This window comes from Elephas maximus, chromosome 9, assembly GCF_024166365.1.
Source record: "Elephas maximus indicus isolate mEleMax1 chromosome 9, mEleMax1 primary haplotype, whole genome shotgun sequence".
NCBI lineage: Eukaryota > Metazoa > Chordata > Mammalia > Proboscidea > Elephantidae > Elephas > Elephas maximus.
This window is the reverse complement of record NC_064827.1, coordinates 53,697,774-53,841,952: the sequence shown is the minus strand read 5'-3', so window position 1 is coordinate 53,841,952 and position 144,179 is coordinate 53,697,774. Positions and strand designations below refer to the sequence as shown.

At 37.1% G+C, this 144,179-nt stretch overlaps 1 protein-coding gene across 3 annotated transcripts; it reads right to left on the bottom strand.

The window, feature by feature from the left end:
- Positions 1-72,656: 72,656 nt before the first annotated feature.
- Positions 72,657-138,148, bottom strand: SMC2 (structural maintenance of chromosomes 2). 3 transcript variants are annotated; one of them, XM_049896268.1, is made up of 25 exons: positions 137,941-138,148; positions 136,957-137,184; positions 136,171-136,320; positions 120,114-120,236; positions 118,949-118,987; positions 117,463-117,573; positions 117,251-117,295; positions 115,426-115,659; positions 115,062-115,211; positions 109,624-109,857; positions 107,699-107,858; positions 107,107-107,224; positions 106,001-106,139; positions 105,549-105,668; positions 103,619-103,823; positions 101,304-101,439; positions 98,484-98,608; positions 96,816-97,009; positions 94,877-95,020; positions 93,674-93,868; positions 81,798-81,998; positions 79,844-79,960; positions 79,409-79,569; positions 75,760-75,907; positions 72,657-74,525 (listed from the first exon to the last, which is right to left on the bottom strand). In XM_049896268.1, exons 2-25 carry the CDS (start codon positions 137,122-137,124, stop codon positions 74,367-74,369), a joined length of 3,576 nt encoding a protein of 1,191 aa, XP_049752225.1. In that variant the 5' UTR covers positions 137,125-137,184; positions 137,941-138,148; the 3' UTR covers positions 72,657-74,366. The 3 variants fall into 3 exon arrangements, with proteins under 3 accessions (XP_049752225.1, XP_049752228.1, XP_049752226.1); XM_049896271.1 differs by having other exon boundaries at positions 137,980-138,148; XM_049896269.1 differs by having other exon boundaries at positions 137,984-138,148.
- Positions 138,149-144,179: the final 6,031 nt, after the last annotated feature.

Below are 144,179 nucleotides of genomic sequence, written 5' to 3'. Positions count from 1 at the left end.
ATTCAGAACTAAAGACATTGAAGGCATCTCCTTCTACACTGCAGACCAAATGTATCTCCACCATCCAGAGTTGGGGACACATAGGATACTCTTTTATTCTCAGACGCATCAGCCCCTCTCTAACCCCTTCTTCAGTGAGTGCTACTGACATGCTAGGCACTTTCTGATCAGTACTAAAAAATGTTGAACCCTCCTGCAACTTCAGAAAACGGAACTGGTACCTTCCTGGCTCCAATGTTAGTGACACTCAGGCCATTCTTCCATCCAGTTAAACATACCACACCCCTAGCATAGCTACAGTACTGGATGTGAGAGAATCTAGCGCAGTGTTGTGCAATGGAAATTTCTTCAGTGATGGAAATGTTGTATAATTTTGAGCTGCCCAATACAGTAATACTATCCACATGCAGCCACTAATCACTTGAAATATAAAAAGCTAGTACTTGGGGTGGTGGAATTTTTGATAAATTTATTTTCTTATTTATACATTTTTCCAATTTTCTAAATTAAGCATATATTGCTTTTATGATCAGAAAAGACCAAGAAATGTAGTCTTTTCAAAGAGTATCAGCATATAAACTTACTCTATGTGCAGTTAGCACTAAAATAAGTTTTTTTTTTTTTATCTACTTCATTTACTACATAATGTAGGAAAATCTTATTAAGCCCTTCATAAGATTCACAGAAAAATGGATAGAGCAGATGAACTAGGCCAACTTGCATTTAGGGCTTGAATCTAACACTCTTTGTGAGATGCTGGAAAAATCTTTTGGCCTCTCTGAACTTCACTTTCTTCATCTGTCCTGTGGGAATATTGTACTGCCATGCAGAGTTTTGAAGAATATATAAGCAAAAGAAGTTCCAAGTTTTAGTACATGCATTTTTCTTAACATTTGAGGGAAAATGTTAAGCTGTAATCCATCTCTTTTTTAACTGTAAAGTACTTTTCACAGCTCATCCAACCCCTCAAAGCTCCATATCACCAAGCAAATCTTCTTCTTGTTGATTTCCAAGATTCATCAGTTATTCTTGCCTGTATGATCCCTAAATCCTTCAGTACATGTGGAAATTGCCATTATACCAGGATTTCTTCAATACTTGCTGAATGTTAGAAAATCCTGTCACTCACTTCTGCTGCGCTGTAAGACTTAACAGGGTTTCAGTTCATTTGTACTGCAGAGAGAATTTTGGGGGAAGTGGGGAGGTTGGTGGCGAGTATAGTCAGGTTTTTAACCATTTGGTGTTCTGATTTTTTTCTGATTTAACTAACACTATAATCCATTCATTCAATCATTCATTGCTTCATTCTACAAATATCTATAGAGTAGCCAGGTGATGGCAGTACAGCAGTAACATGAGAGGAAAACCCCTGCCTTCAGTGGACTTATAGTGGGGGAGTCCAGCAATAAATAAAAAGCAACTATGTATTAAAAAAAAAGACCTAAAATAATATCACATAGTGATATATGTTATGTTAAAAAATAACAAGATAAGAGCAAGTGAGAGAAAGAGCAGGTATTTTTAGGTAGGGAGGTTTGGGGGCCATTCCGAGAAGGTGGTATTTGAGCATAGCCTGGAATGAAGTGAGAAAACAAGTCCTGCAGGTATCTGGAAAGTTGTGGAGAAGAACTTTCAAGGCAGAACCTAGAGCAAGGGCAAGATCCCTGACTGAGGCTAAAACATGTTTCTTGTCTTCCAGGAACAGCCCTTGAGAAGGCACTTGCTAAGGCAGGTGTGACTAGGACATGGTGAAGGCAAAGGAGAGAGAGCCAAGAGAGCTACCTGGGAAGTTCCTGGTAAACCAAGTTCATTTCAGGTCAGACCTAATTCAGCAAGAACTGAATTATATCAGTGATCTGTTTCAATATGTGTCCTGACTAAAACCATTCCATGTCTCTAGATGATGCTTCTCAAAGTTTAATGTATGTATGAATTATCTGAGGATCTTATTAAATTGCCAATTTTGATTATGTAGGTGTGGAGTATGGTCTGAGCATAGAAAAAGTTTCCATGTTATATTGTTGGTCCACTTTGAGATGCAAGGCTCTAGAGTCTAGGTTACCATCAAGTTCAAGTCCAAACTCTTTTACTTGGCTTATAAAGTCTTGCCCCTGATTATGTGTTCAGATTCATTTCTTGCTACCCACTTTCTCCACCCACTTCATATGCTCCAGATATATCTCGCCAGTTTTTGAACAACATGAGCTCTCTCATCCCCTGTCCTTCATACTGTTGATTATCTTCCTGGAACAAACATCAGTCCCTTTTCACCAAGCTCTTACTCATCTATGAGTTCTTGATTTAGTTCTTACTGTCCTCCCCTCACCACCCTTCCCTGATCTCCAAGGTATGGGCTAGCTATCCTCCCACATGTCACCAAAGCACTCTAACTTCCTCATAACACTTACCTGACTGTCTGATTGCTGGGTTGTATGCCTTTTAGACTGGTCCATAAGGAAGAAGGGTGGCAAGGGGAGGGGGAGAGGTAGGTCCATGTGCTCATTGTTGCAGTCCTAGATTATAGCACAATGCTTACAACAAAAGTTACCTATAAACATTTGCTGAGTAAATGTATGATTGAAGGAATCAGTCAAACCATAAGACATACTGCTATATCAGTCTATAGAAACAGAGTATTTAGTTAAAATGTAGCAGGGTCTGGTGGTTATATAAGCTAAAAATATAATGAATAATTCTCAAACAACTCAGCATCACACAATGTTTTGCTGTTAACCCAGATTAATTAACCTTTTTAATTGGATGATGTATTATGGATTATTTTTGAATTTTCACAAAATGTGGTAAATAGCAAGAAGGAATAATTGCTTCAATTAAATTTCTTAAACTAGTTAAGTGTTTTCTTTGTGCATAAACAAATTACTGCCACATACATTTTATAGATTTATGACCTTTTCACGTTTCCAAAATGCTTCAAATGTTGGTTTGTCAACAGATTGTCTATTACCCAATCAGCACATTGGGTTTGTCTGTTCTACCTCATTTTTTTCTGAAGTTTTCAATGTGCCTATTTTGACAGGCATCTGATCCAATAATTAGTGCATTTTTTTATAAGGCATAGGCTAACTTGGGACAACATGGCATTAGTTCTGAGCAGGTTGCATCATTATTTTCCCTCAGAGGGTTAATCAGAACTGAGAAGGTTGGAGTTCCAAATTGATTATCTTGATTGGATCAAATCAGGGAAGCTGAATCTGGGAACAAAGGTCAATATGATAAATCAGACACTGGAAAAAGATATTATAATAAAAATTTCCATACTAAGCACAGATCTCAGTATCTACCTAAGAACAAATGGAGCAAATGATTGGTAATGATCTAAGGTGTAGGCCATCAGCCAACTCTGAGAGTTGAAGAAGTAGTAATAGGGAGATCTGGGTTTAGGGCAGGACACCCAGAACAGAACATCCAAAAAATCAAATCCATTGCTGTAGAGTCCATTCCGACTCATAGTGACCCTATAAGACAAAGTAGAACTGCCCCCATAAGGTTCCCAAGGAGTAGCTGGTAGATTCAAACAGCCAGCCTTTTGGTTATGGCCAAGCTTAGCCACTGTACCACCAGGGCTCCCTAAGAACTGGGTCCCACTCCCAGCCCACTGCTGTCAAGTTGATTCCGACCCATAGCGACCCTATAGGACAGAGTAGAACTGCCCCATAGAGTTTCCAAGGAGCGACTGGCAGATTCAAACTGCCAAACTCTGAGTTAGCAGCTGTAGCACTTACCCACTATGCCACCAGGGTTTCTCTGCCAATTATCCCAGTAACTCAGTCACTGAGTTCCTGCCATGTTCCCCAATCCCTATTAGGGGCTAGATTTCTTACCTTGTAGCCAGTTCTTGGTAAGAAATCTAGCCCCTAATAGGGATTGGTGAACATGGCAGGAACTCAGTGACTGAGTTACTGGGATAATTGGCAGAGAGGGCATTACTGAATAATTGCTGTAGAAGAGGATATAACATGATCAAATGAGCATTTTTGGGCTCAGAAAAATCTGAGTTCAGATTTCCAGCTCTGCACTTGACTGAGCCCTTTAACCTCTGCAATGTGTTATATTTCTACTTCTAAAATGGAGAACTTTTGCTCAACAGGCAGGAACATAACGAAATTTAAATAACATCATATAAAATACATGTTTAAGGTAATGCTTGTAATATAGTAAATGCTCACATTCTTTTCAGTTTTTTCCTTTCCCTTTATTTGTAGGGTAGTAAGACGAGAACCCAGTTACTGGGAAACTCAGGTGACCAGGTCAGAACAGAATCAACAATAAGCAGCCTTAACTCAGGACTTCAAATATTAATCCCGTCTCCTCCAGCCTCCCCTTTACATCTCCCAAAGGTCTACAGTTGTTTCTGAATTTGGGCAACAAAAGACTCTGATTCTGGGTTAATTCTGAGAATTTCCTAAAGTTTATAAAATTCTTTGTATCAAGTTTTAAGCTTGTAAGCTATAAGATGAGTTCCATATGTTTCACAGGCAGGAAGTTCTAGGTCATGATTCAGTGCTTACTAGGCAATCATGTATTTCTTGTAACCTCATCATCACCATATGACCACAGATGGTGAGCTGGCAAGCTAACAACCTGGCTAAAGGACTCATTTTATGGGTGTACACCGTTGGGATCACTTGAGGATTATCTGCAAGAGCTAATTCCTTCAACCTGTGTGCCCTAACCAGGCCATATGGTTCTAGACTCTTTGGGAGGGTCCTCCTAGGGCAAATTCTATGGGGCCAATTCACACAACCAGTATCTTTTGCACCTGAGATAGAGTATAGCTGATTCATTAGACTATTTGTGTCAGGTGCAAAATGGAAACTCTGGCAAGTAAGAAATGATGAAGTACCTTTGACACTCAGATGCAGACATTTTAGAGATTTAGGGCAGATACCAAAAACAAAGAGAAAATGAGGCTTCTTTTCCCCTTCTACCCCAATGTTAACCAGCCCTCAGAAAGGACAAGCAACCATTTTCACAAAATAAGCCAAAGCCAAATGAAAATTTTATAGGTTAAGTGAAAAGGTATTAAAATTTTGCAAATTAATAGAAAAAGCATAAAATTATGAATTGGTAAAGAAATAGATGAAGAAAAGAAATATGGACCAGCCTAGTAAGCACGAGATTCCTAAAACTTAGTATGTGAGGTCCTTACAGCTTTTTTACCAGAGACATAAAGAAACTTAGATTCTTCATTGGTTTTAGGACAAATTAAAGAAATATTTTTTTAGGGGAAAATAAACCATAAATCCTCTCTTCAAATAGCCTATCCTTTTTTACCACCTAGCATTTGTCTTCATACATCATGTTTAGAGTTGTAATCAGTATAAATGCCATTTTATAACTTGATAATTCAATGAATATGTTAACAGAGCCATTTGACTGAAGTTTTTTAAATTAGCATTTTTCTTCTTCTTAATATTTTTTTCTTATTATATAGCTCTTTAGGAATTATTTTCCAAGATGACGGATCTCAAAGTACCAAGGATCAAATTCCAGATTTTCCCAAAGAAATCTGTTCTTGTTGTACTCTTTCTCATCTCAGGCAACGGCAAAGCTATCATTTAAGTTTCTCGTGCCAAAAACGTAAGTCCTCTTTGTATCACTTGTTATCAAATTCTGTTGACTCTACTTTTAAAATATACCCAGAAGGAGGACATTTCTCACCACTTTCACTGCTAGAACCCTAGCCTAAGCCAACTTCATCTCTCACCTGTATATTGCTACGGACCTCCAGCAAAGGAATAATATTCAAACCTATATATTGTAAATGTAAACAAAACTAGCAGATTTGAATGGATCCCAGAGTAGAAACGATCATGGCAAAAGGACAAGGTTATAGTTTAAGTAGCCCTGCCACGTAGACAATGCAATCTGGAAGACTTTATAGTGTTTGAAGCAGGTCCAGTTCAAACCACTGCTGAGCATTTTCATTTCCACCCCAGGTATACTAAGTCAGAATCTGCGTATTTATAAGATTCCCAGGAGATTCTTATGTATAATAAATTTTGAGAACCAGTGCTCTACTAGTGGTTCTCAGGAGTGGTCTCTAACCAGCAGTATCGCCTGGGAACTTGTTGAAAATACAAATTCTCTGCAGGGGTTCAAGCCCGAATGAACAAGTTTGAAGCCCTAGTTTGGAGTTGTCAGCAGTAGAAAAGATGCTATGAGGCATTTATGGCCTATTTCAGTGGGATAATCACAATGAAGTCTCCTTGGGTTTCTGAAGCAAGGCCACTTAGACCAAAACTAAGAAAGTTAATACTTTAGACTAAATACTTTTGTCATCTATACTTTGTATGAATCATGACTAGACTTTTTGATAGCTTTTAATATAAAAATTGACCATAAGATTTTTTTAAAGTCCCAATAGTTGCTTTAGTCCTGATCTATATGTCTATGCATCCCTCAAACACTCCTACTCTTATTTATTTTTGAGATCTAAACTGAAATGTGATTTCCTCAGAGAGGACTTACCTGAATCTCCCAATTTAAATTGCCACACTCCTCCACTCATCCAAAGTTATTCCTTCTCTGATAAACACTGTTATTTTCTTTCATAATAATAATCATACTTGGTAATTATGTGTGTGTGTGTTTTTGTATTTGTCTTATGTCTATATGCATCACAATTCTCTAAGCATCATAGGAGCTATAATCACCAAGTCTGTTTTGTTTACCTGGTCAACTTCATCACCATATACTCAGTGCCTGACAATAATGAAATGCTAAGTAAGTGAATAAATGTTCAAAGATGTTTTCTTCTCTCCTCTGTATGAAGCATTGTTGTAAATAAATGTGATAAAGTACACAATTTAATAGAAATAGAAGATGAACTTTTTAATTTTGGGAGGGGAGGAGAGGGAAAGAAGAGAAGAGTAGGGACAAGAACCAAGTTTGGTTGCTGTGCCCTCCAACATTTACAGATTAATTGGAAGAGGAGAAACCAACAAAAGAGACTAGGAAGGAACAGTGAGAGAGGTAGGAGCAAAAGTAAGATAAAATTGTGTCCCAGTGACACTGTGGCACTGTTACCAAAGCAAAGAGAAGAAAGAATTTCAAGAAGGAAGAAGATATTGAGTCTATTAAGCTGTTAAACAGAGTAGAATAAGGATCATTGGCTCTGGCAAGCTGGAGACCTTGGTGATCATGGCAAAAGCAGTGTCAGATGAATAGAATGAATGGAAACTCATCTACAGTAGATTGAAGAGAGAATGGGAGGTTTCTTCTCAAACACTGTAATAATATTGACAATATATCACTACTCCAGCATAATACCTATTCAGTAGGTTAGATGTGTAGTCAGTAATTTCACAGTTCCTTTGTTCAGACTTAAAGTTTCCCTACTACTGGCTGCAACAATGGGCTCAAGCATAACAATGATTATGAGGATGGCGCAGGACTGAGCGGTGTTTTGTTCTGTTGTGTATAGGGTCGCTATTAGTCAGAACTGACTTGATGGCACCTAACAACAACTACTGGCTAGAATCTGAAATGTCAAGATAATTAAGGGAGAGTCCCTGTCCTTGAGGATATCACCTTTCAGATAGTCAGATATCTCAGGAATATGTCCTTCTGATTTAGCCTCATACCTTCTCAAATTCTTCACCCTGGAAGAGTGTTTTCACTCATTTTATAATGTCTTTCTATGTCCCATATATTAAAAAATTATTTTATGGGTTTAAATAAAGTACAGAATGGCTGTTCATGGTTGTAACTTCTTTAACGAGTTATCTTTATTTGCCCTATATTCTTGGCTAACCGACTTGGCAGTTTGGGGTCAATAACTGACTATGAGTAGGTACTATTATGAAATTCACTAGTTCTTCAGTAACACTAGAGAATTCATTACAATGAATGAGTTTCTTAGTGCAATAATTAGAGGGTTTGAAATTGATTTCCTATGCTATGACAATTGCTGGCATTTCTGTGATAAAAATAACCATTGTATTTAGAGAACTTTTTAATACTGAATAGAAATAGCAACTTGAGCCACAGATAAATTCTTTATTAAACCAGAAGTAGTTACTGAGAGATTAAAATTCTCTCCTTTACCTCAGTCCAATGATACAAAACTGTGTTTTATTATACTGACTTGAGGTACAGGTTACAACCCCTTTTCATGCTATTTTATATTCAGATTGGAAAGTATTTTGTTTATTGTTATCACAGATGGAATATAAACTTAGAGGTAAAAATATTTTGCCCATACAGAAATGTAAAAGTGACCCATGATGCCACCATCCAGAAATGATTACTGTCACCACTGACCTTTTGGTTAGCAGCAGAACACTCAACTACTGTGCCACCAGGGCTTTTCTATATGATCCATTGTGAATATTTTTCTGTGCTGAAAATCTTTAAATTTGATATCTGAGAGTGGCATAGTGGTTAAGTGCTACGGCTGCTAACCAAAGGGTCAACAGTTCAAATCTGCCAGGCTCTCCTTGCAAACTTTATGGGGCAGTTCTATTCTGTCCTACAGGGTTGCTATGAGTTGGAATTGACTCGATGGCACTCAGTTTGGTTTTGGTTTGGTTTTGAGAGTAGATTTGACTGGTATAAGAGTACTTCATGGACTGTTTTTGGTTAAATTGCTTTTTCTCTTCTCAAAGGAAATGCTACTTTTTGTATAAAATTCAAGTGCTACAGAAAAAATTCAAGGAAGGAACTCACCCCACCCCACCCCGATCTCATCACTCGAACATAAAAGTAGCCACTGTCAACCTTTGCAGATCGTCTACATGAATAGATTTTGCTGTGGATGATTTTATATAAATGAAATTGTATCATACATACAATTTTGCGGCTTGCTTATATTTTAAATCAGGCAAATGACATATCTTTCAAAGGCAATTAATATGGGATATATCTTTACATAAGGTGTTTTGGTGGTGCAGTGGTTAAAGTGCTCAACTGCAAACCAAAACTTCAGTGGTTTGAGGGAGAAAGATGTGGCAGCCGGCTCTCATAAAGATTACAGCCTTAGAAACCCTATGGGGCAGTTCTACTCTGTCCTCTAGGGTTGCTGAGTGGAAATCGACTCAACAGCAATGGGTTTATGTCTCTACATGGTTGTAACTCATTATTATTTAATCAGTAGCTTATTAAAAAGCACTGACATTCTTTTCAGTTATTTTTCCTGTTATTTAATGTTCAGAAGGTACCTATGGCTCAAGGCCTCCCAGGTCAAGCCCATGTCAGAAATAAATGTACGTGTGTGTGTGTGTGTGTGCATTAATATTCAAAGACCTTTGAATCCATTGCCTTGGATGGGACCCAGCTGTTGGCAATCAACTTTTTAATCACACTTAACAAGAGTTAAATAATCATTAAATAATACAGGTCAAGCCCAGGTCAAGTCCTGACTGAACATATCAATAAAACCAAACCCATTGCCATCAAGTAATTCCAACTGACAGCCACCCTGTAGGACAGAGTAGAACTGCTCCATAAGTTTTCCAAGGCTATAATTTTTATGGAAGCCGACTGCCGAATGCAACATCTTTCTCCCGCCAGAGCAGCTGGTGGATTTGAACCGATAGCCTTTTGATTAGCAGTCAAGCACTTAAGCACTGTGCCACCAGGGCTCCTTAATATGTGTTTGCAAAATAAATTCCTGGTTCTTAGGTAGGCACACAAAGTTATTTGTGATCTGACTTCCACCTCACTCCTTCTGTTCCAACCACACCAGCTTATTTGCTCTTCCCTGAATAGGTAGCTCAGTTGTACTCTTCTGAACATTTACTTGTGTCTGGAATGCTTTTCTCTACCTCTACTCCATGAAGTTCTCCACTTTGTGTATGAAGCTGTGTCCTCCTATTTCTTTAAGGTTAGAGCACACATTATCTTCAGCTGTGTCACCTGACTGCTCCCCCAGTTGATTAAGATTCCTCCTGTCTGTGTTTTTATAACAACCTGTGCTGTGCTTATCACACTGTATCATAACTAATGGAATGTAAGCTTCATAAGATCTAATGCAGTGACCAGCCCAAATTAAGCACCTAATGAACATTTGTTGAATGAGAGTGAAAAGGTAAGATCCACCCTAAAAGGCTTACCAAAAAGTAAAAGCAGGGTGCTAGGGTTGAATTGTGCTTCCAAAATAAGTGTTGTGCCCTATATATATAGATATGATCCCATTTGAGAATAGGGTTTTCTTTGTTATGTTAATGAGACCATATCAATGTACGGTGTGTCCTAAGCCAATCACTTTTGAGATATAAAAGGAACAAATTGGGCACCAAGGCAAGCACGAATGGAGAAAGGTTGATGCTGCGTGGAGATCACTAAGGAACCTGGGAGGAGAAGCTGAAAGAGACAAGGATTTCCCCCCCGAGGAGACAGAGAGAGACTTCCTCTAGAGTTGTAGCCCTGAATTTGGACTTCTAACCTCCTAAACTGTGAGAAAATTAATTTCTATTTGTTAAAGTCACCCATTTGTGGTCTTTCTGTTATAGCAGCACTAAGAAACTAAGACACAGTGCTGTGGCTGCTAGAAATTTGCTTTAAGAAGTTTGTAGCAAAAAAAAAGCACTGCAGACATTAGTCTCTAATGACTAATGATGTCGGACATCTTTTCACGTGCTTGTTATCCATGACCTCTTCGATGAAGTGTCTGTTTAAATGCTTTCACCCATGCTTTTATTGGGTTATTTGTTTTCTTATTGTTGAGTTTTGAGAATTCTTTACGTATTCTGAATACCAGTCCTTTATCAGCTATGGAATTTGCAAATATTTTCTCTCAGTGATATGCTTTGTCCTCATTCTCTTAAAAGTGCCGTTTAAAGAGCAGAAGCCTTTAATATTGATAAATTTATCACTTTTTTTTCTTTTAAGGATCATGATTTCAGTATTGTGTCTATGAAATATTTGTCATTGCTATGCTTTTAGAAATAAAGAGATACAGAGTAATAACTAAGGAAAACTGTTACTCTAAAATCTTACAGGACAGAGCACTTCTTTCAGCCATAATTGCAGGTTTGGGATAACTTTTTTTTAAACTTATTTTTCAAAAAAAAAAATTATTTTAAGCCTAACTTTTATTGAGACACCAACGTAATTGTTTACATACCTGAAAGCAACAAAATTTAATGCTCTGGTTCCCAAATCAATAGTAACTCAGTAACATCGCATGTGCATTTTAAGGCCCACAGGTTATCACCACACGCCATTAAGGGCATCCTGTTTGTATAAAAGAAGATCAGCTTACGATTGCAGTGGGAATCATAATTTGGATTTTATCATCAGTGTTCATGTAAAGTCATGACAGAACAAATTATTTTCTATCTCATCTGAATGAAGTATATGTTAAGTAGCAAAGATAGTGTTTTTAAATTTTTTCATTGAAGTTTGCTAATAGCAAAAGAGGATAACTGTACACTCAGGGCATCTGGAAATAAAAACCTAAGTGGCTCCCTCAAATTAAAATTTTTTTTAATTTCATATTTTATACTTAAAGTGCTTTTTGTATGCTACTCCATCGCATATACTTTTTTTAAAGACAATTTTCCTCTAACCATTGATTTATTAGGATGATGAACCATATTCATTGTATGTGCTCATGAACTCATGTCCATTCTCCCTTTTAAGACCTACAGCCCTTAAAAAGTAAAAACCATTTGCATCGAGCTGATTCTAGTTCACGGTGATCCCACGTGTGTCAGAGTAGAACTGTGTTCCACAGAGGTTTCAAAGGCTGATATTTTCAAAGCAGATCACCAGGCCTTTCTAGTGAGATGCCTCTGGGTGAACTCAAACCTCCAACCTTCTGGTTAGTTTCCAAACTCTCTTACGGTTTGCACCACGCAGGTGACTGATTATAGAGAAACAGGGCATTTTCAGGGTTTTGGAGTGACTTCTGATTTGCTAAAGAATTTAAAAGATCAGTTTAAATCTTTCCTAGTGTATCCCCATGTTTCAAATAAGTTGACCTCTTTTTATATCAGGCTTAAAAAAAAAAAAGACAATTTGTTTGGGTGTAGAAAAAAAAAGTTCAGAAGAGTAAAACAGAACCACCTATTAGGGAAGATTGAGGTGGTATCAATCCCTAATCTTCCCATTTTCTACCCTTAATCTCAAAGTGGAGCCCTGGTGGTATAGTGGCTAAGTGCTATTACCAAAGACACACAAAGCTTTAATTATTTACTGTATCATTGTTCTCAAAATGGGCTTCCGAGCCATGGTATAACGCTCTAGCAAAACTCAGGTTACAGTAAGCCTGTCTGCAAACAGAAGTTGAAGAAATACAACACATGAGCTGTTCTCTGCCTGAGGCCTGTAATCCAAGTTAACTGAGAGTAACATCACCTGGAGCCTTACAGAGTTGGAAAAACCAGCTACCGTACTTCGCCAATTCCACTTACAATTTTTAACTATAAAATATATCTCAGATTATCCACTTATCTTGGTTTTCATATCTATCATTTTCATCCCGGTTACTGTCATCCCTCACTTAAATACAATCACCCTTCCTATTTTTTTGTTCATACTTCCTGCTAGTTCATTCTCTACATAGCAGCCAAAGATCTTTCAAAATATATTATGTCATGTTGATTTACTGCTGAAAATCCTCCTAATGACTTCTCATTTCATATAGTATGAGACCTAAACATCTTACTGTGATATAAAAAGTGCTGCACCATCTGGTCCCCACTATCTGGTTCCCTGGCAAAACCTTGTAGCACCCCTAGAACACTGGCCCGCTTTCATTTTCCTGAACATGCCAACCTCCTGCCACAGGGCATTTGCACATGCCTGTTCTTGAAAGGCTCTTTCCTCCACTCTTCAAATGGGTGTTTTGTTGTTCTTTGAAACAAGTATCACTTTTTCAGAGATCTCTCCTGTATACTTGTATAGCGTAACGTGCATCATCTCATTTTTTTATGTCTCTGTTCCTCTTTGGAAACCTTGGTGGAATAGTGGTTAAGTGCTATGGCTGCTAACCAAGAGGTCGGCAGTTCAAATCCACCAGGCGCTCCTTAGAAACTATGGAGCAGTGCTACTCTGTCCTATAGGGTCGCTATGAGTCGGAATTAACTCGATGGCAGTGAGTTTTGGTTTGGATTCCCTCTTTGTTCACTTCTCCGCATGTAACTTAATTTGTAATTATGTCAAGTAATTGTAATTTCACTCTTTTTTTGTTTCCTCACTTGACTGTGATATGGAACCGTATTTGTTTTGTTCATTATTAGACTAAGCACCTAGCAGAGATTTGGCATATAATAAACCAAACCAATCCCATTGCCATTGAGTCAATTTCTGACTTGTAGCTACCCTATAGAGTAGAACTGCCCTATGGGATTTTCAAGGCTATAATCTTTAGGCAAGCAGAGTACTGCATCTTTTCTTTAGCAGAGTGGCTAGTGAGTTCAAACTCCCAGCCTTTTGGTTAGCAGCCTAGTGCTTAAACACTGTGCCACCAGAGCTCCTTGGCACATATAGGCAATCAATAAAAATGTGTTGAATGACTGAATAAAAGCAAAAAAAATTAAATACGACACTAATGTTGATCAACAGAGGAATAATTATTCTACAATATACTGTTCAATTGTTTAAAAGAGAGACTTCTATGTACTACTATTGTTAAATGAAAAAGCAGGCTGTATATCAGTGTAATCATTATAGTCATATTCTTAGAAAATGTATTTATGCATGAGTATAAATATGTATATACGTGTGTGTGTGTGTGTGTGTGTATGGAGTCCCTAGGTGGTACAACAGTTAACGTGCTCTGAGCTGCTAATTGAAAGGTTGGTGGCTGACACCCACCCAGGGGTGCCTCGGAAGAAAGGCCTAGCAACTTACTTCCAAAATATCAGCTGTTGAAAATCCTATGGAATACAGTTCTACTCTAACACATGTCAAGTTGCCATAAGTTGGAATCAACTCGACTGCAATTGGTTTTGTGTGTGTATGTATGTATGTGTATATATATAAAACGATCTAATACCTTACTGGGTGGTGGGGGACTTCAGCTTTTTATTTACTTCTATTAGAGATTTAATATTCTGAGAGTATTCAGTTTTCTTGTGTAATTTAACAATAAACCCATTTTTTGGTTGTTAATGCCTATATTTACTATATTGCAAATTAATTTGGGAAATGAAATAATCACATTAAGTGTGAAAGCTTACCAGAATCAATATATAGTGAAAGTAAGGATCTTATATGTGTCGATTAAGTAAGTCCAAGCCCTTAAACTGAAATTGTTAGACAAGGATACGTTTTCTATGTTGGAAATGCTAATGGAAAAAAATCATACCTTTTTGCTCCTTCAAGAAATGTGGTTTGCTATTGTCATTTTTTTCAGGCCTGAAACTTTTTTTTTATTCCAATAAAGAAGAGAGATATTTTAGGGTTTTACATTTTATTCAGCAGTGCTACAGTTGATAATAAACACAGACATCAGAACATTTTACAACCAAACACAGTTGTACAGATCTGTATTTTTGACCAGCTCTGTCACATTTACTTCCAAAAGGTGTGCAAACAGCAACAACAACAAAAAAGAGCTTTGTCTATTTTTACAGTCTGTTGGATCAATGTGGTAAGAAAGCATATGCCTTCTGTGTAACTGCAAATTCAAACAGAAAAGATGACTGCAGAAATGTAATGAATGGTTTCCCTAAAGAATATTGAAAGGTTATCATAAAACCTAGGTCAAGAATTCCAATCTATTTATGGTACTTGCACTTTCTCACCTAGAGTAGGCACACGTGAAAAACATCTTTGGGTTTTCAAGGATGAGCATCAGAGAGCCGTGTGGACTTTCACGGTGTTGGGCCTGAGGCCATTTCTTTTTCTGAGTTCTGCCTTCATCTTCTTTGGCTCAGGTGTTATTCTCTTCCTGAATTGTTGTTCTCTTTAACATTGTCACCACCGGCACTTTTGCTTCTTCTCCCAGCCCAGCTTCAGGGTGGAAAACAGTCTCCCAAGAATGTGTTCTCCTTGATGTTCTGAAAATAGTACAGCCTATGTGCTCTTGGGCATGAAGTAGCTTGGCAACAATACCTCAGAGTCACAGGTAGAGCAGAAGTAGTTGGGGAGAAATTTCTTATACACGTTCTATAGAAGAAGGTGCGTGGTATAAAACCATGGTATAAAATTTTAAGTCTCTATCAGTGCCGTTTTGGCAGTGTCTGGCATATTGTCCATGACTGTAATCTCAGAGGTCAATAGATCATGAAGATAGATTTCTTAAAGGTACTTTCTTGTTGAGGAAATATGCATCTTAAATGTCTTTTTTTTCCTCAGATCCTAACTGTAGGAAGAATAGTCATCTCCCTTACATCATGGGTCCTGCTTCTAATCATAAAATAGGAACATCTACTCTCTTGAAAGTATTAGGAGAAAATATTCAGTTCTCTCCCCCTCACTCATGCCACCCATGGAAGAAAGGCCTTAATTGACTAGAGAGATAAGAAAGAAGGTCACCAGATGGAAGGTTACTGGCTCCTTTATATAAAGGTCAACAAACAGGCAAAGCTAGTTGTCATGGATTGAATTGTGTCTGCAAAAAAATCTGTTAAGTTGGCTAGGCTGTGATTCCCAGTATTACGTGATTGTCCACCATTTTGTCATCTTATGTGATTTTCCTCTGCGTTGTAAATCCTACCTCTATGATGTTAATGAGGCAGTTACTTTAATGAGGCAGGACTCAATCTACAAAATTAGGTTGTGTCTTTGTCAATTTCTTTTAAGATATAAAAGAGAGCAGAGAGACAGACAGGGAGACCTCATACTACCAAGAAATAAGATCCAGGAGAATATCACGTTCTTTGGACTCAGGGTCCCTGCGATGAGAAACTCTTTGACCAGGGGAAGATTGATGGCAAGGAATTCCCCCAGAGCCAACAGAGAGAGAAGGCCTTCTCCTGGAGCTGGCACCCTGAATTCAGACTTCTAGTCTACTAGACTGTGAGAGGATAAATTTCTCTTTGTTAAAGCCACCCCCTCGTAGTATTTCTGTTAAATAGCAGCACTAGATAACTAAAACTCTAATCTATGCTGTTAAAAGTCAGGATAGAGATTACCATTGGGGTGGAAGAGGGGATTGATTGAGGAATGACACAAGGGGGTTTCTGAAGTGCTGAATTCAGAATGTAAGGGAGAAAGGTCCTCCATGCAAATCTTCATTGTCTTCCTAGTTTAAGCCTCGGATTAATAGACCTAGGTCTCTGGGGTTCTCCTGTGGTCCCCAAAGCACAGAGTAATTTAAATATTTGAGACAGAATGAGGTATCATTTAATAACTATAGGTAATGTTCATTGAACTTAGCATAGGAAAGGCACTCACCAAACAGTTCTGATAAAAGATAAAAATAGCTAATATTTAGTGAGCATAAAATATGGACCAGACACACACTCTGTTGGTTGCATGCCACATTAGTCAAGGTTCTACAGGAAACAAAATTCCAGTAGAATGGGTTCTTCAAGGATGTTTAATGAAGGAACTATTTACAGAGGCCTAGGCAATTTTTTTTTTTTTTAGGCAATGTTAGGAAACCCTGGTGGTGCAGTGGTTAAGTGCTACGGCTGCTAACCAAAAGCTCAGCAGTTCGAATCTATCAGGCACTCCTTGGAAACTCTACTGGGCAGTTCTACTCTGTCCTGTAGGGTCACTATGAGTCAGAATCGACTCAATGGCAGTGGGTTTGGTTTGGGTTATTTTTAGGCAAGGTTAAGAGAATCAACAAGGAATGCTAAGACACTCAGGAGCTAGAAACAGGTGAAAGCTATTAATTGTGACCCTTATGCCTGAAGGAAAAGGGGAAGAATAGTGTTGCTAAGGCCTAGTGAGAGCTGGGATCATGGAGGAGGGATCATCAAACAGAAGAATGACAATGTATTGGACTGCAAAGTGTACCCTAATCGGGACCCTTAAAACAGGGAGAAAGCAAAGAAGAAAGGCCAATCACATTCTTCTCTTTTCTTCATATCTACTGTCAGTATCTTGTGTTGACCAGAACCAACCAGAAGTCAACCAGCAAGGAATTCTGCATATGTACTGTATAGGCATCAGCCTTGGTGCATGAAAGAGGCCAGAGAAGGTCAGAGAATGATGGGGTGAGATTAGAGGTAGCAAGTGGAAAATAACTAACAAAAATGCATTCTAAGAATTATCCTTTTTAATTTTCAAACCATCTTGTGAGACACATAACAGTTATAAGTGAAAAAGTGAGACAGTAAGTAACTTGTTTGATGCCTTAAAGCTAGGTCCCTTCAATTACTGAGTCTTTGAATAGAACAACTACACAATTCTAGATGCAGAGTACATGCTCCAAAATATTTGCTTCAATAATTAATTAATTGAATGTTGGCTGTATTTGATGTAATTAGGCATGCATTTGTCTTCATAAATGTAAGCTAATTAACCATGGTAATTATTGGTAGGTAAAAAAGAGATGATTTTTTTCCCCTGAGATGCCAAATGCTGCTTAATTAGGATTAAGAAACAAGTAAAGGGATATTCAGGATTAGAGCTTGGAAGGCAGAGGAAGCAGACATTCACTAGAAATGAAGATTTTTGGAAAGACAAGTTTTATCAAACAGCCAGCAGAACATAATTCCTAGCTGAGTTCCAGCAAATGTTTCTCCTCCTTACACCTCCCTGTGGTTCAGACAAACTGTCATCAAGTGTCTGAACATGCAGTTCATTCCCCCTGACTCTATGCCCTTGTTCATGATTCTTCCTGGTTGTTAAATACTTTTGCACCCTTTCTTTTCCTGATCTGATTATCCAGCTTGTTCTTCAAAGTCAAGATCAAAGCCATTTCCTCCATGAAGTCCTCTTGAAGGCAGGGAATGTGTCTTATACTTCTGTGTACTCCTGTCCCCGCCCCCCAAAAATGCCACACCTGTTGACATTGAGTTGATTCCGACTCATATTCCCCCCCCCTCAGTGCCTTAGAAATAGACTGAAACTTTAAGGCACTCCATAAATATGTTAATGAATTAAACTGAGAGGAAACAATAACTAGATTCTGAAGATTACGGATTTATTGGTAAGCATGGTAGACGTTCACTGGACTAAATAGCATAGCTAGTAGAGGTAAAACCTCCTGCCATTGAGTCGATTCCAACTCATACAGACCTGTAGGACAGGGTAGAACTGCCCTATAGGGTTTCCAAGGAGTGGCTGGTGGATTTGAACTGCCAACCTTTTGGTTAGTAGCTGTAGCTGTTAACCATTGTGCCACCAGGGCTCCAGTAGAGGTAGATCAAAGAGATATAGATCAGAGAAGTATAGACTGAAGAGTCGTCAGTAAAATTTGTTTTCTGCCCAGCACAGAGCTGTACTTTTTATTCCCCTACAATTGCTGGCAGTACCACATGGAGGCCTGCTCAGGGTATGCCACCGCTTGTCTCCCTGTAGATCTTTGTTTCTTTTTGAAGAATTATGCACCTATGTTTATCTTTCTTACTTTTATGTTTTATCCTCTCTTTTATAACTTACAGCTAAAACTGACCTGAATCAGTTTTATCATGAATAAACATACATTATTCGTTCCTTAACAGAATGACTACATTTTAATAGAATCTTTTCATATCAATCATTATTTCTTTCAAATTTGACTAAAGTCTTAAAAGCCATATTAACAACTTCTCTTGCTCTCTACTTCCTTCTCCCCCTGGATTTATATGGAGTTTCTTGCAATGGTAATTAAGGTTCATACAAGGTATTGCTGAGGCTATGAAGCTAAAGAAAATATGGTTTCTGAAACCAGGAAGTTTAGATCATAATAGGATAGACAAGAAAGATATACCAAAATTAATCAAAAAGGTAGAATTTTGAGACACAAAAATGATTTTTAGGGGGTAAAGAGATGGGTGAACCCACTCCTAATTAAGGGGAATAGGAAGAACAACTTCATGAAGAAAATAACATTTTTATATTAACAAGACTTCATTTTAAAATATACATATCTAAAGTTAAAGCATGATAAATTTTTATAAATATAACCATCTGTAAAATGGTGGGAGTAAAGTTATCAGCATCAGAACCTGTTTAACTTCAGGAGGGATAATGCAAGTTAGTATCAGCCCAAGGCTAAGACCTGAGACATTTTACCAGCTCTGACACCAGCTGTCCCTCCCATGGCACTCTCTACTTCTCTTCTAGTTTGATAATCCATTGCAATGGCCACACTGAACTCACAGATCATATTTACAGTTAAGTGGTTTATTAAGGAATAGGGTACAACTTGGGATCTGAATCAATAGGCTACAACTCAAGATCAGGAAGCATTTAGGCAAAGTCACCCTTCTTCAGTGCAGGACAGCTCTCTCAGCTCCTCTCAACCATGCAGGCCTTCTCTCGCCCCCTTGAGGACAGGCTCCTCTTGGCCCTGCTGTCTGCAGGGTTTCAAACCAGTTCATTCTGGTTCAAAGCCCTGCTGAGAATTCACATTTCCAATAAGTTCCCAGGGAATGCTAATGTGATTCTGATAACCACTAATAGAACAGTGGTTCTCAATTTATTACACGTAAGAATCACCTGGGGATCTTATTAAACTGTAGATTCTGATTCAGTACATCTGTGGTGAAAATGCAATTCTCAGTAGGGGTTCAAACTGGCCTGTCACTGTCTTCACTGTTACAGCCCTTGATTGGCATTATAGCTCTTTTGGGAGGTTCCTTTTTTTTTTGCCTCTTCTCTCTCTGCTGCTTCTCTCTTCTTTCAGCTTCTTCCTGTTGCTTCTCTTCCTGCATCTTTTTGTCTGAAAAACCTCTGGAGGCTGGCTGTTTAAATACACAAACTCCTTGTCAATTTCAAGGTATGGTGCTCCCACCAGGGCCACGAACTGAAAGGTCCCCTGTCAGTAGGCCAAGATACTTCATTTGCACAGCAGGCTACAGCTTAACTCGTTTGCGTAGCCTATTGACCAGTCCCGGCAAGGTGCATACCAATCACAGGGCAGACTGCAGCCCAGGACCAGATAAAAAATATCAAAACCATGTTGTTTACAGTTTACCCAGGAAATGTCAATCAACCTGGACTAAAGTAACAAACCCTCTGGGATAGGAAACTAGGGCAAAGGTTACTCCTCAGGGTTTAGGGGGAGAATTTCAAGCTGTGTTTTCCAAAGGATCAAGGCAAAAGGCCATATAAAGGAACCCATTCCACCACACAATCACCCAGATCAAGATAAAGAATATTTTATCACCCCAGAATGATCCCTTTTACCCCTTGCTAATCAATTAAAAAAAAAAAAATACCCTTCCAATATTCTGATTTCTATCACTATAGATTAGTTGTGCCTCTTCTAGAAACTATAATCAATAGAATCATGCAGTATTTACTCTTTTGCATCTGGCTTCCCTTCCACAATATTTTTTTTTGAGATTCATCCATGTCGTTGTGTGTATCAACACCTGCTTCTTTCTACTGCGTCCCTTCCTGCTTCTTTCTGTCTGAAAAACCTCTGTGGGGCTGGTTGCTTAAACACACAAACTCCTTGACAATTTCAAGGCATGGCACTCCCACCAAGGCCACCAACTGACCAATCCCTTCTCGGTAGATGTGTCTTTTTTCCCCCTTTGGCCTTTTTGTTATTGTTGTTGAATTCTACTTCATTGTAGGGAGATACTACGATTTATTCAACCTCTTGGTGAAAATTTTGGTTGCGGCTCTTATGAATAAAGTTGCAATGAGTATTTACTTCAAAGCATTTTGTGGAGATATGTATTTCTCTTAGTTTTATGCCTAGAAGTAGATTTGCTGGGTGATAGAGTTAAGTATATATCACTTTTAGTGAAACTACCAAATCATTTTCCTAAAGGCCATACGATTTTACACTGCTACCAGCAAGATATGAGTTCCTATCAATCCATATCCTCTCCAAAAACTGGTATTGTTAAATCTTCTCTAACTTAGCCAATCTGATATGTACGTAATGGTACCCTGAAAAAAAAAAAAAAAAAAAAAAGACTATTGCTATGAGTAGATTCTGACTCAGCAACCCTATAGTTCGTGGCAGAACTGCCCCATAGGGTTTTCAAAGAGTGGCTGGTGGATTGAACTGCTAACCTTTTGGTCTCCAGTGATATCTTACTGAATTTAATGTGCATTTCCCAAATGCTAGTCCTGGTGGTGCAATGGTTAAGAACCCGGCTGCTAACCAAAATGTCACCAGTTCAAATCCACCAGCTGCTCTTGGAAACCCTAACAGAATTGACTCAACAGCAAAGGGTAATGACAAATGACACTGATCACCTTTCGTATGCTTATTGGCCATTCAGATGTTTCCTTTGTGACATTTCTGTTCATTTTTTGTTGCCTATTTTTTAAATTTGTTTTTATTTAATTACTGATTTATAGTTCTTTATATGTCTTGCAAGGAGTCCCTTGGTGGCACAAATGGCTAAGAACTCAATTACTAGCCAAAAAGCTGGTGATTCAAACCTATGCAGAGGTGCCTTGGAAAACAGGCTTCTGCTTCCGAAAGACCAAAGCCTTGAAAACCCTATGGAGTGGTTCTACTTTGCACACTTGGGGCCACCATGAATTGGAATCGGCTCAATGGCAACCAACAACAACAACATATGTCTTCCATATATCATGCATTGTGAATATTTTCTCTCTGTGTTCACTTTCTTAGAGGTAAGTTTTGATAAACAAAAATTTTTAATATTGGTGAAGCCTATTTTATCATTGATTCTATGATTAGTGTGATTTTTTACATATCTAATAAATATGCTTGTATCTCAAGTTCATAAATATATTCTATTTTTTCTTCTTGAGAATTTATAGTTTTAACATTCACATTTAGATCTATGATTCATCTCTAATTAATTGTGTTTGGGATGAAATGAGTCAATATTCACTTTTTTTTCTTCACAGATAATTCAGTTGTTCCAGCATAATTTGATGAAAATACTGTCCTTTCACCATTAAAATTTCATGGGCACATTTACTGAAAATCAGTTGACCATATGTATGTCTGTTCTAGGCTATCTATTCTGTTCCAGTGATCTATTTGCTTATGCTTCAATCAACACCATACTTTTTTAATTACTATAACTTTATAGTATGTTTTTCAAACTTGGTAGTATACCTTTTCTAACTTTATTTACAGCCTAAGTTATCCTAGGTCCTTTGCATTTCCCTTAATTTGGGGAGAATTTATTAGATATTTCTTTCAAATATTTCAAATATTTTTACACAATTCTGTCATTTATTGCCTGCAAATTAAACTTTAATGATACTGCTTTATCTTTAATCACTTTATAACCTTCCCTTCTTTTATCTGTCTCTTTGCTATAAATGACCGTTTTCTTTACATCTCAGCTTTTTCTCTCCTTATGGTTTTCTGAACTTACTTTATAGATGCAATGACATCTTTTTGCATTTTATTATGAACTTATTACATACTTTTTCTGTTTGTAGAGAAAATTATCTAATCTGGCTTTTTCTCTGAGTCAGTATGACAGTGAAATCACTCCCAGTCTAGGAGATTAGAAGTCTGAATTGAGGGTGCCAGCTCCAAGGGAAGCTTTCTGTCTGTGTCAGTTCTGGGGGAAGATCCTTGTCGTCAGTCTTTCCTGGTCAAGGAGCTTCTCAGTGCAGGGGCCCCGGGTCCAAAGAATGCGCTATTCTCCTGGCTCTTGTTTCTAATTCATTCTAATTCTGCACTTATTTCATAAACGTCAAGTTATTTCTGTTACTGTCATTTGTTGGTTTGTGTGTAACTTTTTACTAATTTATCCTATAGCACGGAAGTGTGATTTTGAACCATTTTAATCTCAATCTCAAATGCTAGGTTACTTAAGTTGACATCTAAGTTACATCATGAATATTAACAAAGACTATAGTCAGATGTTGAGTGGAATGTCAACGTTTTTATAAGGCTAATTGAACTTGACTGAAAAGCTCTAAATCATCACTCATACAAGGCATTTATGTGCGAAACAGGCTTCTATGAAGGACAGACTGTTCGTCGTCAGACTTCCCCACTCATTACAATCCCCCTCGCTTTATTATGGACAGCAGTTTAGCTCTCCATTCTCTGCTTGGCTCTTCTTGAGTCTGCATCACCACCTATGTGTCCAGAGATTTATTAGTGTCACTAATGAAACGTACAACTGAGGAGTTGGCAAAGGCTTTGAAATGTCATTCTTTCATTTTCACTCTTCCTGGTAAACTTTATCCATAGAAGAGGTCAGTATAGATACTGATTTTCATCCTGATATTGTCTCCCAAACACACTCAGATATTAGAAGGTAGAACTGGTTATTGTTCATTGTAGTTTTAAATAACATTTTCCCCGTTATGGTGAATTATGTGTGTTTATAGGTATTTTGGTTTAAAATTGAAAAAGCTTTATTTGAAGTGTCTACCCAGACTTTTTTTTTCCTCCTACTTTTCAAGTACTGTTTTTTGTAATGACAAACAATAGCACAACACTTTCCCTTTTTTTAAATAGAATGATCTGCCTTGAGAATAAATTAGATCCTCAAGGGCCTATTCAAGCACAAGCCTAAATGACCACTTTCAAATTTATTAAATGTAAAAAAAAAAAAAAAAACTCACATAGGAAATGAGTTTAGACCTTGTGACCTCTAAGATCCCATCTAACTCTTAAGATTCTAAAGACAGTATTTCTTTTTGAAAACAGCAAGAACCTTGGAAGATGTCGATATACCAGTTTCAAGAGATAAGCTAGAACCTCGATGAATATTTTCACTGCAGCCATTTTCCCCCTGTATTTTGGCCAGAAACCTGAACTATACCAGACCCATCAGTCTCCTTTCTTGCCTGAATTTTTATATTAGATTAGTATAGGATTTGGAGATTTTACTGCATCAAATTTAAAGGCTCTTTCCACATTGGAAAAGGTATATGAAAGTACTTAAGAAACTCTCTCTTTTGAGCATCTAGTATTTTCTACACTGTAATTCCTTCCTCATTGACTTGACAGCACCTAAGAACAATTCCTTCCTCATCCCTAAAAGACAGATCTGATCCCATCACACCAGACCTTCAGTATCTTCAAGTTGCAAATCAGCGGTTGAAAACCCTGTGGAGCACAGTTCAACTCTGACACACATGGAGTCACTATGAGTTGAAATTGGCTTGAAGGCAACTGGTGTCTGGTAATTTCTTCTACATTCCTAAAAGACAGATCTGATCTCATTACACCAGGCCTTCAGCATTTTTAAGTTAACTTCAGCAAAAAGTCAAATTTTTTTTTAGCACTGACATGCAAAGTCAACTCCAGTCTGATCCTATTTAACTCTATGACCTTTTTCTTACTTGTACTAGGCTACTGGGCTTTTCTAAACATGGTATTTTCTTTAATTTATCTGCCTCCTTGTATACCATTCCCTCTGCCTAAAAGGTATTTTCCCCTTTCTCCTGCTGATGACCGTTAACAATTGACAGTTCACACTTTTCCTTAAAAAGCTCTTTCATAACTAGTTTCACTTTGTTCTCTAGTACTACTATGTTTTGCACATATCTCTGTTATAGCACTACTCCCAAACCCTAAACCAAACCTACTGCTGTTGAGTCAATCGGACTCATAGTGACACTGTAGGATAGAGTAGAACTGCCCCATAGGGTTTCCAAGGCTATAAATATTTACTGAAGCAGACTACCACACTTTTCTCCCTCAGAACGGCTGGTGGGTTCAACTAAGCATTTAAACCACTGCACCACCAAGGCTTCTTGCACTGCTTCCATTGATCTCAATTATTTTATGCAGGTCAGTCCTTGAATAAGGATAATATTAACCCAGCAAATTGATTATTACATTATGCATTTATTTGGCTGAAATCTATGAAACTGCTGATAATCTGACCACCTTTGACCTAGAAAAGTTGCAATATTTATATTTATAGTCTACCTCTTTCTGAAAATACTTGTCAAGATCCTGTCAAAAACACAGAGACAAAGGCAGTAATGTTCACCAAGTATTCCATTTGAACCTTTACATTTCCTGAATCCCTTGCTATAGGGTGGGACCTTGCAGCCAATTCTGGTCAATGAAACAACAAAAACAAATAGAATCAAGTCACTTCCAGGCTGAAACAGTGAAAAGGGCACTTTCACCCCATTCTCTTCTCTTCCTTCAATGACCAAAGAGGTTGCATGTTGGAGATGGTACAACTACATATGGTAAAACCTTAACGTGGGTCCCTGACTAGTACTGCTATAACAGAAATACAAGTGGATGGGTTTAACAAAGAAAGTTTATTCTTTCACAGTCCAGTAGGCTAGAAGTCCAAATTCAGGGCACTGGCTCCAGCACAAGGCTTTCTTCCTCTGTCAGGTCTGGAGGAAGGCCCTTGTCCTCAGTCTTCCCTTGGTCTGGGAGCATCTCAATGCAGGAACTGCAGGTCCAAAGGACATGCTCTGCTCCTGGTCCTGCTTTCTTGGTAGTATGAGGTCCCCAACTCTCTGCTTGTTTCCCTTTCCTTTTATCTCTTGTAAGATAAAAGGTGGGGCAGGCCGGGAAACTCCTTTACATTGGATTAGGGAGGTGACCTGAGCAAGAATGTTACATGCCACTTTAATTCTTTTAACCACAGGCAGAGATTATAGTTTATAACACATAGGAAATCACAAAATGGAGGACAACCACACATGGCCTAACCAAGTTGACACATTTTGGGGGACACAGTTCAATTCATTATACTAACTGACACAGAACAGAACCCTACACCAACCCATAGTGGACATGAGGAAGAAATAAACTATTGTGTTAAGCCACTGGGATTTCAGCTTTAATTTATGGCTAATTCTTACGTACATCTAGATGAAATAAGTAGAGTAGGAAATGAGGTAAAGGAAAATAAAATAGAAAAATAAATACAGGAAAAGATTAAACCCACAATGCAAGCCATTATGTCCTGTACTACAAATATGAAATATATTTGATTCTGAGGTTTCTTGTGTTCAAGAAAAGAAAATAAACACAATCTGTTGCAAAGTTTAAAGCCTCCATAAAATAAAAACTACCTTATAGAAATGCTCAGAATATGTTGAATGAATGAACTTTTTCTATCAGTGTTATTTATGTGTATACTTTATAGGAAAAGTACAGAATAAAAATATTAGCTCTGGAAATATTGAATAGATCAGAGAAGTCTCTCAAATGTGTAGGCCCTGGTCTAACTCTAAATGAATTACTTTTCTATCTCCAGAGATATTTTCCTCAAATATCCATCTAGTAGATAATTCTAAACAAAAGGGGGCTGATGTGGAGGTAAATTGTTTGCTTTGTTCATGAATCTTTAATAAGCCTTTTTAATAAAAATTATTTTAGATAACATTCAACTGCTTATTAACAAATCTACCAGAAATGATTTCGTATTAATATATCCTTAGCTGAGAGGTAAGAATAACACCTCCATTAATTTTCTGAGAATCAGAGGACATACAGATTAACAATAAGATTAATAACTTTATTCTCCAAACTTTTGGTGAAACTAATTATTTGAGCTGTTATCTTTCTAGTTACATATTCCCACATTAACATATAGTGGTAAAACTACCATACATGTATATTACATATGTGTGTGTAAGCATTTAAATAGAAAAACTTGTGAGATTGTGAATCATTTTTATTATCTTCTTTATACCTCCCTCTGCTTTTTTCCACAAAATTTAGTAATAAAGTATGTCTTTATAATCAGAGAAATGTATTTTTTTAACATGTATAAATTCAAACACTTTGTTTTTTGACTCAGTCTGTTCTCAGTACTGTCAAACCATCCTTCATCCTCATTCAGTCTTGAACAATTTATGAACATGAGTGCCATTTGAGGTTTCTTTGAAGTCAGAGATCATATTATACTTAGCATTTACTCTTTACTTTGTGTATCATTTAAAGCTCCTTTTAAGGACAGAAATTCCCACAAAATTAAAAAATTTCTGCCCTCCCACCAGCAAAATCCATAGAGAAGCCCACTTCTAGTTTATTTCCAGTAATCCTTCTTCTACTAATGTGCACCAAGATCTCAACTCCAGTGCTGCAATGTCTTGTTCGCTTAATATGATATTGGATCTGTTTTTTTGTCTCTTAAAGACAAAATTGTTCAAAAATTTTCTTCTGTTTTTTTTTTTCCTTGACTGAAGCTATACTACTCATTCACAGAAACGCGCCTCTTGTTCTTTTTCCTTAATCAGAGCACATGACATTCTGCACGGTAGATTAACTTTTCATGCATTGCTTTAACAAAGTAGAATGAAGGAAGAACGTGAGGTCTTTTTTCATATTACCCAAAAAAACCCAGTGCCCTATATTAGTTGGTCTAAAATTTGGAACACCAATCTTTCTTCTTGGTGTTCAAGTAATAAATAAAATTACAGTATATTGCAATAATCTCTTCCTTTAACCAAAACCAAGGAAGCCTATGAAAATGAAAGGAATGATTCCTCTGTTAAAACCAACCAGACATAGACTCTCCATGTTTTGAGCAGACCAAATTTTGCCAAAACCCTCCACGAAACTAAACTAAAAAAATCCTCTAAGTAGGACTGAGTGGCTCACCAAACAATCTTCGTTTTGGTCTCCCAAATCTGTAGTCTCGGGTCTCCTTAAATATCATTTTCACAAGTAATTGTCTTTAGTCCAAAATAAAGTCTTTATAGTCCTTATACTCTCAAAGTTCTGGCCTCTTTGTTTCCATTCTTTCAGTAAGCCTTTTTACCTCCTATACTTTTCCTTAACAGATGCAAAAGACTACATTGTTAGTACTATGATGTACATAGCTGGTAGCAACATTTAGTTGGTACTAACTTCTGGAGGGTAGTTTTGTACTATAGGTCCAAAGCATTAAATTTCTGTGAAAACTTTGACCCAAAAATTTCACTTCTAGTAATTTATTCTAGGGAAATAATAAGGATGTGTGCAGAGTTAGCTCTAGAAGAATGTTTATTGTAGAAATATTTATTATTACATTATAATAATAAATTATATTTATTATTATAAACTGTTAACAACTTCTGTTTCATGCTAATATAACCATGCTTATTTCCTTCTTTTTTATATTTTATATATATTTTAATTTTTCTATAATAAAAACATAATCAGACATAAGGATTACAGTTTCCAATCTAAGGATAGGCCTTGTCCACAGTTGGCAGGACTGGGATGACTGACATGGATAATTTCCTTTCCTATAAGACTTCTTCCTCCAGAGTTAGAACAACGTGGTGTGAAAGCTAACATCCATTTAAGGAGTGTTTATTTTTCAGATATGGTTGCTGCTATAACAAGCAGGCTTTTTAAAAAGTCATTTCCCATTTGAGTTACCTGAAGCAAATTTTGCTGAAGCCTTCCTTTAACCATTCAGTTTAATTGTCCATGTTTCCTCACTTGCTTCTAAATTATTAGCTCCCTGGGTTAAAAAAATTTTTTTCGTAGTAGTAAACCCATTGCCGTTGACTTGATTCCAACTCATAGGGACCCTGTAGTACAGGGTAGAACTGTCCCACAGGGTTTCCAAGGAGCAGTTGTTTCATTCAAACTGCTGACTTTTTGGTTAGCAGCTAAGCTCTTACTCACTACGCCACCAGGGCCCTGTAGTTTATATATATACACGCGCCTTGGTAGTATAGTGGTTAAGGGCTACAGCTGTTAACCAAAAGTTTGGCGGTTCAAATCTACCAGGCGCTCCTTGGAAATTCTATAGGGCAGTTCTACTCTGTTCTGTAGGGTCGATATGAGTTGGAATCGACTCGAAAGCAATGTGTTCATATATACACACACACACATGCACATAAAATTTTCCATTTTAACCATTTTTAAGTGTATAATTCAGTGGTATTAATTGCATTCACAATGCTGTACAACCTTAACCACTATTTACAATACTTCTCATTATCCCAAACAGAAAATTGTACAAATTAAGCAATAATTCCTCATTTCCCCCTCTCCCCAGCACCTGGTACCGCCAATCTACTTTATGTCTCTATGAATTTGTGAATTCTAGATATTTCACAGAAGTAGGATCATACAATATTTGTCCTTTTGTGACTGGTTTCCTTCATTTAGCATAATGTTTTCAAGGTTCATCCATGTGGGTAGTATGTGTCAGAACTTCATTTTCACTGCTGGATAACGTTCCATTGTATATATACACCACATTTTGTTTATTCATTCATCTGTTGTTGGACACTTAGGTTGTTTCTACCTTTTGACTGTTGTAAATAATGCTGCTATCAACATTGGTGTACAAGTATCTGTTTGAGCCCCTGCTTTCAATCTTTTAGGTGTATACTTAGGGGTGTAATTGCTGGGTTATGTGGTAATTCTGTTTAACTTTTTGAGGAACTGCCAAACTGTTTTCCACAGCGGCTGCACCATTTTACATTCCTGCCAGCAATGCATCAAGGTTTTAATTTCTCCATACTCTTGCTAACACTTATTTTCTGTGTTTTTGACAATAGCCATCCTCGTGGGAATGAATTGGTATCTCATTGTGATTTTGATTTGCATTTTCTTAACGTCAAATGATATTGAACATGTTTTCATGTGCTTACTGACCGTTTGTATTCTTTGTAGAAATGTCTGAGTCCTTCACCCATTTATTAATTGGGTTGTTTGTCTTTTTGTTGTTGAGTTGTAAGAGTTCTTTATGTATTCTGAGTATTAAACCTTTGTCAAATATAAGATTTGCAAATATTTTCTCCCATTCTGTAGGTTGTCTTCACTTTCATGATAATGTCCTTTGATGCCCAGAAGTTTTTAATTTGTGTGTGTGTGTGTGTGTGTTTTAGGTGGAAGTTTATAGCTGAAGTTAATTTCTCATACAAAAATTTATACACCTATTGTTGTGTGACATTAGTTGTCTGGAGGCAGGATGGGAAGGCAAGAAGGTACAGAACTTGTTGAATGGACACAAGAAACCTGGGGTGGAAAGCAGGAGTGTACCTCCAGACAGGAACCACTCATTTGGCCTTCTGTATCTTCTGGAACTAAGAAGGACTCTTCATGATTATTATTTTATCTTTTAGGGTCCTTTCTAATCTTTGACTGAAGCATGGGCTTCCGGAGTGGTTTTGGTTCTGGGTTAACAGAGCATCTGGGGAAAAATTTTTAATTTTGATTAAGTCTAATTAATTATTTTCTCTTGTTACTCCTGCCTTAGTTTAGTTTTAATTACTGAAAATATCTCAACAGCAGTGTAAATATAGACATGTTTTTTACAAGTTGTTAATGTTTCTTGGAATTGTCCTTGGCCGAAGGAATAGACTTGCCGGCAAAGAGGTTTTGCTTTAAGAGTGGCCGGCACCCAATGGCTTGTTCATACCAGGGTACAAAGGCCTGAAACCCTTGGCTCAATTTATAAGAATATCTGAAGCAATATTTCAACTTCAGAGCTCCCTGTGAAACTGGCTGGGGCAGTGGCAAGCTGGAGCCAAGTTGTACCTTTTTGCACAATCCAATTTTTAAATATTCAGGAAAAGCACACTGGACTTGGTTTTCAAGAGACATAGGCTGGAATCTGGCTCTGTAATTACCTTGCCCTCTTGAACAAAGTTATTTAAACTTTTGGAGACTCAGTTTGACTATTCGAATATGGAATAATTCCACCTCACAAGAATATTGTAAAGATTAAATAATAAAATGCGTGGTTCACAGTAAGTATTTGTTAAAATAAGAATACACAGGTCCTAAGATAAACCCTGGTGGCATAGTGATTAAGAACTACGGCTGCTAACCAAAAGGTTGGCAGTTTGAATCCACAAGGCACTCCTTGGAAACCTTATGGGGCAGTTCTACTCTGTACTATAGGGTCGCTATGAGCCTGAATCCACTTGACGGCAATGGGGAGGGAGGGTTTAAGATAATCTTTAGGAGCCCTGGTAGCACAGTGGCTAAGTGCTCGGCTGCTAACTGAAATCAAGCCCACCACCTTTTCTGTGGGAGAAGGATGTGACAGTCTGCTTCTGTAAAGATTACAGACTTGAAAACCCTGTGGGTTAGTTCTACTCCCTCCTATGGTGTCGCTATGAATCAGAATTGACTCCATGGCAGTGGTTTGGTTTTTTTGGTGTAAGATAATTTTTAAACCTTAAACAAAAATATTTCCTGAAGTCTTCTTAAAACCAAACAATAGTTTCACTTCAAAAGTAAAGAATTATGCTTTTTTTTTTTTTTTTTATAGTTAAGAGCTTGGCTGCTAATCAAAAGGTCAGCAGTTCGACTCTACCAGCTGCTCGTTGGAAACCATATGGGGCAGTTCCACTCTGTCCTAGAGGGTCGCTATGAGTTGGAATCAACTCGGCGGCACTGGGTTTGGGTTTTTGGTTTTTTATATGGGATCAAATTGACAACAGCAACTCAAAAGAATAAGAGAGGAGCCTTAGGGGGGCAGTGAGTTTATATTAATGAGGGAAGAACAACTCAGAAAAAGAGGGTAAGAATAGTTGTACAAATCAAAGAATGTAAACAATACCACTGAATTGTACATGCAGAAACTTGAATTGGTGTATGCTTTTGCTGTATATATTCTCAACAACAACAAAATAAATTATTAAAAAAGGAAGAATACACAGAACATTTTTCCAGGATGTTCAGTGGGCCTTGGCTGTCTTTGTTTTCAATGTGTTGTTTCTCTTTCTTTGGCATTTCCTTGGCTGGTAGGGTATCAAGCTAGTCCAGGGAAATCTCAGCTTCCCTTCCTGGCCAGTCTAGGCCCCAGCTGCCAGGGTATCATTTCTCTCTCTTTCCTACTCACCCAGATCTAGGCCAGCGACCAACGGCCTCTTCTCTGTTTCTAAGGTCTGATAATCAGCTGAAACTACAAACTGCAGAGAAAAGGCGATTTTTAATCTAGCAGAAAAAAGAATATAACACATAGGACAAATTCAGGAAGGAGTCTCCCACAGAGTTTATGTGCCTCCTAAATCCTGAGAGCAGATGTTTGCTTTTTCCCTCGGGAAGCTCCTTTGAGCTTTTGTCTTTGAAGGTCTTTTATTGGCCTCACCATGAAGCCATGATGGGTTACATCATGCCTCCTGAGGCTTAGTCAGCATCAGCTCCTCTTGGACTGGTTAGCCCCGAATCATTGGCCTCAGGTGTGTTCTTGTTCTCCAGAATCAAGACCAAAGGCCAAATTGTTTACCGGAAAGGGGTTCTACATCTCGCAGCTGGCAAGGCCACGTACTAGAAAAGAATATTGCAGTAGAAATGAAAAGACTTAAGTTTCAATCCAAGCTCTAAACCTATAATATGGAATAGTTTTTACCAAAGACACTTCCCTTTCTGGATTATAATGACCTTAACTGCACAACAAAGCTGTATGGCTATTTAATTTAGGGTCACTTTAAACTACAAAATTCTGCAATCTTATCTTTTCAATTTTTCTCATAAAAGCTTCCATTGTGAATCTAGCTTGAACCTCTGTAACTTCCTCTTTTATCATGGAACAGCATCCCTTCCCAAGTAGCCTAGAGCAGTCACAGCTATTCCAGTTATAGCTCAAAAACCCATTGCCTTCCTGTGGATTCTGACTCCTAGGGACAGCTCAACAAGGAGAATGTAATAGTGTAAAGAAAGCAATCTCTGAGAATGTTGTGATACAAACTTCAGCTTAAATTGCTTCCAAGGAAGCTATCGGCAAACGGATCTTTCCCTTCCTCAATTTCACAATCATGCACTGGGAACAAATTGGATTTGATTTACTACATGTCTCACCTGACCTTCCAGCTCACTGGTTAAGCTATTAGGTTTGCCTTGAAGTCAGTAACCTTGGGCCCCTCTGGTCCTCGGTCTGGGCCTTGGGCATCATATAAGCGTCATTCACCTTTATTCCCTCAGTCACTAACCTTTCCTTTAATTTGCTAGAGCTTCGGGGATGTTTTCTTTTTAACCCTCACAATAAAGTATTTTTCATAGTTGATATCTCAGAGTTTCAAATTAGAAACCAGTTAAGGTACTTTAGGCCATTTTTCTGTACCTTGGAAAGATATTGTTGCCATAATATATTGTTTTCTTTCAATGGAATTTCCCTTGTGAGATTCCTGTGTATCTCTTGGTGCCTCTGATTATTCCTGATTATTAATAGAAACATTCTAGATTTAATATAATAGATATAAACTGATAATCCATGCCAAGTTGTTTTGGAGACCATGTTTGTAAATTTAACCTGTACCTAAAATTTCATAAAACGTTGCCCTGTAGTTATGAGGCCAGTATTTTACTTCTAATATTTATTTCAAAGCAATGATTCTATGATTCACTTAAGAAGCAACACAGTATAAAGGAAAGGGCCTATTGAGCTTCTGAGTTATATGGCTGGGGCCTGGGCCTATGGGTTCTAAAAAGAGAGACACCACCGGAGAAGCCCCCATGTGAAATGTGACAGCTTGATGCTCCCCATTGTTGGGAAAGCTTGCATGATGTGTATATTAGCAGATAAATTCCAAGGCAGGTGCAGAAGCACCACTTGAGGAACACACATAAGGCATGACTTAATTGTATTACAGATGTAAGTTCTCACCACCCACTCTTAGTAGGCAAAGCCCTTGCTAGCTAACAAAGCTCCTACTGAATTTCAGAGTACTCAGCACAGCCTGTGGGTTCCCTGGAAGCAGCTGAGGTTGCAACACTGTATAGGACAGCCTTGATGCCATCATAAGGCTACAGCAACAAACAGAGGGATTAAGTGCAGATCTTCAAGGATATTCGTGTGGTTGTTGAATGATGGCCAACAGACACTGAACAAGGTTTAATGAGGCTTTAAAATCATGGGGTGCTTCTGGCATCTGTAGGAATTTAATCAGGGGCCCTCCTCACACCTCATTATGGATTATGACCTCTTTAGTCCTATCCAAAAGCCAAATCTTCAGGATACAACAAAAAATGTATGGTAGTACCTTGTGTTGCTGTAAATCAAATAAAGCAATCTGAAACAGAATAATCTTGGTGTTTTTTTTTTTTAGTATTTTATTGTGTTTTCAGTGAAAATGTACACAGCAAATTAGGTTCCCATTTGACAATTTCTACACAAATTGTTCAGTAACATTAGTTACATTTTTCACAATGTGTCAACATTCTCTTCAATTGCTTTCTGGGGTGTTCTGTTTTTGGTACTCTGGCTTCCCTGCCCCCTTCTCTACTCATCTTTGCTTTAGAGTAATTGTTGATTTGTTGGTCTCATGTAAATGGTTTTTTAATGGAGCACTGTACTCATGGGTAATAGCCTTTATTTTTGTGTGCCAGCCTGTTATTTCACTAAAAGATGACCTCAGAGGATAGCTTCCATGCAAGATTTAAATAGTATCTCAGGGCAATAGTCTCAGGGAGTTCTCCAGTCTCAACTAGTCCAGTAAGTATGAACTTTTTAAGAATTTGAGTTCTGTTCCACATTTTTCTCATATTCTATCAGGGTCCATCCATTGTGGCCGTGATCAGAACAGTTGGTAGTGAGAGCTGAATATCATCTAATTCTTCTGGTCTCAGGGTAGATGAGGCTGTGGTTCACGTAGACTGTCCTGTAGACTGGTTTCTTCTTTGAGTCTTTGATTTCCTTTTTTCTCTTTTGCTCCTGATGAGAGACCAATAGTTATGTCTTAGATGGCTGCTTACAAGCTTTTAAGTTCCTAGACGCTACTCATCTCACTAGAATGCAGAACATGAACTTTGTGAACTATATTATGCCGATTAACTGAGTTGTCCTATGAGACTAAGGTCTTACGCCTTCAAGCCCAGAAAACCAATCTCACGATATATTTGGTTATGTCTCAAAAATATCCATAATTAAGTCCTCTATGAATATATATTTGTGCATACACATATCCATACATGTACATACAGATACTTCTTTCTGTGTACACATATATGTACACACATGTACCTACCAGCACACATATATACCTATACACCTACATATGTGACCATACACTCAATTTTTTGGTTGATGTTTTTGCCAAATTATATATGTCATATTATTTAGCATAAACATCCTTTTCTCTAGAAGAACCTTCCTTTTTTGATCTTGTTGGCTAGAAGTACATTCCAACTCCAGTGCCAAGATTCACCAGCAATGTGATTTGGGACAAGTTCCTTCAACTCTGTAATCCTTGCTTTCCTCGTCAATAGACTGGGCAAAATAAGATGTATCCCAAAATTATTGTAGGTATTAAATTCAACAGCATATGTAAAGTACTTGGTATATTTAAAAAAAAAAAAAAAAAAAACTGACTCATAGCAACACTATAGGACATAGTAGAACTGCCCCATAGAGTTTCCAAGGAGTTCCTGGTAGATTCAAACTACTGACCTTTTGGTTAACAGCCATAGCACTTAACTGCTATGCCACCAGGGTTTATAGTAGGTGCTTAATAAATGGTAGGTTCCATTACTTTATTAGGAAGATGATAAAAACGATGATGATGATGACACTGATTTTTGAACCAATACTTAGCACAGCCTTTGACGCATGGTAAGAACTCAATGTTTGTTTCCTCCCCTTCTCAATTTGAGATTAAAAAAACATCATATCAAATATTTATTTATAGTGTAGTCTACCTGTAGTTTTTCTCCCCGAAGCCCAGAGGAAAAATATATTGCACCTTTCTCTTCAAGAGTTTCAAAAAACTTCTCTCCACAAGATACGCTATCATATTATGTGCTAAGACATGGGGGGGAAAATCACCTTCAGAGTCAGCCTATCTGATTTTTTTCCCCTCTCTCGCTTTTCTCCAAATTTTAATGAATATCTATGTTACAGTCATTTTTCTCTTGTATCCAAAGAACATAAATTAAACCAAGGCTCCTGAACCTTACTCCTTCCAAAATGGAATGAGAATGGCTGCCATTTCAGACCAAGTGTACTATCTCATTTAATCCCCATAACTTTATGAAGTCATTCTTACTACCATTCTCATTTTATGCATGAGAAAACTGTGGCTAGTAAAGGTAAAATAAAACTAGATAAGGTCACATAGCTAACATGTAGCAGAGTTGGGCTTTAAGTTTCTGTCTGATTCTAAAGCCTGTGCTCATGTCCACTATGCCAAACAGCCTCCTTGCCAAAGATGGAAACTCTAAGAAGGTTTATTCTCTTAACGAACCATAAAATAATAAAAACCAAGTGAACCAAATGTCAACATGTTCATTAAGATAGGAAGTACATACAATATAAAAATGATAAATTACTGACTTTTTTTATAACCTCAATGTTCCACGAGAAACTAGACTCATCAATCTTCTTCCCAACTAATCTTTTCAACATTAATAATTTCCTAAAGTAAATTAGAAACTGGGAATTAATTTAATGAGTTTTTCTTCCTAATGACATAAGCCTCATATCATTGTAGTTTCCAAACCAAATTACCATTTAAGTTATCAACGGATGTGAATTGCAGCCCTCTGTGGAACTCAGAGTTAAATACAGAATTTAATAATTAAAATTTCTCATTCAAATGGACACTTTTTATTCTCAAATAAATAAATAAATGTGTAAACACAGCCAGCCACCTCGTTTTCTTAGCAACTTAAGGGTATTTATTTCTTATCATGTGTTACCTGCTCCACAAAACACATGCTGCCAATATAAAATACGGCTTGTACACATTTTTTAAATATTCAATTATAATTTTCAATGAGCCATGAACAAGAGATGTATTGATTCATGTCATTTGCATAAACTGTCAGTCAAATTGGCAGCAATTCACCCTTTTGCTGTCCTTGAAGCAGAGCACAGGATGTTGAATCTCACTGTTATTAGTGATGCCAGTCAGTCAGTCACTTTCAACTAAAAGAATGGAAAATGGAATTACTTTGGATTTATCCAATGATTTCACAGAGTAATGATACCATTAAAAAATCATGTTAGTCCTACAGAAGGACCAGAATTCCCATCATAACATTTATGGTCGAGCCATTGTATTTGAAGAGGAGGAGGAGGAGACCCATACCCATTGCTGGTGAGTTGATTCTGACTCAGAGTGACCCTGTAGGACAGAGTAGAACTGCCCCATACAGTTTCCAAGGAGTGCCTGGTGGATTTGAACTGCCAAACTATTGGTTAGCAGCCATAGCTCTTAACCACTATACCACTAGGGTTTCAGAAGGAGGAGAAGGAGGATAAAATTCTTTCACTTTTAAGTCTTTGCTTATGTATCTTGAAGCTATATTGTTAGGTACATGCACATATTTAGTCTGTTATGTCTTCTTGTTGAAATGACCCTTTATCAGCATATAATGTTCCTCTTTGTCTTGGAGATTTTTCCACCCACATGCACTGATTCGAGGTGTCTTAAAACCTAAGACAGGAGCCATGGGAAAAAACAATAACAGGGAACCAGGGTTGTATTGGTTGTTCTTGGAGTTTTTATTTCCCTCCGAATTCTGCTTGCTATTGTCTACGTGAAGTTCTCAGTTGGTGGCTTTACATATTTCACCCAGATTTTTTGGTTGTAATCTGTGGGAGAGATAGGGTAGAGTGTACTTACTCCATTTTAATTGGAACTGAAATCTCAAAAATTAAAGAGTGGAAAATTTAAGATTAAATTTTTGTGATTTCACAGGTGAATTTTGAGTATAACTAAATCATACTGTTTAGATAAATTAAAATCAGTACATCTGGGTACATCTAAGAAAACTAAAAAATAACAGCAAGAAACATTCAAAACTTTTCTCTTAATAGATCATTTATTACTTAGTTTTGAACTTTTCTGTACTTTCAGTTCTTCTCATGTATCAAATGATTTCACCACTCCTTTTTTTTGATATAGCAAGGGCTTTAAGTGTTTTGTTTGACAAATGGTTCATTTGACCTATTTATGAATAAGTGTAATTGTTTTGACATTTCTCCTACAAAGTGTAAAGTTCTCTTAATTTTTTCTGTATTGTTTTTCACCCTAAGTGAATGACTCCTTAAATGTTAAGGATTTTTGTCTTGTTTGAAAGTAAATTGCTTTTGGCAAAAATGGTTTTTAACATCCATATATAATAAATTATACAACAGCATCTACATGGTCTATGCACAACTAATATAACTTAAAATGCATTATAATCAGCAAGAACATTGACCATAATGCTATCCCTCAGTGATGTACTAAATTAAATAGCTTTCATTAAAAAGGGAACAGTTTGTTTCTAATAATTGTAATATTTCCTATAAATTCTTCCTTTTCAAATTCCCATAAATATTTTTGTCTTGAGAGAATGAAATTAAATTACAAAAGTATGCCTCTCTCTATTCAGTCTCTTACAGTCATTCTGAGCAAATTACTTCACCTGTGTGCACTGCAGCTTTTTTGCTGTAAAATTGGAATAGCTTCAACAATTTCACAGGGTTGTTACTAGGATTAAATGAAGATCAAAGATCTGTAAAGCTGCTAGGTATTGTAATCGGCAGATAATTATGAGTGCCTAAAGTATATTCTCTTTTCATCATACTATAAACCTATCTTCCCATTATCAAATTTACCGATTGTCAATAGGATGACATTTGTACTACTTTTGGTATCCAGGGATGGGCTAAGTATGGCCCATGTGGAGAGGCACAGGGAAGGTAATGACATCACAGGGGCAATCCTAAACTGTGTCCCCCTCCCCAATTTGAGTGCCCAGGGGCAATCTCTAAATTGCACACCCTACCCAACCAATTTGAAGAAGAATAGACATTGATAGCAGCCACTAGTGCCTTCCCCTCCCTTTCTCTGCTGCCTTAGTCAGGGGCCTTTCATATCTGTGGCTTCTCTGAATGTCATTCTGTGCCTTGTCTGGCACCACCCTGTACTTGGACCTGGGGGCAATTGCCCCCATCTGAGTCCCCTCCCACTCCTCTGCCTCTGTGGTCTTATATCTAGGTGCTCTTCTAAGAATCCTATGTGTTCTTCCTTTAAAATTTATTGGATACGCAATGTTACTGACCTGTTGTGTCAGTTTGTAGTGGTCAGTTGTTTTTAAGAAGGCTATCACAACATTTGTATTGATGACTTTACAAGACTAAAATGAACCAAAGGAACAAATGACTTTGGAGTAATTTTGCAGAGGGAATTCATGCATTCTATATATAACACCCCAACTGTATGCCAAGAGCTGGGCTAAGAGATAGAAATCAAAAGGGAAAAAATTATGCCCCGTCACAGAATTGTGGGAAGTCAGGAATCCCTGATCTAGATTCTAAGTTCTTTGAGAATGGGGACTTTGTTTTACCCGTCTTAGTGTTCTTAGCACTTAGCAGACTTTCTGAAATACGATGTTGTAGTAAGTACTTCTTAGCCAATGAATGCATAAATCAACAACTGGAATACAGTTCCAATAGTGCTATCATGGAAATATGTAAACTTTAATCACCAATCACTGAGCTCTGACCTGTTTGAGTTCACATATGGTTGCCTCAGAGAAGCCTACTATAACCCATATAGGCAAAATTACTCCACCTTTGTGCTCTTGTAGCATTTTGTGCATTAATTCAAGTATCCATTTGACAAAAACATTTTGGACAATCACTGCATTGTATTTTGTTGTGTGTCTGTTGCTCTCTTCTCAACATGCACCCTCCCAATATTTTACACTCCCACTTCCCACCCCCCAACAGGGCAAGGATTGAACCACATCTCCTCTCTGTTTCTAACAACTATCAGAATAAGTGGCACTTCACAGAAACTTCATAGATATTGAGTGAATTAAGACTTTTAAGTTAATTTTCCTGGTTAACTTGTTTCCAGGTAGTAACATCTTTAGAACTCCCTAGACCACACTTCTGATTTAAGTTGAGAGGCCAAGAGTCCCATGCATTCGAATCACAACTTTCTGACAGAGTAGGAATAACAGTCAAAATTTTTTCTCTCCCATTTCTATTTCTTTAATTCATAATGCCTCAGCTTCTTTGCACCCTAAGAGAGGGGACAAATAAATACACACAAAAAAGGAAAACCAAACACATTTCTGTCGAGTGAATTCCAACTCACAGCGGCCCTTCAGGACAGAGTAGAACTGCCCCATAGAGTTTCCAAGGCTGTAAATCTTTTTTGAAGAAGACTACCACATCTTTCTTCCACAGAGCAGCTGGTAGGCTTGAACTGCAAACCTTTCGGTTAGCAGCTAAGAACTTAACCACTGTGCCACCAGTGCTCCTAAATAAACATATACAAAGGGCTAAATACTATACCAGTCTATTCCAAAGTGGTTTTAACTTTATTAAAATTTATTTGTATTTTCTACAAATACAATATAACCCCAATAGTTAGAAGCTCTCTGGTAGAATTTGGAAGAGGAACTTGAAGCCACTTGGCACCCCTCAGCCCCATGCCAGGATATCTATGGAGCCCTATGGAACACAATTTCAAAAATACCATTCTAAAGAATTACCACTGCTTGGCATCCGCTGGGAAGAATGTGCCATTAATGATGTCTGGACAGTCTGTCTTTTCTTCAGTGGCTCCCATTTTCTCTAATATAAAAATGCCTTCAGAACAGCATACTATCATTACATTGAACAGAAATCATAAATTCTATTCTTTGTTTCATTTTGGTATTAAAAAAACCCATTGCTGGTGAGTCAGTTCCAACTCATAGTAACCCTATAGGCGAGAGTAGAACTGCCCCATAGGGCATTTTGGTATTAAGCAGCTTAAAATAGTAATACTGAGTCAGAGGCCTGCCATATAATGAGAAAGGAATTAATGATTGTATCTGTCCTGAAAGCAGATGTACTCCTGGCAGCTCCTACAAAGTCTCATGAATCTCAGGGAGGGACATACTTCTGTGGAAGATTTGCTTAAGCTCTATGCTTTTCAGTGACTTCTGTAAGTATGTTTCAGTGAGATATTGTAAATCCCAGTCAAATCTATTCTCTCTCCAATTCCTCACTGCAAACCGTATAGCTCAGAGTTCTCCCCTCTAAGTGCTCTATAGAAAAAAATATAAATACAGAGTGGGGACAAGTTAAGCTCCTTTGTCTAAGGGGGTGGTGAGAAGTAAGTGGCTTTGGAATAAGACTATGGATTAAAATATATTGCATATTTTAAAAAGTGTTTGCTTTTTAAAAATATCTCTGTACAAGACTGCCTACGGAACCAGCAAAGAAGTAGAAAAAGCTGGTGTATTAATGCCTTCTGGAGTTCATAATTCATTTATGATCACTTCCTTCCCTCTTTCTTCCTTTGCCCTCATACCCAGAGCCTCCTACTTTGGCACAATAGCTAGGATTGGTCCTTCTTTGGTTTTTATCCTTAAGCTTCAATGGTAGCCAGAATACCTAGTAGATCAGTGATAAACTCTGGAGGTCCCTTAGCCTCTGAATCTCAACATTCCTATTTACTCACTCCTTGACTCCACGCAAACCCTGGTGCTGTAGTGGTTAAGTGCTACTGCTGCTAGACAAAGGGTCGGCAGTTCAAATCTGCCAGGTGCTCCTTGGGAACTCTATGAGGCAGTTCTACTCTGTACTATAGGGTAGCTATGAATCGGAATCAACTCCTTTTTTCTCTTGACTACACGTTGGTCCATGTTTTCTTACAGAAAAGATGTGGGAGGGGAAAGCAAACATTACTAAGAGAACTGATAGACCCTCTCAGAGTAGTTGGATAGATTTGTATTCTGCTTTGGTATGGGGCAGTGTGTGTGCATGTGTGTTTAAAAAGAAAATGGACCTGAGATCAGAAGAACTAGATGGTGCCCGGCTACCACCAATAACTGCCCTGACAAGGAACACAACATAGAATCCCTGATGAAGCACAAGAAAAGTGGGATGCATACCTCAAATTTAATAAAAAGACCAGATTTAATGGCATGCTGAAACTGGAGGGGCCCTAGGCTCTCTGTTAGCCAAAAACTAAAACCATTCTCAAACCTAACACTTCAGACAAAGATTAGACTGGACTATAAGACACAAAATGATACTGGTGAGGAGCGTGCTTCTCAGTTCAAGTAGACACATGAGACTGTGTGGGTAGTTCCTGTGTGGAGGCAAGATGAGAAGGTAAAGGAGGACTGGAGCTGGCTGAATGGACACGGGAAATATAGGGTGGAGAGAAGGAGCGTGATGTCACATTGTAGGGAGAACAACTAGGGTTACATAACAATGTATGTATAAGTTTTTGTATGAGAAACTGACTTGAACTGTAAACTTTCACTTAAAGCATAATTAAAAAAAAAGAAAATGGATAGCTCGAAAAAAACCCCAAGATGATGAGACTTGCCTTTTAGTTAAACCCAGCAATGATTTTTATAAATGGCTGCCCAGTGCTTTTCTGATGAGGAGCTACCTTCTTACTCTGGCCACTGTAGATGATCTGTCATGCCTGGATTTCTCTTGCTATGTCCATAGCTGCCTAGTTGGCATTGTAAGCGGACAGAAGAAGGACTGGTTCACCTCAGGGCCTTATCAAGAAGCAGCCTGTTTCAGGGTAAGCTTTTCTAGGTTTTGCTCCTCATGGCCCCTCTTGTGCCCTACTGAGCACCTATAGCCATGTCAAGCGTTTTCACATATAATATAAATGTTTCCATTCTCTTTGAGGCAGACCGTAAAACATATTCAGTGCTGTTATTTAAAGTTCCTCTTGGCCTGACTCCCTGCTAGGCAGGGGTGAGGAAATTCAGAGCATGAAAATGTTATTAGCACTTAACATGGATAAGGAAAGCTCATTTAAGTGATAAATCTGGAGGAAAAGTGTAATAATTGTCTATAAACCAGTGTCATCGAGTTGATTCTGACTCATAGCGACCCTATAGGACAGGGTATATAGATAAGTTATATTTTGCCAAGACAATTCACTGAATAACCTTAGTCTCTATAAACTATTCTACCCTTGGCCAAACTTTATTCTTTTTCTTTTAGGATACTCTGAGTTATTATGAGCTATAGTTTCGTAAATATTGTGTGTGTGTGTGTGTGTGTGTAGACTTACCTGCTAACCACACAAAGAGGAATACAGAGCTTGAGCAAAGAAAAATTAAAACCTTATTATCGAAGCTACATTTTGAATTCATTTTGTTTGAAACTAGAAATAGGTGAACGAAAGAATTCATTTGTGTCATCCTAATTATCTTTGTCCAAAAAAGGACTTCTTAAATGACAAATTCTTATGATAACCAGTTTTCATCTTTAAAGTATAATGGCACTTGACCACTTTGATTACTGAAAGTTAGATTCTAAAAATGGTAAGAAGTGTGCGAAGCACTGTAATTGCTCTCATTCTAAGTCCATACTAAAGAAAATGGACTATACCCTAATTGTAACTAAGGTGCTAGGAAAACAAATGAAAATATTTTTCCTGAGCTCAAGTATTTCATGGTCTAACCTGTGATACAGATGTATAAAGAAATATAGTTCGGAGTCATGAGGGCTATAATAAAAGAATGTTTAAAATTCTAAGAGAATGAAGGAATAGACACAAAGTAAGTAATGTGTAAGCTGGGTTTTAGAGAATGAGTAAGCTTTTATAAGGGGTATGAGGGGTGAGGTATAGTGATGGTGTATATCACCTTGTGGCTGGAGCAAAGTAAGTGGGAGTGAGGGAGTAGTGGTGTGGAGACAGAGCCTGAAACTATAAAACATGGTAAAAATGCAACTGTCCTTATATTCTTATTTCGTGGATAATAGGAAATAAGTGTAATTTTAAAACAATGAGGTGGTCATATCTATATTTTAGAAGGAGAGTGGAAGCAGTGTGGGCAATGGACTCATGGGGAATAAATGAAAGAGACATGTTAGAAGGCCATGGCAAAAATCCAAATAACAAAATTTACTATCATATTTAGCAGATTTTCAGTATTAGAAGTCCTCATCCAACGTCCATACGCATAAGGGACCAAACTGAACATGCACCCATAGAGCTAATTTAACTTCTGAAGTATATTTTTTCTTTAACGGCATGTCTGTAAATTAGGAGCTAAATTGTTTCAAATTCCATTTTAATACTTCTAATAAAAATTAGAGCACCAATAAATTTAAGGTAGTGAAATTACAATAAATTATGATTACAAAGTAGATGGATTAGAGGGTCAACAAAAGAAAAGGGAGACCCTTAATGAGATGGATTGACACAGTGGCTGCAACAATGGGCTCAAACATAGCAATGATTGTGAGGATGGCGTGGGATGGGGCAGTATTTCATTCTGTTGTACGTGAGGTCAGTGTTTCGTTCTGTTGCACACAGGGTTGTTATGTGTTAGAACTGACTTGACAGCACCTACCACCAATAACATGACTATAAAGAAATTTATTTTTCATAAAGTACAGATTTGTGACTACTTAATAATTAAAATATAGACTTTTAATGAAAATATAGACTTTTAATGAAATTTGGTGAACTTTACCATGCTGTGTAGCTTCATTATTATGTGGAACTCAATTGTGTATTGTAAATCAAACCTATTTGAATTCTTTACAGAAACTGTTCATCAAATAAAAAATCAGAGGAAAAGCATTTATGTTAAGCACCGCTGGGATATAATTTGGACTATGTGCAATTTGAAAACTTGCCTTTTCTTTGAAATTCATTTGCTGTGTGATACTGCAAATATAGAATTTATAAGTGGTTATCATGGGAAATTTTTTTTTTTTTATCGTGGGATCTTTTTTGCTCTGTTTTCAGAGGTGATTTATTTGGTATGGAAACCCTGGTGGCATAGTGGTTAAGAGCTATGGTTACTAACCAAAAGATAGTCAGTTTGAATCCACCAGGTGCTTCTTGAAAACCCTATGGGGCAGTTCTACTCTGTCCTATGGAGTTGCTATGAGTCAGAATCACTGGACAGCAACAGGTTTGGTTTGGATTTATATATGGTATATGGTTCTCTGTGATGATGTCTGTAGACAAAAAAAAAAAAAGGATTTTAAAACTAGGGAGGCAGGTGTATTCTTTGAATAATTTATACATTATACATTACATACTGAAAAACAGAGGGGTGACCCTCAGTGTCAAATTGCTATGTTTAATATATGATGAGAAGAGAATAAAAATGTTGCTCCTTAATTAAAGTGATTGGGGGAGCCACTTAAATGGGCACCAATAGGAGGCAGTGTGATGTGGATAGAGAACAGCCAGGTTTTGGAATGACACAGACCTGTATGGAAATCTGAGCTCTATCATTTATTATTTGCATGTCCCTGGGCATCTTACTTAGCTAGTCTGATTCTAATTGTCTCTATCTGTACAATGGAGCTGATAAGACCTACCTCAGGAGGCTGTTGTAAGAATTAAATAAGCAAAAACCTTAAAAGCTTTGACTAGAGGTAATTGCACAAATGTGAACCAAAAAACCAAATGTTACCCCATTTCATATGGACAAGTAGGACATCTGCGCTCATTTGTCAGTGTATACCTGGGAGTCAGGATTTAAACCTTTGTCCCTACAACATTCAACTTACATTCTTGCAAAGTTATTCCTTGATTAAAGTACGTGACAGTTTGGTACACCCCAAAGATTGGGTCTGCCCATGATGCTACAATTTTTTGGCCAGATATCTCAAGGTCTATTGGTTCTTTTTTATTTCAGTAATTATTTTTTTACATTTGCATTGTTTTGTAATCTTACCTTAACAACATTCATTTCAGTGATCACCATCAAACATTTTAAACTGCAACTTTCCTATTTGGTTCTATAATTTGTTCATCTTTCAAGTGGCTGGACTATTTCTTGGGTTTTTTTGTTTTGTTTTTTAGGAAGACTATGAGGTTGATTTTTTTTTGAAAGTTTGCATAACTGAAAATGACATTGTATTGCTTTCTCACATGATTTAACTCTTTGGCTGAGTATAGAATTCATCTGTTAACACTTTTTCCCATGTATATTCTATTTAAATATCTTTTTCTGTTGTGGAGACAGTAGCAGAGACCAGACAGAATTTTTGTTCTTTGTAAAGCATTTTAGCTAAAATTCTTATGAGATTCTTTATTTATACTTTAAATTTTAAAATGGCACAAGGATTTATCTAGATATTCTCTTTTAATTGTGCATGAGATACTCAGTGAGACCTTACGAGCTCAAGCCTTTCTTTACATCAGGAGAATATTCTTCTCTGACATCTTTATTGCTTCTGGTCCATTTGTCCTAGACTCTTCAGGAACCAGTTATTGGGTATTAGGTCTCTTCTGGTTGACTTCCATATAATCATTTTAATTCTCTTATTTCTTTTTCTCTCTTTTTCCATTTCCTCTGTAACTGAAGAGTACTTTACATTTGTTTTCCACAATGTTGATCTGATTTTTTTTCAGCCTGACCTTAACTTCTTCTAATACAAATTTTAATTCTATTTGCTTTTTAGCATCTATATATGTTCTTATCTCATGTAGCTTCCTTTTCATTTGTCTGTCTCTCAATCAGCACTATTTTATCTCAGGCCGTTGTTTCATTTCATTATATCTTTCTTATTTCATAAAGCTGATCTTGTTTCATAAAAATTGAGAGAAGAAGAAAAGCCTAATTCCTAATTTTTATGCATTTGCTATTTTGAAAAGTTTTTATTTGTATATTTTCCTTTGCATTTGAAGTACTTTATTCTTTGTATTTTATACTGCAGAATCATTTTATGTATGATATTCTGTTACTGATGTTTTCCTTGGTTACTCTTCTTTTTTTTTTTTTAATTTCATTTTGCTGTTGTTGAGAATATACACAGCAAAACCTACACAAATCCAACCATTTCTACGTGTATAATTCAGTGACATTGATTACACTCTTTGAGTTGTGCAACCATTTTCACCCTCCTTTTCTGAATTGTTCCCCATTAACATAAACTTACTTCCCCCTAAGCTTCCTGTCTAATCTTTTGAGTTGCTGTTGTCACTTTGATCCCATATAGTTCTTAAAAGAGCATAATGCTTAAGGCAGATATTTTTACTAGGTAAGCTAAGCTGTTGTTTGGTTTTAAGAAAACTTCAGGGGATCTTTTTGGTTTAAATTTTAAAGATTATCTCAGGGCAATAGCTTCAGGGGTTCGTCTAGCCCCTTTGGCTTCAGAAAGTCTGAAGTCCATAAGAATTTGAAACTGTTCTGCATTTTTCCCACTTTGGTCAGTACTCTTTATAGAATTTTTCATCAAAATGTTATGTAATGATAGCCAGTCATCATCCAGTTCTGCTGGTCTCAAGACAAAGGAAGCAGTTGTTCAAGGAGATAGCCACACATTCCATATTCTTCTCCTATTCCTGACTCTCCTTCTTCCTCCAGGCAAATAGACCATTTGTCATGATTTGGATGGCTGCTTGCAAGATTTTAAGAACTCAGGCTCTATACAATGAACTAGGAGGTAGAACAGGAGCACTAAACGCATCATTAGACCAATTAACTGGGGCGTCCCATGAAACCATAACACTAAACCTCCAAAACAAGGAGCCTAATGCCATGAGGTTTTTGGTTGTACATAAGCACCCTCAGCAGCTTATCTTTTTTTTTTTTTTTTTGTCATTGTTGTAAATATATCTATCACTCAACTTTAGCCAGTTCAACTTTCTTATAGGTGTACAACTTATTGACAGCAACTGCAATAATTGGCTGTGCAACCCTACCCTTAATGTGATTTTTTTCCATCACCGTTAACCTGCCCTTTCACCCTCCCTGCTACGCCTGGCAACCACTAATAAATGTTGGTCTCTATACGTTTGCATTTTCTAATCTTTTTATGTAAGTGAGGTCATACAATAGTTGTCCTTTTGTGACTGACTTATTTCAAGCTGCATAATGTCTTTAAGCTCCATCCATATTGTGGCATGTATCAAGACTTCGTTTCTTGTACTGGCTGAGCAGTCTGTATTCCATTGTATGTACGTACCACATTTTGTTTATCCATTTATCAATTGATGAGCATTTATGTTGTTTTCACCTTTTGGCTACTGTGAATATTGCTGCAATGAACATTGGTGTACAAGTCTCTGCTTTCATGTCTTTTGGGTATATTCCTAGAAGTGGAATTACTGGGTCATATGGTAGTTCTATTTTTAGTTTACCATTTTTCTTTCCTACCAGCAATGGGTAAGGGTATCAATTCCACCATGTCCTTCCCAACATCTGTCATTTTTTTTTTTTTTTTTATCTTAGTCATTCTAAACCCGTTGCCATCAAGTCGATTCTGACACATAGTGACCCCATAACCCAGTAGGACAGAGTAAAACTGCCCCCTAGGGTTTCCAAGAAGTGCCTGGTGGATTCGAACTGCCGGTCTTTTGGTTATCAGCCCAACTCTTAACCACTGCACCAGCAGGGCTCCTAGTGGGAGTGAGATAGTATCACACTGTGGTTTTGATTTACACCTCTCTGATGGCTAAGTTTGTTTACTCTCATCGGGAAGTCCAGTGTTTACCCATAGGTAGGTAGGTGTTTAGTACTTGGACCTACTCCCTATCTACTTCCTTTGGTAGAATTGTCCTCTCTTATCATGACATGAACGGCTAATAGATTGAAATGAGTGTATATGACCAGCTCTGACTGGACTGATTTGGAAATAAAACAGAGTAGTTTAAGCAGAGGGATTTTATAAATATTCACTGGGCTTCTTCTGTTGAGTCAGCTTTCTTTACCTAACCCCCTTTTTGTCCCAGCATCCAGTTCAGATACAAATTGTGGTTTTTCCCAGATTTTTAATGGCGTTGTGTTCATAAACATGATTTTATAAATGAAATATACTATAACAATAATATGGATCAATTATGTGAACATAAAAACAGTTATTATGCCACTAACCTATTGATAATTTCACTTTTTTGCACACTGTCTCCCAAGCCTTTTACAATTCTTTCAAAATTTTACATAGTAAAAAATATAAACATCTATGGAATTTTCCTAAAAGTTATCACAGATCATAAATGCAGGTTTCTGTTTTAACCAAGAAAATCTTTATAAGACAGCTAGGAACTAAAGAGTTCTTCTCCCCTCAGCATATAATTCTCTTTCTGTTTAGAGAGGTACATGACAAGTCAGTGGACCATGGCCAAGTTGCTTCAACATCTTTAAAATGAGTTCCATCTACTTTTGAAATTCTCTGGAAACTATTCAGTTCTTAGTTTGCCCTTCATTGTTGGAACATAAATAGCTAGACATATGAGAAACAGCAGAGAACCTGACACTTGCATAATGTTGCCTTGAATTCTTTTGTAAGAATAATAGAATAGCACTGAGACAAATTAATGTTCTGTGTTTACAGTAAGAGTGGTTGACAGAATATCATCAATGAGAGAAAAGTTAATGTGAACTGAAGTCGTGTTATCCAAATCTGAATCTTATCTTAGGCTAAAAGCTCTTTGCCATGTGTAGCTTGTGAGAAGTCCACTACAAAACAAGGAATAGGACAATTACAGTATTTAACTGAGAATGCAAATTTGTAGAGTTCATGATGGAATTTTGGCTCAAAGCCAATTAAATAGGAAGGTTTCTTCCATATCTCCTAGATCAAAAAGAAACTTGCTCAAAGAAAGCCTTAAAACTTTGATACTGGCACAACAATGTAAAGAAGGATTTGGTAATATTAATTAGGGAACTTTAACAAGTTCTAACAAAGAAAAGGTGAAGTGATGTGGGAAAAAAATAAGTACCTCAAATAAAGACAAAGCACTATATGGCCTTGCCAATAAGATGTATGTTTTTGACATTCTGCATCCCACTTTGAAGAGTGGCATCTGGGGTCTTAAATGCTAGCAAGCAGCCATCTAAGATGCATCAATTAGTCTCAACCCATCTGGATCAAAGGAGAATGAAGAACACCAAGGATACAAGACGATTACGAGCCCAAGAGAGAGAAAGGGCCACATGAACCAGAGACGATGTCATCCTGAGACCAGAAGAACTAGATGGTGCCTGGCTACAAATGATGACTGCCCTGACAGGGAACACAACAGAGAACCCCTGAGGGAGCAGGAGAGCAGTGGGATGCAGACCCCAAATTCTCATAAAAAAAGACCAGACTTAATGGTCTGACTGAGACTAGAAGGACCCCGGTGGTCATGGCCCCCAGACCTTCTGTTGGCCCAGAACAGGAACCATTCCCAAAGCCAATTCTTCAGACATGGATTGGACTGGACAATGGGTTGGAGAGGGATGCTGGTGAGGAGTGAGCTTCTTGGATCAGGTAGACACTTGATACTATGTTGGCATCTCCTGCCTGGAGGGGAGATGAGAGGGTAGAGGGGGTTAGAAGCTGGTGAAATGGACATGAAAAGAGAGAGTGGAGGAAAAGAGCAGGCTGTCTCATTGGGGGGGGGGGTAATTGGGAGTGTGTAGCAAGGTGTAGATGGGTTTTTGTGTGAGAGACTGACTTGATTTGTAAACTTTCACTTAAAGCACAATAAAAATTACATATAAAAAAAAAGGTGTATGTTTTTCAGTTTATATTCCACACATCATTCAGTGATTCAGAGTAATTTCTATAAATGTAAGCCTGAATTTATACATTAACATGACAACAGATAAGGTATGTTGGTGGTGGTGGTGGTTACCCCATGTGTGCAGAGTAGAATTATTCCACAGGGCTTTCAAGGCTGTGTGACCTTTCAAAAGCAGACTACCAAGCCATATGGCACCTATCAAATTCCCATTTTGGGGATAAGACATGCTAAAAGAAAATTAAAGCAGAAAGAGCATGAGAAAAATAAGGATAAGATAAAAATAATCTGGATGTCTTTTCCTGTAAGTGAACATCAGTGTGATGAGTTTTAGAATATTATTGAAGTTTATGCCCCATGCTCCACTCTTTGAAATAAAATTCAGATGGTTTCAGGGGAAAATTTTGAACTCAACTTGATTATTTGCACTAAATTTTGAAACTTAGACACTGTACCTGTTTAATAAACAGGAACTGTATTCTAAGCAAGCCAGTACTAAAATAATGCCCTACTCTGACCTGATTCAGAAAGAATTTCTCACCCACAGCACTAAAATAGAAGTATATAGAAGAAGGTGGATAATTTTTGGAATGTCTACTTTCAGTGGAAAGTCATTGTAAATATGGATAGAGACAGGAAGTACACTAAATGCAATGCATACTGTAGATTGTGTAATATTTCAATCATTACACTTTTCATAGAAGAATCTACAAAATCCATGTGATTCTTTAGCATAGTTAAAATGAAACCTACAGAAATTTGAGTAGGTCAAGAAGCAATAAGAGAGCCAGTGTAGGGCAGGTTTTGTATGCCATCATACAGGGTTATTGGGAAGATGTTATTATGTGCCCCCCTCCCGGCCATAACCACTTGGGAGCAGGTGTTTTCCTTTTTCAAACCTAAAGCAATGCATTCCAAGTACAAAAAAAAAAAACAAAAAGTTCAGAACAGTCTGAGATGAAGACAACAATGCACAGGGAAGAGATGAAAAAAGGAAACAACAAAAAGAAACAGAAAATATAATATCAAAATTAAAATTTGCAGTGGGGGAAGAACTGATACTGTGTAAAAACAAAAAAAAAACTTGAGAAATTTCACGAGATGCAAAAAAAGATCAAATAAATAAATAAAAACTAAAGGTGTTCTCAATATAAGAATGCACATAATTAAATATACAATAAGAAAAATTTTCTGAGCTGAAAAAAGCTATGAGCTGCCTACTATGACAACTACTTCTACTACTACTATTACTAATCTCAATATTACCAATGGTAACATCTAACACTTACATAGCACTTACTGCCTGCCAGGTACTCTTATAAACACTAATTCACATAGTTCATATGATCCTATGTGGTGCCAGCACATGCCAGGTACTCCTATAAGCACTAATTCACGTAATTCATATAATCCTACGTGAATTAGTGTTTATAGGAGTACCTGGCATGCAGTAAGTGCTATGTAAGCGTGAGATGCTATAGTCTCAACCTTTGAATAAGCATTCTCCAAGTTCCAGAAAAATGTTATTATTAAAAGAAAAAAAAAAAAAAGGACCTGGACTTAGATACATATCGGTGAAAGATTTTAAGGTAGAAGGAAATACAAATTCTACAAAATGTGGGTCACATATAAAGAAACAAAAATCTTGCTGCTCCAGGGTTGAACATGTTGGTGCTCAAATCAAAAGACCTAAATTCTAGTTCCAGTTTACTGGAGGTTGTAGCAAACCCAAATGATCCGATCTTTTGTAGCATGCCATTAATACTTTTTTCTTTTTTTCGGTCTAAGGAAAGATTCGCATTAATCATAATTTCAATACAGTATCATTATTGGTCCATGCATGACCTCAAGTCTTACTCAGATAATTGCTTATTTATTTAGTTGTTGTTAATGATATAATAAGTACCACTCCACCAAAAATGAAATTTAGGACTTTAGCAATAATCTACATCTGGTTCCCCTCATGCATATTCTATATTCCCGTGCCTCCCTCCACTGGAGGTACTGTTACCCTGTTCACTGTGTTCATCATTATTTTCTTTAATTTATGTATAGTTATTTTAATATTTGGGTTGTTTAAAATAGTCTTTCTAAAATTGGTAATTGCTATCGCTAATAGTTAACCAAACCCTAGAACTTACATAGCGTTCACTGTATGCTAGACACTGTTTTAAACACGCAGCATCTAATAACATTTCATTCTTACACAGATAATATAAAGCAGTTATCATTATTATCATTCCCTTCAAGTTGATTATCGAGAAACAGAGGTGTAGGCATGTTATTTAAACTCCTGTAAGTAGCCACTAGAAGGATGAAAACAGAAATGGTCTGAAGGGTTTGCTCTAGAAATAGGACTGTGAACTGAGAAGGAAAAGGAGAATTTTCTTTGTAATATACAGATTTAAAATGTAAACTTTGAATTTATTTTATCACATGCATGCATTTTTCTGATAATTTAGAATAAATAAAATAGATAATTTTAACAATGTAGTTGAAAGTTTGAAAAGAAAAGCAATACTCATAAAATCCTAATACTGCTATTAGTAGGTTCTTTTATTTTGTTTTAGATGCATATAGAACATAAAAGTTAAACGTCCTTTGAGGCATTTTTCCTCCTTAGGACATGGCAGAGAGCAGAAGTATTCAACATATAGTTTGGCCCCATTTTTTCCAATAAAAGTAACCTACAAACTGATGCCACTTCCCCTCCAAATAATTGGATGCTTGCTTATCTTGTATTGTGAATCATACTGATCAAAGGGAAGTTGTGGGTTTGATAAGAAAAGCTCATTTTGAAATCTTTTAATGTTGAATAATATATACATGCTGTAAGAAAATACCAGTTGAAATGGAGTACTTTCAGTTTCAACAGGCATTTGGATTAAGAACGACAATTTGGTCAAGAAGTTAAAAAAATAGAACTAAAAATCTACGAGCATGTGTTCTCAGGAAAAAGAAAACAAAAAAAGTGAAAGCACCAAGGCTGCTAACTGCAGTTTCAGGGGAATGTGTCACCAATTGCACAAGGCTAAAACATGCCTTTGTACCAACACATTAATCTCTTGTGTTTCATCCTGAAAGATTCAGTGTTAAGAAATTCTTCCATTTGTGGCAATTGCTATGTTCATAAACTTAACGTGCAGTATGACTTTTTATCTGGATGATTTGATAATGTTTCCTGTGATGTGTTGGAGAGCATCATTGATTTAAGGGGCTTCACAGTAACTATGTTCACTTGGATTAGTTTGGCATTACTCCTCCAAGTTTTTTATTTTCTTTCAGAGAAAGAGAAATTTTATGGCTCAAATTACTCATAAGAATATTTTTGTTGAAAATAACTTAATGAAACCCAAGGCTTAGCCTAGACTAGTTCTGGAAACTAAGGCTAGGATAGGAAAAGGGTTTTGGGGAAAAATGTATTTTGGGGGAAAAAATGCCCCAGAGAAATACTGTCAAAAGACCTACAAGAGCGTATCAATGATTGAAGACCAAAAAGAGGCCATGAGAAAATTAGTTTTGGAGACAGCAAGACTGTGGGGGTAGATTCAAGGGGGAAGACAGAAGGGGAAAGAGGAGAGTACCTGAGGCATGGGTAAAGGAATGAGAGGAGCCTTAAGGGGACTTGTTGATTCTGATGCCCCATCAGCCAGACTGCCCGTAAGTGCCAAGGAGCGCCAAGGTGTTGTTGCAAGTCAAGCACTTAATATAGGACAAAATCTTGTTCGGTTTTGATTTACTGAGTTAAGTCTGTAGGTTGGTGGTATCTGTAGGTTGAACATAGCAAGAAGCAGCAAAAATAGTAGTAGATTTTCATAGGTGCCTGGAGTTAAAAAATTAGTTAACGGACAACTTTCGGACCTTGAATTTTTACCTAAATATCAAAGTTTCAAATTTAGCTATGGATAGCGCCTTTCTAACAATAAGCAAATCTGAAGGCCTGGATAGCTTTTGGTTTCCTTTCACTGATTTTGCCTAAAAATGCAGGGGACACTTTGATTTGCCTTTGCGCTATATTTTCCCCAGTTCAGGAAAATTTGGATTGTCTCCGGTTATTGTTCTTGTTATAATTCTGTTAAATTCTTAAGTGGATCTTAAGTCCACCTCCACATTTAAAAAAAAAAAAAAAGTCAAAGTGTTTTTCTCCTGTTTTAGGATTTTCAATTTTATTCTTTAGATTTCTGATTTGATTTTCCAGCACCAATTTTCTAAGTCAAATTACATTTGTAATGGCTAGGAGAACAGATTAACGTCAAATAGACTTTTCTCAATCCATTTCCGGACTGCCTTTCCACCTTTATTTCTTGGCGTTTCATTTATACAATCTATAATCCAGGCATATAGAAGTATTTCAGTCCCCCAACAATGTCATTTTATGTTTTCATGTCTTGTGTATGTTCTTCCCTTTTTCCTGAAATGACATTGCCTTTTGTTTCCAGTAGATTTCATTTCCTTGTGTATATATAAAATATAAAACATGTATTTTAATTTTTTTAATTAAAATAATATAAAATATTAAAAGTATATAAAATTCTATTATTTACTTGTTACATAGAAGTAATCAGACCCTCCATACCTGTATCTTATAAATAGGCCACATAGAGGAAGATTGTCTGGTGGTTTGGTTACAGATACCATAATTGACTTCCTACAAAAGCATTTATCTCTTGTCCAATTGTTTGAGATTTTCTCAGTTATAAACTCATTAATCTTTCTCTTTCTCTTAGACATGAAAAACTTTTTAACAAGTGGAACACTTTCTATTTAAGAAACGTTTGTGTCAGGCACTGTGTCAGTTACTAAGAATAGAGATACATTAAACAATGTCTTGTTCTCTTACTCTACAGAGGGAGAACATAGATAGAAAAAAAAAAAAACAGAATAAGTGCTCCAGGAAAGGTCTTGACAGTTTTGAGGGAACAGAGAAGAGGCAATAATTCAGTGCACCTGAGTGAGATGGGCAAGACTTCAACAGACATTCTGTTAAGTCTGAGACTTGAAAGACATAGAGACAATTTCTACACACAGATTTGAATAAAGGGCTCCCATGCAGCAGAAACAGAGAAATGAAATAGCATGGAAAAGTTAAGTACTGGCAAACAAATTGGAGTAATGGACACAGGGGGAGTAGCCAGGCAGCACACAAAAGGGAGAAAGCATTAGGCTGGGCATTCAGAAGCAAGTTGAAGATGTCCCTTAACCTCTCTAGGCCTGAGTTGTCTCATAGGGAAAATAATGGGAATGGAAGAGATGAGCTCTTTAGGAGGTATGGGGGAGATTTAATTTATACAATAATTTCCTATTATCTTGCAAAAATTATGTTAGGTAGAAGGAAAGGAATTTTCAAAAGGGTAGGAAAAGGAAATTTTATTTTTTATTGTGCTTTAAGTGAAAGTTTACAATTCAAGTTCGTTTCTCATAAAAAAAAATTTATATACATTGCTATGTGACCCTAGTTGCTCTCCCTACAATGTGACTGCACACTCCTCCTTTCCTCCCTGTATTTCCCACTTCCATTCAACCAGCTCATGTCCCTTTCTGCCTTCTCATCTCACCTCCAAACAGGAGCTGCCCATTTAGTCTCATGTATGTATGTATGTATTTATTTATTTGAGCTAAGAAGCACACTCTTCACAAGTATCATTTTATGACTTATAGTCAGTCTAATCTTTGTCTGAAGAGTTGGTTTCAGGAATGGTTTTAGTTTTGGGCTAACAGAGAGCCCACAGCCATGTCTTCTGGGGTTCCTCTAGTCTCAGTCAGACCATTAAGTCTGGTCTTTTTACCAGAATTTCAGTTTTGCGCCCCATTTTCCTCTTGCTCCATCAAGGACTGTCTCTTGTGTTCCCTGTCAGGGCAGTCATTGGTGGTAGCCAGGCACCGTTTAGTTCTTCTGGTCTCAGGCTGATAGAGTCTCTTGGCCCTTTGTGCCTCTTGGGCTCATATTTTCCCTGTATCTTTGGTGTTCTTCATTCTCCTTTGCTCCAGGTGGGTTGGGACCAATTGATGCATCTTAGATGGGCGCTTGCTAGCTCTTAAGACCCCAGATGCCACTCACCAAAGTGGGATATAGAACATAGGAAAAAGATATCTAAAATAAAATTTTAAGTATAACAGTATTTCATACCAAGGCATTGTACAGCAAATGTGAAGTGGCTTGCACTAGAATTTACTGATTGAGCAATTCATCACTGACTGAAAAATTACTAAGTGCTGAGCACTAGGTGGATCACAACAAAGTATTGCGTTGAGTGGGAATGCAAAGAATGGGAATTCCAGAACACTTAATTGTGCTCATGAGGAGCCTGTACACTGACCAAGAGGCAGTCATTCAAACAGAACAAGAGGATTCTGCGTGGTTTAAAATCAGGAAAGGTGTGCATTAGGACTGTATCTTTTCACCATACTTATTCAATCTGTATGCTAAGCGAATATTCTCAGAAGCTGGACTATACGAAGAAGAATATGGTAGCAGCATTAGAAGAAGACTCATTAACAACCTTATTAACGATATGTTAACGTTATGCAGATGACACAACCTTCCTTGCTGAAAGTGAAGAGGGCTTAAAGCACTTACTGATGAAGATCAAAGACTACAGCATTCAGCGTGGATTGTTGTTGTTACGTGCCATTGAATCGGTTCTGACTCACAGTGACCCTATGTACTACAGAATGAAACACCACTCAGTCCTGCACCATGCTCACAATCGTTGTTATGTTTGAACCCATTGTTGAAGGCACTGTGTCAATCCATCTCATTGAGGGTCTTCCTCTTTTTCACTGACCCTCTACTTTACCAAGCACGATGTCCTTCTCCGGGGACTGATCTCTTCTGATAACATGTCCAAAAAATGTTAAGGCATAGTCTTGCCATCCTTGCTTCTAAGGAACATTCTGGTTGAATTTCTTCCAGGACAAGTTTGTTCATTCTTTTGGGAGTCCATGGTACGTTCAATATTCTTCACCAACACCACAATTCAAAGGCGTAAATTCTTCAGTCTTCCTTATTAACTGTTCAGATTTTGCATGCACATGATGTGATTGAAAATATCATGGCTTAGGTGAGGTGGACCTTAGTCTTCAAGGTGACATCTTTGCTTTTCAACACTTTAAAGAGATCTTTCATGGCAGATTTGCCCAATGTAATGCATCTCTTGATTTCTTGACTGCTGCTTCCATGGGTGTTGATTGTGGACTGAAGTAAAATAAAACACTTGACAACTTCAGTCTTTTCTCTGTTTATGATGATGTTGTTTATTGGTCCAGTTGTGAGGATTTTTGTTTTCTTTATGTGAAATCCATACTGAAGGCTGTGGTCTTTGATCTTCATCAGTAAGTGCTTCAAGACCTCTTCACTTTCAGGAAGCAAGGTTGTGTTATCTGCATAATGCAGGTTGTTGATGAGCCTTCCTTCAATCCCGATGCCCCATTCTTCTTCATACAGTCCAGTTTCTCAGATTATTGCTCAGCATACAGATTGAACAGATATAGTAAAAGGATACAACCCTGACTCACACCTTTCCTGACTTTAAACCATGCAGTATCCCCTTGTTCTGTTTGAACAACTGCCATTCTTCACAATGTTATCCATAATTTGTCACGATCCACACAGTTGAATGCCTTTGCATAGTCAATAAAACACAGGTAAACGTCTTTCATGGACTGAACTGTATCCCTCAAAAATATCTGTCAACTTGGCTAGGTCATGATTCCCAGTATTGTATGATTGTCTACCATTTTGTTATCTGATGTGACTTCCCTACGTGTTGTAAATCCTATCACTGTGATGTAATGAGATGGATTAGTGGCAGTTATAGTAATGAGATCTACAAAATTAAATAGTGTCTTAAGCCAATCTCTTTTGAGATATAAAGAGAGAAGCGAGCAGAGAGACATGGGGACCTCAAATCACCAAGAAAGCAGTGCCAGGAGTAGAGCGTATCCTTTAGACCTGAAGTTCCTGCATTAAGATGTTCCCAGGCCAAGGGAAGACTGATGACAAGGACCTTCCACCAGAGCTGACAGAGAAAGCCTTTCTCTGGAGCTTTCCAAATTCTGACTTTGGAATTCTAGCCTACTGGACTGTGAAAGAATAAATTTCTCTTTGCTAAAGCCATTCACTTGTGGTATTTCTGTCACAGCAGCACTAGATAACTAAGACAACATCTTTCTGGTATTCTCTGCTTTCAGCCACGATCCATCTGACATCAGCAATGATATCTCTGGTTCCACATGCTCTTCTGAATCTGGCCTGAATTTCTGGCAGTTCCTTGTTGATATACTGCTGCAGCCGCTATTGAATGATCTTCAGCAAAATTTTATTTGCATCTGGTATTAATGATATTGTTTGATAATTTCCACATTTGGCTGGATGATCTTTCTTGGGAATAGGCATAAATATGAATCTCTTCCAGGTAGCTGTCTCCGAAATCTCCTGGCATAGACAAGTGAGCCCTTCTAGCACTGTATCTGTTTGTTGAAACATCTCAACTGATATTCTGTCAATTCCTGAAGGCTTGTTTTTTGACAATGCCTTCAGTGCAACTTGGACTTCCTTCAGTCTGGATTACGCCTCAACAAAAGTAAAACAAAAATTCTCACAACTGTACCAATAAGCAATATCAAGATAAACGGAGAAAATATTGAAGTTGTCAAGAATTTCATTTTACTTAGATCCACGATCAATGGATTGTAAAAAACAGCAGTCAAGAAATCAAACGATACATTGCATTGGGCAAATCTTCTGCAAAAGACCTCTTTAAAGTGTTAAAAAAAAACAAAGATTTCACCTTGAAGACTAAGGTGTGCCTGACTCAAGCCATGGTGTTTTCAATCACCTCATATGCATGCAAAAGCTGGACAATGAATAAGGAAAATGGAAGAAGAACTGACGCCTTCAAATTATGGTGTTTGCGAAGAATATTGAACATACCATGGGCTGCCAAAAAAATGAACAAATCTGTCTTGGAAGAAGTACAGCCAGAATGCTTTTTAGAAGCAAGGATGGTGAGACTATGTCTCACGTATTTTGGACATGTTACAAAGAGGGGTCAGTCCCTGGAGAAAGACATCATGCTTGGTGGAGTAGAAGGTCAGCAAAAGAGAGGAAGATCTTCAATGAGACAGATTAACACAGTGGCTGCAACAATAGGTTCAATGATAATAGTGATTGTGAGGATGGTGCAGGACGGGGCAGTATTTCGTTCTGTTGTACACAGGATCAGTACCAGTTGGAACCAACTCAACAGCACCTAACAACGACATTTCAACTAGGTTTCCTTAGTCTCAAATAACAGTCCAGAAGATTATTCTGAAGCTGTCATTTTTCAGGGAGGTGGGGAAACTTTACTGTGCACAAAGTACGGAAGAACATAGTTAAGAAACACTAGTAAAACCCCACTGAAGAAAATTTCCCCGCAGAAGCAATCTTGCTTTTGTCAGAGAATGATCATCCTCTACGAAAATTATGCAAAGCTTATCTCTACATGATATAGTGCAGTCTTTCTCAAACTGTAGTTGGAGAAGCCCTAAGGAGGAGTCTTAGGATTTATCTTCAGGAATCTGTAGGTTCTTCTCAATATTTTAAGTCTTGAGCTTTTATTGTGATAAGTTTAAAAGTTGATAAATGCATATTGGAGGCTTAGAGCCCTGGCAGCGCAGTGCTTAAGAGTTTGGCTGTTAACCAAAAGGTCGACAGTTTGAATCCAGCAGCTGCTCCTTGGAAACACTATGGGGCAGTTTTATTCTGTCGTATAAGGTTGCTATGAGTCGGAGTCAACTCGACAGCAATAGGTTTTGTTTTGATTTTTGGCTTATCAAAGGCTCACAAGTTGTATCTTAAGTACTGTACTGATTGTGATTTCAATGCTTACATTCATAATTGCATAATAATTTCTTTAGCATGAAATAGGGGCATTTTAATGCAATGGGCAATGAAATAAAAGAACAGAGGTGTTCTTAATATGTACATGGTATGCTCCTAGTAGGCGATGACCGAATGACATTAGAGCATGCGGTAGAAGGTCTTACTGCAGTTTATGTTGAGAAAAGCGGTGGGGAAGATGAATCATTACATACCTCACATTACCACGCTAAAGTCAAAAGACCCTGCTCTGTAGCACACGATATCACAGTCTTAACTCTAAGCAACAACTTCATTTCGTTCCATTGTCTGGATAATTAAATAAATGTTATTGAGGTACACCTTGATTTCGTTGTTGTTTGTACTTAGCGTCTTTTGTTGTTTTATAAGAATGTAAGGCAAAAGGAGCTCATTTTTAAGTTTATGCTCAGACACATTTAAGTAAATCCTGTGTGAAAGTTTTTATTTCCTTTAAATAGTTTTTACATTATTAAGTAATGTTTTAGAAGTACTTGTGTAGTTGAAAGATCATGAAACTTTAAAAGGCATTAAAATTCTGATTCTGCTGCATCTTAGCTGAGGAAGTAAATGAACTTCTCTGAGCCTGTGTTTTCTCATCTATAAAATAAGAATAATAGCAACTCTGTTGAGCTGTTAAAATGAGATAATAGATGAAACTATGTGCAGTTGATGCATCCTTGTCTTCTTTTCCTTTCTCTTTTTACCCTGGGTCCACATTTTGCCATCCTGAATTTTTCACTAGCAACCCACCATAGGATAACATGAGCCATGGAGTAGCAGCACAGTGCATTTTTGGTCCATTTAGCCCTGATGGAAATTACATGAGAGAGGATGTGGAAGATATTTCTTAAAGTATCGGAATTATTTATAAAAGTAAATTACCCATGCTTGTTCTAGTCTCAAAGAGCAGAGGTAATCAAGATGTGTTTTAACACCTGCTTCCCTTATGTTGGGCTAGAAGCAATCTCAGAATAAAAAAAAAACAAAAAACAAAAAACTTTTATTTTCCTATTAGTTGTTTTCTTTTTTCAAGTTGATATCTGCCTTGAATTTTCATTCCTAATTAGCAATGTAGTAGATTTTTATACCTAAATTACTAAGGGATTTAAAGTTTTTCTTTGCTTAAAGTTGAAAGATGTGAAAATAAAACCCTTTTAACTCTGCGGCACAATAGCTTAGTTTTTTGCACATGCAAAAATAGAATAAGATGTATACCGTAAATACAATATGTAAAAGGGATGATACTATCACTTTTAAAGTTCCTTGGGGGAAAAAGTCTCCAAAGTGAGATATTTACTCATAAAAATTTCACTGTGAGATGTCATTATAAGCATGGCTGTATGACAAAAATCCTAGTAATAATTCTTCATAGAGAGTGAATATGGGTCAAACAATCACATATTAGTTTCCTAATATACGGTATATGAGCTAAATAATGACTGTAGTCAATTCCATCTTTAATGTTTATGATTCCTTATACTAATTTTTTAAACAAATAATCTTTGAGATCAAAGCATTAAATAGGCTATGGGAGGATTAAAGAAATACACTAAGTGGAGTTTAAAATCTACTAGAAAAATGATATACATTGTTACTACTCTATGGAATATTTTTTGATAAATGCTTTATGAAAGGAGGAAGAGTAGCGATGGATCCATAGAGATGATGACAGTTCAGCAGAGCCTTGAAGGTACATTTTTGATAGGAAGGGTATAGACTGACTGCCTTACAATGAGAGAAGAGCATGAGCAAAGACAAACAAAGGAGGAAGCTGGTTATCTACTGCAGACTAGCTGGAATAAAGGGGTTCAAAAAGGCAGGTAGTTTGAGACAGGCTAGGACTCTAGAAATGGCCAATTGGAGGGTTTAAGCATGCCAAACTGTTTAAACAGGGTAATGTGCACTAAGACCTATGTGCAGAATAAAGCAAGAATGAGCTTTGAGGTTGAAAAGAAGATGCTTAGTGATCGTCAAGTAATACAGCTCTTCCTACAAACTATATAAGAAAAGCTGTCTTGTAAAGGATAAAAGAAAACTCAGTCTTTAATTGGTGGCAAGAGAAAGGGCAGTTTATGTCTACCATTCTGTCATACATTTGGGCATTAGTAGCTGTATTATCTCATTAAAGTGCCATTAAATTCATAATCATAAGCCTTAAAACTAAACTGCAACCTTTGTTTTCCAGAATGTAGTTAAATATCTCTCTTTGATTCCCGCCACACATGACATTTAACAGGAGGATCCCGAATTTCTATGCAAAGAGGAATGTTCTCACTTCCAGGCACAAACCCAGGAGTATAACTAATTCATGGTGATGTTATATTATAATGGCTAAGAGCTTGGGCTCTGCAGCCAAACAGATTGAGTAGTAAATTCTGGCTTTTCTACTTATTAGTTGTCTAATTTGGGGCAAGTTATTCAAGTTCCCTACTTAGAGTTGAGAAAATGTATATAGTTGGAAAAGAGTATTTTTTAAGAGCCTTTTCAGATAATGTTGATATTCTTCTTTAATACTACAACAAAATGTGTTAAGTGGTAGCTTCTTAAAATTTAGTTGTAATGTGGAATCTGAAACCATATAAACTTTTGGCATTGTGTAACATTGAAATGCATTGATCTTTCTTTCACTTTGAACGGCTATTTTACCCATGCATGATTTCATAACATCACACATTAGTCGTTTAGAAAATACCATTCACTGAGTTGTACAGATCTTCCCCATGTTAATATTTCATAGTATGATATCAAAAAATCTCTTGTTAATACTGCCATCGACTTTATCAGAAAAATCTTTATGTACTGTGAAGCTCTTGTCAAGCTCACCAGGACAGATACAAGTTTTCCAAAATTCTAATATTTATTTGAAAGCTACAATTTTATTACTGGCAGAAAATATGTCAGGTTCAAATGGCAAGATCGCTTTGTTCATTTTCGAGAAATATGTACCAAATATCCAAGACTTAATAACGACAGCTTGTCTGGCAGTCACCTGTTGAAGTAAAAATGGTATTCCATGAAAAAAGCAGTTCCTTAAGCTCCTAACTCAAACAACTGCACAACCGCTTTTCCACAAAGTAATCACTGTGCTTTGGTACATAGCAGAAGTGCTTTATACATAATTTTATCACTCAGATTCCTAAAGACAAGTACTCAAGGAGTTCAGACACAAAAATAATTTTTACAGCTTCACCAAAGATAGTAAGAGAAACTATCATTAAGGTCCTTGTGTGGTGCAAACGGTTTGCACCTGGTTAGATTTGTTTTTGTTTACTAACCAAAAGGTTCATCTTCAAATCCACCCAGCAGCACCACAGAAGAAAACTCTGGTCATTTACCTCTGTAAGACTACAGCCACTGGAAGCCCTGTGGAATGCAGTTCTACTGACACACACAGGGACTCCGTAAGCTGGAACTGACCCGACTGGTACAGGTCATTATTATTCGCTGAAGTGTCCCCAGTTTTACCCACTATAGCTTTTGCACCATTCATGCACATGTCAATAATCAGTTATAGGAATTTCTTCATACATTTGGATACAATTCTTTTGTCAGCTATATACACAGCAAATACCTTCTCCTATTCTGTGGTTTGTCTTTTCATTTTCTGAAGAGTCTTTACAAGTTTTTTTTTTTTAATTTAGTTTTGACAAAGTTCAATACATCATTTTTTTTTTTTTTTCTTTTTGTCTTGTGTTCTAAGAAATCTTTGCCTAATCTAAGGTTACAAGATTTCCTTCTGTTTTCTTCTAGAACAGTTTTAGTTATAACTTTTACTTTTTGGTCTATGATTCATAGTCAGTTTTTTGGGTATGGTGTGAAATCAGGGTCAATGTTTGTGGTTTTCCATACAGGTAAAAAAAAAAAAAAATTATTTTATCCAGCTGCATCAGTACCATTTGTTGAAAGGGCAAGTTGGTAATGACTCGTCTTTTCTCTATGTTGGTAGATTCAATTTGCTTCTTTTAAGGACTATTGTTCCTACATTCATAAGGACTTTTGTCCTGTAACTTTCTTATTTTGTAATGTCTTTGTCAAGTTTTAGTATTAGGATAACACTAGCCTCAAATTACAAAGTGTTCTCTCCCTGTTTTCAGACTTTAAGATTGGTGTTCTCTTTCTTGGCTGGCAAAACTTACAAAGTGAAAAAGAAACCACGTGAGATTAGTGTTCTTTGTGCGAGGATATTGAATAGTAATCATAACTTCATTAATAAATGTGGGGCTATTCGGGGTGCTCCTTAGAAGCAAGGATGGCGAGACTATGTCTCACATACTTCGGACATGTTATCAGGAGGGATCAGTCCCTGGAGGACATTAGAAAAAAAAAAAAAAATTTTTTTTTTTTTTTTTACGGTTGGTAAATTAGAGGGTCAGCGAAAAAGAGGAAGACCCTTAATGAGATGGATTGACACAGTGGCTGCAACAATGGGCTCAAGCATAGCAACAATTGGGAGGATGGCGCAGAACCCGGCAGTGTTTCCTTCTGTCGTGCATAGGGTCCCTATGAGCCAGAACCGACTCAGTGGCACCTAACAACAACAATTCAGATTTTATTCTTGTGTCAGTTTTGGTGAGTTTTATTTTTCAAAGAATTTTCCCACTTGGTCTAAGTTGTCAAATTTATTGCCATAAAATATGGTCTTATTTTTTTAAGTCTAGGTAAGCTTCAGAGTGACTTTCCTGATATTGGTCATTTGTAATTTCTCTGGTTTACCTGATTGATCCAGCTTGGACTACACCAATTTTATCTTTCCAAGAACCAGCTTTCTTGGTTTTATTTATTTTTCATTTCTTTAAATTGTTTTAGGTGGAAGTTTACAATGCAAATTAGTTTCTCATTCAAAAATCTGTACACAAATTGTTTTGTGACATTGGTTGCAATCCCTGCAACATGTCAGTATGCTCCCCCTTTCCCTTTACATCCTATGTTCCCTCTGTGCATTCGTCCAGGTTTCCTGTCCCTTTCTGCCTTTTCGTCTGCTTTTGGGCAGATGTTACCCATTCAGTCTCCTATACTTGATTGAACTAAGGAACATGTTCCACACGTGTGTTAGTTTTATACACCTGTCTGGTCTTTGGCTGAAGGTGGACCTCGGGAGAGGCTTCAGTTCCGAGTTAGCAGGGTATTCAGGGGGCCATAGTTTCACGGGTCCCTCCAGTCTCTGTCAAACCAGTACGTCTGTTCTGCTTTTTGTCAATCTGAAATTTGTTCTATATTTTTCTCACACTCTGTCTGGAGCCTTCTATTGTGATCCCTGTCAGAGTGGTCAGTAAAGGTAGACGGGCAGCATCTATTTCCTCTGGGCTCAGATTGGTGAAGGCTGTGATTCATTTGCTCCATTAGTTCTTTGGACTGATACTTTCCTTGCTTCTTTAGTTTTCTTCATTATCCAATGCTCCAAATGTGATATGACCAATATATGTATCTTAGACGGTTGCTCACAAGCTTTTAAGATCCTGTGCCGTACTCACCAAAGTAGTATGTACGTTTTCTTTATGAATTATGTTATCCCAATTGACCTAGATGTCCCCAAGACCCTGATCTCCAACCCTCAGCCCCAGTAACTCTCCCTCAAGGTACTGGATGTGTCTAGGAAATTCTATGGCTTTGCCTTGGTCAAGTTGTGTAGACGTTCCCTACATTGTGTTATCTTTCCTTTCACCCAAGTTAACACTTGTCTACTATCGAGTTAGTGACTTCCCTTCCCCAACACTCCCCTCCTTTGTAACCATCAAAGAATGTTTTGTTTTGTTTTTTTCCTTTTCTGTCTGTAAACATTTTCTTGAGCTTTTATAATACTGGTCTTGTATATGTGTCCTTTTGTGATTGACTTATTACACTTTGCATAATACCCTCCAGATTCATCCATGTTATGAGATGTTTCATGGATTCACCATTGTTTTTTATCGTTGCATAGTATTCCATTATGTGAATGTACCATATCTTGTTTACATATTCACTTGTAGATGGGCACTCTGGTTGTTTCCATTTTTTGCTATTATGAATAGTGCTGCAGTGAACATGGGTGTGCCTATGTCTATTTGTGTGACAGCTCTTATTTCTCTAGGCTATATTCCTAGGAGTAGGATTGCTGGGTCATATGGTATTCCTATTTCTAGCTTTTAAAGGAGGCACCATATCATTTTACATAGTGGTTACATCATTTTACATCCTCACCAGCACTGCATAAGAGTTTCAATCTTCCCTGCAACTTCTCCAACATTTGTCATACAAATTTTTTATTTGTACCAATAATGTCAGGGCAAGATGATACTTTATTGTAGTTTTTTATTCGCATTTCTCTAATGGCTAATGATCAGAAGTATTTCCTCATATCTATTAGCTGCTTGAATGTCTTTTTTATGAAGTGTCTGTTCATATCCTTTGCCCATTTTTTAATTGGATTATTTGTGTTTTTGTTATTGAGGTGGTGAATTATGCTATGGATTTTAGAGATTAGATCCTTGTCTGATATGTTGTAGCCAAACTTTCTTCCCAGACCGTAGGTTCTCTTTTTACTCTTTTGGTGAAGTCTTTTGAAGAACCTAAGTGTTTACTTTTCAGGATATTCCAGTTTTCTAGTTTATCTTCTGGAGTTTGTACATTGTTAGCTATGGTTTGCATTGAATTTGTGCCATTTATTAGGGCCCCTAGCATTGTTCCTAATTTTTCTTCCATAATCTTTATTGTTTTAGGTTTTACATTTACATCTTTGATCCATTTTGAGTTAGTTTTTGTGTATGGTGTTGAGGTATGGGTTCTGTTTCATTTTGTTTCAGGTGGACATCCAATTTTGCTAGCACGATTTGTTAAAAAGACTGTCTTTCCTCCATTTAATGAAATTTGGTCCTTTGTCATAGATCACCTGACCATAGGTAGATGGATTTACATCTAGGTTCTCAATTCCGTTCTATTAGTCTATGTATCGGTTGTACCAGTACCAGGATATTTTGACTACCGTGGCTAGATAGTAGGTTCTGAGATCAGGTAATATAAGGCCTCCTACTTTGTTCTTTTTCTTCAATAATGCTTTGCTTATCCACGACCTCTTTCCTTTCTATAAAGCTGATGACTTTTTCCATCCTGATAAAGAATGCTATTGGTATTTGGATCAGAATTGCACTATATCTCTAGATCACTTTGGGTAGGATTGACATTTTCAGAATGTTGAGGCTTCCTATGCACAAGCATGGTATGTTTTTCCACTTATGTAGGTCTCTTTTGGTTGCTTGCAATAGCATTTTGCAGTTTTCTTTGTATAGGTCTTTTATGTCCTGTGTAAAGAATTTTATTTTTTTAGAAGCTATTATAAAGGGTATTGTTTTCCTAATTTCCTTTTTGAAGCTCTCTTTGTTGGTGTATAGGAATCCAACTGATTTTTGTATGTTGATTTTATATCCTGCTACTCTGCTGAATCTTTCTATTAGTTCTAGTAGTATTCTTCTGGAATCTTCGAGGTTCTCTAAGAATAGGATTATATCATCTGCAAATAGGGATAGTTTTATTGATTCCTTTCCAATTTGGATGATCTTTGTTTTTCTTGCCTTATTGTTCTAGCTAGGACTTCCAGCACAATGTTAAATAGGAGGAGTGATAAAGGGTATCTTTGTTTTTTTTCTGTTCTCAGGGGAAATGCTTTCAGTCTCTCTCCATTGAGGATGATGCTGGCTGATGGTTTTGTAGAGATGCCTTGTATTATGTTAAGCAATTTCCCTTCTATTCTTATTTTGCTGAGAGTTTTTATCAGGAATGGGTGGTGCACTTTATCAAAAGACTTTTCTGTGTTAAGATGATCCTGAGATTTTTTTCTTTTGTTCTATTTATGTGGTGTGGTGGATCACATTGGTTGATTTTCTAATGTTGAACTGTCCTTACACACCCGGTATGAGTTCCACTTGTTCATGGTCTATTTTTGTTTGTTTGTTTGAATAGGATGCTGAATTCTATTGGCTAGAATTTTGTTGAGAATTTTGCATCTATATTTATGAGATGTTGGTCTGTAATTTTTTGTAATGTCTTTGCCTGGCTTTGGTATCACGGCTATGCTGGCTTCATAGAATGAATTCGGGAGTATTCCTTCTTTTACTGTGCTCTGAATTAGTTAAGAGTAGTACTGGTGTGAACTCTTCTCTGAATGTTTGGTAGAATTCTCCAGTGAAGCCATCTGGGCTGGGGTTTTTTTTTTTTTTTTTTTTAATTTACTTTTCAATCCCTTCTCTTCTGTGTCTGTTTAGATTTTCTATCTCACTTTGTGTTAGTTTAGGTAGGTAGTGTTTCTAGAAATTTGTCTATTTCCTGCAGGTTTTCAAATTTGTTGGAGTATAATTTTTCGCAGTATTCCATAATGACCCCTTTTATTTTAGTTGGGTCTGTTGTAATGTCCCCATCTCATTTTTTATTTGTATTATTTGCTTCCTCTCCCATTTTACTTTTGTCAGTTTGGCCAATGGTTTGTCGATTTTGTTGATCTTTTCAAAGAACTTTTGGTTTTGTCGATGCTTTCTATTGCTTTCTGTTTTCCATTTATCTCTGCTCCATTATTTCTTTTCTTTTGGTGACCGTGGGCTTCTTTTGCTGTTCTCTATTTGTTCGAGTTGTAGGGCTAACATTTTGGCCCTTTTTTCTTTTTTGATATGTGCATTTATTGCTATAAATTGACCTTTGAGTACTGCCTTTGCTGTGTCCCAAAGTTTTTGGTATGATGTGTTTGTATTCTCATTTGATTCTAGGAAGTTTTTTATTCCACCTTTGATTTCTTCTATTACCCAGTTGTTTTTAAGCAAGGTGTTATTCAGTTTCCATGTATCTGATTTTTTTTCTCCTTGCTCTTCTTATTATTGATTTCTACTTTTATGGCATTGTGATCAGAGAAGATGCTTTGTATTATTTCAATGTTTTGGATTTTATTTAGGGTTGCTTTGTGGCTTAAAATGTGGTCTATTTTGAAGAATGTTCATGTGCATTGGACAAAGAATGTGTACTTTGCTGCTGTTGGGTCTAGTGTTCTCTATTTATGAGGTCAATTTGGTTGGCTTTTGGCCTTCAAATCTTCTCTATCTTTGTTGAGTTTCTTTCTAGATGTTCTGTCTATACCAAGAGTGGCGTGTTGAAGTCACCTACCATTATCATAGAACTATTTCTCTTTTCAGTGCTGTTGAGAGTTTTATGTATTTTGGGGCCCTGATGTTGGGTGTGCAGATATTTATCAAGGTTATATCTTCTTGGTGGATTGTCTCTTTAATCATTATATAATGTCTTCCCTTGCCTTTTATGGTTAATTTTGCCGTAAAAACTATTTTATCAAAGGTTAGTATTGCCACTCCTTTCCTTTTTGGGTTACTGTTTGCTGGATATATTATTTTCCAACTTTTGGCTTTTACTATATATGTGTCTTGGTATAGTGTGTCTCTCGTAGACAGCATATTGAAGGGTCTTTTTTTTTAATCCATTCTGCCACCTTGTCTCTTTACAGGCACATTTAAGCCATTTACATTCAGTGTGATTATTAATGAGTTTACTGCTCATATTGCTGTGCTTTTTTTGTGATGCTGACATTTGTTCTTCTTACTCTCTTGGGCTGATTGCCTTCTGTTTGTGGATTTTCTTTCATTTTTATAGATTTTGTGTTTACTGAGACTTCATATTTTTATCCTGATGAGTAGGTTTATTAGCTTTCTTTGTGGTTATCTTGAAATTTACCCTTATTGTCCTGAGTTTGAACCAATCTTTTATTACCTGATACCACACTGACTTCCTCTCCGTTTGAAAGTTCTATATCTACACCATTTCTTTCCCCTTTTATTGTTTTGACAAGTGTCATTTACAGACTGATATTTCTGTTTCTCTGTTATAAGTCTTTTAACTTTGTTTCATTATTGAGTTCTTTACCTAGGATAGTATCTGGCTGATGCTGTCTTGTGTCCAAGACTACAGTTGTTGTCTGATGTTGTTGGTTCTCTAACCAAAGGACTCCCTTTTAATATTTCTTGTAAGCTTGGTTTGGTTTTTCTCTTAATTTTTATCTGGAAATAGCCTAATTTCACCATCATATTTGAGAGAATTTTGCAGTACATATTCTTCTTGGCTGACAGTTTCTCTCAAGATTTTATATATGTCATCCCATTCCCTTCTTGCCTGCATAATTTCTGGCAAGTAATCAGAGCTTAGTCTTATTGTTTCCCTTTTGTAAGTGACTTTTTGTTTTTCTCCAGCTGCCCTCAGGATTGTTTTTGATGTTGGCAAGTGTGATTATATGTCTTGGTGACTTTCTTGGGGCTCTATCTTATAAAGGGTCATTGAACTTCATGGATGGTCAGCTTCTCTTCTATGACACTTGGTAAGTTTTCTGCCAGCAAATCTTCAATACTCTGTTTTCCATTTTCACCCTGTTCTGAAACTCCCATCACATGCAAATTTTTGCTCTTGATTGTATCCCATTTAATTCTTAGGTTTTCTTTTTCTTCATTTTTTCTCAATTTTTCTTCAAAGTGGTGTCCATGGATTTGTCTTCAGTATCGCTATTTCTTTCATTGTTCCAAATTTGCTCCTAAAATCTTCTATTGAGTTGCCCATTTCTGCAATTTTATCCTTTGAATTTCTAGTTGCTGTTTTTTTATGATTCCTATTTATTTTGACATTTTGTTCCTGTGTTACTTTCCTGAATTCTTCTATTGCCTTGCCTGTGTTATTGATTTTGGCTGTTTTCGTTGGTCTTGTTTCCCATGATTTTGTCTATTTTTTCCTTGATTTATTTCCTAATCTGTTGGATTTATTGTATGTTCATTTATTTCATCCTGCTTCTTTTGTTTTGCCAGGGTGGGTGGGCTGGCTGTGCTTTGCTGCTTGCTTATCTGTGGGCACAACAGCTCTTACCACCTTGTCTGGGTGGGCAAGGCAGCAGCAGGCAGAGCAAGCCTACTTTATCTTACACTGGTTTGGCATGGTGGCTGAGGGTGGACTGGGCAGGCACTGTTTGTCTCCTGGTGCTGGTCCAGCAGTGTGGAAGCATTCACAGCCCATCGCCTGAGAAACAGGGGAGTTGGATAGGGAGTGGTAGAGGCTCACTTCCCCCCATTCAGTGGCTGGTTGAGTGGCAGGAGGAAGGGCAGGCAAGCCCACTGCAGTGGTGGGCCTGAGCCAAGGATGCTGTAGTTGAAGCAGCACAGTGAGGGCTGGCAGGAAGGAGTGATGTACAGGACTAGGTAGGGGGAACAAAGAGGAAAAAAAGGTAGCTGGTAGGCCAGTGGAAGAGGGGGTGAGTGTTGTAACGGCCTAGGTGGGAGGGAGGGAGGAAGAAAAAAAAAAAAACAGAAAAAAATGGTGCTACAGGATCCAGTGGGTGGAAGCAGAGTCAACCTGGGGTGGCACCTGACCAGGGGCTCTCTAGCAATGGTGGTATAGTGTGGCCCAGCGGGAAGAGGTAGACGCGGCATACAGGGCTAGGTGGGAGGGAGAAAGAAAAGGTAAGGTTAAAAAAAAAATGGCACAAAGGTAGCCAGCGGGTGGGGCAGGGCAGACCTAGGCTGGTGACCTGCCAGTGGCTCTCTACCCATGGTGGTGTGGTGTGGCCTGGTGGATGGGGTAGAGGTGGCATATAGGGCTACATGGGATAAAGAAAAGATGGGGGAAAAATGGCACTGCAGGAGCCGGTGGGTGGAGGTGGAGCAGATCCGGTTTGACAATGGGTGGTAGTTCTCTAGCCAAGTGGCATACCATCATCCATCTGGAGGGGTGGCATATGGGGCTAGGTAGAAGGGAGAAGAGGAACGGGGAAAAATGGCATGACAGGAGCCAGTGGGTGGGGGTGGGGCAGACCTGGGGTGATGCCAAGCCAGTAGCTCTCTAGGTGAGCACAGGGCAGAAGGGTAAGGAGTGGGAATACATATTTCTTGCTTTACTGGGTACTATCTACTGTTGGGAACTCTGTGAAGTTGCCTTCCCATACTCCCTGTACAGGGTAATTTCTGGCTGTGCTCCAAGATGGTGAAGCTTTGCCATGTTAGCTGGCAGGCGATCAGAAACTCTGTATCTCTCCTTGTTCTGTTTTTGTTCAGTTTCTTCTTCCATTAGGTGTTTGATCTAGTTACCCCTTCACTGGAGACTTAGGGTTCCAGGGATTGATGTTTGTATCTGTTTTACTTAATTTTTCAGGTCTTTGCTGCAGAGGTACAGCATGAAACATCCATTAGGGTGCCACGTTGGCTCCAGCTCCCAGCTTTTGGTTTTATTTTCTCCATGGTTTTGTTTTATACATTGTTGATTTCCACCCTTCATTATTTTCATCCTTCTACTTACTATGAGTTTACTTTGCTCTTTAGAATATAATGTAGAACGTTAAGCTATTCAATTTATCTTTTTTGTTGCCTAACATAAGCATTTAAATTTATCCATTTCTAACAATTTTTAAAAAATTGAAACTAGTATGGCTATGAATGAGACTATGTAGATGTATGAAATAAATGTGCCTGTCACGCCTTCTGTCTAATCAAATAGCATTACTCACAAAACTTTAACATGTTTGAGAATTTTTTATCATAGCAAGATTATATGTAAGACAAAAACTGGGAAAGTACACAAACAGAAAATTTGTAGCAGAGGAAGGTAAATTAGTACACTTTGCCTAATGTTCAACCCATGAATTGTTTTTTAGAATGCTGGTTATAGCTATTACATGAGAAAAATTAACAGCCAGTGCTGTCAAGGTTGTGGTCAAACTGCTTTGCTACTCTTTATTGGTGACAGTGTGCACTGATACAACTCTTTTGGAAAATAATTTGCGATACATTCAAAAGGAAACGAGTATTTTCATATATCCATTATCTGTAATACTGGGTTCCCTGTAACTATATTTACAGCTATGCCTCCCTCTCTTCCGCATAGTAGATAGAAGCAAATCAAGATTCAACACTTTCCAATGTGCACCATGACATTCAGTTACCCAGGTGTTATCTGACATCTTAAGATATGCATGGAGAATGAATGGTAAGAAGTGACAAACCCAGGGCCAGAAAGTATGAGCATTTATCAGGGAGAGGATAACAATAACATTAAGTAACTAGGACTCAAGGATCAAGAAGGGATAGTGGGGAAAAAAATAACATACCCAAGATCAGATTAAATTAAGTCAGGTCACAGCTTTCAGAATTCAGTCTGAGGACACTATTCTGGTGATGTACCTTGAAATGCTAAGAAGTATACATAGTATTCTTATATTGTTTAGGCTCCATTTTCTAGATCTTAAAGAAACTTTACCCCTCTGAAATGGAAAGTAGCAGAAGACACTAAAAACTGTAATAATTGTTACCTCTGAGGTCTTTTGGTAGAACTGATGAATCAATTTATGGATTTATACACATATCACACTAAACGAAGCATAGATAAGATTTGATTTAGTCTGCTGGCTCCTAAATTCTCATTCACCAATAGATTGTTTTGGTTGGATATATGCAAAGGCTGACAAAAATCTATTTTGAAATTATCAGGAGACTTCAGATTAATTTTGCAGTAGACAGCAGCATGCAACATACCTTCTCCCAAGTTTTTCTTAAAACACTCATGAGAATAATTTAAAAAAAAAAAACAAGGTGCAGAGACCAATTATTAAGCATATAAACATGATATTCAAACACCATTAAAATAAGAGGAATCTTTCAAGACCTGCTTCCCAGGCTGAGTCTAGCCAGCAAGCTGGCACTGTGTCTTCAAGGAACTAGCCTCAGCTAGCACAGTGCATGCATAAGAGCTTTCTTTGTGTTCCCTTTGTTGGTCCAGCAACTAAGTGCTTTGAAATTCTCTTATCTGAATGACTTTATTAGCAACAGAAAACACATTAATATTGCTTTAGGAGTTAAACTATTTAAAAGCTGACTATCAATTAATTATATTTATCCTATAATTTCATCTGTTTCTTTGTATTCTTGCTTTTACATACAGGATTTACCACTATTTCAGGCTCTCTAATATATAAAAAACGTATATAAGAAAAAACATTTAATGATATGCATAAAATCACAATCACAGTAATTGTACCATAGTTACACTAATTAGGAATCTATGCTCATTTATAAGTGATTATATAAGGGAAGAAAATATGGACCTTGAAAATATGTGTTAAGTGACAAAATAACATTCAATCGTTATATTAACAAATTAGATAAATCCTAAGTTCTTAAAAGTTTACATTTAAAAACAGGTCAAGACGTAGGAGTAAATTTGTATTTCAAACTTCTACACGTGATCATTTGGGTCCTTTTGCCTTGGATTTCAATTCTTTTGGAATCTTTCCATTTTGACATTGAGTAAATCTGGATACTGTAGAAACACCATCCACAAACTTGGTTTTGAAAAGAACGTTTGCATTGTTGAACATACCTTCTTTTAGGGACACCACAATGAACTTAAAGAAAAAAGAAAAAAAGGCATTAGAAAATATTTTTTGTAGTATTTTTGAAGAAGTTCACTGCTTTTTTTTTTTTTTTTAATATATATTAAGGTTAAGAATTATTCAAGGGTCATTTTGATTTTGTTATTTCTTTAAATGCTTGACTCCAAGCAACTGCACATCCTCAAATGAAAATAACAAATAGCCATGGTATTTCTGAATCATGGCACCCTCCACCCCAATGTACTGCACAGGGCTTTCACTGGCCAATTTTTTGGAAGTTGATCACGAGGCCTTTCTTATGAGACACCTCAGGGTGGACTTGAACCTCCAAGCTTTCAGTTAGCAGCTGAGCTTTAGTGTAAACCATTTGTACTACTCAGTGGTTCCGCTTATGATACGAGGCATTCTATCTTTCCATATTAGGTTTTAGGAGTCTGTTAAATTTTACCTTCGGTGCTTCATTATCCAAGCTGACTATTGTCTGGTGGTTGGCTGCTTATTGCTATCTTCTGCTGCTGGCACTAAATGTTTTGTTGTTAGCTCTCTTACTGCCAAAGTGAAATATTTTGCTTCAAAGTCCTGGAGCACCACCACCAGCCCAAGTGGAACCGTTACATGATTAAGAAAAGGGGACCCTTCCTTTGTATGGTTGAGAAAACGTGCTGCTTTACTGCTATCTGCCCCAAGAACTGCCATCATAAACACACAATATATGACAAATATAAGAAATGAAGACCCCTGCGCTGTACCATGCATAATCTACACAAACATATTTGGCAACCTCAATTCCTACAGCAGCAGTGCAATAAAAACAAACTGTTCTAGTTTCAAGGGACTTTTCTCCACTTTTTAGGCAGGAGAAATGCGACTTCCCTTATGCCTCATATGACTTTCTGTCATCTAGGCATATTCCTGAAATAGTCTTGTGTTTATTGTACATCTTTCTGGCAGCTAGCTGGAAAAAGTAACTGCATTAACTCAAAATCAATGACAAATTATGACAAAATTGGATTCTCTCTCATGCTACAATCAATAATTCTAATGCTAGGTTCTTTCTTTAAAAGGAGACCAAACTCTTTCATTCTATACCCACTTGAAATAAGTATATACTTAATAGAAATACAATAACTTTAGTATACCTCAACCTTAAATCTTATAAAATACTGACTACTGCTAAAGTATAGTTTTAAGAAAAAAAATACCATAAATAATAAACTACTACTGAAACGTATTTCCTGGTTCTTACCTGAGAATGTGTGAAATGAGTACGTAGCATCTGTCCGATATTCTGGGTATGAGAAAGATCTAAGGCTGCATCTACCTCATCCAGGATATAAATTGGAGCAGGTTTGAAGAGGAGCATGGACAATATTAATGACAGTGCCACTAAAGACCTAAGAAAAAAAGGCCAGTGGAAGAAAAGCCATTTTTACCAAAACAGTGAAGCAATTCTGCCATCTTGTTATTATTGTGAATAGTGCAGATTAATCTGAATGTCATAAAAAGAATCTTAAGACCCAAAGTTCAGTACTTCTTTTGTTGTATTGATACGGTTTTTATTTTAGCTTTCCGTTTTTTCCTCTCTTCAATGAGTTCCATTTTGAATAAGACAGGTTTATATTCTTCTTTGCATTCAAATAATCAGGAATCTTAAGCCCATTCCTAAAGAAAAATTCTTCAATTTTACCTCATTAGATTGTTTTTCAATCTGAAAATCTTTGAAAAACCAGTAATGGTGAAGATAAAAACTTTAAGTGTCGCATAAGCATACTATTTTCAAAAGGCAATTTTAATTTTGCCTTATTATCTTCAACACCTGCCCAAAATAAATACTGTTTTAGTTTTAATAGCATTTTTTTCTCTTTCCTCCCTCAACTGCTTATTAGATGCCCAGGCTAAATGGTAACTTATTAAGACAATAGCTGTCTTCCTGTAATAGTATAACTGGCCTAGGTGCACTCTTTCAAACTTTTATTATGTATATATACACATACTTTTTTTTTGCAGTATTTGAGAGTAATTTGCATAGATTATGGCCCATTACCCTAAGTACTTCAACGTGTTGGCTGGAAGCTCAAACAATCATCTAAAATGTGTATTTACTCCTACTCACAGATTTCATAGCTCTGTTTTTAGTTCTCTTCTACCTTACCACCATCTTTAATTACGGCTTTTTTTTTTTCATTTGAATCTGGAATGAGGAATTGTAATTCTTAAGAAACGTATATTTCATAAAAAAGCCTTGCTTATTTTAATACAGAATATTTATAGTTACTTAGTATTAAGGAAAAAATACAATATTTGCAACATATTTATTCTGTAACATCAAATACCTCCTGATATGCGACACTAGAATAACTGGTCAAGCTAATGCTCATAGCATTCCAACAGGGTATTAAGAAGCACATAAATATAAACAGTAAGGAAATGTGTGCACATGTGGAGAGGTATAAGAATGTGAAACCAAGATCTCTAGAAAAGGAAATGAATGAAACAGTGCAATGAAAAATAAAGCACAGAGAGTCTGACACTCACCTCTACAGAAGGGAGCTGAGGTCATTTAAGCAACCTAAAATTATTTTCCATTGGCCTCCGCTATGCCAAACATCTAAGGCACTGAGCTTTAAACTTAAGAAGATATTTCGCCAAGAGTTAAACTGCTGTTCATCTTCATTATGGAAATAACTTATAGGTTCCACTAAGAAGAAAAGCATATATTTTCTAGTTTCCTCAAAAACATTTTCTAAAGACTGGCAAAAAAGTTGTAGGGTTCAATTTTGGTTAACATCTCTGTAAGGCAGAAGCCATCTTTAGACTCTTAAAATATTTAGGCATTTTATTAATTGTGAAAAATACAGACGGGACTGCTTCTACTCAAAAAATGACAAAGGATTTCATAAAAAAAAAATTAATAGGTCTCAGTATTCTCTACATAAGAGGAGTTACATGAGGGTTCTATAGGGCATTTGAAAAAAATTCAAGAACTATTGATTGTCATCCTAGAAAAAAAAATCACCACTAAGTTAATTACTCTCTTCATTACATGAATGTTTATAATTTTCTCAGGAGGCTTTAATTATTTGGCTGTCTACAGATAGAATGCCTGGCAATATGACATTCTAAGTTTCTATCAGTATACGGCCTTTTGGAATCAACGTGTAATGGCTAAGAAAGACATCCCTAAATTCTATACCAAGCCATCTCTAGCATTCTTCATTCCCTTGTGTAGATCCAAGTTTCCATTTGGTATCATTTTCATTTGAAGAACTTCCTTTAACTTATAGTGTAATTCTACTGGGACCAAATTCTTCCAGCTTTTGTTTGTCTAAAAAAATATTTATATTGCTTTCACTTTGAAGAATATTTATTAGATAAAGAGGTCTATTAGGTTGTTACATTTTTCTTTCAGTGCTTCACAAATATTATTCCAGACCTCTGGCTCGCATAGTTTTTTGATGAGAAGTCTTTTATTTCTATTTTTGTTCTGCATATGTCTTTTCTCTTCTGGTTGCTTTTAAAATTTTCTCTTAATCACTGATTTTTAGCAATTTTACATGACATGTCCTATTGTGTTACTGTGTATTTGTTTATCCTGATTGGGGTGCACAGAACTCTTAGGTCTGTGGCTAGAGCAGCACTCATCAAACTGGGAAATTCTGGGGCCATTATTTCTTTAGGTATTTTTCTGTACTATCCTTTCTTCCGTAACTCCAATTACAAGTATGTTAGACTGCTTGATATTGTCCCAGAGGCCGCTGAATCTCTTCATTTTTTTATTTCTTAGTTTAGCTTGAATAGATTCTACAACTATGTGTTCAAGTTCGCTCATCTTTCTTTGGCAGTGTCTAATCTGCTGTTAATCTCATGCAGTGAACTTCTCATTTCAGGTATATTTCTCTCTAGAAGTTCCACTTGATTTTTTTTTTAACAGGCTTCATTTCTCTCATTATGTTCACGTTTTCCAGTAAATACTTGAAAATAGTTACAGTAACTCTAACATCTTGTTTGTTAATTTCATCATCTGTCATTTCTGGGTCTGCTTCTACTGACTGCTTTTTTTTTTCTTCGGTTTTAAGTCACATTTTCTTGATTTTTATCCAGTAATTTTTATATGTGCTGGAGACCATGATTATGTTATTGTGTTGGGCTTTTATCTGACAAATTAAATGCAGGTCATCTTGATCCCTTCAAGGCTTACCAACTTTGCTAGGGTGTGCCTAGAATAGCTTTCACTTCAGGAAACAGTACATGCTTAATGCAAGATTCAACTCTGGAGCCTCCCAAAATTCTAATCTCTGTCTCTTTAATTTAGTGACACTACTGGGTTCTGTTTAGGTTTATTTCCTGCCTGTGCAGTCCAGAAATTGACCCCAGGCAGACAGACGAGGTGAACACAAGGCTCACTTTTTGGTTCCTTTCTCTTGAGTCTCAAAGTCCTAGGATACTCATTTTTCAATGTCTGAAAACAGTTGTTTTTCATGTATTTTGTCTAATTTTCTAGTTGCTTATTTTTGTTTCTCCTTTGTTGCCTACCATTTCAACCAAACGTTTCTACCAAAAAATGTATACTAAAAAAAAAATCAAATCAAACCTGTTGCCATTGAGTCGATTCTGACTCATATCAACCCAAAAGGACAGAGCAGAACTGCTCCATAGGTTTCCAAGGAGTGGCTGGTGGATTCAAACTGCCAATCTACTGGTTAACAGCCAAGTTCTTAATCACTATGCCACCAGGGCCCCAAAATGTATTAAAAAAAAAAAAAATTAGGCTCCTCAAATTCTACATGCAAACAAAGTTAAACACAGCAAAGCTGAGATAAAATTGGGAGGTAGTAAGATCATGGCTTATAATAAAGATGAATGAGGATCTATAATACTAAAAAGGGATTACTCACCTCTGACCACCACTAAGTTCAGTTAGGTTTTCTTTCCAGGTATTTCCTAAGGCAACCTTGAACTCTAGACCATCCAAAACAGTTTGCCCCTCTGGTGGTGCAAGCATAGCATTAGCGCCAGGCAGAAGAGTAGAAAAAATAGACCCAAAGTCCTTGTTCACCTGGATAAAAGACATAAACATCATAAAATGTTCCCAGAAGAATCCAATGTTGATAAGTGAATATGCAGCTCAGCTCGTGCCATTTTGTTATCTATTACAGTACTCTAACTCAGGTGACTGCAAATGGTTGACAAGCTATGGCAAATGGGACAAATCTGGCCATTTCCAGTCATTTACATATTGTCTGTGGCTGCTAGCACTACAGTGGTTGACTTGAGTAACTGTAACAGATATCTCAGACAGAGTAAATAATAAAATTTGGGGGTTCAAATACCTTTTGCCAAGCAATATTTAGGGCTTGGTTTTTCTTCTGGTCAAGGTCTTCTATAGTTGCAAGGATTTTAGATTTGTCATTTTCTACAATTCTCTTTTTCTTCATCAAGTCATTATACTAGTAAGATAAAAAAAAAATCTAATTAGGAAAACATTAAATTTTCTTTATATTCAGTCAGAAATAGAGTTCTCATGTATTTTTATACATACCCTCCTAGTTACCAAAAAGATATAAAGCCGTGTTACAATGCAAACCAAAATTCTGAGGAAAATAAGATCATCCATCTGTATATGTCCATCTATAACTGAGAATAAGGCAACTCTCTGAAATATTTTGACCCCACTATCATTCTCTTATCTTCCTAGCAGCCAAAACAAAAAGGTAAATGTGTCATATGTAAACCCATATAAAAGCAGCCCTGCTGTCTTCTGGACTCTTAGCACTGACAAATAAAATTCTAATTCTTCACCCTGATATACGAGGTCCTACATAATTTGACCTTTATTTTTCTCTCTGACTTTATCGTATCAGATTCCTCCTATGCTCCTGCCATATGGGCTTTTTTCTTTTCCTTGATATAATAGGTTCATTCTCTTATGAGCCTGTTATGCACTGTGCTCTCTTCCTGGAATGCTCTTCCTCTGTACAACACAACTGGTGCTTCATCACTCAAGTCTTAGCCCAGACATCATCTGTTCAGAGTGGTGTTGTTTAACTCACAGAGGGATATTATACCATGAAGAGCAGGGATATTTTCCCTTAAAAACTTCAGCCAGTTCTGCTCTCTTCCTTACTGTCCCTGTGCTTTATAGACAAGCTCCCAAAAACTCCTCCCAGATGCTATGTTTTATCTTATTCCTTGTATAACTCAAATACAGTTTCTTATGTGGACAGAGACACAAAACAATGAAAACAAAAGGCCATTTGCTAATGAACAATAAATCCTTTCTCGCTGGTAAGAAGAGGGGAGTTGGTAAATTCCATCAAAAAAAAAAAAATTAGACTGTTATCATTATCTAATAAAAGTAAACAAGTAAAAGCAAACAAGTTTCATAATATCATGCATCTCAAAATCAGACCAAAGATTTTTTCCCATGAATATGTCATATATTGCAAAGCTTTAATATAGAAACGAAAACGAGAGATAGGATTTTATAGAGACCACAATGCCTGCATTATTAGCCTGTTTGGTACCTACTATAATTCAGATCCTTTGTATACTACTATCAATGACAGTAAAAAAAAAAAAAAAAAAAAAAAAAAAACCCACAGTAGGAAAATTTCTTAAAAGTAATTGAGCTTCTAAGTACTACCAGTTTTGCAGCTCCCTCATTAGCTCTATTCTAATATGTAAATTCAAACAGAATTTTGCAGAATTAAAAAAGATACATGGGGCATAACATTGCAGAATTAAAGAAAAGTTGGGACATAATATAATTGCTAAGGCCACTATTTCCTATGTGGCCCTCAAGGGTAGGGACTGCTTTTTTCTCTAGGTTTTTGTAGTAACATGGTCTCCAAAGTTCAACATTAGATGACATTAAAATTTTCTTCTTAGATTATGAGTTTTGTCAGGGGCAATGGATAACATTATTAAGTTAGAACACTAAAACTGCGAAGATGCTGCTAGGTTTACAGATTAGTAAAACAATGATTACTTATAAAATAGTTGTAGTCATCACTTACAAAATGGTTCTAGTATACACTAGAGTCAAAGGAAGACAGCAGTTAGTTATAGTCATTCAAGGTAAAACAGAATATCTAAACAACTGATGATAGGGAAAAAAAAAGGAATAAGAAAATCAAGAAATTAAGAAAAGGAAAACAGAAAGCAAAACAGGCACTAAGGACATTAAGGAAAAGTTGACTGTTGTAACTGCCTCAGGAGTCACATAGAGACATTAATGCCAGTCATGTCCCAAAGTGGCCAGGTATCATTAGGAAACTGACTTACCCGTTCTTCAGCTTCTGTCAGTACATTCATGGCTCTCATATTGACATTTCTTCCTAGCTTCTCCTTCATTTCTTGTAACTTCTGAAGTCTCTGGCCAGCTTCTTTTGGGTTGTTAGTTTTGAAATCATAGGCGCTATTGGGTTGGCCAAAGAGGTGTTTCTCTGAGTTAATCCAGTCATAATCTTTCAACATTTTGGATACCTAAACACATATGAAAATAGCAGGATTTATGACTGCTTCAAATCTGCATTTATAAGCCAGTTTCTTAAATATTTGTCAATTTAAAATCAAATACTTGAAGAGAAATTTCACGGTTACTCATTTCAAAAAATGAGGTTTACTGTTAACAAGTATGAGTATTTTTTTATCTGTAGCAAAGCTCAAAAACAACCAACTGTATATGATCCTACATATATGTGTGTGTGTATATATATACACAAAAGAATCTACAAAAAGCTTCTAGAACTAATAGAGACATTCAGCAAAGTTGCAGGATACAAGGTCAACACACAAAAATCAGTTGGGTTTCTATACATGAGCAATGAAAATTTTGAAAAGGAGATTAACAAAACAACTCTATAATAGTATCTAAGAGAAAAAAATGTCTAGGAATAAATTTACCCAGGGATGTAAAAGATCTATATGATAAAAATTATAAAGCACTGCTGAAAAAGTCTAAAGAAAACCTAAATAGATGGAAAGACTTAATATAGTCAAGATGTCAATATTATGCAAGGTTATCTATACGTATGATACAATTCTGATCAAAATTCCAACAACATTGTTTACAGAAATGGAAAAACTAATTTTCAATATTACATGGAAAGACAAGAGACCTGAATAGCCAAAGCAATTCTTAAGAACAAAGTAGGAGGCCTCACACTTCCTGACTTCAAAACATATTACCCAGCTACTGTTATTGAAACAGCCTGGAGGGAATAGAACTCAAAATCCAGAAATAAATCCAAACATCTATGGTCAACTGATTTTTGACAAAAGAGCCAAATCCACTCAATGTGGAAGGAACAGCCTCTTCGACAAATTGTACTGACAAAACTCAATTTCCACACTTTAAAAAAAAAGGTCCATACCTTGTGACATACACAAAAACTAATTCAAAACGGATCAAGAACTTAAATATTAAATCTAAAACCACAAAGTTCGTGGAAGAAAATACAGGAGCAAAGTTTTGGGATCTCATTTTTTTCAGTGATAGATAACCAAACACAATAATGTATGCATGAGGAACAGAAAACAAATAGATAACTGGATATGTTCATCAAAAGACTTTATCAAAAAAGTAAAGAGATAACCTACAGACTGGGAAAAAAATATTCAAGAATGATGTAATCAACAAGGGTCTAATACCTAAAATAAACAAAAAACTTCCACAACTAACAACGAAAAAATAACCAATCAAAAACTGGGCAAAAGACATGAACAGACTCTTCACCAAAGAGGATATTCAAACGGCAAACAGACACATGAAAACATGCTCAACATCACTAGGCATCAGAGAAATGCAAATCAAAACCAAAATGAGATACTTCACTCCCACTAGAATGGCTAAAATAAAAAAAGGGAAAATAACTAGTGTTGGAGGGGATGTGGAGAAACTGAATCCTCATCCATTGCTAGTGGGAATGCAAAGTGGTACAGCCATTGTGAAAAACAATCTGGGAGTGCCTTAAGCAAACAGAGGCAGAGCTGCCATGCCCACTGCTGTCGCGTTGATTCGAACTCACAGTGATCATACAGGACAGAGTAGAACTGCCCCATACTGTTTCCAAGGAGCGCCTGGCAGATTTGAACTGCCAACCTTTTGGTTAGCAGCTTTAGCTCTTAAGCACTATGCCACCAGGGTTTCCATGTGACCCAGCAATTCCACTCCTAGGTATATATCCTAGGGATCTAATAGAAGTGATATGAACAGATATTTTCACACCTATGTTCATTGCAGCACTATACAAAATAGCAAAAAGATGAAAACAACTTAAGTACCAACCAGTACACAAAGGGGTAAGTAAAATGTGGTGCATACATACAATGGAATACTAAGAAATGATGAAAAATGAGTTCCCACAACATCTTACAACGTGGATGAACCTGGAGATCGTTATGTTGAGCAAAATAAGTCAATCACAAAAAAAAAAACCCCAAACATTGTATGTTTTTATGAAATAAAGTGAATAGGTAATTATACAGAAACTAATGTTCATTAGTGGTTACCAGGGATGGGGGGTGTGGGAAGAGGGGAAAGCACTCTCTAGGCAGTAGTCACTTTTTTATAGAAATGGGAAAGGTGGAACTGAATATGGGTGAAGTTTGCACAGCATGACTGAAATAAACTGACATCAATAAGCTGTACATGGGGAAAAGGGATGAATAGACAAAGGCCAGGTTGTGTATGGGTTTGCAACAAACAACAAAAACAACAAGAAAAAGGTGGGGGGTGGCTACAAATGGTCATGCTAATTAGACATAATCATCTCATGAGATTAGTTCTCTTGTTTGGGCTTAGGGCCGTGGTCTCATGAGACAATCCAGTCAATTGCCATAATATAGTTCTTTATGTTCTACCTCCCGGTATGGTGAGTAGTGGCTGGGGTCTTAAAAGCTTATGAGTGGTCATCTAAGATACAACTACTGGTCTTTACTCATTTGGAACAAAAAAGAAAGAAGAAAACCCAAGAATCAGAGAAGGAAATGGACTAAAGGATGGCCTTACATGTACCACTGCCTCTTCCACCTCGAGACCAGAACAAGATGGTATCCTGCCACCACTACTGAATATTCTGATCAGGAACACAATAGATGAATCCTGATAAAAAGGGAGAAATATGTAGAACAGAACTTCAAATTATTTAAGAATCTAGACTTACTGTACCTATTGCGGCTGGAGGAGTGCCTGAGACTATGGTTCTGAGTTGCTCTTCAAACCTTGAATTGAAACCATTCCCTGAAGTCACCTTTAAACTAAGCAACAGTTTAGCCCAAAGAGTATAAAGATGGTCACTCTTGTGAACTGTGTTTAAAAACATCTGTATTCACACACACACACAATCAAAGGGTCAACCAAGAAAATAAAACCACCACCAAACCCATTGCTGTCGAGTTGATTCTGACTCAGAGACCCTAGAGGACAGAGTAGAACCGTCCCATAGTTTCCAAGGAGCGCATGGTGGATTCGAACTGCTGACCTTTTGGTTAGCAGCCATAGCATTTAACGACTATGCCACCAGGGTTTCCAAAGTGTCAACAGCTATTTTTAAATCATACAGGAGAAGACTGAGGCAGGGAAAGTAAGTAAATGGACGTGAAACAACTAAAACAGAAATAACGAGAATGTTGACATAATGTGAAGAATGTAACCAATGTCACTGATCATTATGCCTAGAAACTGTGGAATGGGAGCTATGTATTTGCACCAAAAGTAAAATTAATTTAGAAAAACAAATTGTATAGGATAAGATATTCCTACTAAGCATTAAAAGAGACGCCAACACAGAAATTTTTACAAAGTATACAAAACACACCTCTGACAGAATGAAATACAAGTCAGATGAGCCTCCTTCAGATTTTACCAACTTCGATCTATTGCTTCAAAAAACTTATTGTGAAAAGTTATAAATTCTTATAGGTCTGGTAAAATCATGAAAGCTTAATCTTGGTTGATATCTAGTAATTCTCCCTTTTGGAACTACAATATAAGGGGGGGAAAAAAAAACTGCCCCAAACATTAACACCATCTCTACTGTTGTTTTGGCAAGGCACAATGTAATACTTTATATAATACACCTGATTGAAAATTTCAAAGTATAGTGGTTAAGAAAGACTGTTTAAGGTTTAGAGTGGTAGATTCCAATCTTTGCCAATATGTTTACCCTTAATGACTGCATGGGTATGGTCTCACCTCTAGGCTCCAAAATAAAATTATTGTTAATGGTCTATATTCCCTGCCAATTTTATCTGTAAGCTCTATAATGGCATTCTATGTATGTATTACTCATTCTTATCTTCAGTACTAACATATTATCTGATACTAGTATGTGTGCGATAAATATTTGATAAACTATGAATTTCAAATAATCGTTGACTTTTAGCAGCTCTACTTGAAAGTCCCTTTTTAAAATCTCTTTAATTGTAAGTAAAATCTCCTAGCAATCACCAATACTTACATTTTCAATTACCAAAAAATTGTTAGCAGTGCTACTGACATTTTAAGATCTCAATGAATCCACTAATGGGGAACCAACGGTAGCAAGTAAAATGAGATATTATAATGTTTTTTCTATCCATAAAATTATTTTTTAAACCAAGTAATGAACTCCAATAGACATGCATGGTTCTTTCAGAGGGTAGAGAGATTGCTTTTTGTTATTGATAATTTTTTTTTTAAGTTAAATATGATTTTAGGGTGTTAAAAAAAGATCTTAGGCGTTACAAATGCAGAGAAGTACTGTCACACATCCATGAAAAAGTAGGACAAGAAAATTATTAAGACTCCATGAATACAGTCTCTCAACCAAGAAATAAATTTCTGCAAAAGCCTGTGTTCTCTATAAAAACTTAAGACAAGACACTGTGATATATGAAAGGAAGAAATTTTAAGATTGACCAAAAAATAGTAGGATAAAGGCGCGGAGCCAAGATGGCGGACTAGGCAGACGCTACCTCGGATCCCTCTTACAACAAAGACAAGGAAAAACAAGTGAATCGATCACATACAAAACAATCTACGAACCCTGAACAACAAACACAGATTTAGAGACGGACAACGAACTAATACGGGGAAACAGCGATTGTTTCCAGAGCCTGGAGCCAGCGTACCAGTCAGGTACGGCACAAGCACAGAGAGCGGCTCCACCCCCCTGAACTAACCCCGGGAGGGGGACCAGCAGGTTCCACGGGCGGCGTGGGACGCAGCCGGTAGAAGTCCCTGGGAGGCAGTGACTGGTCTTGGAGCAGAAAGAGCAGTGTCCAAGCCGAGGAACCGTCCCGCAGGGATTAGGACTGGACGCAGGCGGCTTCATTAACATCTGAATAGCCTGAGCCAGAGGGAGAACTCTGATAGGGATCTGACTGCATTTTTTTTTAGCGGATTTTCTGGAAAAACTAGTTTCCCAGTGATGGTGCGGAGACAACAATCCATATCAAACCACTTAAAGAAGCAGACCATGACAGCTTCTCCAACCCCCCAAACAAAAGAATCAAAATCTTTCCCAAATGAAGATACAATCTTGGAGTTATCAGATACAGAATATAAAAAACTAATTTACAGAATGCTTAATGATATCACAAATGAAATTAGGATAACTGCAGAAAAAGCCAAGGAACACACTGATAAAACTGTTGAAGAACTCAAAAAGATTATTCAAGAACATACTGGAAAAATTAATAAGTTGCCAGAATCCATAGAGAGACAACATGTAGAAATCCAAAAGATTAACAATAAAATAACAGAATTAGACAATGCACTAGGAAGTCAGAGGAGCAGACTCGAGCAATTAGAATGCAGACTGGGACATCTGGAGGACCAGGGAATCGACACCAACATAGCTGAAAAAAAAATCAGATAAAAGAATTAAAAAAAATGAAGAAACCCTAAGAATTATGTGGGACTCTATCAAGAAGGATAACCTGTGGGTGATTGGAGTCCCAGAACAGGGAGGGGGGACAGAAAACACAGAGAAAATAGTTGAAGAACTCCTGACACAAAACTTCCCTGACATCATGAAAGACGAAAGGATATCTATCCAAGATGCTCATCGAACCCCATTTAAGATTGATACAAAAAGAAAAACACCAAGACATATTATCATCAAACTCACCAAAACCAAAGATAAACAGAAAATTTTAAAAGCAGCCAGGGAGAAAGGAAAGGTTTTCTTCAAGGGAGAATCAGTAAGAATATGTTCTGACTACTCAGCAGAAACCATGCAGGCAAGAAGGGAATGGGACGACATATACAGAACACTGAAGGAGAAAAACTGCCAGCCAAGGATCATATATCCAGCAAAACTCTCTCTGAAATATGAAGGCGAAATTAAGATATTTACAGACAAACACAAGTTTAGAGAATTTGCAAAAACCAAACCAAAGCTACAAGAAATACTAAAGGATATTGTTTGGTCAGAGAACCAATAATATCAGATATCAGCACAACACAAGGTCACAAAACAGAACGTCCTGATATCAACTCAAATAGGGAAATCACAAAAACAAAATAAGATTAATAAAAAAAAAAAATACACATAACAGGGAATCATGGAAGTCAATAGGTAAAAGATCACAATAATCAAAAAGAGGGACTAAATACAGGAGGCATTGAACTGCCATATGGAGAGTGATACAAGGCAATATAGAACAATACAAGTTAGGTTTTTACTTAGAAAAATAGGGGTAAATAATAAGGTAACCACAAAAAAGTATAACAACTCTATAACTCAAGATAAAAACCAAGAAAAACGTAACGACTCAACTAACATAAAGTCAAGCACTATGAAAATGAGGATCTCACAATTTACTAAGAAAAACGCCTCAGCACAAAAAAGTATGTGGAAAAATGAAATTGTCAACAACACACATAAAAAGGCATCAAAATGACAGCACTAAAAACTTATTTATCTATAATTACCCTGAATGTAAATGGACTAAATGCACCAATAAAGAGACAGAGAGTCACAGACTGGATAAAGAAACACGATCCATCTATATGCTGCCTACAAGAGACACACCTTAGACTTAGAGACACAAACAAACTAAAACTCAAAGGATGGAAAAAAGTATATCAAGCAAACAATAAGCAAAAAAGAAGAGGAGTAGCAATGTTAATTTCTGACAAAATAGACTTTAGACTTAAATCCACCACAAAGGATAAAGAAGGACACTATATAATGATAAAAGGGACAATTGATCAGGAAGACATAACCATATTAAATATTTATGCACCCAATGACAGGGCTGCAAGATACATAAATCAAATTTTAACAGAATTGAAAAGCGAGATAGATACCTCCACAATTATAGTAGGAGACTTCAACACACCACTTTCGGAGAAGGACAGGACATCCAGTAAGAAGCTCAACAGAGTCACGGAAGATCTAATTACAACAATCAACCAACTTGACCTCACTGACTTATACAGAACTCTCCACCCAACTGCTGCAAAATATACTTTCTTTTCTAGCGCACATGGAACATTCTCTAGAATAGACCACATATTAGGTCATAAAACAAACCTTTGCAGAGTCCAAAACATCGAAATATTACAAAGCATCTTCTCAGACCACAAGGCAATAAAACTAGAGATCAATAACAGAAAAACTAGGGAAAAGAAATCAAATACTTGGAAAATGAACAACACCCTTCTGAAAAAAGACTGGGTTATAGAAGACATTAAGGAGGGAATAAGGAAATTCATAGAAAGCAATGAGAATGAAAATACTTCCTATCAAAACCTCTGGGACACAGCAAAAGCAGCGCTCAGAGGCCAATTTATATCAATAAATGCACACATACAAAAAGAAGAAAGAGCCAAAATCAGAGAACTGTCCCTACAACTTGAACAAATAGAAACTGAGCAACAAAAGAATCCATCAGGCACCAGAAGAAAACAAATAATAAAAATTAGAGCTGAACTAAATGAATTAGAGAACAGAAAAACAATTGAAAGAATTAACAAAGCCAAAAGCTGGTTCTTTGAAAAAATTAACAAAATTGATAAACCATTGGCTAGACTGACTAAAGAAATACAGGAAAGGAAACAAATAACCCGAATAAGAAATGAGAAGGACCACATCACAACAGAACCAAATGAAATTAAAAGAATCATTTCAGATTATTATGAAAAATTGTACTCTAACAAATTTGAAAACCTAGAAGAAATGGATGAATTCCTGGAAAAACACTACCTACCTAAACTAACACATTCAGAAGCAGAACAACTAAATAGACCCATAACAAAAAAAGAGATTGAAACGGTAATCAAAAAACTCCCAACAAAAAAAAGCCCTGGCCCGGACGGCTTCACTGCAGAGTTCTACCAAACTTTCAGAGAAGAGTTAACACCACTACTACTAAAGGTATTCCAAAGCATAGAAAATGACGGAATACTACCCAACTCATTCTATGAAGCCACCATCTCCCTGATACCAAAACCAGGTAAAGACATTACAAAAAAAGAAAATTATAGACCTATATCCCTCATGAACATTGATGCAAAAATCCTCAACAAAATTCTAGCCAATAGAATCCAACAACACATCAAAAAAATAATTCACCCTGATCAAGTGGGATTTATACCAGGTATGCAAGGCTGGTTTAATATTAGAAAAACCATTAATGTAATCCATCACATAAATAAAACAAAAGACAAAAACCACATGATCTTATCAATTGATGCAGAAAAGGCATTTGACAAAGTCCAACACCCATTCATGATAAAAACTCTTACCAAAATAGGAATTGAAGGAAAATTCCTCAACATAATAAAGGGCATCTATGCAAAGCCAACAGCCAATATCACTCTAAATGGAGAGAACCTGAAAGCATTTCCCTTGAGAACGGGAACCAGACAAGGATGCCCTTTATCACTGCTCTTATTCAACATCGTGTTGGAAGTCTTAGCCAGGGCAATTAGGCTAGACAAAGAAATAAAAGGTATCCGGATTGGCAAGGAAGAAGTAAAGTTATCACTATTTGCAGATGACATGATTATATACACAGAAAAACCTAAGGAATCCTCCAGAAAACTACTGAAACTAATAGAAGAGTTTGGCAGAGTCTCAGGTTATAAAATAAACATACAAAAATCACTTGGATTCCTCTACATCAACAAAAAGAACACCGAAGAGGAAATAACCAAATCAATACCATTCATAGTAGCCCCCAAGAAGATAAGATACTTAGGAATAAAACTTACCAAGGATGTAAAAGACCTATACAAAGAAAACTACAAAGCTCTACTACAAGAAATTCAAAAGGACATACTTAAGTGGAAAAACATACCCTGCTCATGGATAGGAAGACTTAACATAGTAAAAATGTCTATTCTACCAAAAGCCATCTATACATTTAACGCACTTCCAATCCAAATTCCAATGTCATATTTTAAGGGGATAGAGAAACAAATCACCAATTTCATATGGAAGGGAAAGAAGCCCCGGATAAGCAAAGCACTACTGAAAAAGAAGAAGAAAGTGGGAAGCCTCACCTTACCCGACTTCAGAACCTATTATACAGCCACAGTAGTCAAAACAGCCTGGTATTGGTACAACAACAGACACATAGACCAATGGAACAGAATTGAGAACCCAGACATAGATCCATCCACGTATGAGCAGCTGATATTTGACAAAGGACCAGTGTCAGTTAATTGGGGAAAAGATAGCCTTTTTAACAAATGGTGCTGGCATAACTGGATATCCATTTGCAAAAAAATGAAACAGGAGCCATACCTCACACCATGCACAAAAACTAACTCCAAGTGGATCAAAGACCTAAACATAAAGACTAAAACGATAAAGATCATGGAAGAAAAAATTGGGACAACCCTAGGAGCCCTAATACAAGGTATAAACAGAATACAAAACATTACCAAAAATGATGAAGAGAAACCCGATAACTGGGAGCTCCTAAAAATCAAACACCTATGCTCATCTAAACACTTCTCCAAAAGAGTAAAAAGACCACCTACAGACTGGGAAAGAATTTTCAGCTATGACATCTCCGACCAGCACCTGATCTCTAAAATCTACATGATTCTGTCAAAACTCAACCACAAAAAGACAAACAACCCAACCAAGAAGTGGGCAAAGGATATGAACACACATTTCACTAAAGAAGATATTCAGGCAGCCAACAGATACATGAGAAAATGCTCTCGATCATTAGCCATTAGAGAAATGCAAATTAAAACTACGATGAGATTCCATCTCACACCAGCAAGGCTGGCATTAATCCAAAAAACACAAAATAATAAATGTTGGAGAGGCTGCGGAGAGACTGGAACTCTCATACACTGCTGGTGGGAATGTAAAATGGTACAACCACTTTGGAAATCTATCTGGCGTTATCTTAAACAGTTAGAAATAGAACTACCATACAACCCAGAAATCCCACTCCTAGGAATATACCCTAGAGATACAAGAGACTTCATACAAACAGATATATGCACACCCATGTTTATTGTAGCTCTGTTTACAATAGCAAAAAGTTGGAAGCAACCAAGGTGTCCATCAACGGATGAATGGGTAAATTAATTGTGGTATATTCACACAATGGAATACTACGCATTGATAAAGAACAGTGACGAATCTGTGAAACATTTCATAACATGGAGGAACCTGGAAGGCATTATGCTGAGCGAAATGAGTCAGAGGCAAAAGGACAAATATTGTATAAGACCACTATTACAAGATCTTGAGTAATAGTAAACCTGAAAAGAACACATACTTTTGTGGTTACGAGGGGGGGAGGGAGAGACGGTGGGAGAGGGTTTTTTATTGATTAATCAGTAGACAAGAACTGCTTTAGGTGAAGGGAAAGACAACACTCAATACATGGAAGGTCAGCTCAATTGGACTGGACCAAAAGCAAAGAAGTTTCCGGGATAAAATGAATGCTTCAGAGGTCTGCGGAGCAAGCGCGGGGGTCTGGGGAACATGGTTTGTGGGGACTTCTAAGTCAATTGGCAAAATAATTCTATTATGAAATCATTCTGCATCCCACTTTGAAATGTGGCGTCTGGGGTCTTAAATGCTAACAAGCAGCCATCTAAGATGCATCAATTGGTCTCAACCCACCTGGAGCAAAGGAAAATGAAGAACACCAAGGCCACACGACAACTAAGAGCCCAGGAGACAGAAAGGGCCACATGAACCAGAGACCTACATCATCCTGAGACCAGAAGAACTAGTTGGTGCCCGGCCACAATCGATGACTGCCCTGACAGGGAGCACAGCAGAGGACCCCTGAGGGAGCAGGAGATCAGTGGGATACAGACCCCAAATTCTCATAAAAAGACCAAACTTAATGGTCTGACTGAGACTGGAGGAATCCCGGCGGCCATGCTCCCCAGACCTTCAGTTGACACAGGACAGGAACCATTCCGGAAGACAACTCATCAGAAATGAAAGGGACTGGTCAGCGGGTGGGAGAGAGACGCTGATGAAGAGTGAGCTAATTATATCAGGTGGACACTTGAGATTGTGTTGGCAACTCTTATCTGGAGGGGGGATGGGAGGATAGAGAGAGAGGGAAGCCGGCAAAATTGTCAAGAAAGGAGAGACTGAAAGGGCTGACTCAAGAGGGGGAGAGCAAGTGGGAGTAGGGAGTGAGATGTATGTAAACTTATATGTGACAGACTGGATTTGTAAACGTTCACTTGAAGCTTAATAAAAGTTATTAAAAAAAAAAAATAGTAGGATAAAAAGATAAGTTGCAAAAACTGACAGTTATGATGCCTGTATGGATAACGAGGAGCCAATTAAATCTTTTAGGAGGTGACTAGAAGTATATTTCTGAGAGTTCTGAAAATTCAATTTGAAATAAGGTAAAGAATGCATGTTATTTTTACTAATAGTAAACAATTAGATGAATATATTAGTTCTGTGAGTATCTGGAGATTAAAAAAAGTCATTTCTATGGCTATTTGGTAAATCTTGTAGATGGGTACAAATATCTGAAGAATAATTTAAAACCTGTACTAAAGAGCAGTGAAGATCATTTTAAGCCATTTCTACCCTCAAAATTATGTTAGGCAGTAGTCCCACGACTTACATTGCGTCCTTCACTGAACAGTTTACTGGAATATCGCAAGACTTGGGGTACAAAAATTTGATTATTAAGAGTAAAAACGAACACCACAAACATGCCTTTGCAGCAGCATCTTCAGCTTCCCGCTTATGTTTGCTGATGTTGTGTTCTAATTCCTTAATTTTAAGCTGAGAATCATTGTTGTGTTCTTTATGTTTTGTCACTTCTGCATATTTTGCTTTAATGACATTGTCCTGGGCTGTTATCACTTCTTTTTGCCTGGTCACCTCTTCTTGAGCTTTATTTACTGACTCCTGAAACAAACAATTAGAAGAGAACAGTAAAGTAACTTTAGATAAAAAAAAAAAAAAAAAAAACTTTAAATAGTCTATTAAAATGTAGCCTTGCAGAGTTCTGCCAGATAGATGGCAATATTACAGGCTGATGGTCACCTAACCTTCTACACTTTATATCCCCATTTAAGATGACTAATGAGTTTACCTGGAGCCCTGGTGGCATAGTGGTTAAGAGCTTGGCTGCTAACCAAAAGGTCGGCAGTTCAAATCCACCAGCTGCTCCTTAGAAACCCTATGGGGCAGTTCTACTCTGTCCTGTAGGGTCACTATGAGTCAAAATCGACTCAGCAGCAATGAGTTTAGTTTTGGAGCCCTGGTGGCAGCGGTTAAGAGTTCATCTACTAACCAAAAGGTCAGCTGTTCATATACACCAGCCACTCCTTGGAAACCCTAGGGGCCAATTCTACTCCATCCTATAGGGTTGCTATGAGTTGGAATTGACTTGATGGCATCAAGTTTTTTTTTTTTTAATGAATTTACAAACGAGAAAACTTGTGTTACCAAAAAAGGGATGGGTGTAGTGTCCATGCTGGAAATAACAGAATTTCTGCTGGATACAGTGTAGACAGGACCAACTGGGTACAATAGGGCTCTCTTTCAGGTATATTCCTTCCTTGGGTGCACTGCCTAAGCCCTAGGGGTAATGGCTGTTCCCTGTCTGCAATTGCTATATTCCTCAGAATTCCCCATTATTCCAAACTCCTATTATAGTTAAAAATTGTTTCCATTATATATCATCTGTTCAAATTACAGAATGGTTTGTCTGTGGAGTAGACCCCAACTAAAACAATTAGTAATATTACTTCAGGACTTTTTCTGAACCAGTAGTCACTACTTTTGCTTCAAGCTCTTATCACAAGAATAGTGAAGAGATTTAGAACACTAAAGTCAAATGTCTTCTTCGAGCCAACATTTCATAAACAAATTAGCATTTATAATTTCTCCAATTTGATAAGTAAATCTTGCCTTATTTTTAGCCACTTCAGCTGCCATTACTTCAATCTGATCTTCATAGGATTTGATAGCTTCATTCACAGCTTCAAGCTGTTGTTTAGAGGATGCTTGCTCTCTCTTGAGCTCTTCCAGCTCCAGAGTGATAGCTTCAACTTCCTATAAGAAACACATTACCTGTGCATTCATACAGTTTATTAACTACTAAAAAATAAATACATACATGCTCCAAGATTAACAGAATTCTCATGCAGATAAGACCCACAGCCTTGTTACCATTCAGCTGCCAAAAACACATGTTTTTATGGGTTCAAAGCACTTTGCACACGTTATTTCCTTTATCCTTTTATTCCTATAGAGAATGAACACAAAATACTACAGATGAATTAGAAAAGATAAAGCACTCTTTTGAATTAGTAGAGGCGAAGTATTCTTTTTTTAACCATAATTATTTAATGTGTAAAAAGTTAGTTTCTCAATTTTCTTCTTTCTCATTACAGCCGTTAGTCCATTAGAAAATATTTTGTCCAGCTATTTAATGATAAAGTCATAAGGTAGAAAGTAGATACTGAGGCTGCTTATGTACAACCAAATACCTCATGGGATTTGGTTCCTTGGTTTGGAGGTTTAGGGTCATGGTTTCATGGGACATCCCAGTTAATTGGCCTAATAATGTGGCCAGCGCTTCTGTTCTACCTCCTAGTTCGCTGTTGTAGTACTTGGGGTCTTAAAAACTTGCAAACAACCATTTAAGGTACAACAATTGGTCTCTAGTCACCTGAAGCAACAGAGGAAGGAGGAGAGTCAGGCAGAGGAGGAGGAAATGGAATTTGAGGCTAATTGCCTCCATTAACAATTGCTTCCTTTGTCATGAGACCAGAAGACCTGGATGGTGCCTGGCTACTATTACTGAACATTTTGATCAAACATTCTATAGAAGAATCCTGATCAAAAGGGGGAAATGCAGAACAGAATTTCAAATTTTGATGGAATCCAGGTTTTCTGGGCCCATGGAGGCTGGCTGAAGCCCTGAAACTATTGCCCTGAGATAATCTTTAAACCTTAATAAAAAAATATCCCCTTAAGTCTTCTTAAAACCAACGAAAAGTTCGCTTAACTAGTAGAGAATGTCTGCCTTGATCATTGTGCTCTTTTAAGATCTATCTATGTGGGATCAGATTGACAACAGCAACTCGAAAGATTAGACAGGCAACTTAGAGGGCAGTGAGTTTATGTTAAGGGGAGAGAAACAACTTGGAAAAGGCGAATGTAATCAATGCCATCGAATTACACAACTTGAAGGATATAATCAATGTCCTTGAATTGTACATGTAGAAATTGTTGAATTGGTATCTGTTCTGCTGCGTATATTCTCAAACAAAAAATATAAAAAAAAGAAAAAAGATGAAAAGTAGGTTTAAGTGAAATTGTATAGGACAGTGATTAAGAATAATCTTAGGAGACAGAAAAGTCTGGGTTTAAATTCCAGCTTTGGTGCTATCAGACAAATATAATAAGGTAGCATCAATCTACAATTCAAGAGTACTTTGTAAATATAATATACTCTGTGTTATATCATCCTTCTCAGTAAAACTTCACATAGATACTTACCTAATATAAATATCAACTCACTGAATGTCTGATATGACATAGCCCTATTTCATGATATTAGGCTTTGGTCCACTAATGAAAGAAGCATTTACCAAAAGATAACTGAACTTTCCCTAAAATTAGCAAATCAGTGCAACCCATCACAATTATGTGACATCAAATTACAGGTTTTGCATGAGAATATATTTGACTTTTAAGGTGATTAATGTATTTCCCAAAAAAGCTCACCTAGCTTCTGGATTTACTAATGAATACTAACAAGTAAGATCAACCAGAGATGTTCTACCACATTCAGTTCTATACTGACTTTAAAAATTGTCTCCATTTCAAGAACGTTTATTACCTGTTGCTTTTCTTTCATCTTTTTGTTAGAAGCATCTGCCTTTGTTTTCGCACAATCCAGTTTTTTCTGAGCATCCTTCAGTTCTCTCTCTCTTTCAGCTTCTGCATTTTTCATTTTATTCTCTAATACTTCATATTTTTCTTCTGCTTTTTTTTGAATTTCTTTGGTGTTTTTTAATGTTTCCTCACTTTCCTCTGCATCATAAAGTAGGCAAATGTGGTTAAATTAGGTGTTCTACCTATTAACATTTATAGGTAACAGCTTATTAATTCTACTTTTAATAGAAGAAATGGTCTGAAAAGTTAGCCGCTGAAGTTTAAAAAAAATTTAAGTAACCATTCCTAAGTACAGTACTGGGCAGTGTTTTCTTCTATTATACACAGGGTTGCTACGAGTTGATACCACCTACCACCTACCACCACCACCACAAACTTACTCTAAAAATGGTATGTTGAAACATAGATCCTACCTAAAGGCCATGACCAGATTATCTGAAGATCTGCAAGGAAATTATTTCTAATTGTATGAACTTGATTAATATAAACATTATCTATAACTTAGCTATTTATAAAAAGGTTTTGAAGCAACTTATTAAAAAGATCATAGCTCTTTATCTAGCAAACATGCATGCTTCCTAAAACTAGAACTGTGAGTATAACCTCAGTATTTTCTCTGAGTGTCAGAGAGCTTACAATTAATTTCAAAAGCAAGTTTACTCTGTGTTCTTTGTCCATTTATACATATTCAGGAAATGTGCTGTTAAAGGAGAGAAATACTGAAAGAACATGTCTAGGATAAATCACAAGAAAAATTTGCCCCCACATTTGCAGAAGAAAAAATTTAAAGAGCAAGACAGAATGGACATGTGACTATGACGAGTGACACACACTGTTAGTGCTATGACCTAGGTGCACATAAGCCATGTAAGCCATGTCTGCACAACTTCCGATACTACTTTTCATTGTAGAATAAAAACAGTAAAGGGGAAATGGGTGTGTGGATGTTGTCCTGAGCAAAGATAAAAATTACCCTGTATAATTAAATTCTGATTAAAAAGTGTGACCTAGGTGCACATAAGCCATGTAAGCCATGTCTGCACAACTTCCGATACTACTTTTCATTGTAGAATAAAAACAGTAAAGGGGAAATGGGTGTGTGGATGTTGTCCTGAGCAAAGATAAAAATTACCCTGTATAATTAAATTCTGATTAAAAAGTGTGATAGTTTCATAATATTAGGAATGGATAGCTCTAAAGTTTAATTACATTAAACAATAAAAAAGTCTGTATAACAAAAATAGTATAAAGTTAAAAGAAAATCACACAAGGCAAAGAAGACATTTGCAATGCACATAAGCTACAAGAACTCAAGTACGACAGCAATGGGATAAAAACGACAAGCAACTCAACAGAAAAATGGGAAAAAAAATGAACAGGAAATGCCAGAAGTGGAAACCCAAAGAGTCAATGAACATACAAAATAGACGCCACACTTTACCAACAGTGAAATGCAAACTAAAAGGCTAATGCAATATCTCATTTCATAACCATGAAATTGGAGACAAACTTCCACATGCGCTTAAAGATAGCACAGCCATCTTCTAAATACCTAAATTACGATAAGACTATCAGTGGAAACAGGACTAAGCACAGAATGTTTATATCTTACCAATAATTTTCTTAAGGGCATCTAATTCTTCTTGTTGCTTATGATATGAGCTTTGCTGGAGCTTGGTTTGCAATAAATCTGCCTCCTCAGTTTTCATCTCCCACTGCTGTTTTAGTTGGCGATACCTTAGAAAAACAGAAGTAATAAATAGTTGATCATAATTTTTCTGGTATTTGAGATATGCAAACTAGGCTCTTAACTAAAATTAACCACTTATAAGGTTTTGGGTAAGGTGCCAATGGTTAAAAAAATACAGTCATGATGACTCTGTCAAATTTCTGAAGAATCAAATTCAAATCTGATTTGGTCATCAAAGTTAAACTCTAAATGACCAAGATCCCTAATAAATATTTATAGAAGTCTTAATAATGCTAAAAGTAATCTTTCAACAGACAGGTTTCATTAAACTCTTAAATGATGTTCTTTATAAGTTTGTAACATAGATACTTCCGAAGTTTTTAAAGAAAGTGAGATTTCTTCTCTTGTGTAACTCTATACTTATTTCACACACATCTCTCAGGTGTCCACTCAACAGTCAATCTCAGGGAGGATTTCTTTGGCCACCAATCTAAAATTTCAAAACCTCTTTACCACAGCTCATACCCCATCATTGTTTTATTTCTTAGTACTATCTGACAAAACATGTTTTATCAACTTATCTTTTTCATTACCTATTTCCTCAACTATGTGAAAATTTGATAAAGGCAAAGATATTTATCTGTTCGATACTTTGCTGTATTCACAGCTCTAAAAGAGCACTTGGCACATGGGAGGCATTCAATATTTACTGAGTGACTAACACAGAGAAAAAAAAAGTTACATTAAATAGCACAACCCCAACTTTGAGTAAATGAAAAATTTGCATATACCTATATTATACACAAACAGAAAAAATGCTGGAACATTTGCATGTTGTTGTTTGGTGGTGTCAAGTCAGTTCTGACTCATAGCAACCCTATGTACAAGAGAACGAAACACTGCCCAGTACTGTGCCATCTTCATGATCAATGCTATGGTTCACGCCATTGCTGCAGCTACTGTGTCAGTGTATCTCATTGAAGGTCTTCCTCTTTTTCACTGACCCTCTACTCTACCAAGAATGATGTCCTTCTCCAGGAACTGGTCCCTTCTGACAACATGTCCAAAATATGTGAGATGAAGTCTTGCCATGCTCACTCCTAATGAGCATCCTGGCTGTACTTCTTCAAAAACAGGTGTGTTTGTTCTTCTGGCAGTCCATGGTATACTCAATATTCTCCACCGACATCATAATTCAAAGGCATCAATTCTTCTTCAGTCTTCCTTACTTACTGTCCAGCTTTCACATGCATATGAGGCAGCAGAAAACGCCATGGCATGGGTCAGGCACACCTTAGTCCTTCAAGTGACATCTTTGCTTTTTAAAAATTTAGACATCTTTTGCAGCAGATTTGCCCAATACCAAATTTCTTGACTGCTGCTTCCATGGGTGGTGATTGTGGATCCAAGTAAAATGAAATCTTTGACAACTTCAGTATTTTCTCCATTTATCACAATGCTGCTTATTGGTCCAGTTGTGAAGATTTTTGTTTTTATGTTCAAGTGTAATCTATACTGAAGGTTATAGTCTTTGACCTTCACATCAGTAAGTGCTTCAAATCCTCTTCACTTTCAGCAGGCAAGGTTGTGTCATCTGTATAATGCAGGCTGTTAATGAGTCTTCCTCCAATCCCGATGCTGAGTTCTTCATATAGTCCAGCTTCTCAAATATTTGCTCAGCATACAGATTGAATAGGTATGGTGAAAGAATACAACCCTGGTGCACACCTTTCCTGACTTTAAACCACACAGTATCCCCTTGTCCAGTCAGAATGACAGCCACTTGGTCTAAGTACAGGTTCCTCATGAGCACAATTAAGTGATCTGGAATTCCCATTCTTTGCAATGTTATCCATAATTTGTTATGATCTACAAAGTCCAATGCCTTGCACAGTCAATAAAACACAGGTAAACATCTTTATGGTATTCTCTGCTTTTAGCCAGGATCCATCTGACATTAGCAATGAAATTCCTTTTTCCATGTCCTCTTCTAAATCTGGCTTGAATTTCTGGCAGTTCCCTATTGATGTTCTGCTACAACCACCTTTCAATGACCTTCAGAAAAATTTTACTTGTGTCTGATATTAATGATATTGTTCGGTAATTCCTGCATTCTGTTGGATCACCTTTCTTTGGAATGGGTAGAAATACACATCTCTTCCAGTTGGCTGGCCAGGAACTATCTTCCAAATTTCCTGGCATAGATGAATGTTAAAATATTTTAACAGTGATTTTTCTGACATGAATTTATCCCCTCTTTTGGTGACCTTCAATTATCTGAAGGACAGTCATAATGCTGTTAAACTTAATGCAGATACCTAATCATCAATGCTATATTGCATCATATTATTCCAAATCAAGAACTCAGACTCCAGAATATCTAAGGGTAGTCCCCACCAATCTTAGCAAATTCTTAACAGTACATATCTCAGCTGGTGGGGGGGGGGGGGGGCGGGGGGCAATGGAATATCTGGCTGAATCTTTTCATTACTATTTTTGTTTAGTTAGATTTCTGTACTTCCTTATAAAAAACAGGTAATACTTTTATAACCACAAAAAACAGAAAAATAACTGACAAAAAGGTTATCAACTCATAATTCATTTAAATATTTTAAATAAAACCAAGGATTTTCTTTTTAATTAGAAGTTTTATTTCTTTAAATAAAAGTAAATTTTATTTTCTACCATGTAAATCATTGACAACAACAAAAAAAATATGGTTTAATCCAACAGACTTCTTACTTTTCGGCAACGTTTTTAAGACCTGCTAATTCCTCTTCTAGAGCCTGTAGCTCACGCTCCTTTATTTTCAGTTCATCTTGAATACCTTTGAGTTCCTGAAATTTGGTTAAAATAGAAGCTGCCTGGGATCGAGCACCTGATAGAGGGAAGTTGAAACAGACCTTGGGTATTAAAACTATTACATACTTAGCAAGCAATAAAAATATTTGTCTAAGGTAACTATACTTGAAATATTCAACAGCAAAATCTTTTACAATTAACTTACGGAACTACAGAATTCATCCCATCATTTAGAATTTATGACACAACTGATAAGAAATACTTCTAAGCAGATGTGGATGATTTTTTATTCAAAGTATTCATTTCCCTGCTTACTGGGTCCATGCCTCCCAGGTTCATTTTCCTCTCCAGTAACATCAGACTTGGTCATGTGACTTGGCCTGGCCAATGAAATGTGAAATGCATTTCTTCTGAAAATAAAGCTTTAAGAGGCAGTACATGATTGACCATTTGCTTTCCCTTCGCCTTGAGGAGGAGCCCTGGTGGCGTAGTGGTTAAGAGCTACGGCTGCTAAACAAAAGATCTGCAGTTCAAACCCACCAGCCGCTCCTTGGAAACTCCATGGGACAGTTCTATTTTGCCCTATAGGGTCACTATGAATCAGAATTGACATGATGACAATGGGTTTGGTTTTTTGGTTGCCATGAGAAACGCACAGTCAAGACAGGCATTTCATCTTCAACCTGGGTCACAAAATGAGAATAATGTGGAGCAGAGGTAACTGACTACCAGTTATAGAATACACTTGTAGGTTACTGAGATTTGGAGGCCTAAGCTCTGATACAGAAAGCAAAGAGAGTAAATCGGTTTCATTTTACAAACAACTATAATCATCTGGCAGTGGTAGCCTGTGGTACTATGTTGGTAAGGAAACTCTGTGTAGGTTTGGTAGAACAGTGCAGAGGTCAATTAGCAATGCTATTATGAGTGCTGGGTTAATATGATACGGGGTTACATATTTGCTATCCCTGAAGTAAAAACTTCAACAGCATCCAAGTCAATTAAATCTAGAAAGTTTCTTCTATTCAGGTATTTAAAAATATTTGGTCTCTTCTTATCTTCTAATTCTAGATACTAGTAATCTTATTATATACTGGGAAACTTGATACTTGCTCATGGAATTCATTCATCTATTGTTTTCTTGATCTAGAAAGATATCAAGTCATTTGATATACTTGATATCTTAAGAGGCAGTATAAAACACACTGATTAAGAGCATAAACTCAAACAAGACTGCCTGAATTTAAATTCAGAGCTTGTCCACTTACTAGCAAGTTATTTAACCATAGTATACCTTAGTTTATGTAACTGTATATTGAGGAAAATAGTAATATGCCTACCTCATAGAGCTGTTATAAGGATTAAATGAGTAAATTATGTAAAGGCTCTACAACAGGGCTTCATAGAATGATAATATTCTATGTATGCATTACCCAGTTACTCACTAACCATTTGTGGTTATTAAGCACCGGAAATATGGCCAGTGCACTGAAGAAATTATTTTTTAATTTTTATTTAATTTTAATTATTTTAAATGTAAAGAGCCACACATGGGCAGTGGCTAGAATACTGGATAGCATAATCTTAGAATACTGCCTGGTGTAAACTAAGTACTATTCAGTGTTATCATATTATCACTTAACACGTATCTAGAGTCTCAATGTGGCAAATATTAAAAGAAGAAGAATATGGTCATTATCTAAGAATTCGTTTCTTGAGACATCATCTCAAGGACAGATTTAATTTTTGTTTTACTTCTGACAGGAACAGTAACAGCAATGGAATGTATACAAATTAGAAGTTAATGGTTCCTGAAGGAGAAGTGAGTAGTTAGGCTAAAAATTTACTTAATAAAAAGACTTTGTTTCTCAGTGACTTGAATATCCTGATAAGGTAAAAAGAGAATAAACAAACGGGAATGGACTTGCTTGAGATGGGCTCTGAGCTCTTTGAGGGCTAAATCATTGTATTATTTCTCAGTATTATTACAAGCATATTCAAAAGCTAAACTCAATTCTCAGATTTACACAAAGGCTTTAAAAATTTGGTTTTTAAGTACTGTAAATATAATATGGTCTACTATAAAAACAATTAGGCTGTGATTCACAAAACCTAGATTCTGGTTCTGCTTCTAACCAAAAAGCTAGGAATACAGCCCTGTTAATGCATTTCAACCGCAATATGCCCTATTTAAAAAAAAAAAATCGCATATTTTACCACACAGAACTGTGAGTACAAAATAATATAAAACTTACCTCCACTCAATGTCCCATGGGGATCAAATACATCACCCCCTAGAGTTACAGTTCTAGTCATTATCCTTTTATCGAAGGCCACTTTTTTGGCATTATCCATATTGTCACAAACAAATGTTGTTCCAAAAACAAATTCCATGGCTTTCTGAAGTTCTGGTTTGTATTCAACCAGGGAAAGAGCCACATGAACATTGTTAGGGCCAACCTGTGGAAAAAACAACAGATATGCCATAGTATGTACTTCTTCTTTTCCTTTCAAATTATTATTTTACATTCCAGTAAGAACTGCTAAATAGAAATTTAAGTATTATTTACCTAGTACTACAATTCTTTTTAAACTTTCAAAAAAGGTATGAAAAACTTAAAAGTTTTTGGGAAAAAATATACAGATTTAAACACTGAAAGATCTGTTTGTGAAGTAAAATATTTAGCTAAAGTACCTGGCAGTGTGAGAGTTTCTACCAAGCAGGAGCCAATATCAAGTTTCTAAATCCAAAATGAACTTGTTTAAACACAACTTTCTTAATTCAAGTACAGCAATTTCTGGATCAACACAATTATATAAAATGTTTTGTTCCAATTATTAGTAATTTGGTTGTTCCACAGTGAATAGTTTTTCATTTAAAGATGCTAGCATAGCCACTTGCCATTTACAGAAATAAAAGCACAACCAATAATTGAAAAAATAAGAAAAAAAAAAAGATAAAAAACATCCCTCAGTCCTTTACTTTGAGCTACCTGCCTCTTTTCCTCAGCCTTTGTTTATAGTGTCTAACCATGCCCATCTTTTTGAGCAACTAAACATCCCTTATGGGGCTCACTAGTAAAAGCGGAAATCACAGCAAAGACAGCTCTAAGTAACAGATGTTCAGCATTGTCCTTTGACACAGAAGCTGCCATTGAACAGGTCTGGCAAAGGGCAATGAGTGGAAGTACTTTTGCTGTTGCTTGAAATCTCAATTTATTTCTAATACTGAGGCTTGACCTAAGGCTGAAGTAACTTTCTAAGCTTTTTAGACTTAAAGTAATTGTTTCAAAGTACATCAAGTACCAAACAAAAACACTACTTTTCAACTACTCTGCATTCACTCTCTTTTCCCCGATAGTATACGTATCAACATAACTATATGATGGAGTCATTCTCATTGACGGCTTCTCAATTTCAGAGAAGACATTCTATATCCACTTTTACTATTTTAGGCTATAAGTATAACGTTATGTTGCCTTACTATATAAATAGGCAGTTATTAATTACAAATGTACATCTAGATTTTGTAGAACTGTCTTTATAACTCACGCACTTGGACTGCCTACTCAAAAACAAACTGAAATCTCTGCTGAATGTTATAATTACTGTCATGTTTTTACCTAGTACTACACAACCATGGTAACATTTCAAATGCACTTCCTGCACTCATCTGTATTCTTACTCATAGGCATGACCACGTGTGCTCCAACTCAATGGCTGAATGGGTACCTGGTCACCTGCTATACATGCCCATATGTTGGACGGCAATCTAGCCAAACTCTAATAGGGAAGAACCTCTCTGTAATATCATCACAATGACTGTCACTGTGGGCAGTTTAAGTGTGCCTGACATGAAAACTACTGAAGGATTTTGGATATTTGTCCATAAGCTCGATTCTAACTACTAACTTAAAAATGACAAATTTTGTATTTACTCTCAACTGACAGGCATGTGACTTGACCTAAGGCTTAAACATTTTACTACTACACTTTGAAGCACCAGAGGAGTTCCAGTCTGATAGATTTCTATTCTCTTGCCATCTAAACACACGAAAACAAATCCTATTTCATTTTTACAAATCATAACCTAATTAAAAATTGTGTGATGTTCCCAGAAGTTCTCATTAATGTCCTCTAATTAAAAAAAAAAAAAAAAAGATTAAACATACAAATAAGACTTACAAGATTCTGGGCGACTTTCAGGGTTTCTGGAGCAATACATCTGGCTGAAATTTTATTGAGTGGAATTATAGTGTATCGACGTTTCAATTCCCCCTTTTCTAGTAGCTTTTTACCAGTAACCTAAAACATTATACATTTAAAATTTAAAAAAAAAAATTTATTGAAGATAATGGAAAACATTCAAATGGAAATAGTTCTAATTTAAGAATGCACGATCAATGAACCATCAAACTTCTAGGATTAATAATACACATTCTGGGTTCCTGAGTCAACATGAGACTTCCTCTGGAATACAGTTATCAAAAACTTACTGACTGAACAGTTTTACCTGGAAAAGGTAAGTGACCTTAGGAGAAACTTAAAACATCAAGGAAGTATTTAATTCTCTAGCAGCACATAATTTTTCAAGCTAAAGAGCAATTTTAAATTGTCTTTAATTAAAATCAACTTACCTCTGTGTCTACTACAACATTGTACAGTCGTTCCCCGGCCACCAATTCTAAAGCTGTGGTTGCAGAAGTATCTCTGACACTAATCAGAGAAGCTACAAGTCCTTTCACACAATTTCTATTCCAGTTCTTCTCTGGATCCCTAAAACAGAAAAGTTGACAAAAATTAATCCTTGATTAGCAAACCGAAAAAGTTACAGCTCTAACGTATATATAAAAAAAAAAAAAAATTTTTTTTTTTTCCATATAGCTTCAACTAAATGAAAATGTAAAAATGCTTCAGCTGAATGGTCACCTATGTATTTTTAAACCAATCAAAAGAACTTTAAGTATAGAATATGTATATAACAAAACAACTTTCATGTTCTAATATTTATAATATATATGATTACTGTAATTGTTCTGTTAAAAAACCACGAGAAAAACAAATTTGTAAAATGTACATACAGATATTAACATTAATGACAATAAATTTAAAGAAACTTTGAACTAAGTTTAAATACCCCTCATTTTGGTCTTAATTTAAAACGAATGGCATGAGAAGCCATTTTTCACAAGTTTCCCCTCCCAACATTTATCAAAATGTTTAAAGAAAAACACCAATTAAGGAAAATTTTCAAGCAAAAATTTTGATGTTAACAAATTTTTACAAATTGTCTCCTAGCTTTAAAAAAAAAAACCAGTTGCCACCGAGTCAACTGTGACTCACAGTGGCCCCACGTGAGAACCATGCTCCACAGGGTTTTTAATGGCTGATTTTTCGGAAGTAGATGTCAGGCCTTTCTGCAGAGGAGCCTATGGGCAGACCTGAACTTCCAACCTTTTAGTTAGCAGCCAACCACATTAACTGTGTCACCCAGGGACTCCAAATTAAAAAAAAAAAAAAAAAAATGCCTTGGTTATTACTATGTTAGAATTCAATGTTTAAATCTCTTAATTGTAACGAAACCACCAGCACAGAAATAATGACAATGTTCACACACCGTGATGAATGTAACAAGTGTTACTTAACAGCTTGTGTATAGAAATTGTTGAATGGGAACCTAAACTGCTGTGTAAACCTTCACTGAAAACACAATGAAATATTATTCAAAAACAAAAACTCTTACTTGTATGCAAATTGAAGATTGGGAAATCTGGCCAAGAGAGCTTCATATGTTTCTTTCAATCTACTAATATCACGAGACAGTTGCCTACGCCTTTCCAAAAGACTTTCTTCCCTGCTTTCTGAACAATAAATAAAAAGTTGAAACTAAGTTTTAGGAACTTACATATTATGTTTTAAGGAAAATATTAATAAACTATTTTCAAAGCATTCATAGGAGCAAATACAAATATCTGGTAAGTACGAAATAAAAATGTTTAACATTCAAGTTTCTATCATATGTCTAATAGATTCCAACAAATAACACAATTTTCATTCCAAGAAATGATATACAAATGAATGCCTATTAATGTTAAAATATACAAATGACATTTTTGAGTTTTCCAGTGCACTTCAGAATGATTTAAGCAGGAAATTCTCAGTATAGAGTTCTCAAAAATTCAAAGGACTATTCTGTAATAACATTTTTTAAATGTATTTATAAACACTTCTTATACTAATACCCATTAACAGGGTTAACTTTTTTCCTACTTGTTTAATTTCTATCAAGAATCATCAGTTCCTAATGATCTGATATCCTATCTTTAAAGGCAAACCTTCATAATTCAGCTTTTTCATTTCAGTTTCAAGTTTTTCCTTAAGTTTCTTCACAGCCTCTAAAGCTTCTTGATCTTTCCTGTAACCACCATCCATCTTTTTAACTTCAGCCTGTTTGGCCTTTAATTCTTGTTGGGCATGTTTCAACTTCATCTGAGCCTGCAATAGAAAATACAGCAAACTATAAAACAGTACTAGCGATTAAACGGCCACAGATTCAGATTGATTTAATTAAGAGACATCAGCCTTGAAAATGTAACTGTTTCATCTCCCGGATTAGTATTTCAACAGATCATTTCCTAGGATTTCCTTCTTAAAATACTACTCAGAATATAAACTAATATAGGTTTAAAACAAATCATTAAAAATAATTGAATTAAAGCCCATATTTCTAATATTTATAAAATATCTCATTAATAGAGTTCAAACATTATATTAAAAAATAACTGTTAGCAAGGTGTATATGGGTTTTTGTGTGAGAGACTGACTTGATCTGTAAACTTTCACTTAAAGTACAATAAAAATTATTAAAAAAAATAACTGTTACTAACTGGTTAAATTAAACATAGGATGAAAAGTTGGAAATCACAACCCCAATTCCCTTCTTTTCTACTTGGGTACATATACTTGTATATACTTTAGAGAGTTATTTGACAATGGTGGAGAAGGTACACTGAGCAATGAGAAATAATACTATACAGGAAAACCAAAAAACCAAACCAGTTGCCGCTGAGTCGATTCTGACTCACAGCGACCCTACAGGACAGAATAGAACTGGCTCATAGGGTTTCCAAGGAGTAGCTGGTGGATTCAAACTGCAGACCTTTTTTTGGTCAGCAGCCAAGTTCTTAACTACTGTGCCACCAGGGCTCCGTTGTGCAAGAAAGAGAAGCTAAACTGACAGAGAAATTTAAATACTAGGATTACTGAAACTTCCAGTGTTTGAAGTTTATATAATTGAGCACTGCTTCTTTTTAAAACCATGAATAATACAAGACTTAGATCAAGGTATCTTCCCTCTAAAACTGAAAATTAGGACGCTTTTTTTTTTTTTTTTCCTAGTTCTCATAAAATGTAATAGAAGAACAAAACTTTCATGATTTTCTACTATTGATTTCTTACGCTTTTTGGTGATCATCATCTGAGTGAAAAAGTAGCAAATACATATGAACAGAAAAACTTGAATAGGATTAAAAAACAAACACAAGCACCTTTGTGTGTACATATTTTTAAAGCTGAGTCTATCAAAAAGAAAAAAAAATGTGTAAGGGTGTGTGTGTGTATGTGCATATATGTATATATATACACACACAGTTTTTTTCCCCTGCAACAAAACTCTTGTGTTCACAGCATTTTTGGCTGCACTACAACCTAAGCAAATTTGAAAACTACCATAACAGATCAGATACCATAAAAGATTATGAAGGGAGAGTAGGGAGACACTGGAACTTGGGCAAATGAGGAGGAGGAACTCTTCCTAGGAAGGCATCACAAAGTTTCAAAAATAAGATTTTAAGAACTAGGCATAGAAAAGAAGAGAAAGTTTTTCTTTCCTGTTAGAGCTTAAAACTCCAACTTTATGATGTCAATAAAAGCAAACAAAGTCAAAAAGATGAGAATAAATTGACTAAACTCCAATTATCCACACATTGCATACAGAACGAAGTATTTACTGCTTTTAAAAACTGTTAACCCATGAAGGTGTTTTATGTTTTATAGCATCCTGGTAAACTAACATCATCAATATTTAGCAACTGACATATGTGAATTTTGCTCTTTGAGGTACACTGAAGAATAAAGTAAACAAGTTCCTTCATGTTGAACTGATTATTTTCAACGGTGGCATAAAACAATTGCCAGCAAATGATGGGAAGCAGCTTCTGAAAACAAATGCAATCATACAGAGCTTAATGTCCATCCCTACCTGCTTGGCCTCTGTCTCAGCTTTACTCATGTCGTTTTTACAGGCCATCATCTGGCCAGCAAGAGTGGCTTCTGCTCCGTCTTCATTACTGGACAGGCCAGCAGACACAGCATTGAAGTGCTGCTGTGCAGCAGCCAGAGCTTCGGCGTCCTTCTTACTTGCTTCCTGAAGGGCACTCAGTCCATCTGCTATCTTTTTAACTTCTTTTTCCTTTGCTGCTAAAGTTTTAGAGTCCTTTAGGAAAAGTTTCAAGTAGGAAAGCATTACTTATTAGGAAAATCATCCATTTTCTAATAAACATATATCCCTAGGTCATCAAAGTTCAAAGCAATGTGAGGGGGACATGATAATAAGAAAAATAATTTAATTCTCATAACTTTAAATATGGAATTCTCATTTTGAACTCAGTTCTGGGGATAAGTCTGACACTTATCCCATTAGAAACAGTTTCACTCCATATGCTATACTTGAATCTAGGAGGTAATGAGCCAAAAAATAAGTGCAGATTTAAACAAACCATTTGAAAAAAACTATCAGTTTCTAAACTTAGAAAACTGAAAAAAAAAACAGCCATACTAAATCAATCTTAAAAGTAGAAATTTTAGGATTATGAAAATAGTTTGTTAACTACTACAGACAATATGATTTAAATATTAAATAATTGTGGTAACAGCAATTACTTAACATCTTTTAAGTAATATTAACCAGATACCTGACAGTACGCAAGATGCCAACACAGTGAAAAAACAATCTAGCTACCAGTTTGCATTAGAGTGGCCAGAAATTTTGGCCCACTTGGTTGATTCATGATTCATCAAATACTTACTGGGAGCGTAGTAGGTACCAGGCACTGTTCTAGACATTAAGGAAACTAAGATGCTGTCTTTGGGGAGCCTATATTCTAGGGTGGAAGAGAGAACCAGAAGTCATATCATGCAACGCCTTTTAGGCAATGGTAAAGACTCTGGATTTTATTATAGATGTGCCTTTGAAGCCACTGAAGGATTTTAAGCAGAGAAATGGCATTATCCAACTTACGTTTTAGATTCTACATAGAGAACAGACTGTAGACAGGCAAGAATGAAAGCAAGGTGACCAAAACAGATACCATTACAGTAGTCTTTGCACTAAGGTGATTGTGACAGAGGTGATAAAAAATGGTTGTATCCTGGATATACTTTTAATATAATCAGCTGATAGATTGGATTGTGGTATTTCAGAAAGTGGAGAAAGAGAGAAGATTCTAGGATTTCTGATCTGTGCAATTAGGTGAATGGTGAGATGAAGAAAACTCAGTAACTCAGGGAGAAGTAGGTTTAGGGGTTAGGGGCACTTAAAAGTTCTGTTTTGGGTATGTTAAGTCATTCAGGTAAAAATGTTAAGTGCCTGGACAAATAAGTCTACAGTTCAGGGAAGGGGTCAGGCTAAGTTATACACCTGAAAGGCATCAACATATATAAAACAGTTAACAGACTTGGAAGCTATCCTTTGAAAGGCCTGCTTACAAGGTTGGTCCTTGCTGGAATGTGCTAACTTGGATTTCAGGAAAGGTCCTACCATTCTCAGAACTGGTAAGAGCGGCTTAGTGTGCCTAAACTGTTTATACGAACAGTAAGGTTTATGCTGAACGCCTGTTTTCCTTCTGGGGGTCTGGAATGTGGGTATGTGCAAAGTGGGGGGTGCTTAGATGATCACCTCTCAATAAAAAGTTAAGTATGGAGCTTCCCTGGTTGGTAACACTTCACAACTGCTGTCATAACTCATTGCTGGGGGAATTAAGTACATCTTATGTGATTTCACTGGGAGAAGGCCCATGTAATCCTAGCCAGACTTCACCCCATGCACCTTTTTTCCCTTTGCTGATTTTCTTCTGCATTTTTTTGCTGTAATAAATAAATGTGAGTACAACCACATGCTGAGTGCTGTGAGTCCTCCTAGTGAATCATCAAACCTGAAGGGGGTCTTGGGGAGCTCCTAATACAATACAGAGAGTATTTAGAGCTATGGAGCTAGATGAGATTACTTAAGTGTATATAGAAGTCTGAAGGCTAGCCCTTAGACATGCCAACATTTAAGCAGTCAGCGAATCTAGAAAAGGAGATTAAATGTGCTGTGTGAAGCTTATGGACCTGACAGGATTAAGGAAAAATGAACCAAAACCAAAGTAGGTCCATAAAGTCTGGAGCTTTATAAAACTTGATACATTTGAGGAAATGGTTTCACGTGCTGGGTGTTCCAAGACAGACTGCTCTATCACATCCATGTTGTTGTTGTTGTTGTTGTTGTTAGGTGCCATCGAGTTGGTTCTGACTCATAGCAACCCTATGCACAACAGAATGAACACTGCCCGGTCCTGAGCCATCCTTACAATCGTTGTTATGCTTGAGGTCATTGTTGCAGCTCGTGTCTCTGAGGGTCTTCCTCTTTTCCGCTGACCCTGAGCTCTGCCAAGCATGATGTCCTTCTCCAGGGACTCATCCCTCCTGACTACATGTCCAAAGTATGTAAGATGCAGTCTCGCCATCCTTGCTCCTAAGGAGCGTTCTGGTTGTACTTCTTCTAAGACAGATTTGTTCGTCCTTTTGGAAGTCCATGGTATATTCAATATTCTTCACCAACACCACAATTCAAGGGCATCAATTCTTCTTCAGTCTTCTTATTCATTGTCCAGCTTTCAAATGCATATGATGTGATTGAAAATACCATGGCTTAGGTCAGGCGCACCTTAGTCTCCAAGGTGACATCTTTGCTCTTCAACATTTTAAAGCGGTCCTTTGCAGCAGATTTACCCAATGGAATGCGTCTTCAGATTTCTTGACTATTGCTTCCATGGCCGTTGATTATGGATCCAAGTAAAATGAAATTCTTGACAACTTCAATCTTTTCTCTATCATGATGGTGCTCACCGGTCCAGTTGTGAGGATTTTTGCTTTATGTTGAGGTGCAATCCACACTGAAGGCTGTGGTCTTTGATCTTCATTAGTAAGTGCTTCAAGTCCTCTTCACTTTCAGCAAGCAAGGTTGTGTCATCTGCATAACACAGGTTGTTAATGAGTCTTCCTCCAATCCTGATGCCCCATTCTTCTTCATATAGTCCAGCTTCTCAGATTATTTGCTCAGCATAGAGATTGTATAGGTATGGTGAAAGAATACAACCCTGACGCACACCTTTCCTGACTTTAAACCAATCAGTATCCCCTTGTTCTGTCTGAACAACTGCCTCTTGATCTAGGTAAAGGTTCCTCATGAGCACAATTAAGTGCTCTGGAATTCCCATTCTTTGCAATGTTATACATAATTTGTTATGATCCACACAGTTGAATGCCTTTGCATAGTCAATAAAACACAGGTAAACATCCTTCTGGTATTCTCTGCTTTCAATCACATCCATATCACTTTGGTAATATTTTGTCTAGATTTTTACCTGTTTCTTAAATCAGTAATTGTATTTCTGTGCAAAAATAACTAATGGGACTTATAAAGAAATACTTTATTTTCATGAGGTTAATATATTTTTTTTTTTTTTTTAATATTTACTTTTCCAATGAAAAACAAATCCTGTATATTTTTACTGGGAAAATAAAATCACACTCAAGTAAAGTTCCATAAGCTCCTGTCACACATCTGTCTGCATGTGACTGACTTTAGAGAAGTTACTCAGTTGACTTTTCCTCTGCAAAATCTCACCCCTCTAATTGTGTACTAGGATCCTATGACACTCTCACCTGAAGGATCTAGCTCTAGCAGTTCTCCCATCTCTCTCCTGAACCATAAATGTTGCCTTTTCCACTGGAACATTCCCATGAGTATTTCCACTGGATCATTCCCATCAATATACAAACATGCTGGTATTTATCACATCTTAATAACAAATTAAAAAACCTCTCTTAATTCTAAATTACCTTCCAATTACACAGCCCTGGTGGCATAATGGTTAAGAGCTATGGCTGCTAAGCAAAAGGTCACCAGCTCAAATCCACCAGCCACTCCTTGGAAACCCTATGGGGCAGTTCTACTCTGTCCCACAGGATCACTATGAGTTGGAATCTACTCGACAGCAACAGCTTTGGTTTTCTCCAATTAGCTCCCTATATATCCTCCTTTTCAGCAAACATCTCAAAAGAATTCTCTATACTCACTCTCAAATTTTTCTTCTCCCATTCTGCCTTGAACAAACTCTAATCAGGATCTCATGGCTACTTCTTGAGACACTTTCTTCAGTTGACCTCCAGGACACCTTACGTATTTTCTTCATATTTTACTGACTTCTCCTTCACAATCTCTTTACTGGTTCATCCTCAAGTCCCTTAACCTCTAAATGTTGAAACATACCAGTGTTCAAACCTTTGGGTTCTTCTCTTCTTAGATACACTCGTACATTTGATAATCTTCTACAGTCTCCTGCATAAACATGGATAAACACTGACGACCCACAAATTTGTATGTCTAACTTGGATTTGATATTCATGTATTCAATTACTTAATCAACATCTGTACTCAGATGTTTAACAGGCACGTCAAGCCTGTTATGTTCACACTATATTTCTCATTTCCCCCACCCAACCTGTTCTTCCTCTTCCTCTCCATCTCAGCTAATGGCAACTCCATCCTAATTGTCAAAGACAAAAATCTGGAAGTTATTCTTGACTTTTTCTTTCTCTCATATCCAACAACCCATCTGTTAGCCTATCCTGTTAGAGCTATCTTTAAAATACACATAAAATACCACAATATTTCACTACTACCATCTCTGTCACCTTTATCCAAGGGCTGTCACCTGAACTACAGCCTCCTCGCTGGATTCCCTGCTTTTCTTCACCCTTCAGTTTATCCTTAAAACAACTAGAATAATCTTATTAAGACGTAAGACATGTCACTCCTTTGCTCAACCAACCCTAGTGGCTTCCCGTGTCATGCAGAATAAAGGTCAAAGTCTTCCATATGCCTTGCAAAGCCTTATATGATCCTGCACTCTGATATCTCTCTGCATTCCTAGTACTCTTCTTTCAGTCCTCATCATGCATGATGATCTTGTCTCTCCAACACTATAGACACTCAGGGCAAAGGCTACTCTGTCTAGAAAACTGCCCTCATCCCCCAATCTATCTATATGGCTCACTTCATTCTCTGATCTCCTTCAGACTTATTCAAATATCACCTTCTCAACTGAGGCCTTTGATGGTGACCCAGTTTAAAACTGTAACCTTTGCCCTTCCTGTTCCCCTCTCCTACTTTTTTTTCTCCACAACAGCTAACACTATACAATATACATTTTACTAATTTATTTTGTCATCATTTCCCCATGTAAGAGTCCATTTGTTGTTCACTGATATATCCCTAGCACAAACAACTGTGCCTGGTCCATACTAGGCACTCAATAAATATTAACTGAATGGATAAATGTATGCTAGTGATAATTAGACTGCTTGTTTGCTTACCTCTGCCATATTTTTTTCCAGCTCTTTGCGTTTGTTTACTTCACTTCCCAGGTTTTTCTTCTTGAGATCAAAGGCACTTTGAGATTTAGTATTAACTCGCTGAGCCTCTGCAAGAGTATCTTCTAAAGAACGGAGTATACCTCCAGTTTCCTGTAATCAAATGTGCCCAATTCAATCACATTACTTAAAATTTGTTGATGTTATTTTCTTACGTAATTTTATAAGAAATATTTACACTTTTTAAAGCTATTTATTAATCCTACTTTAGGTTAACAAATCAATAAGGAAGACATCACTGAGTGAATCCTGAATAGTTATTGTATGTAATATAGTTTTTTTTTTTTTTTACACAGAAGTTTCCTACCTTATCTTTTCTTTTTTCTAACTCTTCTATTTCGTGATTAAGTACTTTTATTTTTTTATCATTCTCAGACAATTCTTCTTGAAGCTTTACAACTTTATCCTGCATTTCTTTTAACTCCTCAGCTGAGCGTTCTTTGGTATCTTCAGCCAGCAAAAACTGATAAGCAATATATAAACGACTCAAATGTTCTATTTCTCTCATTACTTTTTGATACTCCAAGTAGGAAGATCGTTCCTGAAAGAGAAGTTACCAGTAAAGGATTACTCAAAAATTCAAATTTCCTAACAAATTTAGAAAGCCTCAAACTACAACATGTATGAAATTTTCCATCCCATGATGTAACAGGTTTTATCTTAAATAATCATAAAATTATAAAATTTTAGGAAACTTTAAAGAACATCAGTAGAACTCTGGTTTCTTAAAAATCATCTCTAGTGAACAGTTTGTTATCAAAAGGTTGGTGGTTCAACCCTCCCAGCAGCTCCACAGAAGAAAGGTATGGTTAACTCCATCTCTAAAGATTATAGTCAAGAAAATCCCATGGAGCAGTTCTATACCCCGTAACATATGGGGTCACTATGAGTTGGAACTGACCACACGGCAACAGGTTATAGTGAATCCCATGTGACTATTTCTTCTAATATAAAATCAAGCAGTTGAGATTAACAAATAAATGTGAACATAAGGTTCACAGACTGCTGGTAGTACGATGCCTGTAAAGCCAAACTACACGCCCACCAGTAACACATTATTAAATGTAATTTGTAGTAGTAGTATTACCAAGATGTCTATCCAACACTCATTCATGTAACTCTAAGTACTCCTTCACACATTACTACACTCGATTCCTATAAGGACCTGCTGTGGCAAAGTAACAATTAAGATCCCTACTTCACAGAACAAGGTGTCAGATTTAGAAAAAATGCAGCAAAACTCAGGTTGAGACTTAGGTTTAAACTCTTTGATCTATTTGTTGTTACGTGCCGTCTAGTTGATTCTGACTCTTAGCAACCCTATAGGACAGAGCAGAACTGCCCTCATACGGTTTCCAAAAAGGGGTTGGTGGATTCAAACTGCCTATCTTTTGGTTATCAGCCCAGCTCTTAACCACTAGGGCTCCTATTTTCTACTAAATGATGCATACAAAGGGGGATACCTTTAAGATCAAAATTTTTCAGTTTTTCCAAACACATCAACTTTACTACTAAGGATTAAGAAAACATTTCTCAGCAGGACCAATTTTAATGAGCATTTAATAAATTTTTATATGTCTATCTTTTAAAACAACGTACTATAAATGCATTCTTTCACTATGTAACAAACACTAAAGAAACACTGCCAAGTTCAATGATGTCGAGGAGCTGCAAAAAAGGGAACAACCAGGCCTTTGTTTCAATCCCTTTCACTTATAAAATGCTTTTATAGCAATAATTATGTAACAGCACTTACTGTACTAGAAGTTACTCACCCTAACAACCAGAGTTACTAACAGTGCCATGTCCTTAGAAATGCTGTTCCAGTCAATTCTATTGCCCAGGAAAATCCAGAGTTCTTTCTCCATACCAAAGTATTAAAATCTGGCATATGATTATGTGGGATTACACAGAACAGACTCCAAAACCAATTTAACTTAGTAGGTATGAAGCACATATCCTCTGTAAGCAGAAGGCTGAGCTATGGAGTACCAACTCTAACTTCCTATCTCATTGCAGAAAAAAAATCCCTCCAAATTTGTACATCCTTCATCCCTATGAATATGATCTAAGGATACTTCACCAGTTTAGAGAGAGATTCTATTGGCTCTCTTCTGATATATAGTACATACCTCTTTTAATTTTTGAATAGTTGGAGTAATTTCTTCTTCAAGTATCTGGAAAATAAACAAAAATAAGTATTTTCAGTATGTAAAGTACCATTAAAAATAACAAGTAGCATAGAAGATCATGGAAAAACTGAAGAAAAAAAAAAAAGCCTTGCCACTTCACAGCATGGAAGATTTTACTCTTCTCCAAAAACATTTTCTATCAATTTAATTACCGTCTTAATTTCTTTCAGCTTAGCCTCCTTTTTTTCTATAGTTTTCTGGGCAGCTATTTTTTTGTATTCATACATCCTGGTTCCAGCTGCTTCTTCTATCATAGATAAAATCTGGAATGACAATTTTATAAATGTTTCAAGAATCCAAGACAATGTGTCTCTTTTAAATCATCTAAACACATCATTTATGGCCTTGACCTTAGTAAAAAGCATCTTATCAAAACAATGGTCCAAATGAATCACAACAATTAGAAAAAATTCATTTTACTCATAACCCTTATATTCAAGAAACATTTCTGGACTTAACCCAAATTCTAAAATCACACTTTCTGCTACAGTTTCCCCAAGTACATCTCTTTTAAAATTAAAGTACAATTCCTCTCTCCTCTTTTCCTTCAATTCCAAGTATAAAAAGATTCTTAAAAAAGTAAGCACCATTCAGCTTTATTTTGGAAGTGTCTACTTAAAATTCATCCAAGTCAGGTTTCAGCCCTTTTGTGCCAATAAAGATGGACCACAGCATAGCATTTACACCCCAGCCGTGGTGCATCCTTTAAGAACTTAGGCAGGTAACTTAATCTTCTCTGTGCTTCAGTATCCTTATCCAGAGAATTGACAATATCTCATAGGATTATTGAGAATTAAACAAAATAATGCACATGAAAAGCACTAATTAACTACAGTGAAACCTGTGAGAGCTGGAACTTCATGGGACTGCCTTGTTTTTCTGTGTCTTGTAAGTTGTCAGCCTTTGACACGGTACAGTCTTGCAACTTTTCTATTGCTTGTTTTAGTGGAAAATACTTGAGTTTTCCTTTTCTAACAGGTTTCCACCTTTCACAGATTTTACTGTATAACTTTGTAGGAAAGAATTTTGCCAGTACTCCTGTTTCAGAAGCTGCTACTCACCATCAATCCCTGTCTCAAAGGAATTATTTCATCTTGGAAACCACTTTGATTTTTATGTATTAGGCAAGTCTCAAATTATAAGTTTTCCCCTGAGATGTTATCTAAAGAAAATAAGCATGACCTGTATTCAAACCAAACTGGTATCATCAATTAGTCTTTTTATTAACTTCTTTCTATAGAACCAAATAACTAAAAAGCCTTCATTCTTGTATGAAATAGTTATACCAATATACTTTCTCGTCTATGCATATAGAATGGTACTATCTATGTGCAGTCTTTGATGAAATTGCTAAAACAACCACTCAAATCTTCTTCTATAGTGTTTCATTCTCCCATGGAATACTGGTTGAGAATGGCTACTTTATACAGTCAAGTTTCTTTTATTTTAATATACAGCACAGTGCCAAATATAAAAAAAACTTATTAATCGTTCTTAAATAATGTTTCCAAAAAATTTAATAATGAAAGAAATTATGTTAATAAAATTGACTGCCTGGAAGATTAAAATGATATTTACAAGAAGATTAAAATGATATTTACAATTACTATTTTTACTACTCATAAATAAGATTCTTACCTCTGGAGGTTTCATATTCAATACTTTTGTAATTCGGCCCTAAAAATAAAATGATGAACTTATTACAATGACTGCAAATTACATAAAATATAACACACAGGCCTGCATGTTTCTCTTCAATAAAGCTATATGTATCCTAATACATGGACCACAAGGGTTCTATCCTGTTGTACGTGGGGTTGTCATGAGTCAAGGGCCTACCTGACAGCAGCTAGCAATAGCAACGATATCCTAATACACTAATCTTTTGGAAGTTCTTTCTCTTACCTACATGAAAAGACGTTTATTTTACTGAATTTGAGAACAAAGAGATCTTACAATTTTAGAATTTTAGCATTGTTATTCACTTTTTCACTGACAGTGATGCAAATCAAATGATACAAAGTTATTAAATACAATATAAATTTATTAAACAATACGAAGTTAACTCAGACCAGATTTTTAAGACAGTTAATATTAATGACATAGAAGCATCCAAGAATAAAACAGATATACAAATAACTACAAATACGCATACAGATAAATTTAAGTGTAATTACTGAACATTTGACTTTTTGGAATAATAGTCCTCCAAGAAATACATGACATATCTCTAGGCCTCAAATAAAAGAAAAATGTTTAACTTCAATGCCAGAAAAGCACTGAACTCATTCATTATCCACGCCCCCCTAAAAAAAGCACATCGAGCTCTCAAAGAATCATATTACTTAGAATTTAGATTCATGTGAGATACAATTTTAGCCTTACAGCTGTGATACAGTGAAAATATTTTTGTTTTCTCCATCATCCTGCCACTGACTGGGTGGTGACTTTTTCAAAGGGTGGCTGGATTGGTCAAGTGAGATAAATGTAAGATGTTTAAGTCTCTAAAGAATACATACTTGAAATATATAAGATGCTTACAATACTTTAAAAGAATGAGAATATTACAAAAAATTTTTTTAATAGGATCATTTATGGTTCTTATAATAAGAAAATAAAAGTCAAGGAAAGTTAGCTGTAGACATTTCTCAAAATTCCATCAGTACAAATAAATAAACCACATTTATTAATACGGGCTTAGGCATCAGCATACTGGGAAAGTCCAAAAAAGAAATAACCTCTCCAACTGCAATGACTTAAAAATAAAAGATGCCAAAACCGTTATAAAACAGAGGTAAAATACCTGCATAATGAGGAAGTGAGGGTTGTTAACATTAAGGCCAACAGAACAGAAGAGATCTTGTACTCTGGTGTTGTTTGCATTTACTCCATTGATTAAATATTTATTTCTGCCACCAATAACCACCTAAAAAAAAGTATTTTAAAAGATATAAATGTATACATACATCTTGTGTCAAGGTGATAAATTCACAAGTATATCATCTTTCATTTAACTAATGGTAAAGAAAACCAATCCTAGGTAAGTAGTGGGAGAAGTGTGGCATGGTCAAAAAGAATGCTACATTGAGTCAAGACTAGTGGCTTCTAATCCAGGGATTTCTGCTAAGTAGATGTATAATCATATACAATAAGCCCGCAACTCCTCCTGCACTGAACTTGGTGTATAAGGTCATTTCTAGCTTTATGCTTCCAAGTATGTGTGAAATGTATTTTCCATCCCTGGTAACCAGCTTTCTGCAATTTTTCCACACTTGCAGCTAACTCTTCTTCCCCCACTTTTCAATTTTTAAAAGGAAAAGAGATCGAATAATTAAAAACTAAAGACAAGTGGCTTGATAGCAATCCTGGACAAGATTCTAAAAGGAATTAACAGACATGACTTGTGGCCACTTAGGCAAAAAAAGAGTAATCCCCAAACTTCAGCGTCGATTCATTAAAAACAAGTCATGGCACACACTAGCTTGTTCATACTTCTATTACATAGCTTACATTGTCATTTACTGGGTATTATTGTCTCACCCACCACATTGTGAGGTTATTAAAGCAAAATCTGTTACTCATTCTTTCTATTTGTATATCCCAATGCATTCAAGAATCCCCAATACACAGCAAAATCCTGGTTTCATTTCTTTTTCTGACTGGATTACTAGGCTGGTAGTTCATGTACCAACATATGTGAACAAAAGACCGTAGTACATGCAAAATAATTTGGTATGGTCTTCATAATCCAATTTTGGCCAAGATATAGGTGGAGATGCAGACTAAACAAGGACAAGAACAATTAAGTAAATTAGTAGCAGGCACAGTGACAATTCCTAAAGAGTGCTGGATGCCTGATAACATACAGCAGGATCTTGTCCCAACCTAGTCAACATTTTTTTTTTTAAACCATTGGCCTTGAGGCAAGGCCAAGATGGCGGAGTACTTAGATTCTTCTGGTGATCCCTCTTACATCAAAGACCCCCCCCCAAAAAAAACAAGTAAAATGATTATATTTACAATGAGCTAGGCGCCCTGAACATCAAACGTAAAGCTAGAAAACGGCCTGAGTGACAAGAGGGAGGGAGACAGTTAAGAAGCGGCAAGGAGTTGCCGGACCTGAATCGCTGGGAACCCTTTGGCATCATTTCCTGGAGCGACCATGGCAGGATTGGCAGTAACATTCCAGCCGTGGTTTCCTCAGGGAGAGACAGCCACCCACACACCCTACTCATACCTCTGGAACCAGAAAACCATGGCACTCTAAGCAAAAGATAAATACTTGCATCTATTTTACCACGGCCCCGGTCCCCAAGCCAGCTTCAGAGGCTGTCGATCTCCCTGGGCCTGAGACAGGGCCTGCTGAGCGTTCTGAGCCATTCTCCCGGCCTTGGAGAAAGAATAAATTCACAATTGGGGGAAAGGATAATCTGCCAGCTCCACTAAGGTGGGGAGCTCAGGACAAAAGTGGCTCCTGTCCAGGCATAAATGGTACATAGACTTTGAATACCATTCCCCACTGCATGGACCTGTTTGGGCCTACTTCAGGAGAATAGGCCCTTGTTGGCAGACAGCAACTGTTTCTGCTGTGCTGAGGAGAGATGAATGTTTGATGTTTGATATTGCTATGCCTATTAAACAGGGTCCTCACCTACCCACATCAGGGGCCTAAGGACTGGTGGCTCCACTCAGGTCACCCAGCCACCTGCAACACGGGTCCAAGCATAAGTGGTACTTCCCAGTCCTTCCAACCAAAAGCATTGGGTACCCATGGTCCAGCTGCAGAACCCATCCACCTGGGTGCTCTAGGGAACAGGAACGCGCTTTCCTCAGAGACGCTCGGGGAACAGCTGTGAGCCCCCTGCCTTGTTCAGAGCGTGACCCCTGCTGCAACCAGATACCTATGCCTACACCAATCACCCCACCCCTCTAAGACTGTAAGACAGAGCCTGTACCACATACTTGGTGACCAACTCTCTGGACAACTGAGTGGAATCCATACAAGAAAAGTGAATGGACTCTTAGGCTCATATACCTAGTAACAGTTCTAGCCATCTGGTGAGAGGATGTTAGAGCTACAAAGGCGAAAATAATCAAGCTAGCATACTCACGCAGCCTATTTAGGTTTATATCAAAACAAAATAAAGTAAGCTAGGATACAGTAAGCAAACATAAAATAAACTAATACAATAACTTATAGATGGCTAGGAGACAACAGTCAATATCAAATCACATAAAGAGGCAGACCATGATCATTTCAACAAGCTCTCAAAACCAAGAATCAAGGGACCTTCTGGATGAAGGTGCATTCCTGGAATTACCAGAAACAGAATACAAAGGATTAATATACAAAACTTCAAGACATCAGGAACGAGATCAAGCAAAGCAAAGAACAAACCAAGGAACACACAGATAAAGCAGCTGAAGAAATTAAAACGGTTATTCAAGAACATAATGAAAAATTTAATAACCTGCAAGAATCCTTACAGAGATACCAATCAGAAATTTAGAAGATTAACAATAAAATTACAGAATTAGGCAACAGGAAGTCAGAGGAGTAGAATTAAGGAAGTGGAAGGCAGAATTAGTGAGACTTAAGATAATACACTGGGCAAGAATACATTCAAAGAAAAATCAGATAAAAGAATTTAAAAAACTGAAGAAACCCTAAGAATCCTGTGGGACCCTATCAAGAGAAATAACTGGCAAGTGACTGGAGTACCAGAAAAGGGAGGGATAACAGAAAATACAGAGAATTGTTGAAGATTTGTTTGCAGAAAACTTCCAATATCATGAAAGATAAGAAGATATCTATCAAAGATGCTCATCGAGCTCTACGTAAGGTAGATCACAAAACAAAGTCACTAAGACGTATTATAATCAAACTTGCCAAAACCAAAGATGAAGAGAGAATTTTAAGAGCAGCTAGGGGTAAACAAAAAGTCACCTACAAAGGAGAGCCAATAAGAACAAGCTCAGACTACTTGGCAGAAACCATGCAGGAAGAAAGCAATGGGAAGACTTATACACAGCACTGAGGGAAAAAAATTGCCAACCAGGAATCACATATCCAGCAAAACTGTCTCTCAAATATGAAGGCGAAATTAGGACAATTCCAGACAAACATGAGTTTACAGAATTCGTAAAAAACAAACCAAAACTACAAGAAATACTAAAGAGTTCTCTGGTTAGAAAACCATTAATATCAAGACTAGAACACAGGACAGAACAATCAGGTCTCAACCCAGATAGAGAAATCACAAAAATAAATCAAGACAAAAAAAATGCGCAAAACTGGGAAACAGCGATATAATTATGTAAAAGAGGACAACACTAAAACAATAAAGAGGAGCTAAGAAATATAGTCAGAGATCTTTCATACAGAGAGGAAGACAAGGCAATATAAAGAAATAAAAGTTAGGTTTAAACTTAGAAAAATAGGAGTAAATATTAAGGTAACCACAAAAGAGACTAACAATCCTACTCATCAAAATAAAATACAGGAAAAAAACTGACTCAACAGAAATAAAATCAATAACAACGAATAAGAAGCAAAGACAATATATAAACTACTCAGCAAAAAAAATCAAGTGGGGAAAAGAAACAGTCAACAACACACAAAAAAAGACATCAAAATGACTGCACAGAACTCATACCTATCCTTAATCGCCCTGAATGTAAGTGGACTAAATGCACCAGTAAAGAGATAGAGTGACAGAATGGATAAAAAAAAAAACATGATCCGTTTATAAGCTGCCTACAAGAGACACACCTTAAACTTAGAGATGCAAACAAACTAAAACTCAAAGGATGGAAAAACATATATGAAGCAAACAACAATCAAAAAACATCAAGTGTGGGAGGCAGGGCCAAGATGGCGAACTAGGTAGATGCTACCTCGGATCCCTCTTGCAACAAAGACTCGGAAAAACAAGTGAATCGACCACATACATAACAATCTACGAACCCTGAACAACAAACAAAGATTTAGAGACGGAGAACGAACAAATACAGGGAAGCAGCGACTATTTTTCGGAGCCTGGAGCCAGCGTCCCAGTCAGTGATGGCTCAGAGACAGCAGTCGATATCAAACCACATAAAGAAGCAGACCATGACAGCTTCTACAACCCCCCAAACAAAAGAATCAAAATCTTTCCCAAATGAAGATACAATCCTGGAATTATCAGATACAGAATATAAAAAACTAACTTACAGAATGCTTCAAGACATCAGAAACAAAATAAGGCAAACTGCAGAAAAAGCCAAGGAACACACTGATAAAACAGTTGAAAAACTCAAAAAGACTATTCAAGAACATAGTGGAAAAATTAATAAGTTGCAAGAATCCATGGAGAGACAGCATGTAGAAATCGAAAAGATTAACAATAAAATTACAGAATTAGACAACGCAATAGGAAGTCAGAGGAGCAGACTCGAGCAATTAGAATGCAGACTGGGACATCTGGAGGACCAGGGAATTAACACCAACATAGCTGAAAAAAAATCAGATAAAAGAATTAAAAAAAATGAAGAAACCCTAAGAATCATGTGGGACTCTATCAAGAAGGATAACTTGCATGTGATTGGAGTCCCAGAACAGGGAGGGAGGACAGAAAACACAGAGAAAATAGTTGAATATCTGCTGACAGAAAACTTCCCTGACATCATGAAAGACGAAAGGATATCTATCCAAGATGCTCATTGAACCCCATTTAAGATTGATACAAAAAGAAAAACACCAAGACATATTATCATCAAACTTGCCAAAACCAAAGATAAACAGAAAATTTTAAAAGCAGCCAGGGAGAAAAGAAAGGTCTCCTTCTAGGGAGAATCAATAAGATTAAGTTCAGACCACTCAGCAGAAACCATGCAGGCAAGAAGGGAATGGGACGACATATACAGAGCACTAAAGGAGAAAAACTGCCAGCAAAGGATCATATATCCAGCAAAACTCTCTCTCAAATATGAAGGCGAAATTAAGATATTTACAGATAAACACAAGCTTAGAGAATTTGCAAAAACCAAACCAAAGCTACAAGAAATACTAAAGGATACTGTTTGGTCAGAAAACCAATAATATCAGATACCAGCACAACACAAGGTCACAAAACAGAACATCCTGATATCAACTCAAATAGGGAAATAACAAAAACAAATTAAGATTAATTAAAAAAAAAAAAAAATGCTCATAACAGGGAATCATGGAAGTCAGTATGTAAAAGATCACAATAATCAAAGAGAGGGACTAAATACAGGTGGCATAGAACTGCCATACAAACAGTGATACAAGGTGATATAGAACAATACAAGTTAGGTTTTTACTTAGAAAAATACGGGTAAATATTAAGGTAACCACAAAGAGGTACAACAACTCCATAACTCAAGATAAAAGCCAAGAAAAACATAACGACTCAACAAACATAAAGTCAAACACTACGAAAATGAGGATCTCACAATTTACTAAGAAAAACGTCTCAGCACAAAATAGTAAGTGGAAAAATGAAATTGTCAACAACACACATAAAAAGGCATCAAAATGACAACACTAAACACTTATCTATAATTATGCTGAATGTAAATGGACTAAATGCACCAATAAAGAGACAGAGAGTCTCAGACTGGATAAAGAAGCACGATCCATCTATATGCTGCCTACAAGAGACACACCTTAGACTTAGAGACACAAACTAAAACTCAAAGGATGGAAAAAAATATATCAAGCAAACAATAAGCAAAAAAGAAGAGGAGTAGCAATACTAATTTCTGACAAAATAGACTTTAGACTTAAATCTACCACAAAGGATAAAGGACACTATATAATGATAAAAGGGACAATTGATCAGGAAAACATAACCATATTAAATATTTATGCACCCAATGACAGGGCTGCAAGATACATAAATCGAATTTTAACAGAACTGAAAAGTGAGATAGACACCTCCACAATTATAGTAGGAGACTTCAACACACCACTTTCGGAGAAGGACAGGACATCCAGTGAGAAGCTCAAAAGAGACACGGAAGACCTACTTACAACAATCAACCAACTTGACCTCATTGACTTATACAGAACTCTCCACCCAACTGCTGCAAAGTATACTTTTTTTTCTAGCGCACATGGAACATTCTCTAGAATAGACCACATATTAGGTCATAAAACAAACCTTTGCAGAATCCAAAACATCGAAATATTACAAAGCATCTTCTCAGACCACAAGGCAATAAAAGTAGAAATCAATAACAGAAAAACTAGGGAAAACAAATCAAAGACTTGGAAACTGAACAATACCCTCCTGAAAAAAGACTGGGTTATACAAGACATTAAGGAGGGAATAAGGAAATTCATAGAATGCAACGAGAATGAAAATACTTCCTATCAAAACCTCTGGGACACAGCAAAAGCAGTGCTCAGACCCAATTTGTATCGATAAATGCACACATACAAAAAGGAGAAAGAGCCAAAAGCAGAGAACTGCCCCGACAACTTGAACAAATAGAAACTGAGCAACAAAAGAATCCATCAGGCACCAGAAGAAAACAAATAATAAAAATTAGAGCTGAACTAAATGAATTAGAGAACAGAAAAACAATTGAAAGAATTAACAAAGCCAAAAGCTGGTTCTTTGAAAAAATTAACAAAATTGATAAACCATTGGCTAGACTGACTAAAGAAATACAGGAAAGGAAACAAATAACCAGAATAAGAAACGAGAAGGGCCACATCACAACAGACCTAACTGAAGTTAAAAGAATCATATCAGATTATTACGAAAAATTGTACTCTAACAAATTTGCAAACCTAGAAGAAATGGATGAATTCCTGGAAAAACACAACCTACCTAAACTAACACATTCAGAAGGAGAACAACTAAATAGACCCATAACAAAAAAAGAGATTGAAACGGTAATCAAAAAACTCCCAACAAAAAAAAGCCCTGGCCCGGACGGCTTCACTGCAGAGTTCTACCAAACTTTCAGAGAAGAGTTAATACCACTACTACTAAAGGTATTTCAAAGTATAGAAAATGACGGAATACTACCCAACTCATTCTATGAAGCTACCATCTCCCTGATACCAAAACCAGGTAAAGACATTACAAAGAAACAAAATTACAGACCCATATCCCTCATGAACATAGATGTAAAAATCCTCAACAAAATTCTAGCCAACAGAATTCAACAACATATCAAAAAAACAATTCACCACGAACAAGTGGGATTTATACCAGGTATGCAAGGCTGGTTTAATATTAGAAAAACCATTAATGTAATCCACCACATAAATAAAACAGAAGACAAAAACCACATGATCTTATCAATTGATGCAGAAAAGGCATTTGACAAAGTCCAACACCCATTTATGATAAAAACTCTCACCAAAATAGGAATTGAAGGAAAATTCCTCAACATAATAAAGGGCATCTATGCAAAGCCAACAGCCAACATCACTCTAAATGGAGAGAACCTGAAAGCATTTCCCTTGACAACGGGATCCAGACAAGGATGCCCTTTATCACCGCTCTTATTCAACATTGTGCTAGAGGTCCTAGCCAGAGCAATTAGGGTAGACAAAGAAATAAAGGGTATCCGGATTGGCAAGGAGGAAGTAAAATTATCTCTATTTGCAGATGACATGATCTTATACACAGAAAACCCTAAGGAATCCTTCAGAAAACTACTGAAACTAATAGAAGAGTTTGGCAGAGTCTCAGGTTACAAGATAAACATACAAAAATCACTTGGATTCCTCTACATCAACAAAAAGAACACCGAAGAGGAAATAACCAAATCAATACCATTCACAGTAGCCCCCAAGAAGATGAAATCCTTAGGAATAAATCTTACCAAGGATGTAAAAGACCTATACAAAGACAACTACAAAGCTCTACTACAAGAAATTAAAAACGACATACTCAAGTGGAAAAACATACCTTGCTCATGGATAGGAAGACTTAACATAGTAAAAATGTCTATTCTACCAAAAGCCATCTATACATTTAACGCACTTCTGATCCAAATTCCAATGTCATTTTTTAAGGGGATAGAGAAACAAATCACCAACTTCATATGGAAGGGAAAGAAGCCTTGGATAAGCAAAGCATTACTGAAAAAGAAGAAGAAAGTGGGAGGCCTCACTCTACCTGATTTCAGAACCTATTATACAGCCACAGTAGTCAAAACAGCCTGGTATTGGTACAACAACAGGCACATAGACCAGTGGAACAGAACTGAGAACCCAGATATAAATCCATCCACATATGAGCAGCTGATATTTGACAAAGGCCCAGTGTCAGTTAATTGGGGAAAAGATAGTCTTTTTAACAAATGGTGCTGGCATAACTGGATATCCATTTGCAAAAAAATGAAACAGGACCCATACCTCACACCAAGCACAAAAACTAACTCCAAGTGGATCAAAGACCTAAACATAAAGACTAAAACGATAAAGATCATGGAAGAAAAAACAGAGACAACCTTAGGAGCCCTAATACAAGGCATAAACAGAATACAAAACATTACCAATAATGACGAAGAGAAACCAGATAACTGGGAGCTCCTAAAAATCAAACACCTATGCTCATCTAGAGACTTCTCCAAAAGAGTAAAAAGACCACCTACAGACTGGGAAAGAATTTTCAGCTATGACATCTGCAACCAGCGCCTGATCTCTAAAATCTACATGATTCTGTCAAAACTCAACCACAAAAAGACAAACAACCCAATCAAGAAGTGGGCAAAGGATATGAACACACACTTCACTAAAGAAGATATTCAGGCAGCTAACAGATACATGAGAAAATGCTCTCGATCATTAGCCATTAGAGAAATGCAAATTAAAACTATGATGAGATTCCATCTCACTCCAACAAGGCTGGCATTAATCTAAAAACACAAAATAATAAATGTTGGAGAGGCTGCAGAGAGACTGGAACTCTTATACACTGCTGGTGGGAATGTAAAATGGTACAAACACTTTGGAAATCTATCTGCCGTTATCTTAAACAGTTAGAAATAGAACTACCATACAACCCAGAAATCCCACTCCTCGGACTATACCCTAGAGAAACAACAGCCTTCACACAAACAGATACATGCACACCCATGTTTATTGCAGCTCTGTTTACAATAGCAAAAAGCTGGAAGCAACCAAGGTGTCCATCAATGGATGAATGGGTAAATAAATTGTGGTATATTCACACAATGGAATACTACGCATCGATAAAGAACAGTGACGAATCTGTGAAACATTTCATAACATGGAGGAACCTGGAAGGCATTATTCTGAGCGAAATTAGTCAGAGGCAAAAGGACAAATATTGTATAAGACCACTAGTATAAGATCTTGAGAAATAGTATGAACTGAGAAGAACACATACTTTTGTGGTTACGAGGCGGGGAGGGAGGGAGGGAGAGAGAGGGTTTTTTACTGATTAATTAGTAGATAAGAACTAAGAACTGCTTTAAGTGAAGGGAAGGACAACACTCAATACATGGAAGGTCAGCTCAATTGGACTGGACCAAAAGCAAAGAAGTTTCCGGGATAAAATGAATGCTTCAAAGGTCAGCAGAGCAAGGGCGGGGGTTTGGGGACCATGGTTTAAGGGGACTTCTAAGTCAATTGGCAAAATAATTCTATTATGAAAACATCCTGCATCCCACTTTGAAATGTGGCGTCTGGGGTCTTAAATGCTAACAAGCGGCCATCTAAGATGCATCAATTGGTCTCAACCCACCTGGAGCAAAGGAAAATGAAGGACACCAAGGTCACACGACAACTAAGAGCCCAAGAGACAGAAAGGGCCACATGAACCAGAGACCTACATCATCCTGAGACCAGAAGAACTAGTTGGTGCCCGGCCATAATCGATGACTACCCTGACAGGGAGCACAACAGAGAACCCCTGAGGGAGCAGGAGATCAGTGGGATGCAGACCCCAAATTCTCATAAAAAGACCATACTTAATGGTCTGACTGAGACTAGAGGAATCCCGGCGGTCATGGTCCCCAAACCTTCTGTTGGCACAGGACGGGAACCATCCCCAAAGACAACTCATCAGACATGAAAGGGACTGGACAGTGGGTAGAAGAGAGATGCTGATGAAGAGTGAGCTAATTATATCAGGTAGGCACTTGAGACTGTGTAGGCATCTCCTGTCTGGAGGAGGGATGGGAGGATAGAGAGAGTTGGAAGCTGGCAAAATTGTCACGAAAGGAGAGACTGGAAGGGCTGACTCATCAGGGGGAGAGCCGGGGGAGTACGGAGTAAGATATATATAAACTTATATGTGACAGTCTGACTTGATTTGTAAACGTTCACTTGAAGTTCAATAAAAGTTAATAAAAAAAAAAACAAGTGTGGCATTATTAATCTCTGACAAAACAGACTTTGAGGTTAAATCCAGCAAAAAGGATAAGGAAGGACAATATATAATGATTAAAGTGAGAATATACCAGGGGGATATAACCATATTAAATATTTTTGCACCCAATTATAGGGCTGACAGATACATAAAACAAACTGTAACAGCATTGAAAAGTGAGATAGACAGCTCCACAATTATAGTATGAGACTTCAATACACCATTTTCAATGAAGGACAGAACATCTAGAAAGAAGCTCGATAAAGACATGGAAGATCTAAATGCCACAATCAACCAACTTGACCTCACAGACATATACTGAACACTCCACCCAACAGCACCTAAGTATACTTTATTTTCTAGCGCACAGAGAACATTCTCTACAATAGGCCACATATTAGGTCATAAAGCAAGCCTTAGAAGAATCCAAAGCATCGAAATATTACAAAGCATCTTCTCTGATCATATGGCCATAAAAGTAGAAATCAGTAACAGAAAAAGCAGGGAAAAGAAATCAAACTCTTGGAAACTGAACACTACCCTGCTCAGAAATTACTGGGTTACAGAAGACGTTAAGGATGGAATAAAGAACTTCATAAAATCCAGTGAGAATGAAAATACTTCCTATGAGAACCTCTGGGACAGAGTGAAAGCAGTGCTCAGAGGTCAATTTATATCAATAAATGCACACATACAAAAAGAAAAGTGGGCCAAAATCAAAGAATTATCCCTACGATTTGAACAAATACAAAGAGAGTAACAAAGAAACCCTCAGGCACCAGAAAAAAACAAATAACGAAAATTATAGCTGAATTAAATGAAATAGAGAACAGAAAAACAATTGAAAACGTTAACAAGAACAAAAGCTGGTTCTTTGAAAAAATTAACAAAATTGATACACCATTGGCCAAACTGACAAAAGAAAAAGAGAGGAAGCAAATAACCCAAATAGGAAATGAGATGGGTGATATCACAACAGACCCAACTGAAATTAAAAGAATCATATCAGATTACTACAAAAAATTGTGCTCTAAAAAATTTGAAAACCTAGCAGAAATGGATGAATTTCTAGAAACACAGTACCTCTGTAAACTAACACAGAGATAGAACAAGTAAATAAACCCATAAAAAATGAAGAGATTGAGAAGGTAATTAAAAAATTCCCAACAAAAAAAAAAAAGGCCTGACCCAGAGGGCTTCACTGCAGAGTTCTACCAAACTTTCAGAGAAGAGTTAACAGCGCTACTACCAAAGGTATTTCAGAGCATAGAAAAATATAAAATACTCCCAAACACATTCTATGAAACCAGCATATTCCTGATACGAAAACCATGTAAAAACACCACAAAAAAAGAAAATTACAGACCTACATCCCTCATGAACTTAGATGCAAAAATCCTCAGCAAAATTCTAGCCAATATAATTCAACAACATAGCAAAAAAATAATTCGCCATGACCAAGTGCGATTCATACCAGGTATTCAGGGATGGTTCAACATTGGAAAAACAATCAACGTAATCCATCATATAAATAAAACAAAAGACAAGAATCACATGATCTTACCAATTGATGCAGAAATGGCATGTGACAAAGTTCAACACGCATTCGTGATAAAAACTCTCAGCAAAATGAGAACAGAAGGAAAATTCCTCAACATAATAAAGTGCATTTATATAAAGCCAACAGCCAACATAATCCTAAATGAGAGTCTGAAAGCATTCTCCTTGAGATAGGGAACCAGGCAAGGATGTCCTCTATCACCACTCTTACTCAACATTGTGCTGGAGGTCCTAGTCAGAGCAATTAGACTAGATGAAGAAATAAAAGGCATCCAGATTGATAAGGAAGAAGTGAAAGTATCTCTATTTGCAGATGACATGATCTTACACACAGAAAACCCTATAGCATCCTCAAGAAAACTACTGAAACTAATAGTGCAACAGAGCATCAGGATACAAGATAAACGTACAAAAATCAGTTGGATTCCTCTACACCCACAAAAAAGAACATCGAAGAGGAAATCACCAAATCAATACCATTTACAGTAGCCCCCAAGAATGTAACCTACTTAGGAATAAATCTTACCAAAGAGGTAAAAGACTTGTACAAAGAAAACTACAAGACACTACTGCAAGAAACCAAAAGAGACCTACATAAGTAGAAAAACATACCTTGCTCATGGACAGGAAGACTTAACATTTTGAAAATGTCTATTCTACCAAAAGCGATCTATAGATACAATGCAATTCCGATCCAAATTTCAACTTCATATGGAAGGGAAAGAGACCCTGGATAAGTAAAACATTGCTGAATAAGAAGAACAAAGTGGGAGGTCTAACATTACCTGATTTTAGAACCTATTATGCTGCCACAGTAGCCAAAACAGCCTGGTACTGGTACGACAACAGATTGATGGACCAATGGAACAGAATTGAGAATCCAGACATAAACCCATCCATATATGGGCAGCTGATATTTGACAAAGGCCCAAAGTCTGTTAAATGGGGAAAAGACAGTCTCTAACAAATGGTGCTGGCATAACTGGATGTCCATCTGCAAAAAAATGAAACAAGACCCATACCTCATACCGTGCATAAAAACTAACTCAAAATGGATCAAAGACCTAAATATAGAATCTAAAACAATAAAGATAATGGAAGAAAAAATAGAGATAAAGCTAGGAGCCCTAATACACGCCATAAACAGTATACAAAACATTACAAACAATGCACAAACACCAGAAAAGAAACTAGATAACTGAGAGCTCCTAAAAATCAAACACCTATGGTCTTCCAAAGACTTCACCAAAACAGTAAAAATACTACCTACAGACTGGGAAAAAGTTTTTAGCTCTGACATTTCCAATCAGCAACTGACATCTAAAATCTACATGACACCACAAAAACTCAACAACAAAAAGGCAAATAACCCAATTAAAAAATGGGCAAAGGATATGAACAGGCACTTCACCAAAGAGGACATTCAGGTAGCTAACAGATACATGAGGAAATGCTCATGATCATTAGCCATTAGAGAAATGCAAATGAAAACTACAATGAGATTCCATCTCACTCCAAGAAGGCTGGCATTAATCCAAAAAACACAAAATAATAAATGTTGGAGAGGTTGTGGAGAGACTGCAACACTTATACACTGCTGGTGGGAATGTAAAATGGTACAACCGCTTTGGAAATCAATTTGGCGCTTCCTTAGAAAGCTAGAAATAAAACTGCCATAAGATCCAGCAATCCCACTCCTTGGAATATATCCTAGAGAAATAAGAGCCTTTAGAAGAACAGGTATATGCACACCCATGTTCACTGCAGCACTGTTTACAACAGCAAAAAGATGGAAGCAACCAAGGTGCTCATCAACAGATGAATGGATAAATTATGGTATACCATGCATCAATAACAATGATGAATTCGTGAAACATTTCACAACATGGAGGAATCTGGAAGGCATTATGCTGAGTGAAATCAGTCAGCTGCAAAAGGACAAATATTGTATGAGACCACTATGATAAGAACTTGAGAAATAGTTTAAACAGAGAGGAAAATATTCTTTGATGGTTAAGAGAGCAGGGAGGGAGGGAGAGGGGTATTCACTAATTAGACAGTAGATAAGAACTTTTAGGTGAAGGGAAAGGCAACACACAATACAGGAGAGGTCAACACAACTGGACTTAACCAAAAGCAAAGAAGTTTCCTGAATAAACTGAATGCTTCCAACGCGAGCATAGCAGGGGAGGGGTCTGGGGACCAAGGTTTCAGGGGACATCTAGGTCAACTGGCATAATAAAATCTATTAAGGAAACATTCTGCATTCCACATCAGAGGGTGGCGTCTGGTGTCTTAAATGCCAGCAAGCGGCCAATTGGTCTCGACCCACCTGGAGCAAAGGAGAATGAAGAACACCAAAGATACAAGATAATTATGAGCCTAAAATATACAAAGGGCTACATAAACCAGACACTACATAAGTCTGAGACCAGAAGAACTAGATGATAACCAGCTACAACAGATGACTTCCCTGACAAGAAACACAACAGAGAACCCCTGAGGGAGCAGGAGAGCAACGAGATACAGACCTCAAATTCTTGCAAAAAGACCAGACTTAATGGTCTGAGGCTAGAAGGACTGAGACTAGAAGGACCCCGGAGGTTATGGTCCGCAGACCTTCTGTTTGCGCAAGACAGGAACCATTCCCAAAGCCAACTTTTCAGACAGGATTGGACTGGATTATAGGATAGAAAATGATACTGGTGAGGAGTGAGCTCCTTGGATTGAGTAGACACATGAGACTATGTGGGCAGCTCCTGTCAGGATGGTAGATGAGAAAGCAGAGGGGGTCAGAAGCTGGCTGAATGGATAGGGAAATAGAGGGTGGAGAGGAATACGCTGTCTCATTATGGGGAGAGTAACTGGGAGTATATAGCAAGGTGTATATAAATTTTTGTATGAGAGACTGACTTGATTTATACACTTTCACTTAAAGCACAAAAAGAAAAAAAAACACATTGGCCTTGATTAAAATAGAGGGAAAAAACTGTAAGTGAAATCATGCTATGGGAGAAAGTAAATGGGCATTAACAGAATTAAAAAGAAAACCATGACAAGCTGATAACATGGTTAGAGTATAAGAAAAAAGTTTAAAAAGAGAAATGTATGGTCCTGCGTTGGTTTAAAGTAACTTAAAAGATACAAACATGGTAGTAACATAGCTTAGTGATACTGCACATATAAAAATTAAAAGTGGTTTTAAGTAAATTCAGTACGAATTTGTAAGGTATTATGAACCCTCCAATGCCACACTGCGTAATACAGAGGTAGAAAACCTAAAAGGAAAGAAGTTAACAATTTGACTTAATCCTGTTCTAACAAGACCAATGCTGGTATATGCTCGATTTGAGGCACAACTCATTTAAAAACAGAAAAAATTATAAAGAACTGGAACATATTTAGAGTGGTCATGCAAGTGAAGAAAATGAAAACAATTAAACATCAATTAAAAGAACTGGAGAGCTTTAGCTTAGAGTACAGCTAAGAATTAAATGCTGGAATATGGAATAAATAAGATTTGCTCTTGGAGCTCTCAAATATATAGATTAATGTATGAGGCTACAAAAAAGCAGACTCTGGCCAATTTATAGAAGCCCTATTTTAATTACACCTGTCCAAATGGAATGGGTTACCTCAGAGGACAGTAAGATCCCAGGTACTGGAGGTATTCTAGCACAGACAGAGAAGGTTCAAGTATGGTTTAAGATTCAAGTATGGTTGAGTACTTATACTGAATGGATAACTTCAGGCCCCTTTCGATTCTCTCAGTTAATGCTGGAATTTCCAAGATCAAAATTCTGACACAAAAAAAGTATTCTTGAAGAATGAGCCAGTATTTGAGGTGTCAATTCTACTCGTGACTTTTCTTTATCTCCTGCACTTTGTGTAAAGCCATATTACTAAAAATGGTATCAAATATGAGTAGTCACTCACCTGCCTTGTTATTGTGATTTCATCATGTACCTCGAATCCTAAAGGACTTTGCTTTTTATCAGAATTATCAAAGGTGATTGACACTGAGGCTTTGGTAATACCTGCCTGCCCATTCTTGTAAACTAAATCTTGTAAATTAGAAGCCCGAACCTAAAACAGAAGGAGAAAAATTATTAATTATAAAACCCCATAGTGCACAAAGTAGCAAATGTACTTCTTGCTTTTGGAAAGCCCACCTATGCTGCATCCATTAAGTAGTCAAGGATAAGTAGTGGCATCTACTGGCAAGGAAAACAGGCAAACTACAACGGGCACCTTTCTCTCTAGGACATCATCAACCCTGAACTGGTTTTCTACTGTTTCTTAGCAAAAGTCCATCGGAAAGATTTAAGGGAAGACAGTGCCTAAGAAATTTGCTATTCATTCACGCCCATTAGTAGTAGGTCCTCTACAGGCATTACAGTGCAGGAGAAAAAATACAGACTCCAGGATGAGGCTGCCTAAAGTAAGGATGTCTGAGTTTGAGTGTTGCTCCAGCATACCCTAAGAAGATGAACCTCAGGCAAATTTCTTAACCCGCAAAGTTTCTATTTTCTCATTTAAAAATAGAGTGATAATTGTACTCATCTTCAACAGTTGCAGTGAGATTTAAGATAATTCACATAACATACAAAACACAGTACTTAAATATCAAAGGAAAAAAGAATGGTAGCAATAGTTTCTAAGCTCAGTGAAGACTTCCTTGCCAAACTTAAATTCATACAAATTAGAAAGTTTACACTTTACCTGAGACAGGTTAGAGATGCCCAGCAAAAAGCAAATAGAGTCCAATATGTTGGATTTTCCACTACCATTTAAACCAGTGATAGCATTGAAGAGGGGGTCAAAACCATTGACTTCAGTCCTCTGAGCATAGGATTTGAATCCTTCCAGAATTATTGACTTAATATGCATTTTCACAATTGCCTTGGACTGGTAAACCTCTGCTACGATCAAACAGGTCACAAACTAGTTCTGTACAAAACAAAAATAACAAAATGTAAGTGGAAGGCAAGACTGGACTCATACTGAATGTGAAAGACTAAAACATAGGCATGACAGCCCAAAAGAAATAAAACAGCCACTTGCCAAGCTAACTCTGATGTAAAGATATCGTTCCCTTATTTAAAATCACGATAGAGTTAACCACGATTTAGAAGTTAATGAAACTTCTGCCTGGAACCCAAAGTCCTTAGAACTTTCCCGATTTACTTTTCTAGACCTGCCTTCTACCTCTATCATATTCTAGCTAAACTGATTATTTCACACCCTTTGCCTGTAAACTGCCCACCCCCGCCCCCCCGAAAAAAAAAAAACAATACCACGTGGCACTCTACTGCATTCACATCTTTTCTCAAAGGTTCTTCCTGACCTCCCCATGTAAAATTGCATTTCTGCTCATCTACTCACCCTTTCTTTTTCCTTCGTTGCACTTAAGGGTGATACTAGACCGTATTTGTCTGTCCCACCTATTATAATGTAAGGTCCCCTAAGATTTCTGTTTACATCCACCGCTCTATCCCCTAATAGTGACTGAGTCTGAGGGGTCGGTAAATAGACGAACCGCATATATTCTCCAGACTCCTGCTTCTACTCAGGCTGTTTGTTACCTCGCCTCACCAGGCTTTCTGCCAACACTCCCCCACCACACTCCAAAGCTGCACAGAAATGAGCCTTCCTGCCTTAATTCCCAACTGAGACCCTCCTTGCTACTCATCCACCCCAACCTACCGCCGGGAATACAAGGCCCAACCAGCCGCGCTCACGCACCGACCTCGTCGCTGCCTCAGGCCGCCTGGGCTAGAGACGCCCGAGGGCTCCGCGAGGCCACAAGGGTGGAGTGCGGGTGAAATTCGCCCGCCTTCGGGCGCTAGGATGTGTGCTCCACCATACCGGCTACAACACTCGCCCCGCGGCCAGCACCGGTGCCGGAACTATTTATTCCTTTGAATTTAGGCGCGAGCAAAGGACCCCGCCTCCACAGCCTATTTCCTCTGTTGGCGCCTAAAAGTTGCCTGATTTCCTCGTTCCATGTTTTCCCTACAATCTAGGGATCTAAATGACAGAGAGATGGGAAAGAAAGTTCTGGCCATGACAGTTCCGGGTACGCGGCGGCGCCGTCCTGGCTACCCCAAAAGTAAGCGGCATATGTTGATATGGGCGTCCGGCACACCTCGGGCAGACCCAAGCCTCAGCCTTGGGGCCTCGAGCTTCGTCAGCCCCGCCCCGCTCCAGGCCCCGCCTCTTTGCGGACCTCGCCTTGGAAGCTCCGCCTCCTCGAGGACCTGGCGGGCTGTGGGGCGGGCTGCGGCTGTGTCGGCTCACAGAGATGGGGAGGCCGGCAGGTGTGAAGGTTTTCCTCTGGGTGCCTTCGCTGTGTATTAGAAGCGTCAGAGAATCTCCGGGTTGGCCCAGATGCCACAGAAACAGAAGAGGCGCTTTGTTGGGACTGTGTGGGCGAGGGGATTCTGAGGACTCTGGGTCGCGCGCGTTCTGGCTCCGCCTCTCCTCGGCTTCTGACGGGGCGGGGGGGTTAATTCTCTGTTTTCACGTCCGGAGGAGGTGATGATACTCGCAGCCTACAGCTGTGCTGGGGCCCAGAGGAGAAGGTGGGGCGGGCAAGTAGGTGTTTGACGTTAGTAGTTAAGAAAAGGACTGTGCTTGGCAAGCAGGTGTTCGTCTTGCGTTGAAGAGCTGTATGTAAAGTTATAATGTACCGTGGCAGAACTTTCTTGGGGGATTTCAGGGAATTATATTGGAAACCTCTTACTATGGAAAATATTGAGCTCTGAGTGCTAGGCTGTATACCAAATGCTTTTTAAAATTCTCGTAGCAACCTTATAAAATCCGTCATAGTGATTTCTTTTTACAAATAGATAAACTGAGTCACAGAACGTATAAGCAACTTGTCCAACTAGTGAGTGGAGAAGAAAGGGTTTCCCAGGGTGTCTGGCTCCTGAGCGCATACTTTTAAATATTCTATGAGCCGGAATTGATTCGACCGGGACCACATGTTTTTCTGGATTTTGGTTATGGGTACATACATGTACAGAATTCAGTACTGTCAGTAGCTGGTCTGAGTATTGCTTTTTAAAGGAGCCCTGGCGGCGGAGTGGTTAAGCGCTGCGCTGCTAACCAAAAAGGTCGATGGTTGGAACCCACCAGATTCTCCCTGGAAAAGATGTGTCAGTCTGCTTGCAGAAAGATTTACAGCCTTGGCAACCCTAGGGGCAGTTCTCTGTCCTGTAGGGTCACTATGACTTGGACTTGACTCCACCTCAATGGGTATTGTTCTTTTTTTTAAAAAAAAGTATAGTTTACTCACAATTGAGCATGTTAATACCAATGAGTTAGTAGAGGTTAGTAGAGTGGAGCTTAGCTCCAGATTGGTTATGGTGACCTCAGTGACCAGCATGTTCTTCTAGGGAATGTATTTAAAGTTGATTTTTTCATTTCAGAATGGCTTTGCAGTCATCCACACTAATCTTAAACTACCAAGAATGGACCCATGTTTTGAAATACTTTGTCTAATAGGGTAAAATAAGTTTTGTGGTTTGATTGTTTAGGAAAGAATTCGTTTATTTACTCTCATATACTACCCCCTTCTTTGAGATTCGTCATAGGTGGTGACCTAACATCAATTTAATTAAGCATTTGTGTCTACCATGATTCCTGCACCCCCTGCATTCCAGTTATTCATGTATATTGATTCTCTTGAATCTTATATATTTACTTTCAGCTATATCCCCCTCCTTTCACCACTTTGTGAGTAAAGCATGTTAATTTGCCAACAGCTCAAGTTGTGAAGTAAACTGTTTCATGGACTGAAAATATAAGTGTTAAGACAGACATTTTTATCCCTACACTAACTTTAAACAGTAAATAACCAGCAATATAATTAAGTCAAATGGATGAAAACTTTAATGGATACACTTCTGGGTGGTTGTAAGCATATACACATTTAATTACTCCCTATTAAAATCTGTTAAAACAAACATTGTTTATAAAGGGGGAGACCTATATCATTTTTAGTATATGCCACAAACGCTAAGGAATTTCTGTTAAATATGGTTTCTGGGATAGTGCAGATAGACTTGAGGAGTTCACGAATGGCTGACTTAAAACCGAGACTCCATAGGGAAGTAGAAAAGACCAAGGCTAAAGCCACAAATACCCCCTAATTTGGAGAGATGAAGGCTGGAAACAAAGATGGTAAGGTAGATGTAGTGTAAATAGAGCACTGTTCTTATTCATCACCATGGATCAAAAGCTCTTGAAAGCTTGACACTGGCAGACAGTGGCTAAATCAAGCAGAAATCAGGCAGGTTAGAGGTGTCTTAGTCCTTGCGTGGAAGGTGTCAGCAGCACCAGTGAGAACAAGTAAATCCATAAAGCAGAACCTAGGTAGAAGGTATCTGAGTGAATCCCCTAGGACTTTACCTTCACTGCAGAAATAAGGAAAGGGTGATTCATTTTGTTGAGGGGATAATTTTGGGTTCAAGGGGATGAATTGGTAATGACATGATTTGTAAAATTTTATTGAGGAACAGCACATTTTGAATATTCTTACCACTGTATTATTGGATCACAAAGAGCCCTGGTGGTGCAATGGTAAAGCTTTCTGCTGCTAACAGAAAGGTCTGCAGTTTGAACCCACCAGCTGCTCTGTGGGAGAAAGATGCGGCAATCCACTTCCATAAAGATTACAGCCTTGGAAACCTTATGGGGCAGTTCTACTGTGTCCTGTAAGGTCACTGTGTGTTAGAATCAACTCAGTGGCAACAGGTTTGGTTTATTGTTTTTTTATTGTTTGAAATGTGGTGCACTGAGTATAATCTGTCTTGACAAACTTGGGAAAAAACCACAGCTGAGTATAATTTAAAATGGGGCAGAGAAAAGTAGGTGAATATATTTATTCATGTGTGGAATCTGATTAGACCCATTTTAAATTCAATGACAATGTTATTTTCCATACTAGATGTTCCGCTTGGATCTTTGTTAAATCTGCCTTCTTTATTATGCTTTCTGTTACTTTAGCTCTTTAATCACCTTAGCTACCTTTATCTTTTCTTTCAGATAGCTCTATTATTCCTAGTTTTAGAGTTCCTGCTTCTCCAGATTACTGCATTTGCCGACTTCCACTCATAGTGAATTATGTCCTCACATAGTGCTCTTCTTCGTTGAGGTTGTTTTGTTTACGGGAGTCTCTCAGGCCCTGAGTTGTGAACTAGTTCCTCCAGAGCATTTATGTATTTGCTTCTGCTGGGGTTCTTTGGCTCTCAAAGATCCTGGAGCATTTTTAAATGATAATGTCTCGGATGGTGGTTACTGAATTATGCAGATGTTATAAATTTAGGTCTGTTGCAGGCATGGGGTTTTGATTTCTCACTGGTACCTTTTTGTCCCCTCCGCACCACCACCTAAAGCCCCAGGCAAAGAGCACACTTCCTTGCCCCTTCCTTTAGACTAGTAGGTGGAGTTTTTCCAGTCCCAGTGGCTGGCTCCAGGTTTTATTTAAAGTCCTAGTTTCAGCTTCTCTCCCTCACAGAAGCTCAAGACCTTGTGCTTGAACATTAAAACACCAGCTCCTGGCCCACTGAGGCCTATAATCAAATATAAATTGTTGCAGTGCTCCCATGGTGTCAGTTCCTGCTTTCTGCTCTTCAGTTTTTTTCTGGGCACTAGGAATTTCCCCTTCTTTTGTTTTTGGGTTTTTGTAGTCAACCATGTTGGAGGAGGCATCCTCATATACTTTTCATAAAGAACATCAGTGATCTTTGTTTTGCCAAGCCTTGCTTTCAGATTTTCCATTTCATATTCAAAGTTAAAAAAAAAAAAAATGTTGCTGTCAACTCAACCCCGAGTTATGGAGACCCCATGTGTGTCAGAATAGAACTGTTCTGTAGAGTTTTCAGTGCCTGATTTTTTTTGTCTGGAAGTTAATTTCCCGGCCTTTCTTCTGATGCACCTCTGGGTAAACTCAAACTTCCAACCTTTTGGTAGGTTCTCAGTCTACTTTTCTAGACTCATCTTCGGCTGTTCCTTCCTTAAATTACCATGTCTATTTTATTCACTACTGTCCCCAAGGTATCCATAGTTAGAGAAGACCTATATAAAGACATTAGGAAAAGAGTAATAAAGAAAAAAAAAAAAAAACCATTACCCTCAAGTCTATTCTGACTCATAGTGACCCTAAGGACAGAGCAGAAGTGCCCCATAGGGTTTCCAAGGAATTCCAGATGGGTTCAAACTGCCAAACTTTTAGTTAGCAGCCCTAGCTCTTAACCACTACACCACCAGGGTTTCCAAGTCTAAATAAGGTAGATTTCACAGACAGGTACATAGAGGATAAGCATAATATATGAGGCAAGAGTATGAGGAGGAGCCCTGGTGGTACAGTGGTTAAAGTGCTTGGCTGCTAACTAAAAAGGTCAGCAGTTCAAACCCACCAGCTGTCCCTTGGGAGAAAAATGTGGCCGTCTGCTTCCGGAAAGATTTATAACTTTGGAAATCCTGTGGGGTCGCTATGAGTCAAAATCAACCCGACAGTGGGTTTGGTTGGATATGAGGCAAGAAGGAGCAAGATTTCAGGTGAGAGACGCACAGATGCCAGATTTTGTAGTGTTTTATGTGCCATCCTGAAATGCGACGTTTTCTTCATCCCTGTGCCTTTGCGCATGCTCAACTCTATCTAAAATGCTCATCCCCTCTTTACATTCTCCCACCTGTATTTTTATTTATATTTCAAAACCCAAATCAGATCCACTCTTGTAATCCCTTAACCCTTAATCCAAACATCTCTTCTGACCTATATTACACCTTTGTGCTGTACATCAATCAGCACATAGCATGAAGTAGCCACTTAATAAATACTGGTTGACTATGTATAAATATTGTTGTTAGCTGCAGTCTAGCCAGCCCCGGGCACGTGGTGAACCGATGCAGGATAGAACAAAATGCTGCCTAGTCCTGCACCATCCCCATGGTGGTTTGCTGATTGGATCATTGTGATCCATAGGGTTTGGGAAGTAGATTGCAGGCCTTTCTTCCTAGTGCATCTCAGTTTTGAAAGCTTCACTGAAACCTGTCCAATGTCATAGCAACACACAGACCTCCATGGTCAGATGAGTGACAGCTGTGCGTGAGATGCCTTGGCTGGGAACTAACCTTGGCTCCAACATGGAGGGGGAGAATTCTACCGCTGAACCACAAAATTAGGGGGCTCATTTACTGCTCTCTGATTAAAGAAAGGAAAAAGAATTGATTTAAAGAGGAATTTCTATTCCAGCAGAAGGTCATTGTTCTGGGTTTCTATAAACTTCAATACCCATTCAGATGAATTTACAGAACAAAAGATATTGTGCCTAGAAGTTTAACTCAATCCTTCGCATGTTAGGAGAAAAAACAAAGCTTGCCACTTTTAAAAAACAGTTTTTCACATTTCTCCTCTTCAAGAACTTAAGCTTTTATTACTTCAGGTAATACAATTCTGTTATTATCTGTTTTATAGGTGAAGAAGTGGCACTTGGAACTAGACTTTGGTCATAGAGCAGAGCTGGGACTGAAATCCATCCATTCGTTCTTAACGAAGAAGCCATGTCCCATTAGGGATAAATGCTATAATAGTCCGAAAGGTAAATTTGTAAATGTTTATAAAAAGGCGATTAGATTTAACATGGAAGAAGTGGAACAACAGGAGGAAATGGCTTTAATAGTGCTGACCAGTGACATCTTCTTATGCATAGAAATCTTGCCAGCAATTCTACATGGAAAACTAATTTGGAGTAATTTTCATTTTGTGTATTTTTTATTAGTTAATGGGATCTAGGAGTGTAATAACCTGGTGAGGATTTCTCTGCAAATGGCAATCAAATTAGTCTTATTCGTGAAACTCATAAATAAGCTATAATTCAACATTTTATGTTTAGAGAAAATAAAACTGGGCTCATGCTGTTTAAGAGGATAAGGGT

What these genes read in the sequence shown, in the direction of transcription:
- SMC2 (XM_049896268.1), bottom strand. Translation starts at nt 137,124, where the DNA reads ATGCATATTAAGTCAATAATTCTGGAAGGATTCAAATCCTATGCTCAG. An exon ending in CTATTCAAAAATTAAAAGAG is followed by an intron (nt 115,660 to 117,250) that starts GTATGTACTATA and finishes CTTCTCTTTCAG; the next exon opens with GAACGATCTTCCTACTTGGA. An exon ending in CTGAAGTGGCTAAAAATAAG is followed by an intron (nt 93,869 to 94,876) that starts GCAAGATTTACT and finishes TGTTTGTTTCAG; the next exon opens with GAGTCAGTAAATAAAGCTCA.